This window comes from Trematomus bernacchii, unplaced genomic scaffold (genome assembly GCF_902827165.1).
Source record: "Trematomus bernacchii unplaced genomic scaffold, fTreBer1.1, whole genome shotgun sequence".
Lineage (NCBI taxonomy): Eukaryota > Metazoa > Chordata > Actinopteri > Perciformes > Nototheniidae > Trematomus > Trematomus bernacchii.
Window position 1 is genome coordinate 11415800 of NW_022987313.1, and position 144179 is coordinate 11559978.

At 40.9% G+C, this 144179-nt stretch overlaps 4 protein-coding genes across 7 annotated transcripts; all 4 read right to left on the reverse strand.

Annotated features, from left to right (window-relative positions):
• Positions 1-31498: 31498 nt before the first annotated feature.
• On the reverse strand, positions 31499-85069 carry col12a1a (collagen, type XII, alpha 1a). Of its 4 annotated transcripts, none has more exons than XM_034118671.1 (66): positions 84940-85069; positions 83484-83589; positions 79875-79991; positions 79648-79791; positions 79109-79162; positions 77756-78019; positions 77488-77652; positions 77103-77276; positions 76690-76980; positions 75978-76580; positions 75296-75574; positions 74887-75162; positions 74513-74785; positions 69339-69608; positions 67603-67869; positions 67186-67378; positions 66970-67094; positions 65281-65430; positions 65058-65177; positions 64787-64951; positions 64553-64699; positions 63867-64006; positions 63015-63144; positions 62176-62321; positions 61611-61740; positions 60842-60978; positions 59757-59886; positions 59515-59654; positions 59146-59278; positions 58921-58956; positions 57951-58090; positions 55321-55450; positions 55069-55208; positions 54806-54935; positions 52819-52961; positions 51339-51468; positions 51054-51196; positions 50743-50872; positions 50071-50190; positions 49796-49942; positions 49548-49664; positions 49304-49456; positions 49091-49165; positions 48850-48989; positions 48589-48712; positions 48342-48485; positions 47913-48077; positions 47618-47656; positions 47372-47510; positions 46526-46668; positions 45968-46077; positions 41013-41171; positions 40663-40740; positions 39758-39844; positions 39302-39355; positions 38923-39018; positions 38557-38610; positions 37556-37609; positions 37185-37238; positions 36574-36645; positions 36437-36472; positions 36278-36344; positions 36004-36186; positions 35676-35753; positions 34287-34463; positions 31499-32395 (listed from the first exon to the last, which is right to left on the reverse strand). In XM_034118671.1, exons 2-66 carry the CDS (start codon positions 83551-83553, stop codon positions 32247-32249), a joined length of 9369 nt encoding a protein of 3122 aa, XP_033974562.1. In that variant the 5' UTR covers positions 83554-83589; positions 84940-85069; the 3' UTR covers positions 31499-32246. The 4 variants fall into 4 exon arrangements, with proteins under 4 accessions (XP_033974562.1, XP_033974697.1, XP_033974639.1 ...); XM_034118806.1 differs by having other exon boundaries at positions 31499-33278; XM_034118748.1 differs by lacking the exons at positions 58921-58956; positions 84940-85069 and having other exon boundaries at positions 32247-32395; positions 83484-83553.
• Positions 85070-85886: 817 nt separating this feature from the next.
• LOC117477392 (cytochrome c oxidase subunit 7A2, mitochondrial) lies at positions 85887-89417 on the reverse strand. Its single transcript, XM_034124056.1, has 4 exons — positions 89332-89417; positions 87274-87363; positions 86380-86464; positions 85887-86135 (listed from the first exon to the last, which is right to left on the reverse strand). Exons 1-4 carry the CDS (start codon positions 89347-89349, stop codon positions 86080-86082), a joined length of 249 nt encoding a protein of 82 aa, XP_033979947.1. The 5' UTR covers positions 89350-89417; the 3' UTR covers positions 85887-86079.
• A 235-nt stretch (positions 89418-89652) lies between these two features.
• Positions 89653-94096, reverse strand: LOC117496486 (cell cycle control protein 50A-like). The gene is made up of 7 exons (XM_034148196.1): positions 93624-94096; positions 92825-92944; positions 92084-92191; positions 91908-91995; positions 91612-91755; positions 91106-91315; positions 89653-90812 (listed from the first exon to the last, which is right to left on the reverse strand). Exons 1-7 carry the CDS (start codon positions 93870-93872, stop codon positions 90619-90621), a joined length of 1113 nt encoding a protein of 370 aa, XP_034004087.1. The 5' UTR covers positions 93873-94096; the 3' UTR covers positions 89653-90618.
• Positions 94097-95718: 1622 nt separating this feature from the next.
• Positions 95719-126655, reverse strand: LOC117496566 (filamin-A-interacting protein 1-like). Its single transcript, XM_034148304.1, has 6 exons — positions 126433-126655; positions 115510-115804; positions 114980-115153; positions 114626-114804; positions 97561-100318; positions 95719-96414 (listed from the first exon to the last, which is right to left on the reverse strand). Exons 2-6 carry the CDS (start codon positions 115795-115797, stop codon positions 96208-96210), a joined length of 3606 nt encoding a protein of 1201 aa, XP_034004195.1. The 5' UTR covers positions 115798-115804; positions 126433-126655; the 3' UTR covers positions 95719-96207.
• Between the last annotated feature and the right edge of the window lie 17524 nt (positions 126656-144179).

Consider the following 144179-nt stretch of genomic DNA (forward strand, 5'->3'; position numbering starts at 1 on the left):
AGGGGCGTGGCCACAACAGCTCATTTACATTTAAAGGGCCAGACTCAGAATCAGCACTTTTGTATCAGGGCTGAAATAGAGGGGTATAAGGCATGGCTACAATGGGTGATCTGATTGGTATTTTGAGCAAAACAGTTCAGAGACATGTTTTGTATAGATATGGCCCTATAATATATTGTTCAAATATAGCATAATAGGTGAGCTTTAAGGTTCTCAATACAGAATTCCGAGCAGAGGGATTGCCTTCGCATACCTCTGAATGTGGCGTTAGCTGAGGGGCTAGCAGCTAACATCAGTGAAAACAGTGCGAAGTACAATGACCGAGGGGGAACAGGAGGTTTGGCTTGGTTTCCTCAACAAAGCCTTTGGTCAGGTGCAGTCTTGGCTAACCATTGCATGAGTGCAGTGCAGTTCGGCAGCCATTAGCTGGTCGCACACAAGACTCACATGCACTAAAAGGAATGCATGGACTATAACACACACAGAGAAGCCTGATTTTTTTCTTTCTGTGCTCAGGTAACCACTTTTGGTGCCATATTATTGCTCTAAATATTGAAACGAGAACCTTTTTATTTCAAATGTCTGAAAAAAGTAGAATGACACTCCAGCCATTGTGATTACCTCATGGTTCATTGTTGCACTCCTCAACCCCACCTTCAGTATTCTTCCATCCCTCAACAACAGGGCAGTCATTCAGTTTCCATTCCCACACATTACATTTCTTTGTAGTGAAGAAGCAGATCAATCTTATCAAATACCTTCCCTCTCCAAAAATCTGCAGTTCATTTGCTGTAATGATTTTGTTGCTTACGTGTATTTTGTTTCCGCTCTGTTTATCATGCTCATTTTTCCTCATACATGACTTCATAACTGGCACAAGACACCCAAAGCCAAGCAGCAAATAAACTTAGACTTTAGCATATTCTCCATGAACCGTCACCCTTCAAACAGCATCAGTATGTGTCACACCAATTGTCATCAAGGATATCCGATGCTACGTTCACTTCTCTTGTTGAATAAAAGTAAAGGAAATGTTAGATCAGAGGGGTTTAGTGGTTACCTCTGTTTATCTCAGAATTTCTTGGTTACTGGCATTTCAGGCCCAACATCACAGAGTTGTTTGTCTCTTTTCCTTGCAAACAACAATAAGCTGGGATAGTAGGATATAGAAATAGGTTGTACAGGAGCAAGAGAATATTATTGAAATCAACCAAACTGTGGAATATATTTATTTGTCCCTCAGATATGACACAGTCAATTATTTTCCTACAGTAAGTAGCAAAATTCTGTGGTGGAAAATAACTAAAAGCCAAATTTGCTAATTTTCTCTCACTCTCGACAAGAGAAGGAACAATTTGAGCCCTGTGTTTTTTTTGTAAGAATTAGTGCAGTGATCCTGTAATGTTTTAACTGCAGAATCATTTCTTACTTTGACACCCCCTATCACAAAAGACAGCAATGCAGCCTTTCCACTTTCCACTAGAGACAAGGCAAAAAACTGACATGATGAATCCATTTTTACCAGGATTGCTTTAATAAAACCATACGCCATCATTAGAATCTTGTGAAAGATTGCATTAAGCAGTAAAATTGTATTCAATACACAGTGGGTTTTAAGAATGTTGCCCCCTACTGTTTGAATGTCTTTATTTAACGTTAGCCATTATTCATGTTATTGCAACAAGAAAATGGTTGCAGATGGAGATCATTTACACAATAAAAGATCCTGCAGCTTTCATTTCCTCTTGTTTATGTTCAGCTTTATTAAGAGAAACCTTCGTCATATATCTTCATGTCAGTTTGGCGACGCTTGCGATGCGGCTTATTTTGTTGAGACTGTCAGCTTGATTTTGAGGCTGTAGTGTTATTACACACAGATATTCTGTTCAGTGTCATTGCTTCTAGGGGTCTACTTGTTTTCATGTGCTTGGCATTTGTTTTTGTAAAACATTTTTCTTTTGCTTTTGTGTTTATGCTGCAACAATTCAGGCAGCAACTTGTTGGCCTAGGCTAAGTTGTTTTACAGTGTTTCCTTGGAACAAAAACACAAATAGTAGTTAAATGCAGAGGTGGAAGAAGTACTCAGATCTTGTACTTGAGTAAAGGTAGAAGTACTAGTGGTAGGAATAGTCTATTACAAGTAAAAGTCCTGCATTCAAAATGTTACTGAAGTAAAAGTACTAAAGTATTAGCATCAAAATATACTTAAATTACCAAAAGTAAAAGTAGTCATTATGCAGATTGGTCAATTTCAGAATAATATATATTATATGTTTTGATTATAATTATTGATGCATGAATGCATTATTAAAGCTGGTAAAGGTGCAGTTAGTTTGAATGACTTTGTATACTGCAGGGTGGATTGTGAATTTACTCCAGGTAACTAAAGTCTGATTTAAGAGTTGATTATATTTCACATCATTAATCAGAATCTGTAAAGTAAGTAAAGGGATTAAATACATGCAGTGTTCGAAGTGGGGGGGAGCTAGGGGGAGCTTGGCTCCCCTAAAGAGGGGGGGAGCTCCCCTGAAGGCCGACTTTGAGATAAATAGGGGGAGCCCAAAAGAAAATTGTGCATATTTGTATCACACAGATTAGAAATGTTGAGTTTCTGTAAATAAAAGTTCTTGAAATAAATAATAGTCATTGTTCATTACAGTTTCTGAATATTTGTTTTATATCTGTGAATATTTCTGGGTGTTGGCATCTGTATGCGGCGGCGCTGCATTCTTTACGTTACTTACGTTGCTATGGTTATGTTTTTACATACGAGCACTCACATCTACCAATGGTGTTGTGTTCTCTGTCCTTTAAGATGGACCTGAATTCCCCCAAGGTGATCAAATGTGATAGTTTCAGCTCCTTCTGTACATTATTCCAAGCAGTGGGGGCAGCATATTTAAAAGCTGTTTTACCCAGTTCTGTTCTTACTTTAGGAACCAGCATCTGAATACAATTTTGGGAGCGCAGGCCATATAGACTTTCTCTTTTGCACATAAATGTGCAAATGTAAGAGGGAACAAGCCCAAGCAGAGATTTATAAATAAAACCCAACCAGTGGGAAAGTCTGCGAGCAGACAAAGATGGCCAATTAGCATCAGCATATAAAGTGCAATGGTGTACCCGATATCCACATCCAGAAATAAAACGTAAAGCACAATGGTACACAGTGTCCAAACTCTTTAGGCAGTGGTCAGAGGCATTCATATAAAGCAGATCACCATAATCCAATACAGGTAAAAACATTGCAGAGATCAAATGTTTCCTTGTCTGAAAGGAGAAACAGGATTTGTTTCTATAAAAGAAACCTAATTTAATTTTTAGCTTTTTTTGTAGTGGAGTGAAAGTACACGATTTACCAATAGTACAAAGTAGCATAACATGGAAATAATCAAGTAAAGTACAAGTATCTCAAAATTGTACTTAAGTACAGTACTTGAGTAAATGCACTTAGTTACTTTCCACCTCTGGTTAAATGTCTATAAAAGAGCAAAGTTACCAAGAGAGTTGGGATTAACAGTTGCTGCAATAAATAAATAAATAATCTGCACCAATGATTAAACACAATGTTTGAATCAACACTCAAACACAGTTACCTTTTGCAGGATAACTCTATGTAGACTATGTTTTTTTGTCCACCATGTGTTCATTAAGCAGTGTATGTACAAATGATCCACTCTCTACAATAAAATCAACAACAATATGCCTCATTATACCATTCATTCCCCTTTTGGGTAGCTCTGCGGCTGTATCCGGGAAGGATGAGCTGCATGCAGCCCGGTGGCGTGACCACCCTGTCGGACACATTAGCGTTCTTATAGCCAGGAGGAGCCTGGTAGTAATTCTGCCTGTCAGCTGCGGCCAGTGCATATTTGCTGCTAATGCTGAAGGATTATCAGTGACTTATGGATGAACAGAGGGGGGGGAAAGGAATCACAACTGCCTCTGCAGCTCCATAATTCATCTGTAATTGATACAGTGGTGATGACTAACGCTAATAACTACAGCTGTTGTTAACATGGTGTATGGTGTCTGCAGGATGATGTCATTGATGAAACTCCATATTCTTTCCAAAGAGGAGTTATGGTTTTAATAAGGAGAAGAGTTGCAGATTTCAACAGGTTATAAGATTGGATAAAGTGAGTATGATGAAATTGCTTTAGTGAACTTTCAAATATTTTATTTCATATGCTTGATTAGAAAATAGTGGCAAGCAAAAATGTCAAGAAAATAAGACAAAAGGGACGATGGAAGTGTGGTCAGCTTCCTATCACACCAGGATGCCTCATTGTGGTAACATTTCTAAAGAAACGTCTAATCTTGATTTAATAAAGCAGGATTAAATGCAGTAGTCTGTCGCTCCAGCTTCCAGGCTTCCTCCTCTCAACTCTTAAACACATGTGTTGTGAATTAGCTGGCTGGCAACAGTTGTAATCTGGAGTCTTCCTCCAATGGACGTGGCCCAGGCAGACTTTTACTCATTCCCCGCTGACAGATCTTAGTGGAAAGTCTGTGTCTAGTTGTGCTGTAAAAACCCTCCAAACCTGACCACAGGTGATCAGAGAGAGAAACAGGTCAGTAGTAATGACAACATCCTGACATAAGGACACGCTGTTACTGTAAGTCAGCATGCGAGTGGAAAAATAGTGAATTAACTCTTTATCGGATTCACAAATCACTCTACACAGACTGCCTCATCTGACACAATCTGTTGCCGGTCATCAACTGTAGTGACGGCGAGTTCCTTGTTAGTTTTATTGTAACTCCCTTCTGATCTGTATGTTAAAGCACCTCATTAATAAGAGCTCCTTGTGCAGTAGCATGTGCTTCCAGTTATTCCAATAATCTGCTAGCCACCGAGGTGCGTGATGGGGTGTCTTTGAAAATTCAGTGACAGCTTTATGACTTTGTTGTGAGATGCGCAAATGAGAAGGCGAGTGATGACTAATGTTCAAGCACACTCGGACATAAGGTTGTTTCGAATGTTCTTTTCAGCTTTTAGAAGATTATAGTCCCTCTTGACACCTGCTGATTCAGTGCCTTTAAAATGCAGCATGCCAGACTCCATCGAATTTACTCACTGAGTTACTGTTTGCTAACTAGTGACTTAAAGCAATAAAACATGTTGCCTCTAAAAGAATATGACACTTTCCCTTGGATACATTCACTGCCCTCTTGTCACCTTGTTAGCAGCAGTCTTTAATATGAAGGAGTGGTGTGATATTTTTTTTAAAGAGAACAATCTCTTTATGACACTGGTTCTGCCCACAATGATTAGATCACTCCTATTAAGTCAATTTTATTTTTTTAAATAAAAGTTATTATTACATGTTTTACCTAGTTGATTAAAGGGGCTACCTTTGGTATTTGGTATGTTAAATGTTCAACATGTCATCTGATTAATGTACACATGAATAACATATATTCACATACTGAAAAGTCATGTTCCTTTAGAAAAATCAAGCGCCGTAAATAGTGTTACGGTAACAACTGCAGATTTTTAAAGTGTGTTTTAATTATATGAAATGGTTCTGTATTGTGTACTGTACTCAGTATTTTGTCCGATATTGTTTACATTTATAGATTAAACTGCATTATCTGAATGTTTTCTTTCTGTTAACAATACTAGATTTGTTTAGTGGTGAGTCAAACCTTCCCTTAGGAACATAGTTATTACGTTACATTTGTGAGCGGAAGGTTGTTCATTAACCCCGTTTTAGTACCCTTGTAGGCCATCAACACCCCCCCACTGCTCCGTTCCACTGCAGTATAACCCATGACCTCTCCATGCTGCAAGGCATAAAGTGTGTGTATATGTGTGGATGAGTAGGGCATTGCAGGAAAATAACCTCCTCTCCGTGAGACTAACTAACTCATAAATGCAAGTTTAAATGCCTACTTGCATCCTGTATGCCTTTCCGGCTCAAATTGCATCAGTCTGTCCCATACAGTGTATAAACAGTCAATGGTAAAACATTACATGATGACAGACAGCAGAAAGTGCATTACACAGTGTGCACATCATGTCAGATTGTGAGCTGAAGTTTGTGACCATCCCAGACGTCTCTTCGCTGCTTCCCCTCGATGGCTTTAACACATAATCTCCATCCTGGCAATCACTGGGAGGAGTATGGTAATTTCATTTCTGAATCGTATGGCAAACCGCAACGCAGAAATGATCTGCGCTTGTCTGCATTTCTCCTATTACATGATGGTTGCTTGATGTCTGTACATGAACATGTGGCAACACTTAAAGATCTTTTTCCACTGGTGCGAGAATCGGTCATGGCTTTCTTTCTTTCCACTTCATGGAGCTCAAGGCCCCAGGCTTTACCAAACATGATGGAACTGTAAACCTGTGTATTCTGAATATCAGTTGTTTACAAAGACGCTGTGATTGCAGCATGGCAAGAAGAGTCAAGAAGACTGTCATGTCACAGCAGGGTCCGCTCACATTTTTGTGATGGTTAAAGACGTTATTTATCTTGATTTATTGTCATCATGTTTAGTACTTAAAGCACTTTGTAGTCAGGTTAAAATGGTTGGTTACAGTTTGAAATATTGTCCTGGAGTTTAAAATACTGTACCTTGTGACCGCTCGAACCCTTAAAATAGCAGTGTCTACTTAAAGACCTCTTACAATAGGTCATAAATATATATTTTGAACGCCTAAAGACGTGAAACTATGCAGCGTTTAATACAAAAATGCAAAGATGACTAGAAAAGTCAGATCTTGTTCAGCATTAGAAAACGTTTGATCGCTGAGATTTATCTTATGAAGCCTTTGAAGGCACATGGGAACAATTGCCTAAGCTGAGACCGTTGAGATTTAACCAAAACAACATCGGAATTCATGTCTAATATGACAGCTTTAGACAGTTTGCAGTATATTGATCTTATAACCTGATGGTGTTTTCATGTACAAACTGTATTCACGCACAACACAGCAGCTTTAAAGGCATGCAGTAGGTACTGTAAAGCATGTGCATAATGATTTACTGCTCCAGCTATGAACGTGTGTGGAAGGCATCTCAGCTGTGGACATTATGAGTCACAGAGCCCAGATGGCTCTCAGCTCTGCCTCTACAGGTAGTGGCAGAGCTGTCTGGGAGGCGGCACCATGGAAAGTGTGGTTCTGTGGTTCATTTGAAAGGACAACAGGGCAAGGCCAACAAAGGCACCTTTTAGTTTTACTGCAGCTCTGGTTACAAGAGGACATCTGAATAACTTTATCCTGGAAACCCCTCGGACCTGTGGATGGTCTCTCTTTTAACGTACGACTACTAAACAATGAAATGACGGCAATATAAAAATGTACTTAACAGTAACGTCACCCACAACAACTTTCCTTTTTAAGGAGTTGCCAAGCTATGCCTATAGAATAACTACTACAACGTATGCACTTTAAATTAAGTTACTGTTTGTGGTGTTCCCATTTTAAATACATCAAGGAAAAGGTTTTTATAAAGTGAAAGCGGTCATGGCTGCCATCATAAAGTTAGCACCAGAAAAAAAAGGGAATGAAAGCCTTTGCACACAAGCTTACTACCTTTCTCTCTTTTATGAAACCATTTCCAACAATAAAATCAAGTTCCAGGAAACAAAAGCATTGTTTGGAGTTAACGAATCAGAGGAATATGAGACTCTACAAGGCGGTGCAACCTCATGGAAAGCAAAGTGGAGTTAATGTTAATGCACAATGATGGCCAATGAAATATATCCTTTTTAACACACATGTGTTTTAGTACTCACACGTCACACAGTACATCACAGGATGGTTGTTGTATGGGATTAGTTTTGTTTCATAAAGATAAAGGAACACTTTCTCAGAATCAAGCAAAACTAAGAGTTTAAGAGAAAAAAAAACGGAGTCAAGCAAAACAAATTTAATTAAAAAAATGAAACTATAAGTTGCAAACAAATCATTTGTGTAATCATGTAAACTATAAGTATTTTTTCTTTGTTTTAACATATCTTTTTGTTTGCAGTTCTCTTTGCTTCTTTCTCAATGATCAGACTTTTGCTCTCTCGTGTTTCTTTATCTTCATGAAACAAAACTAATCCCATATCCTTATTGTCAACACACAACTCAATAATGAGTGATTATCAGTCTGAATATACCTTAAACACATACATTTCCCATTGGGGCCATACTTTTAACTTGGCTCTAGGCAATGGCAATGGCTTTTAGTCCACCACTTTGGTCCTGACTCAAATGTAGGCAAAAACATTCATGATCCCGTGAAGATGAACATTAACCCTCTGTCATTTCTATTTTCCTCTGTATCATTTCTATTGCCACAAGAAGGTTTTTAATAATGAAATCTCTCAACTAATGATCAGTAAGTAAGCATTACACATACATCATTTAGCATCATTTTGTAAGCATGCATTTTAAAGTCTTACAAAGGTCAGGTTTTTGATGTCTGTAAGAATAAATCTCCTTTAAAAAAAGAATTAAGATAATCTTTCTAGAGAAGACATCCCGTGCAGGCAGCCTGTGACCAGCTGTGGACATCCCCTTTGATGTTTTACCCTTAACTCACAAATGTAAATGTTCAGTTGCAGAACTCCAAACACTGATCGAAGGTAGTGCAGCAATCAGAATCAATTATGGCTTGTGGTTCTGAAATGATGTGGGAAAACACAACATTGAAGAACTGTAAAAGTATTGAACAGCAACCGTTATCAATTGAAATCTGAGGCTTTCTTTTAATACCCATTATCCATTGAATGAACACCAACACATTTAGTGCTGGTTTCAGCCCAACAGATGCTAAGATTACCTTCAAAGACTGTGTAAAACTTCATTAAGAAATAAAGACCAGACATTCCTTATACCGCTAATCAGGGCAAGAAAGCTGGTAGCGTTTGCCCTTGACTGGAGCACAAATTCAAGTACCCTATTGGTTCTATTTTCAGCATTACAAGCTCCCTCCTAATGCTAAATTAAAGGGTGAGTGAGGATGTACCCTTCTTGGAGTAATTATAAGCATTCCCCGACACTGTAGCTGACTGAAAGCCAAAAGGCTAGTAACCGCACTCTGAATGTACACATGATGTCATGTACGTACGGATGCAATAATGAGCCAGTGATTCATCAACACTTCTTCAGTAGCCTATGAGCAGATGAAACATTTGGTCACTTAGGCCGTTCAGGCCTGTTAAACACAATTACAGTATGCAGTAATCCCCCATAATAGCGATAACAGTAGGAGGGATTAGATGTTACTGCCTGTAACATTTAGAACATTTCAAACACTGAGGATTACTACATTGCCAGCCCCAGAAGTGGCAATTTCTTTTTGTCCTTGTCACAGAATGCAAATGCAAAGAGGTGCTGACATTTCTGTGAAAACTTTAATTGCATATAGTTTTCAAGCTGGTGTCTAAAACAGGAAGTTCACATATCAACTGATGGACTTGTTCTCTTTTGTTTTATCCCAGAGTTCTGTATCTAAAGTATCGAAGAATTTCAAGACTCTTTGTAATTATTCACAGGGTGACAGTCCTGTTTTAGTAATGATGACCTAACACCATGTAACAAGTTGGGAGAGTCAAAAGGTCAAATACGAAACAGGCCCGGACCACCAACAGAGAAAGTGCTGTTCTTTGTTCCGTCCAGTATCCTTTTTAGCCACCGTAACCATCAAACCTTGAATACGAGCTACAACTGCCCTGAGGCTCCCATGTTGCTGAGTGGCACTTTTGTGGCCGTGGTTAATGGGTAGACGATGCGCCGAGGGAAAATGAGGGGAATGGTCATGCCTCCCATTCTCTGCCTCTGAGCCAAAACACCAGGGATTCCTCTGTCATGGATGCAATGGCCCTCATTGTTAACTACTGCTGTCATGGCCCGTTATTGCATTCTGTGACTTTTTCTTTTTCGCATTGTTGAACTGTTGAGGGCTAACAAACAAAGGACAAGATTTTCTCATTCCTAGCAGTTACATTTGCATTTCAATACTTGTGTGGAAGATTTATGATTCAAAAGTAGGATAAGTTGAGGAACAATTTAATTCAGTTCTCATCCTCAAGCTATGTGAACTGAAGACATTTGACTAGAGTACATTATCGATACATCCAGTAGCTTTGATTTTGGAGTTTCTTTTGGAATATAACTCTATTTTGGTCTCCATCAATCCTGTAGACTATATATGGCTCTTAAACTGGTGTTCAACAGCTAATTTTCAGAGCCATGAGAGTCAACCAAAACAGTACAGTTGTAAGCCAATTTACCAAAACAAGGAGCTATAAGACGCTACAAATGTTTTGTCCAGCATTTTGTACATTATATATCACAAAATTATCCAGCATTTGCAAGTTAAACCAATTCTACTCCCGTAACCAATGCCTAACACAAACTAAGATTACCAGTCTTCCTGCTGAGTTGAGAATAGTTTTATAAGAGTCTAATTATATGACCATTTATACAGGTGTTTTATTGAGGAAGCCAAAGCAGCCTTGGATTTAAGAAAATAAATTACAGTATCTCATGGAGCTTTCCCTTTTGCTACTATAAGCATATAGCAGAGCCAAATCTCTTCAGAGAGCAACCTCAATCCTTCTCCTGCGTCATCCCTCAAAAGAGGTTTAAAGTAATTAGGAAAACATTCTGGTTGTTTCTTGCTTCTTGCCATTTAATGGTATTGGCTTGGAAGAATGTGATCTTTCACCCTCTGTTCAATGTTGCTTCAGCTAATTCTGGAAGGAGAACAGCAAGAGAAATGTGGTTTGAAACCAAAAATAATAATGATAATCTCCATTCCTGGCAATGTTTCTGGGAGTGTGGGTATTGTACCTCCATAGTTGATGGTGTAATCCTAGGGGGAGCCTTTTAATTTCCCATCAAAGTAAACCCCAAAAGTCCAGGGCCATTGCATGGAACAGGAATTGGTTTGCATGTTACCCACAGAGAAGTTCAGTCTTTCTCCTTTTGCACCGTTGCCATGTTCCCAGACATTTAAGCACAGCATTAATCATATACTGTTCGGGTTAAAAGAGACAGGAAAGCACTTACCAATACAATTTATGACTGCATGAAGGCTAGACAAAATGGCATTTCTCTTTTTGTCTAAATTGTGACAAAACCTATCATTTGGCTTCTGTTTTTGCTTTGCATCTACCTGCGACATACTTGTCGTGTTTTCTTTGAAGCATTAGCAATCCCCCTAACCTCATTCTGACAAAAGTGTATTATATATTTGTGCACCAAAGTGTTCTGAGTCCTTTGACAAAAGTGTATCTGACAGAAATTGTACAGTTCAAATATATTGTAGTTCAAATTTGCCAAAAAACACACTTCAACCAAGCCTGGGAAAAAAATGAAAAGCCTTCTTGTATTTGTATGATTTCCATATGTGAGTGATAGTTAAAGGCATCGAAAGAACTGAATGAATGAAGACCATTCTCTCCATGGTTTAGTTGGTTCATGCTTTACCAAAACCAAATCCAAGATGATTCAAATCAAACAGCCCAGTTGGACATCATGATGTAAGATCAGGGCCAAAGAAAGATTCACTCTCCTGCTATTTCTGGTTTCCCAAAAAAAGAGACTTTACTGGAATGATTGTGGAAAATGACACAAGAGGAAGGTCTTAACTGGTTCCAATGATTCATGATTTTTTTCTGAAACTTCATGTGATGGATTGTAATTACAAAGTGTCTATAAATGATCAGTTAGGAGATGTTTAAGAGGGTGGAAAGAGGGGACAAATGCTATAAAAACTTGTGCTTTATAAGCATATGCAAAATTGGGCCAAAGAAAATCACCACTTTGTCAGAGTAACAGAAATACACTGCAGGTCACAGACTTCCAAAAAATATCACATTGTAGTGTAGTTTCAATCACTTATCAATCACCACTTCCATACAGTGCTTTGATTACAATATGTTATTACAGTTAGGCTGATATGTGAGATGCAAAAGTGCATACAGCATCATTTTATGGACTTACAGATTTTCCCTATACCTAAATAAAGAGCAACAAGAAAGAACTCCCTGCTCCCTAACGCTGGAAGTTAAACTTTCACAGCAGATGGAAAATGTGAGTGGATGAAGAGCAAACAGTGGAAAAATGTCCGGCTATGGTTTGAACATTTCTAATTGAAGCAGACAGTGCCCGACTCCAAAGACAAGGATCCCTTTTTCTGTACGCGCTTCACAGCAGGCATGGGAGACTTTCAAGCCATAAATAAATAAATAAATCAATAAGGGTGTAAAACCTCAGAACAGCGCCAAGGCAGACTTACACGGCCAACTAGTTTAACAGAAAGCAGACATTACATTAGACAAATAATCTTATTCAATTAAGTCTAACCCTAAAGTCTAACCCTAACCCGAAAACATCTCACTGTTCCTGTGGTCTGCTCAGTTTTAATTTGGCGAAGTGACAAACAAAATGGATTATGGGTAGTGGGTGTGCATTTAAAGATGACCCTTGTTGTGTCTTTTCGCAAGTCTTACCTTCACTACATAGGGCACGTTTGTTTTTCCTAGCTTGTGCTTACATTACATATAACAGAGTGTAAAGCTGGCACCGTCTTTTAAAAAGTGTTCCAGTGCACATGAGCTGCTATGTTTTCCACCATTTACCATAATAGGCTTAAGTATCAATTGAATTACCATTTAAAAAAGAAAAAAAATAATTCAGCCTTTGCAATCTTCCATTGGAAATTATTTGATTTGATTAAGGTGACTTGAAAGTCCTGATTGTTTTGACACATCGATGATAAAACGTTTTTCCTGAGAATTTAAACTTTCCAAAAACACTCACTTTTCCAGTGAAACCCATATGTCACACTTATAAAGCATTTTTGATGATCAATTACAGATGTACGACAGCAATACAGTGGTTGGAGCTGCCGTAGATAAGACATTTTTTAACAAGCCTGTCTTAAAGCAGTTATGTTGTCTTACAATAGTGGGAAAAAGTGTTACTAATGATTAGTGTTGTAGTCAAGACCACCTTAACCGAGACCAAGTCATGACCAAGACCGGAGTGTACCAAGACAAGACATGGGCTGCATCTCAAGTCGGTTATTTTAATTTCCTCGCTCCTCGGTCCTCGGTATCACCGGAAGTTGATTTGTCTGCGCCATCTTGAGTAGCGTCCCATGGCGCTTATTTCTGCAGGAGGACCGAGGATCGAGGATCGAGGAGCGATAATGGAGGAGCGATAATGGAGGAACTACCAGACCATCCTCCGATGAAATCCTCAGATACTCGCCCCGCCCCCTTACTGTGTATCGCTCACTGATTGGACGATGCAGCGCATGCACTGATCTGATGCTTCTTGACATGAGAGCAGTTTCCCAGCGGAGTGAAGAAAACACATGAAACTCACGGGACTCACTCCTCAGTTTATACTGTGTTTTGTTTCAATTAATGCATCATTTAGTTACAAATATGTGATATATCTGAACAACAAAGTGGTCAAAAATTATTTTATTCATTTATTGGAAACATTTTCATGATCGCTTCTTTCGCTTTACATTTTCATTTATTGTCATTTCCATTCAGTCAGTCATTAAGTACTATTAAAATGTTAATTTGCTACATTTCCACACTAACAAACAACGTGTGCAGTCCAATGAATGTTAACCTCTTAAGGACGACGCTCCCCCCATTGGACCCCTCCCACCGTTTTTTTTTCGAGACCATGTCTCAGGGCTTCTTAACATTTATGAAACTATTAATGTGTAGCACCAGATTAACGGGAAGAATCTCAGCTAACTGAAGATATGAACCATTTTTACCAAAACAAAACAAGGGTAATACCAAGCCTCTGAATTAGCACTAAGGGAAAAAATGCTAACGCACTTTAGCACACAACTCAAGATAAAGATACCCTTATTACTTATCGTAGCTGCACATACAATATATACGATTAAAGCTGAGACTCCACAGATTATTTATTTATAGTATCATCACTGAGCGATCCGAACTTGCGACAGGGGAAGCAAACACAGACATCACAACACGTACCTTTACGGAGCTTTTACGGGAGATCGTCTCACCGTAGCTGTCAATTAGGTCAAAAGACGTGTTCAATGGCATTAAAACGAAAAAAAAAAATGCTACAACTGTTGATCCATAGGTTGATAATGTACCTGTAGCTTTGAAAAAATTATTTATAATCCATAATTCCATTTTTATGTAAAATAGGAGCGAAAAGGTTAGCTGCTAATGGTAGCCACCAGAGTGTATGCAGCTTCCGGTTTTGGTCACGCGTCACTCTCACTCCTTGGCCGTTTCTCAATCTCGAGGAAACTGGCTTCCAAGCCAATATTTCAAGGATGCTACGTCATCGAGTGCCGCCAAAGGACTGTTCCAATCTCCAGCATACTTTTACAATTCCACAGAGGCCGCGTCCTTGGTTTGGGGGAAATTTCGAGGCTGCACATGGGTAGACTTCGCGTCCTTAAAATCCCCACTATGCTTTGCGCACGGACCAATTTCCCCAAATCTGTGGCGGAAAATGTAAGGCGGGGCCTCTCATATGACGCACACCTGCACACTTGCTAGCCTGTTTCACTCTTCGTTTTCCGAATGCCAGGAAGGATTCTTGCCTAGCTTGTGAAGGAAGTGACTCGGAAGACATGTGCTACCAAGCAAGCATCCTCGCGATTGAGAAACGGCCCGAATTTGTTAACGTGTTGGTGTGTATAGAACTTTCCCTCGATTCCATTGGCTCTAGCGGTTATAAAGAGATTTCATTCATCAAAATCGACCAAGGGGGGCCAGAGATAGGTCAAATCCACCCAAATGACCCCAGAAGTGGTTTCTTTTGGCTAAATCTCTCTAAAAAGGTCACATTTCACTTGTTTTGCATCAATCTTGATACAGGGTACTTATTATATGTTGTACTTTGGATTCCTAAAGCTTTTAGTCTACTAACCCATCATCCAAGGGTAGTTTTCACTATAAGTAAAAATAATTTTTGGACGGACACTATAATTTACAGTTTTTTACTATGTTCAATCTGAATTTTCTTTAAAATAAAAAACATCTATATTGATTCTGACTTTTCTACATCCAACTCACAGGTTTATCATTACTTTGAGAATAAAGATTATTAATTTAACCCTTTTAGAAGGGAAGATATGGTCATTTGTTCTGGGAATGTCATTTTCGAGCCTGAGACCTGAAAAACAGGCTCAGTGCTTAACAGGTTAATCTAACTGGGTTTTGATAGATAACATATCTCTTTTTCTTCTCTGAATTATTTTATTTCTATTGTGCACTCTAATCAATATTAATCTAAATATTGTTCGATTATACATTTTAAGAATGGCGGTTATCTTTTTTGAGAATGGGTTCTTATTTTATTTAATGTATTTGGGTCTACAACAGATGATACAAATGTTTATGCCAGTAAATGTGTACTAACAGAGGCGGGGGTGTTTGTGAAAACAACGGGGACAGAGCTGGCTGCTGTCAGACGAACAGCTGTGCGGCGGACGTCGCTTCACGTGACGCTCCGGAGGAAAGGACGTCCCATTGCTCTTAAAACTCATTTCCCTGCTTCTCGTGGTTTCCTTGTGTCTCTCCATGCTTCCCTGGTGGGAGGGACTAAACGCAGGGAAACGACGCAAGTGAGGGACGCAAGGATTCCATTTAACCGACCTGAGATGCAGCCCAAGACCGGAGTGTACCAAGACAAGACCAAGACTTTAAGAGTTTGAGACCAGTTGTGACCAAGACCGGAGTGTACCAAGACAAGACCTTAAGAGTTTGAGACCAATTCAAGACCAAGACCAAGACAGAGAGAGACCGAATCAAGACCGGAACCAGACTAGTGTGAATCCAACACAACATAATACACTTACAATAAAATGTGGAAGATACCGAGACCGGTCTCAAGTATTACAACACTACTAATGATATAAATCCATTCTATTCAACTGTCCCTGCCAGTTGTGACAGTTTGATAGTGAGTCAGCATGCACAACACCGGGACCCTGAAACTGAAGCATCTCAATGAAACTCAGCCACTATTCACTTTATAATTTTTAGCTTTTAAAACAAACATGTTAAAACACCTTCTGTTACAAAAGCCCATCATGTCCACTCACCCTACCAGTGAGTCACCGACTCAGGAAGGAGACACGGGGAGAGCTGGAGCTTTGATGTCAAACACTGATGGTTTATTTAGGAGCTTCGGCCGGAGAATTCACAAAACAAGTCAAACAGTCACAGGTTCTGACTTCACGGTAGAGATGCCACGTCAATTCTTAAGAACTCTACCCCAGACCCATGTATTTAGCTAGTTCAGAGAGAATAATCAACATTGTGCATAACAAGATAGAATCATAACACCTCTATCAGCTGACGCCAACAGGCAGGAACAGGGAGACAAAACACTGAGAGCACAGCAGCCAAGGTTACAGGTGTGTGTGCTCAGTCAGGACAGTCTGAACTGATAAACTGGGTCAAAGTTATGGGCCTTGGAAAATATTTCCCCAACAGGACCCACATTTAAATGTGCCGGACAAAGTTTTCCTGTAAATGTTGTGTTAACATTGTGTGCTTCCTGTGTGTATTTGTGAGACCCATCAACCACATTAAGTGTTTTTGCTTCCCCATAAAAGACTTGAAACTTTTTTAAATGTTGTATTATTTGAAACCTACAGTACGTTTACATCCATGTTGGCTAGCATGCGTTTGTTTTCTTCACTGACTTTGCGGGTGCCCTGCTTCGCTTATTTGCTCATTATTGCCAACAACTGTCAATCAATTCAATGGCGGGAAACTTTCAGTCGGAATGTGCTTCTTCTCATCCAGTGTGTGTGCACAATTAGCAAAAGTAACAACATTGTGAAAAACTCATTAGAACATTCTTCTATATCACTAGTAATAGTGGTCCCCTGGGCTTCTTTAAAAATGTTCAATTGTTAACAAATGTCTTTCTTAAATTCTGTCAGTTCCACAAAGGTTTTATACAGAAATACATATACCTGTTTATGTCTCAATTAGGAATACATTTCTTGCCGGAAAGTTTCAAACTAGGATTAAGATACAGATCAGGAGGTGCTGTAGAAATCTTTTGTATAAATTGACACCAATAACATTTAGAAAACTACATTTTGCATTACTTTGTAGTTAAAAGTTATGGTAAAACTATGCATTGATTTTCTCCTCTAGATGCATTCCTTTGTAAAGACAAGATGTTTTACTGATCCTTTGAGGTTTTGGCCACGGCAGTATTGGTCCAAAGGGGTAGCAGTTTCAACAAGACTTTATATGTGACTAAATTCTTTCTTATTGACTGGACTTTCCCATTTGCTTGGAACAGCACTGTTACCCTTCTAGGAAGTGTCTGAGAGGCCAATATCATAAACCTGGCTTCACTGGCCCAAACAGTGTGGCTCCCAGCCAGAGGATCTCACGCTTCAGTGGAAGTTCTCCAGCTGACTCACAGTAGAAGGACACCCTCAGACTTGAGTTGAAAACAAGTCAACGTAGCTTACATCCATGTAAGCATCCAAAGAAAGCAGCTGCAGTGATTAGTAATAATAAACTACTCCTTACAGAGGTTAAGGATGTCTGGATGCATCCAAGGACCGGACTTTGGGGCATTTCCATTTTACAGCACACACTGTGTAAATACTCACACTCCTAAAAGAGTGAGTTATATTCAATGGAGTTATTGTTTATTGGCTGTTTAACTTCAATGTGTGCTATTCATGTCATTATTCAAAGAAAATAGTTCATAATGTGCTGTCAAATTACTGCTGCATTATTGCCAATAATAGAATGATATCCAAACATTTGTTATCAATTACTCTACAAAAGAGTAATATTAGCCATGTTATTATCACAATATATTATAAATACTGTGTGAAAAGCTTTTATGAACTTTCTGTTATGTGTTTGTATGCAGGACGGGTGCCTCCTTTCCTGCTCAGTAGATGTTGTCCAGGCATTTTGCCATCTTTTGTAGAAGATTTCTTCTTTGGTACAGATTGAAGGAGGTCACTTCCTCCTTAGATTTACTGATAGCCAGCAGATTACTGGAGGCAGCACTGTATATTACATCGTGCACCATCAAATCCCTGTTGAAAATAAACTTTAATTCATGGTCTGCTATCTTTCAAACAAGAGGCCCAGAATCCTCCCCTCGAACAGAAAAGTCTGTCAATGTCAGGGGGTTTATGAGGGTATGATCTGTTTTAAGGGAGATGTAGAAAGTGCTCTGGAAAAAGTACATTTTTTATCATGATAACTTTTTTAATCTCCAGACAGGAAAATGAAATCACCTTGTCCTGAGGCAGAGCCTTCGTGCAGGTGTTCTTGTAAAATAATACAGGCGGCAGGATTAGCCTGGAACTAGCTTCGAATCACGCAAGGGCCTCTCTACGACTTTGCTTGTCAGTCTCGAAGAAAAGGGATCATCTAACTGTACAGAGACCTAAGTGAATCCAGAGGGGGGTCGGATACAGTGTACACTTCCACTTCACTCTATCCGATTTAATCCAAGCTGTTGTACACGGCAACCCCTTGTGGGGTGTAGAAACAAAACTGAAGACATCTGCTTAAACCTGGCCTGACCTCCGTCACATCATTGGAATACTACAGCTAGCATTGGGTAATGGAGAACACATGGGCAACGGTGTGTTTTCACACAACTCAGAAGCGGATTCAGTACATGAATGATGAATCAGAGGGGAAATGCTTAGCACAGTGCTGCTTGTGTTCAATGTGACAATGACCAGAGCTGCAGCTGGGAGCTTTTTCTTTAAAAACAAAATGTGACTTGTTTTCTTCAAGCAGAGACATTTCAATGCACAGCCAGTGTCATTTGAACTTTTACGCTTGCATCGTGATAAACTAAAGCCAATCACCTAGCTTGTAGGCCAAACACACATCTTCAATGTAAGGTTGTTAGAACTATAGAGTTGTGGAATATCACATACAAAACATAGAATGTAGGTAATATCAATTAAATGGTTTAATATTCGGGGATAAACCTGCCAATTATGAGGCTTCACCCAGGGCCGTTTCTTCCTATAGGCGGACAATGCAGATGCACAGGGCCCCCGCGGCCACTAGCGGGCCCCCAAGCTGAAAGTTCAGGTTCAGCCTCAATATATTTGGGGAGAATTAAAATTAGCCCTCTTTATTTCTAGACAGCCAAGCCCCCTCCTGTGTTCGGTGAAGCATTATATGCATACAAATCAAATGTAGGATATAAACACAACTAAACTACAATGATAGCAAAGCTGTGGCTTGTGTTTTTGGTGATCAATAAAGTCCAAATCATCGTTGGGCCAATGAGTGACGTCTGAGGAAGACGACAAATTTAAATTATACATTGTTGAGAAAATGCTGCATCTATTTGCATTTATTGACGCAGAGGAGCCTTATTGTTTACCTTTTTAATATAGTTTTTTGTAAGCTTTAATTGCTTGGTTTTCGTGAAATTAGCCTGTTTTCCTCTTAAAGTGTAACAGATTGATGCATCTCCAGAGATCATCTTAAAGGCCTCGGAATCCCCCCATTCTAGTTAAAAAACTGTAAAAACTAGGGCCCCCAAACAGCATCTTGCATAGGGCCCCCAAAAAGCTAGAAACGGTCCTGGCTTCACCCATTTCACACTTTAAATGTTATATTTGATGAAGTGTAAGCCTTTGTTTCAAATTGGATTTAAATGTTAATTAGTGAGCTTTAGAGGTGGTTTGTTCATTTTGAAGAGAGCCATGCTAAGCTGTTTTTCGTCTTTGTGCTAAGCTAAACTAACATTTCCTTTGTGTCCCATGACATTGAGCTCAGCTTACAGGAACAAGAATGGTATCAATTAATTGTCCAACCCTATAAAAGATAGCAAACAAGCATGTACATGTAAAATGGTAATATAGCGATTATATATTAAATGAATTTGACTTACAATAAGACTGGTAGAAAGATTTGACTTGATAGCATTGTAAGCATGCAGCTTTTATTGGTTTTTCATGTCTATGTCTTCTTTGGCTCCGGGAACAATGCAGCAGCATGTGTTAGCTGCAGATTGTATCAGTCTTCCTAGCAGCAGCCAAACAGGACTACAACACCACAAAATAAACTCTGTGGAGGAAGAAGGTCAGACCAATGAAACTGCTCATTCCAAGTTATCTAACCACAGCCTCTCGCTGATAAATGGACATGAAGACATCTTTAAAAAATAATCAGTGGTTACGGGTTGTTTTTTTAATGATTTGTTTTCTATTATTACAAAGGTAATGACACATTATAACCGCAGGTTCATAGGCAGATTTCATATGGTGCACATCTTAAACCACAAAGTCACGAGCACAAGGTAATGAGTCAGGATCAGTATCAGTGGGCAAGTTATGTAACAAACCCCTCGAAGGGAATGACAGTGAAAACAGCCCAGAGGGAAGCTTTAAATCCATAAGCTAAGCAGAGGAAAATGCACGGTTTGCAGACAAGAAAATCACCTTCACTGTTGGGAGTCTCATGTGTCTCTTGCCTGAAACTCAACTCTGCCTGAGTGGAGGAAAGATTGGATCTTTAAGTGACAGAAGTATAAAATACAGAGTCAAAATATGTAAAGAAAGGAATGGTTTAGCCCTGAACTCAAACTAACCCCCAAATACAGTATAGTTTAGCCCAAAGCTCAAGTCTTGATGGACATGCTAAGTGAAAATAGACTGTAATAAATGTTGACTGAATAATGGGAGAGCCTGATGGGTTAAGAAATAGTAGACAAAACGGTTTACATTTTCCTGTCACTTAAGTGAAGATCTGTAAAAGAGACTCAATATTTACCATCATTATTCGATTGGTTCCATTTGAAGCCTTTTAATCACCAGTCCGTTGACATCTATGGCTGAAAATGAGGCCTTAATTACAAACTTAATCAGACATCAATACCTTCCATTGATGAGTGATGATAATTTGACTAATTTATCGTAGAGCAGTGCAAATAGTTTAAACGGAAGGTTTGATTAACTCTGGCAAAATAGTCAAACTGCCAATAAAAATGAAAATGGGCTCTCAGCCTTAATCACTTCAAACCAGTGATTACTAGGCAGCAGTTTTCCAACAATTATGCAAAAATGTCAGAATCTTTTTAACTAGTCTAATTACTCTTTACATTATAAATCCACAAGTGCATTTACTTTTTGAATAAGCTACTTGTGGTTTTGCATCTGGTGTGCGTTTCCTCAGGGCCTGGATGTCTTTGCAAAGAGTACAATTAAGAAAAGAAAAGACCTTTGTTGATCAGATGAAGATCTATTAGACCATTAAACCTGGCCCTAATTGCAGTAGTTAGACAAAATTACAGGGGTATTACACTGTGTTCTGGTATTTCTGTTCAGCTCATATTGAAACAAGAAAAGCAAAGAACATCATAATTCAGACTTGTTTGACTGGGCCAATCACAACAGTATCAGATGACCTATTCAATTGATATCGGTGGAATTGACTGATTTACTGTTCGCTTTAACCCCTCCCCAAAACAAAATTAACCAATCATAGCTCAGCAACCAAAACAGGCAAAAGAGGGTCCTGGAAGCTAGAGTGCAGTAAATGTTATTGTAGTAAGCTAAGCAGCCATATTTGTTAATTTTTGAATTACAATTTGATACATTTTTTCTTATCATAGGCTTTTTAATAGGATGTAATGAAGCAGACTTGCAAAGCTTTAGGCTCAGTCTTTTCTAGCAGACTATCTAACTGATTGAACCTTTTTCACAACATTATTTTTTTTTAAACAGACCTGCTGCACATATAAAAAAAAGTCATCCCTGAAACTTTAGAGTGTTTTCAATCAAGTTTTGGAGGGAATGATTGCATTACTACTAAGATTTTTTAGCAGGTAAAAGTGAGAAGCCTGCTATGAGAGATTGACATGCATAGCAACCGTAAGTAAAGGGCACAGTGCTTAGCTAACGGTAAATCAGCCAACATTTTATTCCACTTTTCTGCTTTAAATGTGAATGATTGTTTTTCACTGTACTCGATATGCAACACATTTAGGTTTAAATTGACTGGAAGTGTGATATCTCTTCAGAATATGCACATCATCTTTGTTTTCCCTTCAATTGAACGTTCTGAAACATTGTAATGCAGGACTCAAAGCAGGATCAACTGCTGCCATTACTCATTATTTAGGGAAGACAAATGCTTCTTTGGGGAACATAGGGGGTGGAAAGAGGAAGACTACATCGCCTCCAGTTGTCATCCGGTTCCCTGTAACAGCAGCAGTGAGCAGCAGACACTGATGGTCTGTGAAATCCATCACTGATAGGAACAGGATTATAAAGTCTCCACTATCATCCACTAGGAATGTCACTCCCACACAGTTGAGGACCATCAGGCTTTACAGCACCTCCATCAAGGAACCCCCCCCAACCCCACTAGTCTGGAGGAAGAAATGACTCATATCCCCCTGTGGTGGAGTTCAAAAGAGGGAACAATAAAGAAACATGAGGATGCATGTTATAATTGAATGTGTTCTATTGATGATAATGAGACGCAGATAAACATCTTCCAAACGCATTTGTATCATTAAAATACAAGCTGCTGTAGCCACATTTCCACATAGTGACAATTTTAAAGACCATGATGGAAACACCATGTCAACGCACCGAGTCATGATGTACTATATGTTCTGTAACCTTAAACTAACATGCTCCAACGAGACGTTCGACAATGACTTCAGTGTGACGCCGTAAAATGCCTCCAAATGACCAGCGAGGGACCCATGGAGCGGCTACAGTGCCCGTACTTTTATTCCACTGGCTGCTCACTACATAACTGCAGCAGTATGGATGGAATTAGACCTGTTTTCTCAGTCTTATAGAAACAGCATGAAGCCTTGATTCAAGTTTTCTGGTGTCATTTTTGTGGAAAGGAACTGCTGCCAGTTCCTTCTGAGAATCAAAACAAACAAGTTCTCCAATGTATCATGGTGTCAAGGCTCCCTTTTCCTGAGTCAGTTGAAATGAGTCAATTACATTTGTCTCAGCTTCTGTTTGAGAAAGAATCCCAAACAATTGAATAGTTAAACAATGAGAACGTTTTGCCAATGAGCACACCAAACGGGAATGAACTATTTGAACAAACAGTTACAGAAATGTATAAACACAAATATCCCCGTGATCAAACTTGGTAGATCAAAAATGAGAATATTGACGGTAAATTGGTCTATCTAACATTTACGTCCTAAATCATATGACTATGAAATAATGTATGAATAATTCATGAGCTGCAAGTTTTTCTAATCTTTAGAGACTCGGCTGAAGTTTCCTCCTGGCAACACAAGCTTCTTTAGGTCTCCCAAAGGAGGAATTCTATAGTTTTGGTGACCTTGTGACCTTACCTTTAACACCAGCCATCCATTCATCTCTTTTATGATGCTTATCTTGGGTCTGGGTCAAGTAGGCATTAGGCTAAGCATAGTAGCTTTTACATCCTCCAACTCTCCCTGGAGAATCTCAAAACCTTCTCTCAAGAGAAATCAACTCTTGGGTGTTTAATGACCCCATGGCCTTTCTTCTGGTAAACCTAAGCCTTTTTGGCTCATTACTAATAAGCTTTATAAACAGAAAAACCTCTCAGGTCAGTAGTAAAAGAGATTTCATGGACAAATACCAGATCTGACAGTGGGTTATCTGTATTTCCAAAGTAAAGTTTGAAAGTCCGTTGTTGACCTTTAGAAGTAGTACTTTTATGAGAAGGACCACATAGCCTACTAGCTTTTTTTCTTTTTAGCCTTTCACCACATTTCAAGGAAAGTCTACTTCATATGCAAAACAGACAGACAATCTGTTGTATGTGTTAAAACCAATTCAACAAAGTAGGTGTAACAGCAAATTCATATATAATCATGACAAGTAAAATAGTGCTGACATTATAATTGGTTCATGATACAATAAGTGTTGTGCTCAGTAAAAGTAAGTAAACCCAGAGTATGTTGCGGTCATATTTAAATGTGGGAATCCTGCTATAATTGAATATGTTTTTTGTAATTACTCTATAACTCTAAAATACAACTTTGTTGTAAACATCGGAACAACGGTCTTCTTTAGGAGCTTTAATTATCTTTAAATCTTAACAATAGTGAATCATTTATACCAATTTCCTGTCTGCTAAAAAAAGGAAAACACAACTGGTGGTGAGACATAAGAAAGAAATGTAATTATTTTTGGTCTTTCCCAGAACAGTAGGCCCTTTTTGCTTTTCTCCTCGACATTCTCAGACACCTCTGGGATCTGAGTCACGGAGAATCGTCCTCCGTTCGGGGTTCACAGGTCATCATGACGGCTGCTCTGCCAGCTGCTGCGGCCTGGAGGGGAAACTGAATTTTCTCAAAGTTGCTGTGCAAGGAAGCAGTGACGCAGCATTACGTTGACCATAGTAAACGATTTTCCTCACTTCCCTCAGGGGAGCCCAGGCACTCCACACGTTCACCCACAGAAACATCTGAATGAACTCAGAGTGTGCAGTCCTAAAATGTTCAACTCTTTTCCAGTTATTCTGATAGCTTTATGTATGCCTGGGTCTCAACCGAGTCAGCTATCATTCATCGATAGTATTCCATGACTGATTTTGATCGGTGGTTTCCAAACTTTAGGGAGGGGACCTCCCAAGCGATCCCAGGATACATCTGAGGGGTCACGAGATGATTAAAAGGATAATAGAAAATGTCTGGTACAGAAAGTCGTTTATTATTTTAAACTTCTCATAGAGGTCCTTGAAAAAAAAGTGACTGAAATACTGGATATTATCAGCTCTCAAGGCCTCTGAAAATGCTTAAAGAAACATTTCCACTTTTATATCTGTCTGTCAAATATGAAGATATACCTAGGGGACAGTTGGCTTCGCATATCAAAGAGAGGTGGAACAGCTAACCTGGCTCTGTCCAATAGTCATTTTTCCTACCAACACCTTTAAGTTTATTTTTTCATAAGCAACCCACTGTCACTACAAGACACAAGTACTGTAAGTGACTGCTTCATGCTGACAGATATACTCGTTCTTCCCCCATGTAACCAAAACAGTTTTTTTTTGCATGTAGATTTTGTACAAATTACGAAATAAGATGTCGAGCTTTGAGGCCCGGTCACAGCAGGATTTTAAATGTGCAGTAGATTCTTTGATCAATGGACTGAATTGACATTTCTGTGATCATAGGATCCGCTCAACGAGGCCATTGTTCTGCACATAGCTGAACTCTGTGCAGAACATAAATTCATATAACTTAATCAAAACAAGATGACACAGATGACATCTTTTATGTCACACTTCATTCTTGACTGATGCTAGATCACTCTGACAAGTATCGACAATGGGATGTTTGATATCTTTAGTGAGTGCTAACTAGAAGCACTGTGCTGACATGAGAAACTTGATTTTTTTTTTTTATGCATCCTTGCTTGGCTTGTAATACTGCAAAACCTCACTGGGCAGAAAGCACTGGAAAATAAGGCTGAAATAAGTGAGCTCTAATAGAAGCAGATGGACCATGTCAGAAGTTGGGATAGCTTACTACAATAAAATATTTCACATCTGCCTGGAAGCATTCAAAAAGCCCCCAAAAGAAAGAATAAACATGTTAACTGGGTAACACTTCGAGGAAAATGGTGTTGGAGAATGTCAAATGAGTCACATCGTTGGCACCTACACTATTGAATGAATTGAGGACGTAAAGCTGAAATTCACATTACAATGTGGCTGCCTCCAACATTCAACCACTATCTTATGTTCACAACGATCCCCTGGATGTGTTTCACCTCCAGTCACAACAACAAGACATCTGAGACCACCCTGATCTCCCAATAAACACACCATCAAAGCTCACCCTGTGAAAAGATCAGACATTTCACAAACATCAGTGGGATAGGCAGAGGAATCAAAACACGTACTGGCCTTCAACCGGTGATCTCCACAGCTGTGCTCTCCATGCGCTGCTTCCTGCAACAAATGGCAGAGCTCTGAATTGTGTGGAGGGCTTTCAGGCTTTCCTGCCTTCAAAATTGGAGAACAGTTAACTTCAAAATATTATCATTAAGATGTTTATTAAATTGAGGCATGTTTAAAATAATAGTCATTCAATAACTTTACATTCTGTAAGGACACTTAGAGGGCTTTGAAGCTGGTCCACAGGTGAATGCCCTACCTTGCAATCTTAAAGGGGCACTATTATGCAACTGTTGATGTTCATATTTGTATTTTGTGCCTCTACTGTGACATGTTTATATTTAATGTTCATAAATGTCTTTATTTTTCTCATACTGCCTGTGCTGCAGCACCTCTTTTCACCCTCTGTCTAAAACCAGAGTCCAGTCTGCTCTGATTGGTTGACCAATCTGTTGTGAGTGGTCAACCACTTAGCTAATCGTGTACAATGCGTTGGAGCGCTAGCCAATAGAAGCCCGAGTGGTACATACATAGTGATGTCACTTTGTTACTGAAGTCAACAAAGGAGTCCAATTGAGGCGTTTCAGGCAGGGGGGAGTGTGTTGGAGAGAAAATTCCCCTGGAGGAACTTTGGGAATTTAACCTTTGCAGACCATTTACATGCAAATATATATAACACACTACAGGAAAGGGAAAACCGAAAAGCCCAAACAGTGCCTCTTTAACTAAGGAGAATAGTCATTTGTGCTCCATGATTCGGATCTGCTCCAAAATGTAAAGTGCTCTTCCGTGGCCCACGCTAGGCCTTTCTTCAACGTTTCATGAAAATCTGGCCAGTCATTTATCCTTAATCCTGCCAACAAACAAACAAACCCAACCGCAACCTTAACTCCTTGGAGGTGGTAGCTATGTCTATAGTATTTCCGATTGTTAGGGACTTAGTTCTGCTTTTAATTTCAACTCATTGATTTCAGCCTCAATGTTTACCCTTAACTTTCCTAGAGCTGTATGAAGTTACTGCTAATGCAAACACAACAGCCTCTGCTGCTGCTGCTGCACATCAAAGCAACAAACACAGGTTGGCTTATTTTGTCAAGCAGCCACAGGAAACACAATGTATCTGTCCCAGAGGTTGTTGCTAACACTGTTAGTTCTTAAAAATGCGTTTACAAAACAAGACAAAATTCATCAGCAGGTTATTTAAAGTGTTACATGAATGCAGCAAGAACAAGGAACAATGAGCTGTTAGATGAAGAGTTACAGACAGGTACACTTACACTGCCCTGTTGTGCAAAAAACAGTTGTGACATGTGCAGCTTAAAATCTGACAGTGGTTTGAATTATTTTGGACAGACATTTTTATTAAAACAACATGCTTGGTTTGGCTGCACAGTAAACAGAAAACAGGAGTTGCTCGTTTGACGTATTTCTAACAAAGCTGTTCCTCATAGAGTTTCCTTTAGTCCTACACTACACATACTCTTATAACAAAAAAGGCTAAAACACATTGAAAGCATTCTACATCCAGACTGATCAATTATGGGCTTCTAATGTCGAACACAGTGTTTTCTTTTGATAGCTTTATGTCTCTGATATTAGTGATTTAAGTTATACGACACTACAGGCAGCTGTAACAGGGACCTTTGGAAGGTAAAAGTGTGATATTTAGAAAAACACATCTGAAGTTGCTTTATTCCCATCTAGAGGACATTTTGTTGACAGGTAGACGCGGCAAATGAGGACAAAGATTTCTTTAAGAGGAATAATTCACAATCAAAGCTCCGTTTTTACAAGGAGAAATGTTGGCTCTCCTTTTCTCGTATTCAAAGGGGAGTGCTGCTCCACTATTTCTCTTGGCTTCTCAGTCAGTGGAAACCTACTGTCTGACTGCTGACTGAATATTTGCCGTCTGAAGAGTCAACCCCCCTTTAAGTTCAAAAGGACTACTCCATTCCTTCCTAAGGTTTTGGTTGGCAGGAATCAAAGCCACTCCGTTCTAATGGGTGGCTGCTTCAGGCGAAGAAATCCATAGACATTTGTGTCTGGTTTCCTTTGTGCAGCGAGCTCCTCTCCAGACCACATGAAAGCCGAGCAGAGATTAGAATCAGTATGGTATGACGGCACTGTTTTCAGTAATGTCGTAACACATTGTAAATTGGTTTTGTTGAGTTTTTAATGGGATTCCACAAATGTATCCATGGTAATAAATTATTCTACGACATCTAACTAAGTGTTGCCGAGTTTTAATGTTGCTTCAGAGGCGTGTCCATTCTGCTCAAAGTAAAATAAAGACTTTTTGTTTTAAATAAAACAAAATAAAAACTGAATTGTGGCTCGTATGAAAGTCTGTTCAAGAAAAAAGCTTTATTTTTTCATCAAAAACCCATACTGGTCAACCTCTCCTGTTATGGTTTGAATCTTCAGCTGAACAATAGTGGCACAAGATATGTAATATGTTGTATTACATGTGATGGAGCCAATGGTTCCTTAAGGGTCTTTGTCTCGCCATGAGTTCGATCAGAAGATTGATACCATTCTCTGTATGCTAAATATGAAGCTACAGCCAGTTAGCTTAGCTTTGCATGATGAAAGGAAACGGGAAAAGGAAACCTCAAAAGCAAAACACAAAGTAGATGTTTCATACTCCAATTTTTGTACGGACTTGACATAATGAGTCTTTTAGTGTTGGCTAAATGATGCATGTTTACATTTGAGCACATCAGAGCCTTGCTTTGCCTTGAGTCCATTTCCTGATGGTGCTCTCCTTCTCCATAGGATCTGCAATGTAATGATTAATGTTCTGTTGAGTGGCTTACGTTATGAGCAGAGCTACAACAGGTTTTCAAGGCAAACAGGAAACCTTTCCATGTGTGTCAATGTTCCACGGCATGTGATCTCCATTATTTAGCTGTTATCCCACCAATTCTCATGCTGGCGCTTTCATAGCAGTGCTAAAATTCCTCGTAAAACTCTACTTTTCAATCAGTTATGATTGCTTTTCAATGCGCGGCTAATATATGTCATCTGCTGCCCATTGCCATGTGCATGGTTCCATTCTGTTATGGCACAGAATTGTTATAAAACGCCATGCAAAAATTGCATGCTGCTTGATTAATGTTTGTTAAATTCTTTAACAAAGTTTCTAGAAAAATGTCTTGCAGGGTTCTTAAAACTTTTACTCAGTAACGCAGCTCCAAAGTAAATCAAATCAGTATGAATTGGCATTGTGAGGTTTGCTTTCTTTGAACCTCAAGCTGTGGTGAAGTCGTTTTTTAAGAAATTACGCAAAACCTTCTACAGGTATTTTAAAGTTATATCATCCAGCCCAGATTTACATTTTTTCCTCAGCAATCCGTTATAGAATAGGTTTTCCAAACATGAATTGCCTTTTAATTGAACATCAAAATAAAGTTTAAAAGTGTAATCACCTATATTTTGGTACCACTTTACAATAAGACTACCCTTATAAAGGGTTTACGAATAGTTTGTAATGAATTCATTAATTAGGTTGTGAACACTTTATAAATCATTAATAAGCTTTTATAAGACATGAGAAAAACAGGGCAACTGGGACCGGTTGGTTGCCAAATAGTGAGCCCACATTTATCTGCACTGCTAAGCCTTATATTGGCACTTAGCTTACTTCGTCTTCTTCATCACCCAGCATCCTTGGTGTCTGTTGTTCACTGAGTTGATTCTCGCGAGTAGCCAATATAAGGCTTAGTCATCTTGCCAAATAGTGAGCCTGTGTTGATGTATGAAAACTATGTTAGAACTGGTTTATAAATGGTTCTTAATGATTAATAAAGTGTTTACAACCTAATTCATAACCTAATTATAAACCCTTTATGAATCCTTTATAAGGGTAGTCTTATTGTAAAGTTTTACACCAACATAAATCAACTATGTGTCATTCAAGAGCTTGTAGTGATGAGTCCATAGGGAATTAACACCTCAGCAGTTCCTTGCATTAAAGCATATTTAAGATGGTTGTTGATTTAAGGTCCGGAACTGTTCTGTCTTGATTCAGGGTTAACGAGTCATTTCCGGAAGATGATTTCATCTGAAATAAGTCTGATAAACCAACTGTATGATAACCACCTATCACCAAACAGCAGGTGGACACAGTTAGCAAACGTTATCTGAATATAGTTGAGCATTTAGCAAAGTAAATGGTAATGTTGCCCTGTTTGCTGGATTTTTGAATACTGTACCCCTGAGTGGCCAGAAAATCAATAAATGCAGATTTAAGTCAGATATAAGCTACACAAAGCCACATATAGTCTGACTCACTGCTTTGGAAGAGACACTTTGTCTAGTGTTTGCGGGGTGGGGGGTGGGCAACCGGAGATAAAACAGGTTAGTTAAAATCTGTAACAACCGCGGACTCTGAAACAGCCCACTTCAATCTTTTGCCACAAAGTGAACACAGATGAACGCTGGATGGATTGTCAACAAACGTAAAGAAATCAGCAGACAGAAACCAGACATGGTTGCGGTGAGGATGGTATCAGGCATCACTGAAAACTTTTTTTAATGTTGGTCGAGCTAGAAAAAAGGTGACTCAAAGGCTACATCGCCGTATTGGACAGAAAGTGACGTAGAATGACATTGAAACCAAAATAGAGCCTGATGTTGGGAAAAAACATGAAAAGCGTATCACTTATAACAGGTGTGAACATTCTTCAACAAGGCCTGCATGTCTATACCAAAGCTATGTTTTTTATTATTATTCTGTTCTCCCATGTACGACAATGCACTTCAAAGGAGGAATTTAAATGGCAGGCTGTCTACTTTTGTCCTCCTGTAAGCCATTTTCTGTGTGAAAAGCTTTAGCAGACTTTGCCTCTACTTGATGACTAACATGTGGCAGCTGTTCACTCATACTGTACTTAACCTGCACAATTTTCCAACTCTCATGAAATATAAACTTCTATAAAATCTATTTGAGATGCTTCGTAAATTGCTTTTGCACTAAAGTAAGTAAGAGTAACCATTGTAATGGTTTCCATAGAGGATTTCTCCCATGTCTTCTTGGTGGTAAACTCGACCTTGACGCATCACTCCTCCAGTCCTTATCTCTGGCATTTGTGCAAAGACTCCTTTGTGAACATGCTTCCCCTTCATCATATATAACAGCAATGGCGTGAGTTGTTCCTTACCTCATCCATCTTTTATTTAACCATTAAATATGCTTAAAGGGTGGAAAGCTGTAAGATTTTCCAGCTGGTATCTGCCAAATCTAATTTCCATCGAAGTCGATCCATTATCATAACAAACTGATAGGACAAAACCCAAATGGGTGCATGTAAAAGGAGCAGCTAATATGTTGGCAATTCTTTTGTTTTTAAACTTTCTCCTTTCTTTTCTTTTTGCCCTGACACTAACTGACATTCTGGACAAAATATCTTAGTCAAAATAAATAAAGGTCCACACTTCCAAAAGGATTTTCCAGGGTCCTGATGTTGGGAATAAACAGTTTTGTCCTCTTGGTTCAAATAAAAATCTATTTGGTCTGGAAACATTAGGTATAAAGAGAAATATGGTGGCATGTGAGGTGCTGAAGTGCAGGAACTGTGAGAAGTTAAACAGCAAGAGACAGAAATGAATGGGAATCTGAAACAAATGGTACATTTTCAGTAGTTTTATTGAAAAATGCCTCTTCTGTTTCAGAAATAAATAAGAAAATAAGGCTGTGTGGAATTCACAAAAATGTGCAGTTAAAACATGAGAAAAGCAATTCTATGTCCATAGTCTTGCAACCAAATCCAAACTGCATAGATAGAAAACAACACCTATATTCTGACTAAGAAATCCTCAGTAAATATACAACACAAACATGCAATTCCACCTTTGGTAACAAAATAAAATAGTTTGGTTTGTACGTCAGATTATCATTTGGTTTAAAGGCTTTAGAAAACATTACAATAAACAAATCTTTGGGGATCCGATTTGATTGTCCTTTTTTTTGACCATCAGAGGATCTGAAACAGCTTTACATGAAATTTGACAAAAAAACAAGAAGGATAATCCGGATGTGTTGAAAAACATACTGACTGTCGTTATTACGACATATTTTCTGCTTGTTTTCACATGATTAGTGCATTACACATTGTAGTCCGATAAACACTTGCAGTTATATTACAAGCAGACACTTACAGTAAGGGGAACACTTAGCAAGCACACAGGTTTGTAAATAACGAACATTTAGGTTGTATTTTTCTTGCTTAATTTTCTCATGTCAAAAAAATATAAGTTCAATATAGCCAAGGGTATCAAACCCATATAAGTACTAGTTTTGTTCAGGAAAATCCCGTCATCCTCACATACCAACATAGTTATTTAATATTACACTTTCTGAGAGCTCCTTATAGCAGCTATGATGCTACTGTTTCTGTTTTGTCTTGTTGTAGTGATCTCTTTCCGCGTTGGTTTCGTGAGTAACCGGGTGATTGTATTGCCTCAAACTCTGCAGCTGGCTCCACAGGTAAAGACTCTACCACAGGTTCGGGCTGGAAGTTGTTGGCTAGAAAAATATTCAGGATGGCCAATATAAAAATGTTTCCTATGACAACTTTTCACATGCACAATTTAAATTATATTACACTTGGGAATTCCAAAACAAAAAAACCTTGTGTTAAACTAATGTTTCCTAAAGCACCATAAAATCTACAAAAGAAAAAGAAAAATGTTTGGTGATGACATTTACAATAAAATCCATCAAGCTATTGGATTATAAGACGTAGTAAAATAACCAGCTCATACTACAATGAACACATCAAAATGACAAGGAGGGCGCCATTTAGCGCTGATTTGTCCGACAAAGAAACATGATGATTAAATAGTACAATTGGAACATGCTTTAGTCTGGACCAGAGCTGTCTACGTCACTTAAGGTGTCATAAATAGAGGTTATGGTTATGCTGGTGGTCAGTAAGCAGAGGGTTATGAGGCACAAGCTCAATACAGATGTTAACTTGATTTTTAGTGAAAATGTCCTGGTTCATACAATCATTTACAAGGCACACAAATTAGTTTTATTTACATATATCACCTCTACATTATTGCTTTCAGTTATGAGATCCTCTTTGTTAGTAGTTGTTTTGGGTGGTATTTGTACATGCTCCTTCCTTCGTAGAAATGCTCAGTCTTTGGTTTTTTTCCCCAACGGTTTGTGGTTCAAGATGCAAGCAGGCCAGCAGGTTGCCATCACTGTAGCTTGTAGCTGCAAGATGTTAGTGCCAGTCCGCTCCGTTCTGTGTTTTTTGGCTTTGGTAATTTGTTAAATGTTCAAAAATTATGTCCATGGTGATTATCCTTACACGCCCCATAGCAAATGGGCAAACATCTCAGAAACCGGACTTCAAAGTGTAAGCGGCAAAGATGACAGAGCGTTTACTATGCCACACCTGCAAATAGTTCAAAGAGGGTGTGAGTATGTTTTCTCTGTGGAAGAAAGTCATTAGCATTTGATCTAATGTAAGTAATCATACACTATTAGCTAGAATGCTTTGCATGCCAGTTTTAAAACTGTCCATCAAATGTATGGATGTATTGTAGTATAGTGGCTTCAAACTGACCATTCACAAAACCTCTCCTCCAATGTCAATGTGTAAGAAATACAATTAACTGTGTGTTCGGTTTCTAAATATAAGCAGCAAACATTGGCTGCTTAGCTAACTAGCTAACTGACTTCAGTGGCAGTGAAGTAACTGAGTGTTACCCCAAAGATGAATGAGCGTTCATTCTACCTGAAAAATGGTCAGTCACCGTTTGCACGTACACTACGTAGTATTTTTGCAGTTTCAAACCCAGTCTGCAATGTTACTATGAAGACTAGTCAATGGCATGTTTAAGAGACCCTTTTACAGGGTTTTATTTCAAATCCAGTCAGATTAAAACATGAAAATGTCAGCCAGAGAAAGTGTTTCCAATCAACTACTGGAGATAACGTTAGCTTTTTAAGCTAGTTAGCTAGCTAGCTACATCTTGATTGAATCTGCTCGCTTCAGTTTTCATTACATTAAAACAAAATTGATGGTCTCTGACTAGAAAAGCCAAGCCTTCTTTAGTCCGCCTCTATCTGAAGTCAAGGATCTATTGTTCCAAAATTATTACAAACTGTTATGGTAAATTTGCCAGTGTTATCTTCTTAAACAACTCTGTTTCATGTGAAAACAAAAAGCCTAGCAACAGTTTGCAGGGTGGGGCTCTGCGAATGGTCAGTTGAACATTTTATGAATATAGGTTATAAGCTCTTTCTGTTCAAACCTTAATAGTCCTACACTTACATTAATATCTCCATACATTATCAAAGAAAGAAGTAGTGCATTGAGTTGCAAATGTAATTAGTCTGCATACACTTAGTCTATTATCTGATGTAGTACCATGCAGGACCTAGACAGTGTTTAGTGTACCTTGGTATCCTTGTCCATGTCCATTGTAGGGTATGCCAACACACTGAGAGGAATCGCAATATCCAGTGGATCCTGGTGGTCCCCTCACCCCTGAAGTACCCTGGCGACCTGGAGGGCCACGAGGCCCTGAAGAGCCAGAAGCACCTGAGGGTCCCGTTCTTGACTCTCCTTGTGGCCCTGTAGGGGTGTGACAGAAGTTGAGTGGGACCAGTTTAAAAAGTCTCTGGAGCTCAGCCCAAAGATCCACTGACATGAACCATAAATCCTCAGTGGAAATGGTAGGGGGTTAACACAGGGCTGCAGCAAAGTAATTTGACATTTTCAATGGCTCAATTAAAAAACTTGACCAAGAAAAAAAGATCTGGGGCTGTGTGGAGTTACCCCCCGGCCCCGTCTGTCTAGACGGTAAAAACTCATAGTGGAATTTTCCCCCTCTCTCTTTTCCTCTTCCTTAAGTGAGCCCATGTGTTGTCAATGAAGCCACCAAAGACAGCTCATTGTATAACAATCAGATTCTTCCACACAAACACTTATACAGCACACACACACACACACACACACACACACACACACACACACACACACACACACACACACACACACACACACACACACACACACACACACACACACACACACACACACACACACACACACACAAAAGTGAGTCATCACTGTTGACTTCCTCAGTTGTCTCTCACTTCATTCATAGAAACAGACACATCAGTGTTTGGCGATGTGGGGTCGACATCAATAGAAGGTTGCTCTTTTCTCACAACAGTTTCCCAAGGGAAAGAAACTCTCTTTTCTTTAAGAGAACACATATTGGATATCAATTGTAACAGTAGAAAAGCTAAGGCCTATTTCAAACTGACAAATCAGCTGTTTCCATTTTTTAACAATTGTTTGTAAAACTGCATCATGACCTTGACAGAGGCTTGTCTAAACTCAAGAAACAAAAATGATCTCCTTAATTATGTACGAAAATACCTTCCATTTTCTGTATAATATTTCAAATGTGCACCATGTTTTGAGTAGCTCTACATGTATATATGAGACATAAATCCAGAGAGGAAAGAATTGGAAATATGTTTGGTTTCCTTCCAACAAATGTATGCAGTGCAGCTGCCTAAACGAAAGTCCCTGAGACAAATATACTAAAGGTACATTCTGGCCACTAGTTGGAATTTGTCATTTTAATTGGACCAACTGTGTCATAGAAAGGCCCACCAAAAAAACTGTCACTGAAACTGTGTTTGAGACATAGTTGAAAGAGAACTGTGGCCATTAGAGAGTCTGCATCTGCTGATGAACACTGTTCAACACAAATGTGGATAAATGTGCCTCATTTGTAATTTTAACCAAAAATCTGATAACCATGTGTTTTACCTGGGGTCCCATTTGGACCTCTTTGTCCTCTGATACCAGTTCCTTGAAGTCCTCTCTCTCCCTTCTCTCCAGCCAAACCTACATAAACCAGAGAAAAGAGGAAAAATCACTTAAACAACAATAAAGCATGTATGAAAACGAGTAGAAATCTCAAAGGCAGGAATGAAACACAGAGAGATTAAGGATTTAATAATATTATACAATAATAACCTCAAAATGTGTAGATTACACAAGGTAATGGCCCACCGCTACAGTCTACAGTCAATTTTCATGCTTGCTTTGTTACACTGCCAAACATTAAAAAAAAAAAAGGAGAGAGATAAAGTACCTCTTTCTCCTGGACTTCCAGGTAAACCTTGGTTTCCAGGGAAACCAGTTCGTCCACTTTGTCCAGGCTCTCCGCGGGCTCCCTGGTTGCCAGTAGGGCCGGGGGGACCGGTTGCCCCTGGGGTGTTGCTACGATGGCCAGAAGGAACCTGGTTGAGCATCGTGTCAATTCTGCTCATCTGACCTGCAAGAGATGAACACAAAACCAGTTACTATTAGATTCAGTCCATCCTTTTAACCATTTCTCCTAAAAGATTCAAAGTTGTTTTGCTTACCGTTCACAAGCTGTTCGCAAACTTGTCTGGCAATAGAGCGCATCATGCTCTGGGATGCAAAGTCTCCCTGAAAAACAAAGGCATTTTTATAAAGATGCCATTCCTTTACTTATTGGTGATGCATGATATGGTCATATATGATCATTTCATTATACATACCTTTTCTCCTCTTTCTCCTTTAGAGCCTGCAGTTCCCTGTTAACAAGAAGAAAAAGTGTTAGAAAATGTAATGACCTTTGTTCTTCACCACTCCTGAATGTATGACCATAATTATTATCCTGTTATTCAGTACATACTGAGTTTCCTGTGTCTCCTGATTTCCCTGGTTTTCCAGTTATTCCCGGTACACCTGGATTCCCAGGGTTTCCCTGGAAAGAAAAGAAAAACACAGAAAATGTGTTTATTCAAACTTACTGCCCAGTAAACATAATTGCAACGTTTAACTCCTGCTCCTTGTTAACGGACTTATAACAAGCTTTAAGTTGAGATCTACGCTTTGACATCTGCAGTGGTGGGGGTGTGTGGCACAGGCTGCCAATAACACTAACACACACAAACACACATGCACACACAGCCATCAGGATCTGCTAATGGTCTTGGAGCACTCAGGATGGTATGGGGCGTGTGAATTCTATACTGGCATTTTGCCCGTTGGCATGATGGCTGGATTAAGTAGAGTCAGACCTCCTTAAACCACAGATGAAGAAAACGGGATGCATGCACCATCCTCGTAATATTTGAGGGGCCTACAGAATATAGTCTGCTTATTTTATGTGCTGTTCCGGCAGAGTGCAACTGTGGAGCCAGAGCAGTAATTGTTGCAGATATATCAGGAAAGAAAGCACGCTCCGAGGATTATTTATTTGGCTATTTTTTACACAACACAGAGACAAACACACACACTCACCATGGGCCCTGTTGGGCCTCTTGGTCCATATTGTCCCTCCTTTCCTGGTGGCCCCTATATAGAAACAACATACAATCACACGTAGGTTACAACACACTGGGGACCCTACTCCTGCAATACATCAGTGTCATGACTTTATATTGCTTTCAGCCTTGACTGTCATTTTAAATTATATTTATAAGGTAGTGGCTCAATTATTTTTGGCAAGTGAGAACATGCACTGGGACTGGGAGAAATACATGCCAGTACTTCTGTATATGCTAAGGTAAGTTGGCGATCACATGCAAAACATGAGTTTAACTAAGTGTTGGATGCATGTGTAGGCTTTGAATACAGTGTGTACACTCAGCAGGCCTGTAAGTAGATCTTACCCGCGCTCCACTTGGTCCAACAGGGCCCAGAGGACCGCGTGGCCCAGTAGAACCCTGGGAAAAGGCAGACACACTTAATCAAACACTAATGAACAGGAACCATACATTTACAAAGCTCCCTAATGCCTTTGTTGAACATAAATTTAAAGACAAAGGTCCCGGAGTTCTTCAGCCAAAGACAATATATCATCTTGTTACAAAAAACTAGAACAATTTCCTTCTTGTCTGTTGACACATGATGTCTAATAGAGATCTGAACAGACTGTGCTGTTATAATAAGCTTTATTGTGTAAAGACAATGCTGCCAATAAGCTCTTAAACCAATAGATAAAGGACATTCTCTAATTTCTAAATTCACTCATTCAGAGGCCAGAATAACCAGAGGCTTAGTTCTGTCCAGTTGAATAGCGGGAGATGCCTGAAAGACTTCAGATGGATGAAGGAATTAAGGCTCAGCCACAAAATGATCATGTAATGCCAGCCCACTGAAAAATACCCTTTTGATAAAAAAAGTTCCCATGGTATGTGAAACTGGTTTAATTTAAATCTGCTTCTGACTTAATAGAGCATTGATATCATTAACTTCAAATAACTCTGACTTCTGAACTTTAAAGGTTATGGTTGGTCTGGTTTTATGTGACTTTAATCTTCCTCCAGAATGACATCGACTGTAACTCAATGATGCTTAGTCACGATCACCTTCAATTACAAGGCTAAGGAAGAACATGTTCCATTGCTCATTCCCCAATTGGTAACATGAGTCTGCGCTCCTTAATAATTTAACTGCATCCCCGGCCTTCTACTGTTTGTCAATCAACGGGCAAATTCCAGAGTCTGGGTCTCCCTGAGGATGGCATGGTGAACCTCCCACTCTGAGTGTGGTTTAAATCTCAGCATGTGGACCGAATCCAGTCGAGGCTCCGGTAGCAAAGCTGCTCTCTATGGATAGTCTCCTGTTTCCTGTTCATAAACCACAAAATAGAGAGGGGGGGAGTACTTACTTGCATGCCAGCCAGGCCCTGGTCTCCAGCATCTCCCTTTGGTCCTTGGCGACCCTGATATTGGAAAAGGAAACTTTAGTCTTTCTATTATCCCTTTTGAATTTGTGATTGATTTCATGTTTTGGCAAGAACATCTGCAGGTAAGAAAACAAAGTAGCTGGATAGAAGAGGAGGGGAGTGCAATGTGTCTTGACTTTAGCTGTAAATCCTACTCGTGGGTCAGGAACAAAGACACACAAACTGCACTACATCAACAAAGATCAGTATCCATTAGGGGTAGTATTTGTCATATACATTCAACTCTATCTACCACAAATTCTCGACTATTTATTCCCTGGATGGACTTCTGTAGAGAGGTTAACTTACAGGTTCTCCTGGCAGAGACAGTCCGTTAGGGCCCTGTGGACCCGGGGGTCCCATTGAGCCAGCGGGGCCCATCTCACCACGTGGACCCATTGGACCCTACAGCGATTCCCAGACAAAAAGCAAAGATGTTTCATAACCGCAATCTTACAAAAGAACAGCGCAAATCAGAACTTTTTATTGCATAATATAGCAAATGAGCTTCAACAGTGGAAATGGACCAAATGCAATGGCCATATGTGCGTTTAGCATTAATAATTAATAATATTAACAAGTTGGTTATGAATGAGGTTACATTTATTAATAAGAGTAAAACCAGTTACAAATTCAAACAAAAAACAAACTTATTATTTGCTTAAAGGAATGAAAAGGCATTACTCACATGTTTGCCGTTTTCTCCTCTATCTCCTCGCGGTCCCTTAGAACCTGGGCCTCCCTGGAAAATACACAGAGTGAGAGTAGCAACAGGAGGAGATTCCAAAAGCCCTAAAACCCCAGGACCTAGCAAATCCTCACAGGGGCTTAGTGATGTTATATTCCAGACGTCTCCTCAATACTTTTTTACTGTGTGTTTTTCCGACAGGCATTTATCTTTTGACACTTCTTCCTGAGCCCACATTTCATTGCATGCCACTGGTCTCATCCTCATCTGGTGTCTCCAAAGGAAAACAAAATACCAGTCGGCTGAAGTTCAAACGGCGTAGCTGTACAGTCATTATTACTAGCAGGGTAACGTATGGCTTTATCATCATCATCATCACATTAAAAGAGACAGAGGTAGAGGAGGTGAAGATAGACGACAGAAGGCAGGAAGGGATGATCGTGGGAAAGTCTTTACCAATGGTCCAGGGGGCCCCTGAGGGCCAATGCTGTCCTGCGTGCATGTGCAAGAGTGGGGAAGGGATGGGCACTTGGCCTCATCTCTCTGAAAAGAAACACAGAAGATGAAGGAATTAGATACATACATTCACACAAATGAGAAGCATTCATATCGTCTATTTTGAACCCACTGATAATTGAGACCATGTCTTGGCATTCAGAATACAAGGGGTAAAAAAAAGGCAAATTCTTTATATAATTTTGTGACAGCATCCTGGCAGATGGAGCGTTTTCATTTCATGGAGTTTAAAAAGAAGAGACAGTCTAGAAAAGGTCATGACAGAAGAGTGGCTCACGCAAAGTCAGCGCTGTGCTTTAAGACCAGACGCTCACTGACAGCTGCAAACTTTTTCCCATTTCAGAAAATGAGTCTTTGACAAAAGTAGTTGCATAACAATCATTGAAGTGATGTATTAATATCTGATGCAAATTACAGATGAATTACACATAATTGGATTAATGTGCATGCATCCGGTGTTAACTCGTACTGAGTCAAAATAAATGTGATTTTCCGTCTGCTTCGTGATCTGCTGTGAAGGAGCACTTGTTTTCAAGTCATTTTGAGATCATACTGGAAACAGTCCAAATCGCACAATTACTCAGGATACAAGGTTCTATTCAGTTCAGCTCTCTTTTGAAACCGCAATCTGAGTATCAGCCTTGCATTGAGCCTAATGACTACCTACCAGCAATCATAAACATCTGAGAAAGTCTGCATGCACACAGTAAATAGACTTTAATAAATGATTACTCTACTATTAATGCTAAGAACCATCAAAAGTCAGGATTATATTTAATTATATAAAAACACTGCCAAATAATCCCTCTATACATGGCTTTTCAGCTAGACTTTGTTGTTCTTACTGTGGCGGGCAGGTCGCAGCATTTGTCTCGGCTGACCCAGCTCAAGCTGCAGATAATATCGAACATCTGGAGCTGGAACTACACAACAGAAGAAGGTGGAAAAAATGGAGGGGTGTTACAAATGGCTCCCATACTTGATGAAAATGAATACTGTTATAAACAACAACAACCAAGAATTGGAAAATATGCAGATGTCCATTCTTTCAGGACTCACTGGGAGCAGTTTTAACTTAATTGTGCATCTACACACAAGAGGATTTAGATATTGATTCGTTGGAAAGCCGTGAGAGGCTTTTCCGTACGTGCTTTTCCACGGATTCACGTTTTTACAAGTTTCTTTTTTCGCTTACTGTTGCAGACTGCTTCTTCCCGCCTCCAGACTTGGCCAACTTGCCAAGCACTTCATAGCCGTCCACTGAGATGTTGTTGGCCTCCTTGATGGGCTTCTCTGCCACCTCCTGGCAATCTATGTTGAGCTTGACTTTCTCCGGAGTGACGCTAATGTGGAGCTGCGGGGGGGAAAGGATGGAGAGAGGGTATAATTAACAAAACACTCTTGTCTTCTTAATATTCCACAGCTGCCAGCTTTGTTGCAACACAATTACTTGGCAGGGACTATAAAGACCACTGAAGGTTTTGAAAAGCTGGGTTTGGCATTCATTTGTATTCGGAAGAGCGCCCTGATTGCCCTTTTAAAAAGAAAGGAAATTCTTTAAGAAAGTGCAACCATAAGGCCGGGAAAAACTCCACTCAAGCTCTTTCAATCATGTTGTCTGAATCTTTTAAAGATTCTGATATGGTATTCCACATAATTGCTAGATCGAGTGAATTGTTTAGTCTTTGCAGAGCCATGTTAATTATAGATTCTGATATTACCCCAAAGTGGTTACTGATTTGGCACAGGACTGCTGTTTGATGCCTCTACAGATCAATGGATACAAAAAAAGGAAATACACAAAAGCAGGCGTATCTATACAGATTAAAAGCCCACGTTGGTGATTGTACAACAACACAAAATGATAGAGTACCAGATTTGGAAGATTTTTGTTGAGTGAAATCTCCTCCACATCTTGAAGCAATATAATTTGCGGTGTGCCATCAAACGTCCTACACTTTCCATACTTTCCACCACACTGTTGCACATTTCCCTCTGCTTAACAGTCAGACAAGCTTTCTTTATGTCAGGAAAACAGCTACCATTTCTTTCAACAAAACCATACCAACCACAGACTAGGACATAGCTCTTGGCAACCAATCACAAAATTACAGTTGACTTCCTTGGCAACAGAACACACTATCCTGTGGACCACAAAGAGAGAGGGGTGTCGTTTATCCCGGGGTCCTGGCATGGAAATGTTATACCATGATGCGCCTGAGGGCTAACCAAAACAGCTTTGGATGATATAGTAGGATGGCCAATAATGAGCATGTAAATGTTACCTCACTGACCAATAAGCAAACATAAAGAAAACACTGTAGTGACTGGAAAATAAGGCCTCGGAAAACTATCTTTTCTTATGACCACTGCTCCCTCAGTTGCTGCTAAGTGATCTCTACTGCAGCAAAGTGTTGACAGATTAACCGTTATCATTCATCAATTGTTAACACAGAAGATTTCACCGCGCTTCGCTGTGTCAACACTCACTCAGATTCCATAAGGTACGATTTCAGGCAGACACTGTCTCCGCTCCAATACACTTAAATATTTCCATGATTGCTTTCAGATTAGATTTTATTGTTCTTGGCTTTGTCCTGACTGTTCCCCCGTTTTCATAAACCTCTCATTTTATATCATGCGTTCACTAATAATTAGGTGAGAATCTTCTCTATCAAAATGTGGCCAAGGTTAGGTTAGCTTCATTGAGAGGAAATTGGAAAACACAGTATGAATCTTCATTAGATTGGTATTTAAATACAAACAGTGCTGTGACTGATACTAAGATCCCCAGTTGGGCTGATACATTTCATTGTATAATTGGAGATGAGAAGCTCCCATGTCTAATCTGGCACCTGCGAATAGACAAGGCTTTCTGCAGAAAGAGAACTTAATATATCAATTTCTGTATTTATAGTGAGTTTTTCAGGGTCAGTTAGTTATCCATCTCACTGAAGGAAGACTTCTTCATGTCTAAAGAAAGTGCTGACAACTGAAGAGCACAATGAGTGCAGTCAGTGGACAATTTGGCGAAAAAATCCTCTCTGTTTTAAAGAGTGTATGCAAATATTGGCAGAACCTTCCCAACCATGTCTCGAGGACTGAGTTCTGGACTGATCAAAAAGCAATAAGGTTTCTAGTGCACTGTTTAGTGACTACAGCAACATACATGCTCAAAGTTCAACCGGTGTAGCTCTTGATACATGACTTGTCATCATGGCTTGTGGAAAATGTCTTCTTCACGTCCACAGGAAAGTTCCCTCTACGGCTCCCACCCTGTAAGTGTGGGAGGGATTCCCCAGTGGGCTAGTGAGTGGCTAGCATCTGCTTAAGTCATCTCTGAGAGCTTTCCCACATGTTCTCATAGTGGTAGACCACGACCTCTCCAGCCTGGGTTACTTTTATTAACTAGGCTGAGAAGAAAGGCCAAATCTGCAAACACTCTCTGACCCAGCACTGGGGGATGAATGCACATAAAGTGCACTTTACATTTAACAAAGCAAACAACAGAAACTGCAGCTCAAGTGACACAATTTATCAATACAATGTGCTGCCAGCAACCATGGTACCAATATAGAGAGGAGGAAAGGAAATCCATGATTTAAAGTACTAACAAACTGTATTAAACCCGATTACTTCTAGAACTATAAAGATTAACTGGAATGGTTGGTAGAAACCCATTTTCATAAAATTGTATAGGAGGGTAAAGCATGGGCCATATAAAAACCCATACATCTTTGGCGTGGACCCAAATCCAAACGTTTTGTAAAACGTTACAAACAAATATCTTTTCAGTTTCTTAAACCTTGTGTTTAGGCTCTATATCTGCTTTCTGGTCCAGAGGCTTAAGAAGTAATCAATGATTCAAAGTCATAATCTGTTGGTTAATCAATCATTCAAATATTCTTTAGAAGCTGTACATCGTTAACCTTAAACCTAAATGTCACCATGTGAGTTTACTGGGTTTTGTTTTGTTTATCTTCACACTTGGACAAGAGCCCAACAACTAGCCATTTGTGACAACCCTCATCAATGGTCACTCTGGTTTCAGCACGAACACACACTTTATTACAGAGGTCACTTTGTAAGAGCCATGGACAAAGTGTTGGGAAGCCACTGACAACATGTAAACACAAACCACCACAGCTGCTGGTAGAGGCACGTACTCAGCAGACCAGTAAATGAGCACCTAGGTAGACCGCTGCAGCTCCTGGAACAACAACGACGACACCACAAAGTAGCCACCCAGTTTACACTCAGACTACAGTCTCCAGCATGGCCACAGACTAAGAGAACACACACACACTCACACACACTTCTGCTGTCTTACTAGACCATCAGTGATGTCATTCACATCCACAGCCCTGACCCAACATTTTCCAGGGTCCCCCTCTTTCATGAGGTTACCCTCTCATTAGTTGTGGAGATGCTAAATGGTCAAATTTAGAAGCCATTTACATGATGCTCTGATCTTGGGGCCAATATATCTCTCTCATCTGTTCTTCAGTTAAAAAAACTACACTTTGTTATATCAGGAAGTGGGCGGACTTTGATCTCGGATAAGACCCTGGTACATTGTAAAGGGTAGTTCATTTTGATTACCTTAGAATTAGGGGAGAGGAAAGAAACCTGTGTGCTAAATCACCATGTTGTCCTTGGGAACAAAGTCAAACGCAATTAGACGTGATTTTGAGTACATTGGAAGCAGTCGTTTTCCCTCCAGCATCTTAATGTAAGTCTTTCAAGGTTGGTATGAAAATATACTGTCCCCCATTGTTCTAGTCTCTACACCCTACTGTGGTGGAACAAAACAAAGGATGTTTTATATTCGCTGCTGCTTTGAGTTTGACATGAAGGCATTTGATGTCTTCTCTCTTTACCTCTTGCTGTGGCCACAAGAGACTCCCTAGTGTACAAATGGCATTTTTCACAGTTGTAAGCTTGGCATGTGGCCTAATGCAATGGTCCAACCACTGAAAGGAAACAGAGTTTGCAAAACAATAACACCATTGTGGGTGGTTATTGTAAGTGAGAGCTTTTGACAGAGTGTTTGAAGGGCAGTTGATGTTAATGAATCCTTTTATTAAGAGCTGCCATAAGGGAATCCAATCTTAATTCCTTTTATGAGAGACAGGGCCGCTGATGGCATGGATTAGTTTCAAAGTCAAGAAAATTCTTCATTGTACAGATGGAAACATCTGGATTCAGACTTTTAATCCATTGCTTACAATGCATGCTATTCTTCTTTCCACATCTACTAAATGTCCTTAATCCATCCCTTTAGGCTTATACCTCTTTTATTAGAGCTTTGCCAATACGTTTAAAGGATCACTCCACCAATTTCAAAGACAAAGTTTAGTCTAGCTTAATGGGTTAGATATTTCAAAAAAGCATGTGTTGCAAACTGCAGCGTGGAGTTCTGAAGACAGGGATGGTTCCCAGTAAAGGGGAAGTCTAACAAGCATGCCATTGATTTATGGAAAATAAAGGATCCAATACTTTTGGAGATTGACCCAAACAGGGGAGTAAAATGTTTGGCCACAATTGCATCAATTTTATCAATGTTTTCTTCCAACTTTCTGTACACTTAATCTCTTGGGAAGGTTTCAAGTTATACCGCAAAGTCAGTTTATTTAGGGGAAAATATACAGACTTTAGTATCTTTTATGGAAATTCTTCAAGCATTTTTTTTATCCAACATTCAAATTGATCCAGTTCCCTGACTGTTACTTCAGTTAGGACCAGACTGGTTTGGAATTCACTTAACAACTACCAGGACAGTCTCCAGCCTTGATGTGGTCGAACCTCCATGGTTGACTGTATCAGTTTGCACGTATTGCTGGGTCACTGGGGTATTACAATTTCCCTCCAACCTCTCTTTAAATGTATTTATAGCCTCCATCACCCATTCATCAAATGAACAGCTTAATGTCAAATCATAAAAAAGGCCCAAAGGCCACTTTGACACCAGAGCAATACGATACGGCTATATGGCGTTGGCTGTTTGTCAAATCTTTACATAAAAATCACCATTTCTGAAAGGATACACACAAAAGATTCCCAGTGTGTCCTATTAAAGTACATTTGAATAATATCACTATGTGGTGAGCAGAGGTACTCCTCTCTGTAAGAATCATGCGTTGTGTTTACCTTGTGGAAGCTCCCGTGGAAAACCTGCTTCACTTGCCCCTCATTGAACGAAGCTTTCTGGATCTCTCCTCGGGTGTCCTTATTGTAGAACGAGATTGTTTGGCTGGAAGCTGGAAAGAAAAGAGCCTTTGATTATTCTCTGACAGTGTGTTACAATGCTGTGGCATGCAAAGTGCAGACAGGACTTAAGAGAACACATGGTTGTACAGAGCAAATAAGGATGAAGGGAAGGCCTGGAGGGATTTGGTGCATGTCCGTAATTATTTGCATGCATTTACCACATGTGTAAGCGCACATTTGTAAAATATACTTCTTTCAAAATGAAGGCTTTCTCTTACACAGTATGGAAGAAGAGCCAAATAAAAGATCTGAATGTGATTGTGTTTTTTGTTTTACTTCAATATGCCTCCACTTGCTATGATATTGACAAATGTGGTAATAGGGGGAAAGTGAGCAGCTTAAGTTGCTAATAAAGAGTGTACAGCTGTGTCTATGTCAGGTCAGATACAGCAGCTTCCCCCTCCCGCTGAGGGGACCACAACAGGATGAGAAGCTTACGATTGATGGAGACCCCGACCTCGGGGTTGTTGTTTTTGTCGGAAATCTGCCAGATATCAAAAGGCTCGGAGCCTGTGTCTGGCAGCAGGCGGAAGAGGAGGATGATGGTGTAGGATGGGGGAAGACCATCCGGATGGATCTCCCTGTTAGATAAAAAACATACCATGTCATGATGAGTCATAGGTCAGAGCTGTGCCCTCATTGCACAAGCAGTCAGAATATCTCGCTAGAAAAGACTATTACATTTCTACTATTATACAGTTCCTGGTTTGTCCGAGGTGCAGAACCTGTTAATGATTGCCAGTTTTCTCCCCGGCCTTGCAGAAATTGCCCACATATTGAAGGTATTTCCTGTCCCCTCTAGTTTGCTGCAGTTTGAAGTGTTTCCATTTGTGCGCACACAAAGTACGCATCATTATAAACATATTAACAAAGTATGTTGAAGAGACTTAGGGACTCCCGCAGCTCTGCAATTTCCTAACACCACTTAAATGAGGCCCAATAAAGGGACACAGCTCTTGACCCAGGGGTGATTTGTTTGCTACCAGGTGGGAGGAGGGCCTGGTCCAGAATTTTTTTTATTCTACAACCACATTTTTGTGTGTTCCTGCTAGCACCTCATACACCACAAGCTGCAACAACAAACAAGAATATGGGCTTTTGCCAAAGGGCACTGGGGAAACCCCTATGACTAAAGGCTTTGGAACATTATTATGAGTAATGACTGAGGGCTGGGCAGGATAATAGTGCACAGGAGGTAAGACCAATAGGCTGGGAATATACACTTGGTGAGGCTTACACTCCCTCTGTTTGACACACACACACTTGTTAGTCTCTAGCTCTTACTTGGTGGGCTGGTTAAGGAAGGAATCCTTGTGTATCCTGTAGGCAATGTAGCTGTTAAAGGAGCCGGGCTCCATGGATACGCCATTCATGCCAGCAAATGTTCGGTCTGTGATGTTGAAAGCCTCCAGCATCCTGAAGCCTGGAAGAGATCAAATGAGGAGACATGTTGAGAGCAAGCAAATGGAAATGGCAATCTTAAAACTAGCATAAAAGCTCTGGAGGGTAAGGTGTATGCTGTATACGTACCAGGTGTTGTGAAGCCATTGATGTAGATCAGAGGGCAGGCTGAAACAGGACAAATAGTTTTAAAGGGTTGGAAAAACAGATTAAGGCTTAAAGAGAGTGATTTGTGTGTGTTCGTACATTTCATGGCAGTGTACCAGTTTGAATGTGCAGCAATAGGTAAGCTTCCTGTTGCCTCTGTAGGCACACTTATCAACCACAATTTAGGTGAAAAAATCTAATTAAAAAGCAATGTTTTCCTCTCCGAATGCGAAAAACTATAATGTTTGTTGTTGAGGTGTGTTGATGGTTGCCTTACTGGAAGTGGCTGTTTCACAGATGAAGGTGATCAGGTTGTCCTGGATCTTGGCAAAAGCGTCATAATCGTCCACCACGAACACATGTCTCTCACTGGGCTTGCTGCCGATAAGTCGCAACTCTGACATGTCCACATCGGCCACGCCAACTACGAACACACTGTAGCCTGCGCAGGGAAAACACACAAACACACACAACAACATCAGAGACCATTGTCAAGCCTCCAATAACCACAGGCAATTTATCACTCCACTGTTTGTTACAAGAGTTTATTAAATCAGCCATAAAACTGTAGCTCTGATGGAGGAAATCAAGTGTGGCTGCTAACAGGGATATGGATAATTCAAAACAGCTCTGCTACACAGAGTATAATCAGTACAGTACACAGACCAAAACACAAAGCTCGGCAGTGATTAATAATATTCCACACCAGAATGCTGCAGTTTTTCAGCGCTCTTCTTAACGTCATCCTGGGAGCGGCCATCTGTGACGACCACCAGCACCTTCGGGACGGTCTTCCTCATGCCACTGTCTGAGGTGAACACCTTCTCATAGACGTGCTTCAGAGCAACGCCTGGGTGAAGGAGGAGGATGAGAAGGAAGAGAGAACATCAAATCTTTGGAATTCATCACATCTAGAATAATTTGTTTGCTAAGCTGCAGCTCAAGTGGTGTACCTGTCTTGGTGTTTCCTCCTCTGTAGCGCACATTCTGAATAGCTGATATCACTACGCCCTTGTCTTGGTAGGTGTTCAGCTTGAACTCGGTCTTGGCTTCGTCGCTGTACTGCACAAATGAAACCTGTTTGAAGGAAACAAAAGAAATGATGAAAGTGAAAATGACACACACACAAAGTAGATATTTCAAAGTGTTGCATATTGTCAGTTTGTCTGTACAAAGAAATAAACGTTGAAGATGGATTCAAGGTTTGTGCTGACCTGCATGCCACGATTGCTGATATCTTCAAAGGCTCCGGTCATGCTCTGGACAAACTGGATGACCTTGTTGAAGCTATCATCTCCAATACTCCATGAACCATCAATGAGGAAGACCACGTCTGCCTTGGCCCCCTTGCAAACTATGGCGCAGATACAACGGTGTTAACAAAAAGTCTTATCTCAGCTCAATGTAAGTACTATTATTTAAGCACGATTATAAGAATGACTGGGCTTTTCTCACCATCGAGTGAAGGGGGGAATGTTGCTGGAGGAGGGGGAGTTGGAGGCTCGGTGGGCACCTCTGTTGGTTTGACCACTGCTCGACAAAACAGAAACAAGTGCGAACAATTTACAATGATATACTACACTGTGGATTGTGAACGCATATTCGTGTAACTCCAAAATAAATTAGAGGTTACAGTAGCTAGCATGAAACTAGCATCGATGATCTTACATGTCCTCTCCTTCACGCTGACTCCAGGTCCCTCCAGGTTGGGGGTTTGGACGAACACTGTGGCATCGTAGAGAGAGTCAGGGGACAAGCCATCGAAGCAGTAGCTACTCTCTGAGCCTCTGACGGTGATCTCCTGAGCCCCACGCTTGGAGGCTAGAGGAGGGAAAAAGAATCCAGATTAGACAAATTCAGGTTGCTCCAACATCAACAATGCATTTATAGTGCGTTGGGTTTAAGCACTTACGATCAATTGGATTGACTTTGAGTCTGTAGGACGTGGCTGCTCTGTGAGGGGTCCATCTGATGCAGTAGGACTCATACCCAACATTGTAGGTGGTCAGGTCGGTCACATTCAGGTACACTAAAGGGAAACGTTTATCTCAGTACATATTCTTTTATTTGCAAGACCATGGATTGATTGGCAGTCAACATTGGAAGAATCCATTACATTGTGTGCTGTTAAAACTGTAAAGTAATAAATGATCAGCTTACATGTGGTTCCTGGTCCAATGAGAGGCTCACTGAGACCTGTTGCGTACTGTGCCAGCACCTTTACGTCATAGGTGGTTCCAGGTTTCAGGTTGTGCAGTTGGTGGGTGGTCACATCTCCAGCAAACACCTCTAAGGACTCGTCAGAGCCTGAAAGGAAAACACTTACATTTAAAAAAGTCTCCCTATGTGTTTGTATTGAAAAGAAAGTCTCTGATTATACTGTATATATATATATGTAACTTTCATATATGTATATTTAAAACAGTTGTCCATACCCTCAGCCTGGTAGACAAGTTTGTATCCGGTAACCTTGGAGGGGGCGGCGTCCCAAGACACCCTGAAGCGGGTATACCACTCATCGGAAATTTGGAGGTTCCTGGGGCCGAGCATACCCACTGTTGGAAACAAGCACAGTCAACAAAGGCTTCTTCTTTTTATGCAATGGGGTGGAATTTCAGCATCTTGTCAGCAGGGTTATTACTTTATTATACTTATTATGACTTTTGAATGATGGTTGAAAGGTGTGATCAAGGGGATGATAAATGTAACAACATCAGAGAAATTACAAAAAAGAGGAGCGGAGAGGCATGACGATATGTAATAGAGCTTCTTTTGTTTGAAAGGCAAAATTAGGCAAGACATTGGCCAACACTGGAGGCATGAGCTCTCTCTGATTGGAGGACAGCCAGTTCATAATTACCTGGCAGAGTCTCTTGGTGCATTTGGCATTCAGGACAAGTCAAGAATTTCACTTACTCCACTTTTTGCAACAGTAATTGATGATCCTAATTAATGGGTAAGTCCATTCAGATTTTCCGCTGTGGACTCCTCACTCATGTGTGTGTGCACTTCATGGTATATTTAATACATGTCTGTCAGTATGCTTAGTTTGCTGTCCTTAAAGGACCTCTGTATCAGTTAAAACCCATAGATTGAAAAGTTCTTACATGTGCGACCATCTCCTTCCAGCTCTCCTCCTGCTGCGTCAGCATACATGGCAGTCACTTTGATATTATAAGGAGTCTCTGGATCCAGGTTCTGCAGGACCACATTGTTTCTGTTTCCTGGTACAACAGTCTATATAGAAACAACAAATCAAGATGGACATGAGGGACACATTTGCATTAATATATCAGACCTATTAGAGTTGTTTTATGACTCAGGACCATCAGACAAAATTGATAGCAGCCAATCTAAAACAACAATTTATCAAATCACAAGCAGCAGTAAAACTATGTAGGATTAGAAACATGCTTACAGATTCCTCGATGGGGTCTCCTGTGGTCTGGGCGTAGGTGATTCTGTATTCTGTGACGGGACCATCAGCGTGTTCCCAGCTCACAGAGAGAGTACTGGTGGTGGGGTCATATACAAGCATGTTCCTTGGGCCACTGCGGGGCACTGAGTGAGGAAACATCAGAAAAAGAGTGTTTGTGCTGTACATTCGAAACATCGACATATGTCTTTTTGCATGCTAAATAATGGGGCTAAATGTAGAAATACATTATGTTGTTTATTGGTCTTTAAACCCCCAGATTCTTACGTGTCTTTCCAGGCTCACTGATAGCAGGTCCTTCGCCGTCGCTATACAGGGCGACCACTCCGACATTGTATTCAGTATTTGGGAGCAGCTGCAGCAGCAGAGCCTCATTTTTGTTCCCTGGTACCAGAACCTGTATGAAGACACCAGGCATGTCAGAAAAATACACTTTTCAAGAGTTTCAGGGCACCAGGTTTAGACTAAAATCCTTAACAAACAAGTACAATTAGACAAAGATAATAGCAAATGTGTTTATTTATATAACAGCTGTCTGTGTTGAACACTCTCCCTGACACCTTTTCCTTGACTAAACAGCCCTTTGCTGTCAGCACCAAGTGAAAGGTAGAGCCTTTGATGTTTGACAGGCGGCATTGCTTTTGAACCCGACAGTGAGGACAGCTGATTGCATAGGAGCCACCTCCTCACTTTCTCCCTGTCTCTTAGTTACTAATTTGGACGGAGTAAGGTCAGCATTCCTCGAGGGCTGGTGATAACCTCTGAGAGTGAGTGAGGCAGAGGGAGGGATAAACACTTGTGTAGATGCTTACGATGGCATTGGAGGAAAGTGTGTGGGGGGGGGGGGGGGGGTTGTGTGAAGGATGGAACACATGTGAGTGTCAGACCAGCAAATGGGTTTAGGAATCTGCTTATTATTGTTTCAATGCAACAACAATGTCCTTTTGTCTACAGGCAGCTCCCATCTGTCCATGTGTATAATTTAAAGAGGTGCTTGAAATTCTCAGAATGAAAACATAACATCACAGGCGAGTTTAGTGAAGCTGAGAATTCTCGCAACAAATCTCCAGCTGGTGTTACATTTGATGGTGGCCACATTGGCTCCAGTCACGGAAAAGGCCTGGGCTTGCCATAAATGTGCGTAAATGTCTCTATCAATAAACTGGAATATGCCTCACTCTTCAAAGACCATAGAGTCCCAGTGAAGGAACCGTTCTTAATGGTGCAGTCTTTCCGGCAGATGCTGGAGAAAGCTAATGGCGGTAACATGTCAAAAGTTCCTTTTTTAGCAACCCAGAGAGATGAGGGCTCACTGGTTCCAGATGCCACATATCGTGTCAAGAACGGTAGTTGGGTTTTAATGAAAGCAGTCTTGATTCAAATATTTAGCAGTGTGTTAAAGGAAGGAATTCCACTGGCAGTGAGTGCTGACAAACACACTCACATTGACCATTTGGTGAACAGACTAATGGACGTTTCATTCCTGATCACATATGGTAGACTGTAAATGCTGGTCAAACATTTTAATGGGTTGCTGCTTGGGCGACATCTGCTCACACCTCCATCCGGGTGTGCTATAATTCTCCTTAAACTCTTAGTGTTTGTGTGTGTAGAGCAATGATTTAGGGGGAATTGTCAATAAGATGGAAACTGATGGGTTGCTATTGCACACCAACTCTAAATGTTCTTTCTTTTCATGCATATGTGCTAAAGTGCATTGCTTCCTCCACAGTGGTTGGAAACTCACCGACTCAGAGAGCCCGGCTCCAGTCAGAGGAGAGTAGACCACCCGGTACTCCTGAACCTGGCCCGTGGCAGCCTCCCAGCGAACGTTCAGAGTGTTGGTAGTTGGGTTGAAAACCTTGATGTTCCTGGCGGGGCTACGCTCCACTGCCGAGCCAAGAATGTTGGGTTGTCAGATGTAGAGAGGGAGATACGGAAGTCAAAGGTCAAGGTGGGGTAAGGAAGAGCCAAAAGAGGATTCAAGTGGGAAGAAAATAGTGATGACAGGGTGAGGTTAAAGGTCAGCAACCCAAGAGGTTTGTTTAGATTAGAAAGGCAGATTGGGAGAGGGGATGAAATAAGAGACACAAACAGATTGTTTAGGTCAGATAATGGACAGAGGTCAGCAAATGAGAGGCTAAAACCATGAATATTCCATAGAACCACCCCCATCATTTTCCTGAACAAATGCATGTGGTATTTTCCTATTTGTCTGTTTGACAATGTGGTCAAATGTGGTTTATAGTGATTATTAACAACTTTTTGTTAGCCTACTAATTAGTAATAATGTCCTTCTACTTTTGTCCCATTTAACGTGGTCTAGACTAGTTTTGTGGACAGGCGGAGCAGTCCAATCACTAAATGAGAACATTTCAATAAAACACTGAACAATGCTGGCCCCAGACCAACGGAGACAAGTTTAAGACGTTATTTAACAATACTGCTATCACCAGGACGCTTCCTGTCAGTGCCCTGAAGGTTAATGAAAAGGATACACAGGACGAATGTGCAGCCCTGTGTGAAAGCTGCCTTCTAAAAAATCCAAAGCAGATGTTTAGATGTTTTGTGCCGCTGCTCATAATGAGCCCATAAATGCATGGGAAAAACACAGTGGGCCGAACACAGTGAGTGAGCTTCCGTACTTTAAAGTTACACTAACCAATGCCTGTTGCATTGAAAAGCTGCTTTGTATTTCAAGGCACAATTAAATCGTCAGGGGCTTGAATATGAGCAGATCCTTCCTTAAATTCAATGAAAAAAAGGGGGAATAAATTGACAAATTCCACAGCTGTAACAAGATTAGCGGTAAAATAATGTTGTCGCAGTATGATGTAATATACTGTACATACTGTACAACAGTGGTTAACATGTCGAGGGAAAATTCACTGAACATGAAGGACTATTGCTCCAGGAGGGGAAATGGGGGTAACAGTAGCAGGCATGGAGCATGACCTTAGCCAAGTGACTTAGAGCCATAACACATATAATGCTCTCCATTCATTTCTAACAACCACCCCCCCTCTTCTGTTTCTTTTTCCCAAAGGACAGCCAATTACTCAATACACCCCCTCCCCCATTCCCAAGCTCCATCATTATCCTGACCACTACCCTTCATTCCAACCTATAAATGGATGATATTACAGGAAAGAGAGAGAAGACACCATTATAATGCTGCCAACCCGGAGGAATTCCTTCCTACACAATCACCCCGCAAAATGCTGACTCATTCCCAGCAGAGTTTGGTGGTCTGAAATTGTGCGAGAAACTGGAAAAGTCTGTGTTCTTCAATGAAGTTCGGAGTTAGCTGACTGAGCGAAACGCTGTCTTTTTATGTTACGTCTCATGTTACATTTTACATGTAAGGTGTGCATTAAGTCACCGCAAAAAATGGAACTGGATCGGTTTGGCTTGGCTTACAGCTTGTGAAAGGATTTTGACGATTTGAAGCAATCAGCTTTAAATGGCTGCCTTATTGAAGGCTCCTGACGTACAATGACATCAAATCAGCTACCAAAGCCAGAAATCTCATTCTGGAGGGATTGAGGGATGAATGGATTCCTGAAATCCCACTGACGTCATGCAGTATGTATCATTCTCATCTTCTCAGTCTCCCTGGGCTATTCTAAACCCTGGGAGCTGTCTTTCAAGGATGTCACAGCTGCTTTTTAAACGTCCCTGCATGAATCAACTTTGTGACATGGGACCAATGATTTAAGGCATGCAGTTCTTACATGTTTTGCCATCCTCAGACATGCGTTGTCCCTCTCCAGCAGAGTAAACGGGAGCCACAGTTACTGTGTAGAGAGTGTCAGACTGAAGTTTCTTCAGCACAGTGTTGTAGGTGCTTCCTGAAACCTGGGCCTGGATAGAAGTAAAACAAGACATACATCAGGTTGTGCTCCAGGCATTAAAGGTATGGCGTAATTGTAATTATAGAGAAGGAACATTTCATTCAACATAGTTTAATGTTTTAGAACCGTTTTTTCCATCTTACCATCTCTTCCTGTCCTCCAGCTGCAGGAACATAGAAGATCCTATACTGACGCACGTTGCCCTCGGCAGCCTCCCACTGGACATTCAGGGTGCTGGTGGTGGGGTCAGTGACCTGAAGGTTCCTAACACCGCCCAAAGGCTCTGGAGTGAGACAAAAGTATGATGAATTTAAACCCAAACAGTGTCTGTAAGCTTTCATGCAAAAAAGCATGAGAGCTGTTTTTGGGTGCAGCCAAAGTGGAAGAAAACTCACTGGTCTTTCCGGGGCCGTTCAGCTCTGGGCTAAGTCCTTTGGCGTAGACTGCTACCACGGTGATGGAGTACTCGGTGTCAGGGGTCAGCTTGGGGAGCAGGACAGTATTCTTCTTCCCTCCAACCTGGGTCTAGAGAGGGAAGAATAAATGTCAGCTTACATCAAATATTCTTATAACTCTCTAATCAATCACTGACACTGTCTTCAAACCTTAGATGACTATATTGATTAACTAGCCTGTAAGGAGACAATGAGTCCCAGGGCACAGTCATTATTTTTAGAAAGTATTGTAGTTGCTTTGTATCTCTCTTTGGTTATGGTTCCCCTCTCCATAGTCAATGTGAGTCAATATGGTCTCTTTATGTCTCTTTGTTGCTTTTATGGATTTGTTTTGTGGGAATGCTGATTAATTTTTAGTTGTTTTGTGTCTCTTTGTGTTCAAAGAGACACAAAACACTTGGGCTCCTGGGTCCCTTACCCATTACTGAATGGGTAATGGACATGTCTAGCTCAAACAATTTACTTCAGTCTTAACTGTAAAAGACAGTAGACTATTCATTCTCTTAAAAGGCATTTGAATTTTCTACATGTTTTAGCTTTCAACAACTTTTGGCAAATCTAGTGTACACTGGGGGAATATGTATTTGATCTGTTTATCAGATGGGATAAAAGAGAACTCTGCATGCGTGCCTTAAATTGACGTCCATAACTTTATGGAAAGAATTCTACCTGACAACTACTGGACTGTCAGCATTTCAGAGGAGGATTGTTTTGACATGATTAACACACAGCACACTGGCCAAGATAAATCTGTGCTCTGATGGCTGAAACAGACGGATGTTATGTCATAACGTTCATGACTGTTGATGATTTATCGCATTACTTCTGTGTTTGCGTGAGGATTTGTGTATGCTATTGTATGAGCTTTGGATTTAATCCTCTGTGGATTTCTTTAATCACTGTACAGCTCTGTCTCTAAACAAACTGGCTAAATGTTTTACCAGCAAAAAAAAAGTAGGATGTTTTATAATGTTGCACTGCAGTAGTTTTATTGTACTCAAGTGCAGAATGTGTGTCAGACAATTTTACAAAAACAGACTTGTTGTCCCAGACAAAAAAACGCAAAGCTCCCGGGGCTATCTTCATTTGCTGAAATCCTCATAGTGAACCAAGACAAATTGGCTCATGCTAGCCAGTTAGCTTCCAGTTTTCCATCAACCTCTCAGTGTGATATCAACCAGGCAATCAGTGCAACTTCAAGGTTCAAGGTTCAAGGTTCAAGGTTCTTTATTGTCAATCTGACATAGCTACAGAGTAATTATGCAGTTGAAAATCTTATGTCACAGGCTTCTCTGTGACTCTCTTCTCTTCTCTCAACTTAAATGTCATCAAGTAGTTAAGAGGAAAACGTTCCACCTCAAAATGGAAACTAACAGTAAACCAATGACTTGACGTGACACCAGCAGAACTTGGCTGAATTCTGCACATTTCTAACAGGGTTAATTATAAGGGAAGCAAATATGTGTAAACGTTTACCTGTCCTCTCCAGTAAGACAAATGTCAGATGTCATCTGGATATTATTAAAATATGTGAAAGAAGAGTCAACCTATAGCAAGATTTGCGAGCAGACTTAAAACACAATCTGCTGTCAAATATGACACCTGTGGCACAGTACTCTCTCATTACACAAACACACAATGACCTGACAGGGCAAGTGCATTCCATTTTCCATGGACACACACACACGCACACACACACACACACACAATTCTCTGAAGTATCTGTTTAGTTTCTCCCCACTGAGCTATTCAATTATCAGCTTTAAAATGTGTCGTGCAAACTTTTTATGACTTCCAAATGTTATCTCCTTTCAGCAACTTTTTACAACCTTTATCTGCCAAGTTTTGAGGAGGACATATTTGTTTTACCATTTGTTAGAATTAACTTGGCTTATCGGTGTGGCTGACAGTCTGTACAGTTGTATGTAAAGGCATGTGCATAAGCATCATTTAGGCTTTTGGGAGTAATGAGAAATGTCTGACCGTTAATTGAAACCAAATATTCAACTCCAATCCAAAAACACTTTCTGCACATTCAAGCAAGTCAGCCAAGAAAATGCATGACCAGTGGGAGACAGTCTGAGGAAATATTTACGCATTACGCTGCCAAGTCCGAAACAACAAATTAAAAGATTTGACTTAGGATAAACTCAAATAATGCAATACCAGTGGCAGAGTTGTAGCTGTTGTATATTTTATCCAGGCAAATAAACTTTGGAGGAAGAAGCCAATTCAGTGATTGAGTTAAAGCTCAAAGAGACATAAACAGCAGTTTTCTCTGGCTTAGTAATGCTGGCCTGAAGTCCAGTTAATAAAGCAGTAGAAGGAGATTAGGGACTAAGTCTCTAATATTTTAATATCCAGGCCTGCAGCCGTTCAGTTCAAATGTTAACTTCTTGGCATTTAACTCTCGCCCATGGAGAAATGCCTAACCTCAATCTGTTGTTTGGTGTTAAGAAATTCATTGCAGTAATAAAAGCACCTGTAAATGAATACTATACGTCCTATATTTGATTTGATAAAACACGAGAGCTACCCAAAGCAGTGTGTTGTTCTGTTTTGCGACTCACAGTCTGGCTCCTGCCTCCAGCCGTTGGGACGTAGGTGATCTTGTAGTTCTGCACGCGGCCTGGAGCTGGGTTCCACCTGGCGTTCAGAGTGGTGGTGGTCTCGTTGAACACAACCAAGTCGGTGGGAGGTCCACTAGGTACTGAGAATGCATGCACATGTCACAATTACAAGCATGTCAACACGTCGAGCTGTTTGATGTAGTTAGAGCACTTTTCCCTTGGAAATGTCTTTTAAAGCCCCAGCCTTGATACATTGGTCAGCCCATGTTTAAATGTTTATTCTGTCTTGAAATTACTTAGTCATTATCAGTTAATGAATTTTTTTGATTATTTATTTACTTAAAGGTCAAATAAAGCAGGTTTATCACTGGTTTGTATCAAGGATTGCAGCTTTTAAAGAAGAAAAGACAATCCTCCTCTGGGTTTGTCTTTTCTGAAGCCAGGATGGATCGTTGTGAACAGCATGGCAAAGTGCATGGATGAATGCATCAATGGATTGATGGATGAATGCATCAATGGATGGATGAATGGATGCAATGGATGGATGGATGGATGGAAGGATGATGGATGATGGATGGATGGATGGATGATGAATGGATGGATGGATGATGGATGGATGGATGGATGACAGAATGCACTTCAAAAACAAGGACTCACATCCCTGTACGACATGCAAAACTGAAATATATTTTCAGCCGATTTGATTTATCTTTGGCCTAAGTGAGAACAGATTCAGGAACAGCCATGTGATGGATGGGATGAACAATGGGACAAAAAACAAGACCAAGACAGACAAACACAATAAAATGGGGCTGTGTCAGGTGCATCACAGCACTGCTGTAGCGGTGGATTGATGATGTGATGATGGTTGTTCAATGAACAAAAGTGCAGATGACTGGATGAATTAACAAAACATGCTTTCGTCACTCGAAAGAAAAAGCATCCTCTTGGTTTACCACAATATACTTACGTCGTCTTTCAGGTGGAGGCTTGGCCCCTATACGCACTAGAGGCAGAAATAGAAAGGTATGATGGGCATACCCTTCGCTCAAGTATCACTCAGCATATTTTCAATGAGTGAAATTGAAAGGTTAATCAAAAGATCCAACAGAGATTTTGTCAAGCAACAGAAGTAAAACAGTGTTAACTATAGTGATTAATCAGTGGTCAACACAGAGTTGCTCAGGTGTCTTACATGTCCTCTCAGTGCCCAGCAGATCCTCGCTCTCGGATTCATCTGGATAGATTGCAGTGACGGACACATCATAGGGCGTGTCTGGATCCAAGCCCTCCAGAACGTGGGTAATCTCATCGTTGTTCAGAATGGTCTGATGAGGAAAACACAATCACAGCGTGAAGGAAGGTGCTTGACTGCAATTGTTAGCCAATACAAACCAAAGAAACAAGATCCATATTAGATTGATTATAATTGGATTGGTGTAAGAATCTGTTTTTTAGATGTTCCAGATTACTCGACAGGGGCTCTTTTTCAAAGCATCGCCAAAGCACTTTCTGCGGGACTCGTCAAGAATTTCCTAAATCTAAACAGCTGTTTTTCTCTTACATATTGGAAGTTGGTTTCTCCCTTCTTGGTCCAGCCAATGCGGTACAGAGCCACGTCAGGGGCTCCGTGATCCCAGCTGGCTCTGAAGCTGGTCTGGGTAACTTCTGACAATCGTAGGTTCTGTGGGGCAGGAACCACGTCTACAGAAAAGAGAGAAAGAAGTTAATCAGGAACTCTATAACAGTGAGTGGCAGGCGAACTGGGACAGTGCCATTATCGATAATAACGATTGTCATTCATACCAGTGATTCCATCTCCCAACATTGTCTGACCAGGTCCCTCATCATAGATCGGAGTAACAGCCAGGCTGTACTCAGTCTGCGAGGTCAGTTCTTCCAATAATCTGGTTGTCAGGCTTCCGTCCACTTCCAGCTGTAGAACAACCAAACCAACTTGTTGAAATCGATAGAACAAAATCATTAATGCAAATAGATATACTGATGTTTGAAAGCCCATAGAACTTCAGATGTTTTTCTCATTAGCTACTTTTTGCCAAGTCTTGCAAAACTTTAATTCCGTTCACAGCACAAATTCTCAGGAACACTGGCAACAGCAAAATGGGAACACTAAAGACATGAAACAAACAAGAAACAAAACAAACAAAAGCAGCTGGAACACTCAGGAAACACCACACTGGGTTTATGGCTCTTAATCCCATTATGTTTTAACTGAACTACAGGGATTCATTATGAACAAACATTTTAGTTTGAGTCTAAACAGGCACCGTATTTGTCTTCCGCACCATAAAACCATGCATAATGCTGCATCTGGAGGGAATATGTCCTGGAGTCAACTTGTGAGTGGCATACTGTCACTTATTGGATCCCATAATCCGTTTGGTCAAACAAGAAATTCTGTTACTCTCTGGGCAATAATCTCTTCCTCCCCACGCTATGCATTTATGACAATCACAACATCCTCCAGTGAGTCATATTTCATGTGAGTTTCCATCAGAGGAGCTTTGAGGATCACCTCCACCTGATTTATGGCTGACTAAGTAGCAAAAAGCAGAACACAGAGTTCTCTGCTGTAGCCCAATAACTCCTTAAGGGGGACATGAAACTATAAAGTAGCGGTCCAATCCGCCCTTTAAACCACGCAAAACCACATTCTGATAGTTTCATAATCTTTTCATTGGACTCCACAACATCCCCTTATGTCCATCCAACCAGCTGCAGCCTCCATTATGTGGTCTCAACCGATATATAAAAGGGATCAGTGAGAAATGGTAATATACATTTATCATCAAAGATAATGGCTCAAACAGACAACAGCTAGTGACATTTTTTTAGGAAAACGTAAGAGCCAAACAAAACTGGAAACTCACTTCTTTAGCATCTCCTTCATCGGGCTTGTAGGTGAGGAGGTATTTGCGAACAGCACCAGGAGCAGCATCCCAAATGAGCCTCATGGAGCTGTGAGTGAATTCACGGACCGTCAGTTTGCCTGCAGGAGGCAGGGGAACTAAACAAAGGGGGAAAAAGGTTCAGGATCAACGGTGGAAGGTAATGAAGTCAATTAACTCAAGTACTGCACTTTAAAGTATGATATTGAGGTACATTTACTCACTTGAGTATTTTGGTTTTACTTAACTCCACTACATTTTGGAAGCCAATATTGTACTTTTTACTCCACTACATTTATCTGGCAGCTTCAGTTACTCAACACATTAAGATTATTAGCTTGTACAAAATATATATAAACTAATAGAAAAAAAGCAAATGAGCTCCACCTTGATCAGCTATCATAGTATCATTAATGCATTCAAGATTTTAATTGAGTCATTGCATTTATATGATTCTAAAATGGGTTATTATACATAACAAGTCATTTTACTTTTGGTACACCAAGTATATTTTGATGACAATACTTTTGTACTTTACTTAAGTAAGATTTTAAACTTTAAGTATTTTTACAATTGATCATGGCTAAGTGTGCTTAAGTAGAAAGTATGAGTATTTTTCCATCACTGATCAGGATTATCGTTAAGCATTCATGAAGACAATTTTGAGCCAACCTACTGTAAGATATCAACAATTAACAACAGCTTAGTGAAATGCTGTAGATGTCACATGTATGATTCAGTGACTACATACGGGTGACTCCCTGCTTGGTCAGCGGTTCGCTAGCCAACTCTCCATGTAGGGCGAAGAGCGAGAGGGAGTAAGCCGTGTTGGGGAGTAACTTCACCAGCTGGACTTCAGTGGTATCTCCTCCGACTCTGATCTGCGAGGGGACCAAACCAACAATGATTTCAGAGGGGAAACGGGTTGACAATGACGCTTCAGTGAAATAGTTTGGGATGACAAGAGTGGGAGAAATATTCTGATTTGGAGCACATCTGCAGTTTCCGGTTCTGACGATTCATGAACCAATGATGATGTTCCCTTAGCAGATTGAGCTCATGGTTCACCCACCCCGTAGTACAATGTTCCTCTGTATTTCCCCGTTTGCCTTGTCTGCTAAATGATGAGGCAAACACTGGTGGCTTTGTAAAATGTTATTTCAGTGTGTGACCTCTGTATTCTGTCAAAGAACTGCTGACAGAAGTGTTTGTGTCTGTTTTGGTGCATATGAATGCATGCAAGCTGATGTGATTGACAGCTGATTGGCCCTATGCCCTTTCTTGAAGTAACAGCTTTATTGGATGATGTCTCTTACCTCCTGTTCGACAGTGGACTCAGTGGCATTGATGGCGCTGTATAGCAGCATGTAGCCAGTGGCACCGGCCGCCTGCTCCCATCTCACCCGCATGGTGGTGGTCTGCTCTTCAAAAATGTCCATTGTCCTCACGGCACTCAGGGGCACTGGATAACCAGGCAAGAATGTTAAAGGCGCCAAAAATGTACAGAAAAAGTGATGTTATAACAGTTGAATGTACTTGTAAATACACTCAGAGATGTATTACAGAAAAAAACGTAAGGATAAGAGAAATATCTTTGCCGATTACAGGGATACATTCTTTTGTTTTGTTTTTTCTTTGATTGCACAAAGACGTTCTCAGTCCTTTTAGTTGGCTATAAACAGACTAGTAAAAGAGACATTAACGACATCTTAAAAGAAACAAAGAAATAGATCAAAACCCCAGTGTAATGCCTTGAATATGCATCTAATTAAGATGTACTAGTGCTTTCTTTTTGTAGCCGCATATTGTTTAATAAACAAGAACAAGATATTACCCTTAAAATGTGTTAATAGGGAACATCCAGTCACTGAGTGCATACAATTTGTGTGATGGAACTAAGCCAGAGAGATTCAGCTCAAAAAGCCTGCTGAAGTTTAAAGTGTTGGTCTTTAAAAAAACGCATTTATTTTTGTTTTCTTAAGTGGGAAAATGGTCACATCTTGCCAAATGATCAAAGACCAGGCAGACCATATTTCCTTTAGGGCATTTACTTTACTTCTGACAAATTTTACCATACATTGATTTGTATAAGTGGATCTCTTTAAATCAAATGATACAGGCCGAGATGAAAGAAAGCCAGAAAGAGAAGACATACGTGTGGTCTCGACTCCTTTGAGGGGCTCACTGATCTCCTCTCCCACCACGGAGAACACGTTGACCAGGTACTCGGTCAGAGGGTTGAGGCTCTGGAGGACCACCGTGGTCTCAGTGCCATCCACAAACACCTAATACAGATGGCATGGTCAGAAGATTGCAGTTGATAGTGTTATCTGTAACAGTCTCTAAATTGTTACAAACCTTGGATATGGATACTTTCTGAATAAATATTCTGCATCATAACTGTAGGTATACATGCCTGAATCTATATTTTGCAGGATCATATGGCACAGGGGCTGCCTATGAATTTTAAAGCATAACAATCAAAAGTTCATTCTCCAGCTGAAGCTCTCCAATCAAAACCAGAAATCCATCTGACAAGTTGTTACTGGACTAAAACTCAGCATGTGCTTCAATTTCAGATCCATAAACAACAGTGAAACCTCATCCACTATGTTCGCTATTTAACAAAACCATGGGAGCCTGACAAAAACAAACATCTCCCACATGTAGTAAGATTCAAAAAATGTATATTTTCCCCCCGAAAGCGGAGCCAAGTCCCTGCTGGCTAATGGAGCTATCACTTGTGAGGTCATTATTTGCTTTCTAATCCTCTAAACTGAAAGCAGTGTGTTTTTGTTTCCTTTCCCTGTGTTGGATGATGATTTAATTGGACAAACAGCGAGAGGCCAACACAAACAGGGGGCTGGAAATAGCAGTTTGAGTGGAGTTTGAGTTTCCCATTAGAAAAAAAAACAGTGGGTCAGAACACATTAAAGCCAATGTCCCCTTGACACCCACACAGGGAGTTATGCTAAACTAACTAACTAAGGTTTTTAGTGTTGTATACCTCTAGTGGGCGTCCATCCACGGTCATGTACTCCACACGGTACTTCTCCACTGCTTCTTCAGGGCCGGTCCAGGTGGCTCTGAAGGACTGGTGAGTCACCTCTGATGTCATCAGGTTGGTGGGAGCATCGGGTGCACCTCCTGTTTCAGGTGTAAGCATAAAAAGGCAGAAATTGCAATCTTGCCTGTGACAGTAAACATGTAACAAGCTAAATAGATAACAGATAAAAACATATTTAGCTACAAGTCCCAACAGCTCTGTCTACCAGCCACAGTACTTATTGAGACTATAAAGCCACATCCTCTCCAAGGAGTTCCCCTGCAGGATCCAATAGCAGCTCTTTAATTTCATTAACGGCAGGCAATTTCCTATTCCGGAGGGGTACAGAGAATATTAGGGGGAAAAGAAAATAATAGATCTGCAATCATTTCCAAGGGCTTGGATGATTCTTTGCTTCTAGTGTTGCTTTCCATGGTGGGCCAGACATGTAGCTGTCTGTGGGTGTTGGATGCTATACACTATATTTATAATTAATCTCAAATGTCTGGGATTGGAGCAGTTGGCTTAGGTTGTATGTGGTTATTATTTTTTAGTAGAAGGCGTCTGTCCTTGCAGTCGGGTTTACTATTCCTTAAGCGTTTCCTTTGTTAGATCAGTCAGCTGTGTTGCTGTAATCTCATACACACCTGGCCCCTTGACACTGTTACACAGGTTGTCAGTGAGGTTGTCAACGATGTCCAACAGGAAGGAGAAGTCAGCCACGTTGTACATGTGAATACTATCTGGATCAGTGGCAATGGACCTCAACTCGTTCTCATCAGCATTCTTCACACCTACAGAGCAATAAGGAAGACAGTAATCATTAGCACTTTGATGCACCTCATGCGATGAGTTTGTGAATAGCACTTAGTTTTACTTACCGATGGCGTAGAGTTCAATGTCCTGATCGCGCAAGCTCTTAGAGTTGAAGATGACATCATCCTGGGATTTGCCGTCAGTGATCAACACACCGATCTTTCTGGATTTAGGTCGCATCCCGACGTTCTCTTTGAAGTTGTTCTGGAGGAGGTAGTTCAAAGCCAGACCTGCAATAACGATATCAATGTTTAGTTTTAACCATGGTAGTCACACAGAAAGAAGTGAGTGGCAATGCTCCCACTAGCAAACAATTAAATAGATAGATCAAAGTACCAGTCAAGGTGTTTCCTCCTTTGTAGGGCAGGTTAGCCACGGCATCCAGGAGAGAGTCCCGGGTAGCATGAGCATTCAAGTGCCATTCAGTCTTTGGGTCTCCACTGTACTGGGCAAGACCTGAAGACACCAGCAAATAGTTAAACCAATGTAAAGATACTTCTTTCTCTTGTATTAGTAATAACCAGTTGACTGTTACTGCGTTTATTCTGGGTAGACCCACCAATTTGGACCCTTTCAGGGCTAATGTCAAAGACTCCCACCATACGGGCGATGAAGTTGCGAATGGTCTTGAAGTTGAGACGTCCAATACTCCAGGAGCCATCCACCAGCAGCACAATATCAGCCTGTGCCTTGGTCTTACACTTCACATCTAAGAGGGCAAAGTGTCAGTGTTGTAATTAGACGGGTTCAAAATTATATATATATAAAGTAGACGTCCATGTCCAACTGTCATATATATACAATAATGTGTGTGGTGAATTGGATTGAAAGAAGTGCTCAAAGAGGTGTGAGAGGTGAAGGGAAAAGAGAGGTTTATGAAATTAAATTCGATTTTTGGCATTGAAACAAACTTAAAACAGTCCAAACATTCTCCAAGGGGACAAACAAACATATTCACAAGCAAGTAATAAAACATATTTTCAGTTTTTTTAATCAGACAACTTTTATTTTCCAGGTATAATTATTATCTTCTTGTCTTGTGGCGTGTCGAGGCAGTTTCAGTCGGTTTTCATATCCATGAGTTAGTCCCAGGGGCAAATCAGGAGAGTACGCCCTTAATGGCCTGTGACATATCAAAGGCCTCCGTGTGAGAGATTACCGTGCCGTCCAGAGCAGAAGATTTTACAAACACCTGTGGGATGAAAAGGAAGGCATCCGATCCTCTGTACCTAAAAAGAGGGCTGCAGGTGTTGCACTAAGTGCCACTGTCTGCAACTGAAAACAGGTTAGAGGTTTGATTTACAGATTGGTTTGTTCACACAGAAAACCCGACCCAGGTCCCATGACAGAAAACCAGCTGTCAAGCTTTCACCGGCAGCAAGGGAGAGAAATGCAAAAACATGTCAACTCAGAAAGTAACTCCAACAAGTAGGTCTGCTAGAGGTAGATCAACAAACCAAGAATTAATTATATCTGACACCACGATGAATATGCAAAAGTAAAGAAACATTGCGGCGCTAATTATGTTGTGCTGTAATTAAAAAGATTAAATTAGGGCAAGTAATGAAAGAGAGATGTTGCTTTTGCCACACCCACAACTTTCTTTGCCCTCAAGCTCCAGAAGAGTTGTTGAGAAATGTGCCTGTTGTCTATACTTGGTAGAGCTGAGAGTGGGCTTCTCTCATCTTTTTCATTTATCTCCTGACCTTTCTACCTCCTTCCAGCTAACTTAAAAATAAGTTCTCCTCCTCACATGTTTTGACAGTCGCGCTCCGACTCAAGAGGTAGTAAAAGCGTTTGATAACCGCAAACAGATTATGAGCGTATGGCTTAAATCTACACTGGCCTATACTTGGACTGGAAATAAAAAAGCGGAAGTCCAAAGTGTCACAGTGAACAAAGCTAGAAAAGGCGCAGACAGATGGAATAGCCATTACATCTGTTATTTTGTGAGACAATTAGCTTTGAGGAAAGGCATTTAGGGAAACTCTTCAGCTTTTATGGGGCATGGGTTTACAGAGTATTTTCCTAAGCAAAACTTTACTATGTGATAGAGTCCCCAGTGTTTGACTGTTGCTGCCCTGAGACATAACATAACGGAGACGCTCCTTAAAAGTGATGACAGGTGTATAAATGGAATGACTAAAAACATGCCATGTTTAGCTTTAGCATAAAACATGTTTTATGTTTTTCCTTTGCTGACATTTTTTAAAATGTTGTATGTTGGTTGTTTGGAAAATGACTTTACCTGTTGCCTCATAAGGAGGAGGCGTAGGTAAATCAACAAGAGTTGTTTTCTCCTGTCCAGCCAATGGCATGCTCTCTCCTCCTTCAAACATACCAAACACATTCACTGTGTATTTGGTACCCGCTCTGTAGACCAAAAGAAAATGGTTTGTGACATGACATACTGGAGGATATTTAACGAGAGACATTGAGACTGAAAATAAGAAATCAGCCACACCTTAGCTCCTCTAGCACCACAGTGTTGTCATAGGGACCAACCAGAAGTTGTCCCAGGTCAATGTCTTCGCCTATAGGGTGGAAAGTGACTTTGTAGCCCCTCACATCACCGGGAGCATGGTCCCAGGTCACACGGAAACTGGTCTTAGCCGGTTCTGAAGTCTGGAGGTTCCTGGGACCTTTATAAGGTGTAACTACGGAGAGAAGAGGAATGTGTAAATTGTCTAAATGACAGAGAACTGAATGAAGGGAAATTATCCAAACAAAATATTTTAAGGACTTTATAATGAAGAACAAATAAGTAATGTAATTGTGCCTTAGTCATTTAGTGTAAAATTGGTTATAATTACTTTAATGGATACAACTTGGCAACAGAAAGAGCAATACTTGTGGTTGAGTGAATGATTAACCAACGTACGTGTTGTTCCTTCTCCCTGCCTTGCTTTGCCCTCTCCGGAACGGTAGACTGGCAAAACAGTGATTTCGTAGGTGGTAAGGGGGGTGAGGCGTTTTAGCACGGTGAAGGTGGTGCCACCGGGCACCTTGGTTGCTAGCTGGCGCCCTCCTGCTTTGGGTTTGTAGGTAACTCGGTAGTTGAGTACGTTTCCAGGTGCCGGTTGCCAATCCACCTTCATACTCTTCTCCGTTTCCTCGGACACAACAATCGTTCTTCCAGCGGCCGAGACTGCGAGGAAGGGAAAAAAGCAACAGAGGTTGAAAAAGGCAAAATGATGAATGGATGGTATGAGGTAAAATGTAGACTTTGGGACTTGTTCAAGAGGGAATCTATGCTTGATGTGTGCCTAACCGCATATTTTCCAGTATACCTTTGGAAATATAAGCAGCATGGCTTTCCTGCTGGTAAGTCAAACTAAACAGTAACACACTTGGCTACCTCACACTCTTTCATCTGGGTATCTGCTCAGTTTCCACATGCGTGCGGACACAAACTTACCCAAATATTCAGATTGTTAGGAGTATAAATTAAACAGGCCCAAATGTACAAGATTGATCGTGTTTAGTTGGAAAGCTTGGGAGCCAGACTTAGATGTCTTGTAAATTTGAGCAAAGCCATAGTTCTAATTTTTCCATTGTGCGCCATGGAGTGTTTCTTATTTTCAAACAAGGAAGGGCAAGTGTGAATTGTCAGTGGCCTTGAAACGAGCAAAGGAAAATATTCAGACTACTCTACTTCAGAGAAAGGACTTTTATTAACGGAAAAAAGCAACGCTTCCAAGTTTGACTCCTGTGATCTGCGAAGCACGAAAAAGGGAGTAGAAGATAGCGGGTGCAAAGCAATTTTAGTTTACAAATCTGCCTTGTGGTTATATTTGGTGTGTGTGCCAAATGTATTGCTTGCCAGAATCAATAAACACTAGTGAAGGTTGGAAATGCTTTTTTCCTTGAGCCCATTCCGTTTAAATAACTAGTTGACGAAATCCCTCCCAACTGGTGAGATTTTCCGCTCAATGTGCTTTTCTCATCCAAGCGTGAGAGTAGTCTAACAAGAGAGAGGCCGGTGTCTATCTATCCTGCATCTCACAAAAAAACTGGGTGCAGGTGTGCTTGACATTGCGTCACTTCTGTACATACATATAACACACACGCATAGTCTTAAAGGCTCTATACTCTTGATGGCTCAGACGAATGACGTTATCTCTTAGCCCAACCGTATAACACCCAAAGATGAAGTTTACAGCCCTGATGGATTTCCTTAACTTTTTTTTTTAACTTACGTCACTGTTTCATATGCCTACGTGATCTCTTAAATTAAATCTCTTACTTAACCGGGTGTAAAACTTTAAAGCTGTAGATGTGTTTATGACATGATATGTGATGACACACTATGTGCTCAATGCCAAGACCGCATTTATTACTTTTAAAAAGGATCTTCTTAACAGTTACACATGGGGGGAAATGCAAAACAGTCACGTTGAGGTTATTGAGATTTTATGGCCTTATTGGATTTAGAGTTAAATCAGGCTTAGCTTCGCACTTTCTAGGTAACAACATGAGACATTCAGAAATTCAAAGAAGGAAAATAAGAAAAAAGGAAAGCATTGGAAAAACAAAAAGAAAGAAAAAACGGAGCAGATGTATAAAACGAAATATGGAGAGAAGCGAAGGATAAGGGAACAAGTCTGTAAAACTTACTATCGGTGGTTTCCTCTCCAACCAATGGCTGACCCTCTCCATGGCCGTAGGCAGCAAACACAGAGACCTGATAGCGTGTCTCTGGGGTGAGACCCTCCAGGATTGTGGCTGTGGTGTCTCCTTGTACCGTCGTTTCCCCAGCCTCTTCAGTGTAGAGAGACTTCCACCTGAGCCGGTACTGACGAACTTTTCCGGGAGCCGCAGCCCAAGACACAGCGAAACTGGTGTCAGTGACATCTCTGGTCACCAAGTCTCTGGGTGAACCAAGCACTGTGGATGAATGGAGAGGAACAATCTTAGAAAGAGCATGTGGAAAAAGAAAAAAGGTAGCAATACAGCTTTAATGTTGTTTACTTAAAGAATTTTCCTAAAGATGTCTTTGTTTTGACTTGCTCCGATGCAAAAATAACTAAGATGGCACTGTTAGGTAGAGAAATGCTTTAGGGAGCTACAGTCCATGTGCACTCCGCTCTGCATCAGCCAAACGGCTCGCTGCACCCGCACTGCGAGGGGGACCCAAGTTCCCATCAGCAAAAACACGTCGGTTTGCTATCCTGGCTCCAAAATGGTGGAATGAGCTCCCCATTGACATCAGGACAGCAGAAATCCTGCACAACTTCCAGCGCAGACTGAAAACTCATCTCTTTCAACTCCACTTCGAGCAATACAATTACTAACAAAGCACTTATATACTAATAAAGGACTGGCTTATCTAAAGCCAGTTGAGTAGCACTTGAAATGTTTTGGCTCTATGAAACCTGATGTACTTATGTGATTCTGTTTTCTTCAAGTTTGTATCTTCTTGTAAGTCGCTTTGGATAAAAGCGTCAGCTAAATGCAATGTAATGTAATGTGGTGTTGATTTCTAATGCAGATTTATGGAGGTTTTAGGAAGTGAGCGAGACGCAAAGAGGACAAAACTAAGAACCCCGGCAATAAACGATGAACAATCACTCATCTGTCTCTGCTTTAACCCCTCAGGATCTGTTTGAACAACCTGATTTTCTCCCTTCATAATCAGACACTGCTGGAAAAATGTCTGCAAAACTAATCATAAATCACATATCCTCAGCGCCTCTCGCGGCAGCACTTTAATTTTCCATCGAAATAGAGGAAACCCGATCAGCACAAGTGTGTTTGCTACAATTGCAGATGTTGAGTTCTCTCTTTTCCGCCTTCACTCAATTTTCTTGAGAAACCGTCATGAAAGGAGAACTGAAAATACAGTGGAGGGAAATGTGTGTAGGTGTTTCTTGATGGACAGCCAGCACATGCTTGGCTGAGAGGGATGCCCGTGTTGAGATGGACTCAAAGCTTAGGTCTGGTGGCCATATAAAGGAGCTGTATCTAGCATAGGAGGATACGCTGCCACACAAAGCCTCCCACACAACCTCTGTGATCCTCATCCTGAATAGAGTCCTTAAGCCCCTACATGCCAGCACCTAATGGCAATATAATCAGAGGCAGAGCAGTGCAGCTGGGTGGTCTCTCTCAAACCTCATTCATCAGAACTCACAAATAATTTACTCACACGTAAAAAGCCAAATGCAAAGAATGAGATGCATTCTAATGTCTAATGCATGATCATTTGGATATGCTTAACAACCATAGGACAGAAAAGGCAGGCTATCTGTCACCCTATAAGTCGTTCTGGGAACTGATCTAAATAGAAATAACCTCACCAGCTCTGACTGCCAAACAGAGTGGTCTGCACCTCGAGAGCAGAGGCCAGATATGAAGAGTAATGGCCACAACCACAAACTAATGAAGAGCCCCAGATTTTGGAGGTCCATGAAAACAATGTGGGCCACTTAGAGATGCCCGATTCATTCCATCAAAAGAGTTATCCTTGCCAAAGGCATGAACTTTTCCAGCTGTATGTGAACCAAGGACGAAAGGATGTCAAGATAATGAGTTCTGCAGACGGTGGCTCACTTTTCATCAGCACTTGCAGACAAGCTAAATGGAAGGGGCCACTCCTGAAAGCCCACATACATGAAACACATGGTCCTCAAACCTAGAAGAAAATGTTGGTTTGCATGTAATATTGCCTTGTTTGTGGTTATAGAGTGGTGCGGTGACCCGGAAGTAAGCTTCTTCCGGTACCCTCGACAAAAAAGCAATGCAATTTCTCCATAGGATTTTGGAAAATAGCTCGAAATAAGGTCTGTGGTTCACACACATTTAAGAGACGGATTACGTTTTGTTCAGTCGGATAATCTCCACATGTCTACCCTACCTTTATAATTTTCTAATCATAGATTTATGATTCGAAAATTATAAAAGTACTAGCAAACTAGCTACATGGTTGCTCAATATAAGAATTACAAATGCTTCTATAATTGGGCTTATAGAAGCAATTTACTAGCAATACAATATTCAATAATCCAATATGACTTTATTCTAATAACAACATCCTGGACCTTTCTCAACCATCCAAACTGCATCCAAAGTTTACTTAATTACATCCTTGTTCAAGACCAGATCACACATTCAGAGTAAAGTCTCACCCACATCTCTTAAAAACCACAAATGACACAACTAAACCTCATCTAAGAGATTTCCTGCAGGGCTTGTACGGACATATCCTTCACATCTGCAGCCAAAGATGTCTAAAATATAAATTAGTGTGATTTAAAATGCCAGCAGGCAAACAAAATAGACATTACCAGGTCATGCTCTGAAAATGATCCTAATGATTTTTAATGGCTATTGGATCCGTTACTTTAGTTTGCCACTGTTTATCTTGATTCACAACCTTGGCATTAAGTATTAAGTCTTGGTATTGGGTAGTGAGACACAGAGTTAAAAAGACTTAGCTTGTTATGACTCACACAGTCAAAGTATTTTTCTCCAAAATCCCTGCACGAAATACATTGTTCCTTCAAAGTGCCATCTCAGCAATGGCATCCCACATCAAGCTTGCCTTACTTTATTGCTCTTGGTTCACTAAGACATACAATTGAGTCACCAAACTATAGCCTCCAGTGTCTACGTGCCAAGGTTACCTGTCTTTGGCCTATTAACTCAAAAGACCTTTAGAGTGGTCTGGGAAAACAGTCTGGCCGCACCACTGAAAAAGCCTGGCACTACCTAAATGTTTCCAAAGGCACCAGTTTTAGAGGAAATCAAACCAAGATGTTACGATTTCACCTACTGTTGGCTGCATTCATTAAAGGTATAAAATAATCCCCTCTGGCACATGTGAAAACATTTGCTGTGTCATGAAAGTGGTTAATTATTGAGGTATTGGTGTTTCAGGTAATGAGAATACACATATTACCTCTAAGGAATGAGATTGTATTATTCTGGTTCACACTTTGAAGAACCCTTTTTTTCTACTCATCCCCACCCTCTGTCTCTGCCTCTGCCTGTCAATTGCCCCACCCTGGCGGAAGAAGATCAGACAAGTCTGCAGACAGACAGCTAACACAACTTTCAAAGTCCTCTTGTCTTCCACATGCTGTTTAAAACTCACTCTTCTTAAATAAATAATTTTGCCACGTTGTGTTTAATATACACATTTGGGGTGTTCATTCAAGCATTTGCTATGACACCTTCTCTTTCCTCCTTGTAAGTCATTTCAGGATGTTTAGTTCCTTCCTATTCAAAACTTCTGTATTGACCTCCATCCACTATAACCCACAAGGGAAGACTTTGTGCAAGCCACTCTCTTCCAGTTCTCGCCTACATGGACCTTACAGAAAGGGTCACTCAAGTGATTGGCACTCCAAACAATGAGATCAGTGTTGAGGTCTCCTGACGTCATGACAGCTTAATAGAGCTGGCTAAACAAAGTGCTTTGTCATGGAACCTTTTCCTGTGGGGGTGTATGGTTGATGACGGCACAGATTGGACATGTGGAAACTAAACTCTATGATCACGACCAAGCCTTTTGGTCAATGTGGGAACAGAGCAAAACACAGCAAAACCAAACAAAAATGTCAAGTTCTTGCCCTCATCGAAATGCACACAAACATTCATTTTATGCAGTTGTAAATTCATGGTTGAAAAACTTCTATGCACCAAAGTCCTCTTACTCAAGCCAGTGCACAGATTCATGTGGTTTGCAATAAATGTCCCTGTTAAGTAGGGAGACGCTGGCACTTAGGACCTCACTTATGCCAGGAGTATAAAGAGGCCACTCTTGCTGTTATGATAAATATAACAACTTTGATGTGTCTTTGGCCTTTAACTGCTTTAAAAGAGGTTGAGCTACACCAACATTTACATTTGATCCCAAAAAAAGTGATTTAGCATTGCTTCTTTCTGATCCCCATTCTAATACCATTCTAAACAGCATAGTGGGGTTAACTCCACTCTATAAATAAATACATGGCCATGTAAGCTCTTACTGGTTTAGCAGCCATTAGTGGAACTAACTGAAAACCAGCGATATTCTCCTCTTTGTGATACAGTACCTTGATTGTTGTTTTATCCCAAAGAGCCAAGCCCCCCCCCCTTTCTCTCAATAGAGATCCTTTTGACTTCCTTTCCTGTGACACTATCAACCATCTCCTTTCCCACTCTGTGTGAAATCAACAGATGACCTGCCCCCTGTTGAGTCTTCTACACTGCATATAAACATCTATAAAACGAAACAGATGCTCAGATACTTAAAAAAAAAGAAAAGAACGTAAAACGACTGATATTTATGATTAAATATTCCACATTTATCTTAAAAAACCATGTAAATCCAAACACACTAGGTCTCAGACAGGCTAGATGTAAGATGTAAGGGTATTACCCAGCAGGCATATGGCTGTCAAAGTCTGTTCCAAGCCATTGCATAAATTCTCTAGGTTTACAAGCACTCCCCACCCATTTCCAACTCACGGCGGGAAAGCAACCCTAACCTAAAGTCTATATGCCAAAAGAATTACATCAAGTGCCACATTCCTGTATTTTCCCCTGTAACCACGGCCCATATACCCAACCAACCTTGCAAAGTTAAAGCACAACTTCCTTAATTCTGATGTGCGAAATGATGTGAGAAATACCAGATGGTGGATACTTGAAGGGACTTGAAGGGTGACAACTGAACTAATTTTGAATAAAGCAGTACCTACTTCCTGAGCCCACAGCCACTTTACATTTCGGTCACACATTGGCTATAGTTACAGTTCTACCATGCTTCAAAAGTTTTACATTCAAATTGAGTAGCTCTCCCTTACCTTCTAAGGTTGTTCCTGTGCCAAGAAGAGGTTCACCCAAACCAGAAGAGTAGCGAGCGCTCACAAACAGCTCATATTCAGTGGCTGGTTGGAGGTTCTTCAGCAAAGCCTGGGTAGTATCTCCCTTGACAGATATCTCCTTCCTGTCACCGCCCTCGGCAGGTTTGAAGGCAATGCGGTACTGAACAACATTTCCTGGAGCAGCCTGCCATGCCAGTTTCATTGTGGATATGGTCTCGTTAAAGACACGCAGGTCCCGTGGAGAGCCACGGACTGAAAGCAAACAAAAATGTGTGAGACACTAATACATATCCCTTGTGCAAAAACCCAAGTTTCACATAGCTGTTTACGGATAAAAAAAAATCATGACTCACCTTCCTTGGTGGTTCCATCTACTTGCATCTCGTCGCCTACTCCTGATGAATACTCAGCAGACACAGACACACGATAGGTGGTAATGGGGAAAAGCTCTTCGAGAACTATGGTAGTCTCCGTTCCAATGGTTTGGGCCTCCAGTATTTCCCCAGTGCCACTCACAGGGACATATGTGAGGCGGTATCTGATAACGGGACCTGGAGCAGCTTGCCATGACACCCGAAAACTGTTGGTTGTCTCTTCTGTAACTTGAAGGTTCCGTACAGTCCCTTGCTCTGAAAAGCATAACATCATTCAGATTATAAATATTCTGTCTGCACATTTTCAGCGATATTAGTGCTGTTCCATTGTTGTCTGTCATTTCAACTATGACAACATTGGGTTAAGGTCCACGAAAACCGTTCTTACCTTCTAGAGTGGTCTCTTCACCAGTCAAAGGGAAACTGTCTCCTTTCTCATACTGAGAAAAGACGTTGACCTCGTAGGCAGTGAGGGGGAATAGGTGGGGCAGAACAGCTGTGGTGGTATCGCCAGGCACTGCCATGGAAATGTAGTCACCAGTCATGTCTTCAGCCTTGCGGAAACGTACCAGGTAGGACATAACAACGACGGAAGGAGCTACCCAGGTGGTACGGAAGCTCCTGGAGGTAATCTCTGAAAACGCCAAATCTCTGGGTGGATGCAAACCTGAAAGTAAAAGGTTAAGTGTTAAAGAAGTCTGTAATTAAAAGTGCATAGTCCTAAATCATGTAAACGTTTCAGAAACTTACTACCATGATCTAATTGCATAACAATATTTTAAATCTGTCAAATCTACTGGAAGCAATGCAAAGCAAAGCGTTGTAATCTTGTTCAGCACCTTTACTTAATTGGAATTGGCTTCTCTCCATTAAATCGACTCCTGGAGACCAGGCTGACTCACAATCAGATGTTACATTGTCTAATAAGGACATTATGGACCAATGTGAAGGTGCAACTATACATAGCAAATGGTAGTTATCCAAAACTGATGCCAAGAAATTATGGACATGGCATCCGGCACACTCATGGCCATAGTTATTGGGTTTCGGTATTCTATCCTCTTACTTACTTCTCTTTTTGATGTTAAGCAGCTCCTGTTCAATCCTTAGACAGATGGACTGAGTCAGCTCCTTGGAGATCCTCTGGAAGGCATCAAAGTCCTCCACCTCATAGACATGAGCGTCTGATGGTTGATTAGCAATGGCCTCCAACTCTGACCTCACGGCATCCTTCACACCAACGGCAAAGATCTCCACATCAGTATTCCTCAGGCCAGTGGCTGCATCCTTAAACGAGTCAGATGACTTTCCATCTGTGATCAGGACCATGACACGGGGGACATTCTCTCTTGCTCCACGGGCATTGATAAAGATCTTTTCCGAAACATATTTCATGGCTCTGCCAGTGTTGGTGGAGCCTCCACGGTAGGGGAAAGTGCGAACAGCTTTGACAACAGCATTTATGTCATGGTGGGTGTTGAGGGCAAACTCAGTGTGTGGATCACGACTGTACTGGACCAAGCTGATCTGGACCTTGTTGGGTCCAATGTCAAAGGAAGTGACCAGAACCTCCAAGAAAGCACGCACTTTGGCAAAATTTTGTAATCCAATACTGTAAGAGCCATCAACCAGTATGACCACATCAGCCTGTACATCCACTCCCAAAGAGCACTCTGCCAAAATATAAAAAACAATTGATTCATTAATTGTATGGCTTTTGCCATGAAACAAGGGAACTATTTAAGGAAAAGTAAAAATGGTGTACTCAGCCATTAATCTTACCTGTTGACACTTTGACAGGCTGGGTCTTTTCCATTGCCAGGATGGCTTCACTGGGAGACAGACCTTTGAGGGCAAACAGGCTGATCTCATACTCAGTCTCAGGGGAAAGGTCACGAACATTGATTGATGTCTGTGTGGGCCCAATGTAAAGCTCTTGGCGTTTCATTCCAGCTAGCATGGGGCTTAGGGTGAGCTTGTAGCCTGTGATTTCCCCCAGGGAGGCATCCCATGTCAGTCTCATTGACTTTGATGCAATTTCTGTCACCTGCAGGTTAGAGGCTGGCTCTACCACTGTGGAGAATGCAAGAAATGTATCAATATATGAGCGTTTCAAGATGTATTCAAAGAAACAGTGCTTCATTTGATTGCATGTCAAAACCAAATTCAACAACAACAAATGTGTTTTAACTTACTTTCTTCCCCGCTGACAAGAGCGCCAAGTTGCTCATCGACACCAGAGCACACCTCTGTGATAATCTTTTTCTGTACCTCTTGGATCATGTCAAAGTTGGCAACATTGTACACATGCTTGTTGTGAGGTGTGGAGCCAATTTCCTTTAGCTCATCCTCATCTGCTCCTTTGATACCTAAGGAGGAAAATGTGAACTACGTCAACAGATGTGGAATATGTTGATGCTTTTAGACTATTGAGTATGTTAGACAGATCAACAGTACTTGACTTTTACCAAGTCAAATATGCTTATGAACAATCAATGGAAAACCAAATGGTTTCCAAGAACAGGCAGACTTTTACATGGGAGAGCACTATTCAACAAAACACTGAATAACAAACCATACCTAGGACAAAGATTTCCACTCCAATGTTCCTAAGCCTTTTAGCATATTCCTCCACTGGGTCCTGGGATTTTCCATCAGTGATGATCATGGCTACCTTAGGAAAACCTTTCCTGGATCCAGCTGCCTCCGTAAAGATGTGTTGCAGAAGGTAATCTATGGCATCACCTTAAAATAGAAATGTACATACATTAAAGTTGGAAATAAAAGAAAAAACCTGTAAATGTATACCTCTACAATACTGTATCTCGTTCTGAAATGAACACCTTACCTGTCATAGTATTTCCGCCTTTGTATGGCAGGGAGTTGATAGCTTGGAGAAGATCTCCTCTTCTGTTGTAACGTGTGAGGGGGAACTCTGTTCGGGTGTCTGTACTGTACTGAACTACGGCAACCCGTGTCTTGTCAGTGCCAATGTCGAAGGCCCCTGCCATGGCACTGATGAAACTACGAATGTGCTTGAAGTTCTCTCTGCCCACACTCCATGAGCCATCCACCAGAAAAACCAAATCTGCCAATGCACTGACCGAACACTCTAAGGAAAGATTGGAGAAATAAAAGTCAGTCAAGAATAGGACAGTAAGAAAATAATGTAGAAGGTTTTTGTGAAGCCAGGCAGTTTTGATAGTGAGCTTTTTTTTATACCAATTTTACAATATTTTCACTGGCCTATTTCTATTCCGGTCTAAAACAAATCAAATCCTTGACAGGTAGTTGGACGGCTCAGAAATGTGCATTCTGACATCAAAGGAAATATTAGCCAGTGCCAAACAGTGGGCTGGTATAGTCATTCCGGCAGACTGAGGAAAAAAATCAGACTAAACATTTAACACAAGTTCCAACAGCATTATTCACTTTAATACTTTTAAATCCTAAAGGGCTTTCAATCCTAGATTAAATTCTCTGGAGCATTTAAGATGAATCTATTGATATAATTGGCAGGGCTCATGTAGATGGCCTTTAATCCTCATTTCCCCAAAGTCTCATTGACTCCAAATTATGTTCCTCACCACTCATGAGATTCCTTCTTACAAGGGCATACTTCTCCTTAAAAGTTTCCCTGACTCAATGTTGAAAATGATGTCACCAAATTAGGGTTTATTCAAAGTTTTTGAGTGCTTGTAAAATAATTTCTGAGAGCTTCACTATTGTAAGGATATAGGATGGGAAGTTGGCAAAGATCAACAGTTATGGGTGGAGAGTGAGCATGTCCTTTTGTAAATGTACACAGATAGATCTCACAATATGAGTAGAAAAGTTTGACAAGGGGACATCATAATTAGAACTGCCACATCTTTAAAACTTGCCTCTATGTGGCACAGTGAATACGTCATTGCTTGACAACCCCCTCCTGCTCCTCTCCACCCAATGACTCATAAGAGAACACATGTCTCCTAGCTTCAAGCCTTTCTTTCCCTTTTTCTTAATGTACAGACTGGTGTCAATTATAATAACCAGTATATGCCCTCCCAGTCCCTCTCTGCTTATCCAGTTATAACCCCTCCAGGGGGTGAAATGTACGCTTGACCAAATTATTCCATGGGAAATAAATATTTTGATGACAAAAAACTTGAAGGACAGACCCGGTTTAGATTTTGGTTGACATTACAGTAAACATACTCACTGATTGCATCTATCTGTGGCTTCCTGACTCGTCCACTGGTGTTACTGGACTGGACTGAAACACAGGAAACACTTGGTGAGTTAGCAACGCACATATGCCAGCCTCACTATGCGCTTTTTCACTGGCAATAGAGTCAACACATCATAAAATCTGGTCAAGAGGGTCAAACCCACATTTACACAAACGCATATCTTCATGCTGCATTAACTATAAACAGTGAGCAATTCAGAGATAGAAAGCAGATGTGATTTTTCCCTACTTTCCTTCATCTCATGCGGCTAGATGAAACTGCTACATGGAATCATTTATTGTGTAATTAAAGGTACATTTTTATTTCTATTGGTATGGTGAAGAAGGAGATGTTCTGTATGTTGAGACGTAGAAAATTATGTAGATGCTTAAAGTTGATTGTATGACTGTAACAATGCAGTCATGCTAGTGCTTGTGTCTTCTGTAAAAGTAATTTTACACTTGAAATGAAGTGAGTTGTGAATTTTCTCAACAATCTGAATGAACCCCCATTAAAAAAGATGACTTACTTGTAAGTTGTCCAAAGATGGGAATACTTTCCTCTGACCCATAATAGGAGTTTATGGACACCGTGTAGTCCAAGTCAGCTGTCAGGTCAGTGATTTTGGTCATTGTGGCATATGCATCAAACGTAAAGTCTCTGGATGGTTCATCTAGGAGAGGGAATTCAAAACCAAATCAAATGATGTTGGGCTCATATCAATAACCTACTCTAAGTGCTCACTCCCATACTGACCTGCATCAGATACAATTTGTAGCCGGAAGCCCTCTATTCTTGATGAGGGTCTTGTCCATGACATTTCCACTGAGTTCTCATTGAGAATTTTATATTTCAAGTTTGAGGGGGGTTCCACTGCAAAAAAGAGTTGAAACACAATTGGTAAATCACAACAAATATAAACATATGTATGAATTTAATATTTATGATCAAATTAATGATAGGCATTTTTATCAAGCATTCACATTGATCCCAACGACAAACACTTCATGACTGAAGTGGAATTGTTCGTTGTTGGGGACAGACACATGGCACTGATGTCCATTTGTAAGGATGACAAGTAAAGAACATGTGACAACATTGAAAAAAGTGTGAGAAGCCATTTTGGAGTAAAATGGCATTTGTTTGAGTTGCCCAACCACGATGGCCAGCAACTCAAGCACTGGCATACGCAACATGTGCACGACTCCACGCAAACTCTACCAAAGTGCAAACATTGAGTGAACCAAACAACACATGCTGAGTGCAGTCATAACAACGCATGCCCCGACCTTATACTAAACTCCTTATATGTATGAGTTGATCGCAGCATAACAAAAATACAACAGATACTGATTATACAATGGAATCAAGGTTGCCATATAGTTGTTGAAGTAACTCTTGACAAAGTTAAACACCATATGTTATATATACATTGTATATAAACATATTTCAAAGATGAAAAGGGCTTTGATTTGGTTAGAACTCTTTACACGATGAGTGGCACACATCCATTGCAAACCTTTTAAAAAGAATACACAATTCGTCGCCGGAGACCCTTGTGTACTTTTTCATTGGCAGAATAATGCATTCGTCAAGGGAGAATAAATTAATGTAGACAATCTTTAAACTGTTTAGATGTACTATAATAGAGAAAGTGTGTACATCAAAATAAATAAAGGAAAAACATATACAGTGTGACAAGGCCTCGCGTCTTTACATCGAGCTGACTTGAACACAGCGTCATGCATCATGTACATGAGAAAGTTGTTTGGTTTAACAACTTTAATTGACTGGACTTAGTTTCCATGTACAATTGGGACCACACAGACAGAGATGACAAACATATTTTTAAATGATATTCCTTTTTTACAGCCTTTAGGTTGGTACGAAATCGAGGGAAAGGGCTAATGTTAGTTAGCTAATGTTAGTTGGCAAATGTTATCGAAATGTTGCTAACATTTAGCATGTGTTATTTACATGCATAAAAGTTACATTTGTTTCCCATTTTATTAACCAAGTTATCCATTGCCACTTAAAAAGGGTCATAAGGTTAGTTTTAAACTACCTCTGGCTTAATTTATTTGTTAATTAAATAGTTAGCTAAGTTCATGCTTCATGCTACTCGCCTCGAAAAGTGATGTAATTAGAAACAGTAGCAAATAAGTGTTCAATAAAAAAAATTAATAGTGTAAGACTAAACAAATTATTTTGTGATACATTCAATATTTTCTTGAGGTTAGCATGATGAAATTTGAACTGACTTGTAGTGCCAGGCCGAGCCTTAATTTACCCATAGTGGTAACATACCATGATGGGGCTGATCTTAGGTAAGTGAGCATGCATGGGACTGTAGGGTGGGTTCATGCTAGCTGTAAAGTAGAATAAGAATGCCATGGGAGGCAAGAATATCATTGTAAAATACATTTTGAGGAGGAAGCCATAGCTTGGGACACACTGAATGCACAGGCAGATGACAAACAGGAGCCCACCAGATAATTTAAAAACTGCGATTTGAGGATCACCAACCTGACTTATCAACTCAAGGAGCCCCGATGGGCCGCGTTCCACCTGATTTCTCCGTGAGTACGCATCTCCAACACGAAATGGTATGGGGTACGGAAGTGTATGTGGGTGTGGGTGTAGGAGTGGAGGTGGGTAGCAATTGCCAATCAATTACGGATTAAAACATGTTAATGAAATTGTTCTAGGCGAGGGTTGACTTCCATGTCAACCTGGCTCTCCTACATTTGTTTGTTTCAGGCAATTTCAATTTGTTACAATGTCTCCGACCATGTCCTCCTGCTTATAAAATATACTGAGGAACAAAGGTGGTTTTGTCAAACTTGGTTGCTCTTGTTATATGGATGTCAGTCCCATCAGTTCCTAATAAAAGACACCTCAGGCTCCCAGGGGCCAGAGTCTGGCTACTGTTCCATTAGTAACCTCAGTCTCCAGCCAGACAACCATCCTGGCCTGAGCTGCTGCCAGGAGGAGAGACCAAAAAGAGGAGGAAAGTACACCGACTCTCCCAAAGAGGCAGGACAGATGCCAAAGTAATTCCACAACATGTGCTGACATTAAACATTGCTGCATATTAACTTTCCATATGTATTGCAACTCAGCGTTTTTGCAAATGCCCGCAAAAGAGCCCTAGAAAGGCTCTTTGTCTTTGCGCTGTCTGAGGATTAATTTGCTATTCTCGTATTTCATCTTTCCATTCGGTTGGTGGAGATATGTGAGAGGAGACGTTAGACTCCTCTCACGCTGCCAGAGAGCTTTCAGAAGGAAAATAATCTGAGGGTTTCCATACCATATTTCCATATTTGCCATTATACTGGATTGAAATGTTTGCATATGAAATTACTTTGAGTCATTTTCTGTCAAAATTCCTGACAGATTGTTAACAGTCTATGACATGTTGGCCCTTGTGATATGTACAGTAAAGTGCATTTAATAGGTGCTAAAACAATAGTAATATGAGCACAAAATCCAACAGGGATAGTCACAAGATTATACATACAGTTTTGAACCCTTTGGATATAACCATTTATTAGACTTTCTACCAAACTTAATTGCCTAACATAGCACTACTTTTACGCTTTTTGCTGTTTTTTATGTATTTTAAATTATTGCACTCTGTTTCCGCTATAGTACAACTATGATGTTGCTTAAGTAATTTAATACGTTAAAGCACTGTATTTACTTGCTGCCACAGGACGAGATTTACAACATCCTACTACAACCTCAGCATAAATATATGATGAAGTATTTAAATGCCTAATTAACAAGAACTTGGCAATGTTCCAAATTTTGCTTTGGAGAAAGTGCACACGCTTGCTGTCATTAAATTGAAACGACAGCAGCTTTCCTAAGACATTTATGGGTAAACACTTTTATTCTACTCTGTGCCCTGCTGTTAAATGCATTTAATAAGAAATTGGAAATGAAATAAACTTGCAAGTGTGGTGTTTTTTTATATTTACATTTGTGAACATGGCTCCAGAATTATTGATTTAATCCAAAAGAACAAAACCATACAAGTAAATGAGATCTGGATTTGGATTTGACATTAAAGCCTGTCCACACAGATAAATCGGACAAAGTACGCTGCAAATGAGGGATAAAAGCATTACAAATTAAGTCAGTAGTCCAAAATGCACATAGTCATATAACATACACATGAACCAAGAATAACTTTATTTAGTTTATCAATACAAAGAGTTCAGTGTCAATGAGATGACTCTTTAAAGTGACTAATCCCTGTAACATAGAGAACCATTGGAGGTGTACAGGAGAAAGAAGAGAAGGAAGAGATAAAGAGACAGAGTGTATGTGAGTGCCGTGAGGCCAAGTGCTTTCTTTTACCTTGGGCATCTATGGTGGAGAGCAGGGCTGCAAAGAATGCAGCCGCGGCCAGTGACAGCCCTATTTTCATGTTTGGTCCTGAACGGTCAGCAGAGCATCAATCAGTCTGATGATAAAGAGAAAATATGTTTTTAGGATGCAGGTTTATTACAAGCTCACTGTCAGTGTGGGCATAGGCAGCAACACATGCAGGTGATACATTATGACTAATATACCGCTGTATTGAGATTTAACATGAGCTGAAGAACACCCAGTTTGCGCTTCATTAAAAGTACATAGTGCATTTAAAATAATATTTTTCTGGAATAAATAATCATAGCTCCTATTATTCAATCATTACTCTCCTTAATGACAGACTGCAAGATCCATCTAGACTTTGTTACACAACAACTGCCACACCTGACTGCTTAGTTGATTCCCACACCCTGAGGTGTGTACTTATTGTAGGTATTTGGTAATGAGGGATTTAGAAAAACTGTTTTACACATGTTCATCCGTCTGATTTTCTTAAGTATAATCTGGGACTCTTTTGCCTTCTAGCTCTCCTGATTGTTTTAGTGGGTCGCTATGTAGCTCACACATAGTATAGTCTTTCCTTTGGTTCTACCTCACTTTACAGGGATGATGTCTGGTTGAAACTCTTCATATAATTCATGCAACTTAATGATATTTTATATGTGTCTAAATGTGTAAAATATTGCAGTGCATTTTGATTGAAAGTCATTTTGAACAAAATAAGTTTTATATACATTTCAAAAATCCAACCTTAATCCTCTCCTTCAATTACACTAGATCTATTTCTTTATGGTTAAATCCAGTTACAGAAATCAATAATGCTTTACACAGACTCAGCTAAGAGCATTTAAATACAATACCGAAATGAATACAACGTATGCAATGGGGTTACTCTTTTTACTTCAATAAAAATAAGCCACAAAAATAAACCACATCCACACAGTATCCCTTTTTTGCTGAAAGTGTCTTTAAATGTATCCTACCACAGGCTGTGCGCACCGCCTGGTGCACGAGCAGGAATACTGCAGCCAAAGGGACCAACATTACTCTGTTGGCCCCTCGCACACAATTGGGGTTTAATCTAATTTAAACTGCAAATAAAGCCAAAAAGCTTGCCTATTAATGCATTATCACAAAACAAATGTGCCTAGACATTACATAGACTTTGCTTGTCTTTGACTGTTGAAGTTGCAATTGCATTCAGCTCAGTTCAATAACGTGATTAAAAAGATCTTCGAAAGTAATTTATCTTAAAAAAACGACGTTAAGTTAGATTGAGCACAGTGATTAAGTTGGTGTGAAATGCATCCTCCCACAGTAAAAAAAACTGCGACAAAAATCAACATATTCTGTCAAATGTATTGAAACATAAAGTAGTGATTTGTATTGTTAAAGCTCCGATAATACACTTTTGAAAATAAATAAAAGTAAGTCAACTTACCAATTCAAACCCCCCAAAAAATGGACAGAGCAAATGTGAGAGCAGCCTGCTTGAAGCCTCCCCCTCTGGAAAGTAAAGTAAGAATTTCAGGAGCTGCGGCTGGACCCCTCTCCTCTCTCTGGCTACTGGAGGCTCCAACAGCAGATGTCCAAGAAGGAAAACCCTTTCAAAGTGGGAAGAATCTTTCCACCATCGGCTACTTAATATGGGGGGCAGTTCCAACTCTCAGTTTACCATCATATGGGTGTCTTACGAAACTCTGCCCGTCAGTTGATGCATGTCCCCCGCAGAGACCGATCCAATGTTTGGAAATGACATTTTTTCCTGCATTCTTTTGGTCTGTTGATTTAATGAGTTTCCAATTCCAATGTGAATTTCACAGCAGGGCAACATTTGGCCAGACGGCACTAAGAGGAAGAGAAGTGTTTTATATGCGCAACAGGCAACCTTATCCAATTTATTTACTCAGATGTGGACTGAAATGAAAGCTTTAGGTTTTAAGAAACCTCTTGGCTATTCGTGTCATATGTGGATTTTCTCACAATGCGTTCAAGATGCTTGAATACACCACAATACATTTAATAAGGTTAGCCCATATATTCCATAAGTTTATAAATAATGTGGGAACCAAAGGAACATTAATTTTGCTGGAGAAATCGAAGTATTTCAGAAACAGCTGAAAGTAATTGCCACCGTGAGCCTTCTGACTGGTTTGTATTGCCCTCTAGTGCTCAAATCAGAGACCTGCAGTAGATACATTTTTTTGGATATGTAGGAAATCCAATCTAGTCTTCATAAATATACACAGGTTACTAACGGACAACAATATCCTACTTTAAATCTGTTGGTGAAGAATACATATCTATTTTCTAATGCATTAGACTCAATGGAAGCGTGTTGCAAAGTTTACATCTACAGCAGGGATCCATTTTTTAAAAGTGACACAATTTCACAAGATATATATTTTTATTATTATCAACAGCTCATGATTTGTACAGTCAATACATACATCAAACATGACACATATTGATAGTATTGATAGAACAAATAATGTCCAAGAATACAAATCTGAGCAGCACAGACTTGATGAGTGAGCAGCGAGTGCATGATTGTTCCGTCAGATAGTCCGATCCTGTTTCACTATGCCTTCTTGGGCATCGCAGCAGTAAACAGCTCGTACACCACATATCCACTCCCTGTGGAGAGAGCAGACACGTATTACAGATGTGCCGGAGATACAGTACAACACAAGCATTTATCTTGACTTCAAACAACCCTTCATGAGGCATCGTGCAATTATAGTTATTTGACTTTCCAAGTCAGTTTCAGTAATAACATTGGGGTCAGGCCACTGGCATGAGATGTTTCCCTTGAATAAAGACAGACTGAGACATGCAGAGTGAGCCTGACTCATCAAATCTCAGACAAATGCTGACTTACCAAATACAGTGAGAGCCATTGTGAATCTGTAGATGAGAGCGTCCTTCACCCCGCCCTTCAGATGGATAGGTAAACCGTTGTCCTCCTGCATAGAAAGTCAAGGCGTACAGTTATTTCAGAAGAGACATGTCAACTTCAAGGGTATGTTGAGGACTTTGTTGATCTTTCTATGGTATTCAAATTGTTGTAGGGCTCATCTCTGGTTAACCATAGCAATTAAGTGGTGACGTACAGTAAACTGTGCAATGAAGCAGTGCTTGCTCTAGGATTTAGAAGCAAGGATAGGCCATTTGTCAACTACGGCCACTGTAATTCCTAGCGCTATGCATGGATCAGCAAAAGCCTGCCACATTGGAACGTTGGTTTTGCAATGGCTTTTTAATTAGCGGCTCGCAAGCATAATTAGTATAACTCCAGCCTCAGCTACAGGCGAAGGTCATCCAAACACTGCAGTGTGGAAACCCTCTTATCTGTCAGGCTACAAACAGGATAACATTTGATTCTGTCTCCAGAACCTGGGAATAAAATAGAAACTTTAACATTATCATTATAAAAACAAAGAACATATAATTACCTTCAAAGTATGACAAAAGGTGCCTAAATTAAGATTTCATTTCACAGTTATAAAGAATGTTTCATACCAACAATGCTTCACTAGACATCAGACATTGACTTTTTTGTTAAGTGAGAACATACATTTCACTTCACATTTATGATATTACCTTTGCTCAGATGTATCATTAAAAGTGTCAGAAAGAAAACTCTTAGTAAGACTAGACTACTCCTGTGGTTTACAGGAGTCAGACAGCATCTGAAACACTGTTACAAAGCTCAAATGGGAAATTAATGTGATTATAATGTTTAGGAATGTCATATAGTTTTCAAAAACATTACCTGAAACAGTTTTTGTTTTTCCTTCACACCGTTATCAGCCTGTCTGCGGGCACTGCTTGTGATGGTCCGCCTGGAGAGCAGCCGAAGTCCCTGTTGGGGAAATCTCTCAACTGAGTATTTTTCAAGTTTAAAGGTCCCATGACATGCTTTTCGGGTTATTACCCGTCCCCTTGTGTGTTATGTAGCTTTTTCTGCATGTAAACGGTCTGCAAAGTCACAAACCCTCAAAGTACACCCTGTAGCGAGTAAAACTCTAACACAGAAAATACCTGTCTATGCTGCCCCAGAACGCCTCGTTGGAGATTTTTCTTTTTCCATTTTTTTCTTCAGTGACGTGACCATACCCAAATGGACCAATTGGTCCAAATGGACCAATCCGTGGAGCTCCTCACACACCAGGATCCCTTGGCGTTACTATCAAACGCAGTGGGGGGACCTTTAGCGTCGAGCATAGAGCTCCCTGAACGTTGGTAATAGACGAGTTGGGATTGCGGAGAAACACTCACTCAGCCTTGTCTTTTCTCAGCCGCGCTACTCTGCGGAGTCTCGTCGGCACATACACTGACTCAGCCTTATCTTTTCTCAGGCCGTAGTGTTTGGCGAACTGTGTGGCGAACAGCCAGGCTGTGAGTTTATGTGTGTGCTCAGGCTGAGTTTTGCGGTGTCTTGCTGTCTCGCAGACCCCACGCAGCAACCAGGAAATGACACCAGTAATCCAGCTCACACTCGAGCCTCAAAGGGCGGAGCAGCGAGCCCCGCAACGTCCCGCCAACACGGCACCCAGACCCCATGCAGCATTCTCATGTTTGTCATTACTGGTGTCATTTTCTGGTTGCTAACAAACGCCATTGTAACACATAATCACTGATGTTCCGCTGTAACGGTGGTGGACTCATCAGAACAGAGTGGGCGAGCTGACCAATCAGAGCACAGTGGGCTCATAGGGAGGGGGGGCAGGAGCTCCAACAAGCCGTTTAGGACAGAGTATAGAATACACATACTATACAGAGATGCTGTATGAGAAACCAATGTGATTTTGGAACATTGAACAATGTAAATCTATTCTAGTAGACCTCAACAATGGAATTATGATCAGTAGAAATGGCCATGTCATGGGACCTTTAAACAATTATAATCTAATCATGACTAACAGTATATGATGACACAAAAAGCAAATTGTGCTCAAAATAGTTCCCTTTTTAAATGGTCTCAACGGTGACATCTTATGGCCGACTCTCTGCATTGCACTTGTATGAAGGGTTACATACAAGACTGAGTCAAATCAGAGGTCACTGCTGCCACTGTTGATCATATAGCTCAAAATGGTGGTGCTACATACAGTCAAAGATTATAGGTACACAATATCATGATTAATGGTTTGGCAATATGTTTAAAGTATCCTTTTACGGGAATGCACGTGGATGGATTAATGGTACACATTATAAAAAAGCGGGTGTTAAACAGCCCTACCTAAATGTAATCATGACTTACCTGAAACTTTACCTCGATTTTTCTTTAAAACTCTGTCTGTCACACCACCACACTGTATACAGTAAACGTTATACATTATGGAGGGATTGCAAGTTTCACATGATGTGGCAGGTTGACAAGCACGTCCCTGATTCATGTTTATAGTGGGTACGTTTTTGTTGAGTTGAAGCGAAGCAATCGATACAGCTATAGGTCGGTATTCGCATCGTGTGTAACATCACTAACCTGACTTTATTGTATTCCTGTTGCCTAAGCTGCTAGGTAGCAGGTGTCCTGACAAAAGGGAAAATATCAAACCATTTTGCATTTGCTCTATGACATATGACAATAATATTATATGTAACATCGTTTTTTACTTAAATATCTCGAGGGTTTAATGACGTTAAACTCTCAGCTGCTAGCGGGGCTACTTAGCAAAGTTTGAAAGTTAAACTAGCTCAGGACCGTTACTCGTCAATAAGAATTTACCTAGCTAAAGTTACGTATTCATTATACATGGTAAAAACAAAATTAATAACAGAACAGCAACTTGATAAGGTTAATAAAAAAGTTGAAACGTTGTCTTACCAATAGTTGTCTGAACATTTTGGAAAACTTCTGTTATCGTAAACTAAGGTAAAGGCACTTACAGTAGGCACAGCACAAGGACGCACACTGACTGACAGTCTTCCCACAATCCATTGTTACTTCCGGTCTTGTGACACTGTTACAATTAGTGGGTCAAGTGTTTTATTTAGTTATTATATAATAATACGACTTATAATTATATAATGTATTACAATAAATAAAAAAGGACAAATACACCCTCAGAAAAGTAGTGGTAGTGATATGATTAAGTTATGGCTGTGATAGTGATATGCAAATAAAGAAAATCACAATTTACACAAAAACATTCACCAAGTTGTTTAATTGGACCCTAAAAACCTTGTATAAAACCCATAAATTTCAAATCTAAAGAATTTACTCAATTAACTTAAATCCAGAATGACATTTTGTAACAGAAAATAACAAACAAGTTGGTGACTTACAAATGTGACACTTTTAAAGTGCATATCATTTGGTCAACATTACAGAACGCAAGATAATCCAGCACTCAGGCCCAACTGTCAAAATGAAATAGTTGTTGTGCTCTCATCAGCCTGCGACGCTACCCAGAGAATTAGAATAATGAATACTGGATATAATAGTATACGATTATAATTCCACTTTTCCTTATTAATAAGCATCAGATTGTAATTTGAAAAATATGCCTTGTGAGTGGCTGAGTTTCAGTTACAGTGGAGGTAAATAATCACACTTTTGGTACTACGTAAGTATACTATGACTCGGCAAGCATAATATACTTCAAGTTAAATATCAGTGCTGCTATCGATTATTAACGGCACACGAGCAATGACTTTCCCCATTCTATGTTCAAGGTAATCTCAAAATCTGTAATGTATAATGGTACATTCATCAGCAGGACATACTACTACAGTACATAATATAGACAAAAACTTGCATTAAAAATACACACATCCTTCAGTAATTAAGCCATTCACAAAGCACTGCTAAAATAAAACAGACACTTTGATAATGTATAGATAAATAGAAGACAGGAAATGACATTCTCTGCAGCTGACATAAAGCTATATGCACACAGACACAGACTGTAGCATCTTTGATTTGCCTTAGTTGCCCAACACAAAAACACAGCTTTTGATGAGACACTAAAGACAATGCTGTCTTTACACAAACACACAACAAATGACTGAGACCAGTGTATTCACGCTAAAGTCAACAAGCAGTCCAGAACGGACCCTTTGGGTTCCCCTCATGCATGCATAGACGGGAAGAACGTGATAAAAGAGCAGTTTAGTTTGGAATATCTGCACTGTTGTTGCGGTTGTCATATTTATGGTGGATGATGAGCAGAACGACACCCAGGAAGAAGCAGATGGAGCCCACAGTGATGTAGGCAATGCCAAGGAAGGGGTTCTTCCCTCCCATCCAGGAGATGGTGCTCAGGATCATCCGCTTGCGACCATCAAAGCTGAGCACGGGGTAATCTGATGGTCACTTGGTTAAAAGAAAACATGCTGGAGATTCTGGATGCAAATTAATTTTTTTAACAGAGCTAACACAGCATGATTAACTAAGACAACATTTTGTAAAAAAACGTATATAATAGTATCACCATATCAATTTAAGCATATGATTTTAAATAATCTGAAATGTTGTTTTTATTAATAATTTTACCCGTGAAGTTTAACAAAAGGAAAGAAAAAGCATGCTAGTCAACCCTAGAGACTAGGGCTAGCTCTAATGTTGATGTGCAGTACAGTAATAATTCAAAGGATACTGTAAGTGACGTTCAAGAAGTATTTGCCACTGGGTAGAGTGGGGGTCGTGCTCGGCTTCTTCTGGATGATGCGATAGAGCTTGCGAAAGGTGGGCAGTGCCGCTGTACGCATCCACACGATGAAGTCCTCGTTAATGAAGCCGTTGTTCTCAGGATCTTCGGGGTCCAACTCGAACACTGGCTTCCTCCAGTTCACCGGCTTAGATGTGCCTGAGAAACAACAAGACAAAACAAAGGTGGTCAATGCACCTTAAGTGATTATGAGTGTGAAGAAATTATTGGCGCCAAGAACTGCAAACACAAGGACCAGTTTATGTCCTTGGCAGGGTCAAACTCTGAAGAAGTAAATTCTGGTTCTAAGACACAGCTCTGGTTGAAGTCCAAGCACAAGGAAGGGGCATGCCTTATCATACACTAAAATGATCAGAACATAATCTTAATGGGCCCTATGAATAATTCCCTATCAATGAGCCTAGAAGGTCATGTGCACTGTTTGCTGAAATCACCTTGAAAAGCTACAGTTAGGTTGTTGTTTCCACCAGGGTTCCTGAATTTCACATGTTTGTCCGTCCACCACGCAATTCCCTTCTTGACCAGAGGAATTTCATTAAAGGTGCCGTTGGAGTCGATGTGATACAGCTGCAGAGTGTCTGAAACAAACAAACATTACATCAATATTGTTCTATAATTAAGTGCTGAAGAGATAAACGTATGCAACTGATTTGTCATGTACTAAGCTTTTAGAAGAAGTTTAGACTTTAGTTACACACATGAGTAGCAATAATCCTGTGAAGGTACTTACCATTGAAAAGGCTGTTAGCTATGGCCCCACATGGAGCAATGGGCGATCCCTCACCTTTACGGTAAGGTTCACATTCCTTGCTGGGGCTCTGTAAAAAGAAAAATGGTTACTGATGCAAAAGGCATTTATTTTAATTTTGGCATGTTAAAATGTTTCAACATTTACAAAGATTATACCGTTAAAGCAGACCGGTCACCATTCAGCTGGCTGTCATCTCGGGACTTAACATAACGTCGGTGGTTCTGATAAAAGTTGGATAAGCCGTAGTACATGAAGACATTGCTCTGCAGGAGAGGAGAGATTGTGTTATAGACATTTAGAGTGCATCAGTTAAGGCCTGTAGACGGTACCTTAGTCAGGTTGCACTAAAGTGCTTTTATGGATCTTTAGCTCTATCTCTACAGATCCATTCACCACACACAGAACTTAATTTGTTAAACAATTGTTAACGAAAGATTCATGTGTAACAAACATAGGTTGTGTTCTCAGATAACAGATGTAATGTTTTCCTCAGTTTGATTTTAGTTTCACCCAAAAACAATAACTTTAATTTAAATAAACCTTAACAACAAATTTAAATATAAAGGAAGCTGTTAAGATCACAGGCACACAAATAAACCTAAAGAAACACTTGAAATAAAATTGGATGAAACTGGTGAGAGCTTTTATAAAAAAATCAATAGAAGCCTACTGGAAGTTACAGGACTGTATATTTTCAGACTACAATAATCAATGATAATAAAAGCTCCAAACAATCCTTGAGCCTGTCTTTCTTTGGACCTAAAATAGATCTTAATGGAGTTTTAATGTCATGAGTGCAGGTTCTCTCTTCTACAGCACTTCAAGCAACACTATCAGTTGTGAAGCTGAAGTCATATATTATTCATTAGGGCCGCATACTGCAGGATGGTGCTCACCTCAAATGGCTGCTCCAATGTGAACGGCACGGTGCAGACGCACTGTGCTGTGCTGTTCCAGCTGAAGTTCTTAGCACAGTTGTAGCATGGATTGTCAATGTTTGCACCAGTGTAGTCAATCTGAAAAGGAGGAGCAGATAAGTTAATAAAGCAGGTTTGAATATAATAAGTTTACCTAGAAACTAGATAAGCATAGGACCCTATCCATTATGCTTAGTAAAGAGTTGATTCAGTACAAGTAGATAAACTCATTTGAATACAAATGCCTTGAATTAACTTCCATATTATACAAAGGACAGCTTACAGGTCATTTTGGTTGGCTTCAAAATGTTGCGTTATACTTAAGTTTCTAACATTTTGATATAAATATGCTGACAAAATATTACTTATTATCATAATGCAAAACCACTCAGCAGAAGCACTTAAGAGCAGCCTGAGAATAACAATAATGTTCACATTACAAATGTTTTAAACAGTTTTCTGAAATATTACCTCCTTCCATTACAGTGTCTGTGTATTACACTGAAATCGTTTTAGCTAACTAGCAACAAAGTGTATAATACGCTAATGACAAAGGCTCAGTGTTCAGACATGGTAATTTAAAGGTGTCGTTTGTTATTTGTGTTCCTCTTCGTCGTTATACAACAGGTAAATAGGTTTAGCACTATATTTATCATATGGCCTGTTGTCGCCTCTTTTAGGGAATAGTGGGCTGGTTAAAATGGACTGTATAGAAAAACCTAGACGAACCTGGTCAGCGGTGGCTATAAAGTTAGCTGACAGGCAGACATGACCCTACCTCGAACTCTTTGATGTTGTTGGAAGTGACATACAGGCCGATGCCAATGGGGATGAAGATGAGTCCGATAACGAAGAAAGCGGGCAGCACGGTGCCAGCTGTCAGGATGGGCTGCCAGGCGGGTAGTCTCTGCTGTTTGAACGCTGTGTTGTCCGGCTTTTTACTTTTCACAACCCCTGCCCCTGCGTGATTCGCAGCACCGGGGTGGTTAGCGTCCTCTTCCTTAGCGTTGTAGCTTGACGCCATCATGGCTGCAATCCGCTTCGAGCTAAATACTCTACTGTAGTTGAGAGCCGGCAGCTCCTTATTAATCCCACACGGTGAAAACTACACAACACGCTAAGGCAAAGGGTAAAACTGTCTAAGGAGAGAAATGTACCCTCTATCTATTCCAAATGTCTACTCATTGTAGTGTTGATTTTTCTGTCTTGTTAATCTCACCTAAGAGGAAGAAGCCGGAAGTTTCCGAGCCAATGGGATGATGAAGCGTAGATGTTACATCACAGTGACGCCCCTTTCTCAGTGTCTGTTCTGCAAAATCAGCTGATGATAACTGTCAAGATATATGAGATTCCTGGTAAAAATGTGTAGGGGAGAAGGGGGTAAATTGAGCCAGTGGGTAAGTTTGAACCACCCCCTGTAACCAGGCAACGCCTTATAGTTGTAATCACGTGACCAGAAATTATGCAAGCTTCTCCCATTTATCATTGCCTGTGAAAGAGAGATGCTCATTGTGGTCTGGTAAGTAAACATTTTTACAAAAAAACGCTTTTTGCTTGTCAAAGTACATTTTCTAGATGTCAGCTATATCGGCTGTCATGTAAAAAAAAATGTATCCAGGTTTAAACAAATATATTGATGTTGATGTGTTGGCAGTGTATTAAACCATGTGAGTCATTAAGCTAAAGATGACTCTGAATTTTAATGCTAGACTATTTTTTCTAAAATGGTGGCTATGGGGTAAAGTGAACCATGGGCCTTGGGTTAAGTTGAGCCAGTTTTTCAATGGAGAAATTAATGAAAGTAGGCCAAGTTGATAATAAGAGCTCATTGTAGGCTACATTTAAAGTTGAATTTACCCTGTGTTTGATTTGATTGGTAAGATGTATGAAATTGTATCACCATTTGTATGATTACTTTTCCTTTTATTAACATGTTAAAAAAAATCAATCAATTCAATCGAAATTTATATTAAAAATATTTGAAAAACTAAACTTGTATTTGGTTTGTTATTTATTGTTTAAAGTTACCTTTAAGATTTTTTGTAGGTATGCCCAGGTTTGAACAGGTATGCCCAAGTTTGAACAGTGGTTCAATTTACCCCCTGACCTGGATCAACTTACCCCTTACCCGGGGCAAGTTGAGCCACAAGACTTTTTTTTTGTAGAAGTAATATTTTCACTGTCCTTTATCAAATATTAATTCTTATCATTGCCATTGATAGGAGACATCCTGAATTATAGGTGTGTGCTTTCATTTTTACTATGTGTCATTTCTCCTTGCTTAGAGGACAGCATAACAAAAAAATGGCTCAACTTACCCCACTCTCCCCTATTTGTATTTATTTATTCATATTCGGTAAAAACCTTTTATGTTTAAGTATTTACGAAATACATTCAGAAAGGGTCCATTATGTCCCAAATAGATATTTTGTTCAAATTAAAATAATATTTTGTAACTTTAAAGAGTTACAACCACGATCAACATAAATGCATGCCGATTGTTATGGAAAGCACATTTTAAATGAATTATTAAATTGTTTTATTTGTATTATAATGATAAAAATGGTTATGTTAATGTTTGTTACAGATAACTATCTATGTGTTGTTGTTGTTATTGTGACCTTTTATTTTCCTCTCATATACAAGTATAATAGATGAACTCCATCCATGAAAACAAAGTAAAAACAATGGGGCTCATTAAAAAATGACTTGCTACATGACTACATTGTCCTGTGTGCACCTGGGTTAAGGCCTTTTGAAAAGCACTGACTATATTGTGTAGTAATTGCGTGATTATAAGAATGCATATGAAACATTACACATGTATCTGGCTTGTTGAGCTAAATTGAATACAATTAATTCTCCTTCTTTGCTGCATGTTTTTATTTGCCTACATTAATATGAATGCCACACTACACTTTTCAAAACAAATGTATTTAAAATAGTTCACAGTACAAATCCTTTACAGAAAAAAATGAAATAATTTACATGAAAACAAGTATATTGATTTAATGTGTGTCCTTATAAAACATTGTCCACAAACTCCTTATATGTGAGACAACCACTCAAAGCAAGAAGCAGTTAGTAGCAGCACTGTCTGATATAGTATGTTAACCAAACTTTTATACACACTGCAGAAACAGACAACATTTTTCAATTGCAGATATGGATATGAGATAGATAAGTACAAAACACTTTACAAAATATAGAAATGGCTTATTTAATTACCGAATAGCCTCTGTGCCCTGTAATGTCTAGTTGAGATTTATAGGGATATCAGAGCTTTATTTCAGTGGGTAATGTTTCAATCCCTCTAAAGCACCATACTGTAGTAAGATATGTTTGGGTATGTTGGTCGTTAATCAGGCTTTTCCTCCATTTTGTAAAGTATTGCTATTCACAGTGGACTTTTTTACTTCTATCCTCATAGACTGACTGTCAGCCCGAGACTCCATCTTCACTCCACCCGAGATCCCCAGGGATCCCAGCACAGCCTTCCCCGTCTTCAGGCTCTTGGACATTGGGATGCGGGTCAGCCCTGTGCGAGATGGCTGGGCATCATGCCCAGTCTGTTGACAATAGAGAGACAGTAGAGTATCTCAGCGAGGAGAATAAAGACTTGAAGGGAACATTTGAGAAAGACATTTGAAGAGAGTCTAAACCCATTATAGGAAAAATGAATTCTGAATAACTAAACAGTGTAACCGATCATATTGTATATGCTAAAGGAACTGTGTGAAACACAAATGTAAATATTTATTCATTCTTTTACTTCAATCCCAGTGGGGGAGCACTTGTCTATGCTAGGTTTCAGTGTGTTGGTACTGGTAAACGGCTGCTTTTTGTCAGCCAGAGGGCACTGAGCCCGGTTGTTTGTGAATGTAAACACTGTGTAATGACTATAAATTACACAATGACTGTAGCAGAGTGGCAAGATGCCACATCATTAGTTCTGCTTCTCTGAGGCCTGCCCATAGGGCCATTTTTGTCACGCCATCTGATCCACAAAGAGCATATTATAAGGTCCACTGAAACACCAACAGTGGGTTTTTTTAACTCTTATTTAGGAAGCTGTTAGTAAACAGATGTACCTTAGGCAACATCACGTGTAATATAGATCATAAAACCAAGACCTAATGTCTGTGGCATTACAGTTACATCGTTACCTCTCCTAAATACTTCTTTCTTACTTTTTTAAATTGAATATAAACTTACAGCAAGCTGCCAGTTAGCTTGGATCAGCATGAAGACTTAACAGATAGGAACAGCTAGTCTGGCTCTGTCCAAAAGGTATCACAACCCTACCACAACCTCTTAAGCTAGATACACAATCACATCTTTCTTTTAATTTGTACAAAAACAGGGGGTGAATGACAATTTGATATATTACAGGGGTTGTAGTCAAGGCAGCCCAGTACAGACCAGACCATAAAACAGCGTTACACTTTCTTTGGGTAAGGATCTAAAAAAAGGCATATCAACATGTTCAGATGTGCATTAGAGTCACTTCAATTGAAGTAAACATATTTTTCAACTGTTCCACTTTTTACCAAACCTACTTTTTCAGACTTCTTTGTTACCAAATACTTCCAATTAACTTTTAGTAGTCCAGAGTAAATTGCTGCTGAGCAGGTATCCAAACTTATTAAAACAAGTGTTTAGGATAACATTTCAATCCATTATTTGGACGAAGGTAACCTCAAAGCAAAACTTACCGTGCTTTGTGTGGGTCTAGGTGTGGTGGATGTGACAGGGGAAATTGTGATTGTGCTCGTCACTTTGCTCTGGGTAGTTCTTGTAGTGCTGGTGGTGATTTGGCGGGGGGAGCGCAAAACTGTCCCAGTTGATAGGGTAATTTCCTTGCTCTCCGGCCTGACTACCATCTTTGACGTCATGTTGTTTCCTAGATGAATGTGGATCTTGTTGTCTTCAGTAGTGGTTATGATGCTAGTATTGGTGGGGCCCTTCCTTATAGGCATTGGAACCATCTGTTTCTCGGGGGTAACCTTGAACACCGCTCGGCCCATTGTCATCTCCTGCGGTTCCGGGGAGGCAGACACTTCAGACACGATGGCAGTGCTCACTGTCATAATAGAGACAGGGGACAAGGGCCTTCCTGAAGCCGATGGGACTCGGCTGCTTTCTGGAGACTTGGCTCTGGATATGGTTGTGATGCTGACTGGAGACTTGGCTCTTTCTGGGCCTGTTACGGACTTTCTCTTGTTTGTTGGAGCAGAGTATGTTGGAATGATTGTAATTCTGGATTTAGGTTGAGATGGGTTGGGGCTGAGTGGAGCTGAGCTAGAGAAAGCATCTTCAGTGGGGCTGCTGATCTCAAGAGTGGCCATGTTGTTTTGGTGGTCTGGTGTTACGCGGATGTGTAAAGGCTGCCCTTGCTTCAATTCAGAAGTCAAATGTTCTCCGTTAATGTGAATATGCTTTCCCAAGTTGGTCTCCTGAGGAGTGTGGTCTTTTTTCCTCATCCAGGGAATCCAAGATTTCTTTACACTCATGTCATTGCCAGTTGAAGGGCTACGCTCAAGACCGCTCTTTTCTGTTGGCTTCTTAAGGCACTTCTGTCTAAAGTTGTTCATAATGTGATTCTCTTCTTGAACAGACTTTCTGATGAACACAGCTGGGGTATCCTCCTCTGTTGGTCCAGATGACAAAGCCTCCGTCTGTACTCCAGTGGATGTCACAGCAACGTCCACCATTCTCCTTCCATTTAAACTGGGCCTTAGTGCTCGACTATGACGCTTTGCTATCTCCAATTCTTTGGTCAGATGGAAAACTTCGGTGCCCATGTTCTTGGCCCTCTCCTCCTCTTCTAAGAACCTTTGCTGCAGGACAGAGTAATCCACTTGGAGCTGAGAAAGTTGGTCTTCCTTGTTCATTAGTTCATGGATCTTCTCCTTGAGGGCTACAACGTCTGCCTGAAGTTCCCTGGTTTTTGCCTCCTCTCTCTTGCATCGTTGTCGGATGTCTACTTCTTGGCTTTCTCCTTTCTCGATTGCTTTGTTTTGTGCTATCTGACCCCTCATTTCCTCCACCTGTTGGGAAAGAATGTTGGCCTTGTCTTGTTCAGTCATGAATCTTTTTTCCAGCATGTCGTACTGATCCTCTGTCTTGATCAGATCTCCCTCAACTACTTCTAGTTGTTTGAGACGATTTTTGAGGCGTTCAATTTCAAATGTCAGCTCTTTAACTTTGTTGTCTTCCATTTTGACGGTGTCAAACATTATTCCCAGTTCACATTTTACTGAGTTCTTCACAGATAGCTTTTCTGCTTGCTCGAAGCTATCCAACCTCTTTTTCATTTGACTGACTTTGGAACTGAGATCCTGAGTTACATCAATTTCATAGGCTAGTCTAGTGCTAACGTCTCCTTTTTCTTTAGTAAGAGTCTCTACTTTGGTTTCCATCTCTGTTTTCAATTTCAAGAGCTTTTTGCTTTCCTCTATCAATTTCTCAGTCACCTCCATTACCTTGCCCTGCTCAACTTTGACCATGTTACTCAAATCTTCCTTTTTCTTCTCATCTGACTTTGATCTTTCCATCAGATTTTTTTGTTTTTCCATCAAAGCAACAGTCAATGATTTCAGCTTACTCAAGTCATCCTTAAGGCTCAGCTCAGACTTTTCTAACTTCAGCTCAGAAGACTCTACCTCTTTCATGCGTATCCTGAGAGCTACAACTTCATCTGAGAGCTCTATGGTGAGTCCTTTCTCTGTCTCTAGAGCAGTGTGTAACTCTGAACATTCAGCCTTGCTTATGCTGAAGGCACCCTCAAGTTTCTCTAACTCCATCATCCTTTTCTGGAGCTTCTCTACTTCTAGCCTGAGGTCTTTGCTCTTACTATTTTCCTCTTGTAGCCTCTTTCTGAGCTCTTTACACAGATTTTCAGTCTTGGTAATCTCCTCATCTTTTCCTTCCATCTCCCGCACTCGTTTCCGCAAGTTCTCCAGCTCAGTAATCAAGTTAGAGTTGCCACACTCCCCTTTGCCAATCTTCTCCCTTAGCTCCTGCAGCTCCTCCTCAGATTTCCCCAATACCTTGTTTCTCTCCTCTAGCTCCTCCACCTTATGGGTAAGCCCTAAAAGTTTGGCATTGAGTTGACGGTTGTGGATCTCCTGAGTGGCCAGCTTGGCACTTGTCTCCTCATGCTGTTGGGTGAGCTTGGCGGATTTCTCTTTAAGCTCAGCCTCCAGGCTTAGCACCCTGTGGCCATCTTCCTTAGCACGCTCCTTGGCTTCACTAAATTCCTGCTCCCACTGTTGGAGCTGCTGGCTGAGTTCCTGAGCTCGTTGGCTCTGTTGGTCCATTTGCTCCAGGTGCTGCTGGCGCTCATTGACCAACATCAGGGCAAAGGACTTGAGCTTGACTAGTTCCTCTCGCACCTTGGCCAGGCGTTTAGAGTGCTCCTTGTCCTTTCTTATATGGTAGGACTTCTCGGTCTCAAGCAACCTCTTTAGTCTAAAACGTGAAGGGAAAAACAGAGCAAGGCATTAGTGTGGGGGTTTTATTTTAAATCCAGTAACTAGATCTGTGTTTGTCATTGAGTAAGCAAAATAAGTTGCATTGCAGGATGCAATAGTTTATCCCAGATGATGTGATTTTAAGGGTGTCTATTACCATCTGGCCGGGGACAACAGCTGGAAATTAGCCATGTCGGCTAAAGCTGCTCCATTTACTGTTTTTGTGACAGTTCATCGATGGGGACTGTCCACGACACTATAAATAAATAAACTAAACTAAACTAAGATAGAGTTTGAATGATGTGTGATAATTTCAATTATTTACAGGCATTTCATTCATACTGGTTTGATTTTCAAAGTGCTAACATGCAGAAGATCACAGATGCACTATTTTACTAATATTATTTGCTGCTGACACTGAGTGCACTAACCAACTAACTAACACTCGCATTTCAATTTATCCGAGAAAAAAACTAAGTTGATATACTGATCATTATACACATTGTATGGTGCAATTAAAAAAAGATAATAAAATGCATTTTAATAAACAAGCTAAAAGATAAAAAGGGAAAATTGGCAAAGATTAACCTCACAACTCTGAAACACTCCTGCTATTCCCTGCTGTATGGATAAAACACAAGCTGCTATGGAAAGTTTAACTAATATCCTCTCACCAAGTGGTCTTCTTTTCTCTCAGCTTCTTTCTATGCTGCTCATGCCTATTCTCGTTTCTGGCTCCAACCAAATGCATGCAAAACAGATCGAATGCAAAGCTGGCTCTTCTCCTTTTACACTGGGACATATACACGCTTCATCCTGAACAGTTTTGCATTGCAAAAGTAACCAAATTATTAAGGTGCCAGCACAAGTAAGACGATTGTGCATCTACAACTTAAACAACCTACAAATGCTCAAAATGCACTTTTTAGGTCAAGTCATAACATCTCAGAAACTTTACAACAAACTCCATTTAAAACTTACCCACTTTGGATGCTCTACAGTCAACACATTAACATGTCTGCCATTATACAAACTCCAATGAGAACACATAAGAAGTAGCAGGAGCTTCCTTTTTCACAGATCCTCCACCGTCACATTTCAGGCATGTTATGAAGACAAAAAAAGATGAATAGTGGAGCAGTGCAGACCTCTAGTGAGTAATGTCATCTCATCCATATAAGGCAGTAGTGTGTGTATGAGAGTGTGTGTGCTGCTCTGCTGCTGGACACTGTGAAGGGGGCAGGACCGTTGCCAAGGGGGTGTGTTTTGCAAACATGTCCCTAAATCTCAATGCATTTATTAAACATGGCATGTTCAAATCTAAAACAAATGTAGGCAGTTCTTTTACAAATAATCAGAAAATATTACAACCTTTCTCAGAAAAAATTCAGTGCAAGTTTGCTGGAAATTAAATTATATTTTCCTTTTCAAATGTGCAGAGGATATTACCTCTGCAGACCGGATGCTATAACCTTCCTGGCGCAGGAGACAGAAGAGAACGTCTGCTATAGTTTCACTCGAGGGGAAACTGCACTTGAACTTGGTTCCTTGCATAGTCTACATGTAATGAGAAAAGCAGATATGGCTGAGTTGGATGTCTCCCATGAGGTGAAGAAGATCTGGGAGGATACACAACTTTGCCAATTGCTTTATGAAGTGCTATGCCCTGACATGGAACTGTATAGATGAAGTTCATTTGAATTAATCTTATTTCCTAATTGCCAAGTCGGATTAGTTGTTCTGATTACTATAGTACAATATATATACTCTCTCACCTTGAGAGTGATATATGACTTTTGATGAATCGGCACTCTAAAATCACTTCCATATAAAGGTTAAAGTCATGATGTCTGTGGTATTTAGCTCAGTTGCTCTGTTTCCAAGGGAGAACGCACTATGGAAAATGTGACCTGTATCTAAAGAAAAATAGTGCATTGTGGGTAAAAGAAAGTTGTTTGAATGAGCGTTTTCAACTTCTTAATGTGCGTGCGAGATATAAAAACACATGTCTTGAACAAATACACAGGTGCAATCCATAAGCCAACGTCCATGAGAAACCTTTCATCCCATATTTACCGGGGAATTTGCTCAGAGGCACTGCAGCCCCTCTGTGTAAGGAGGCTAGGGACTGAAGCAGATATGAACTGCCAAAAATCTGCCAAAGTACTGTTGTACACTAATGACCTCTGATGACAGAGAAAACGCAGCATTAAGCAAGAGCACCTGTAGTGTACAGTACATAAGACTGATGTGCTGTTAAAAGAGCGAAATCAGAAACAAAGTGGCCATCGACTATTTAAAGACAACCATAGGTCTACAAATGTGTGTACACGATCTTCTGACAAATGGTGGAATAATGCAACTTTTTTTCTCTGAAGGCTAAAGACCTAAAAGTAACACGAAGACAATCATTTGAGTTTTCAATTACAGGTCTACATTAACATTTTGTCTGCGTGACTTAACATGGGAGTTGTTCCTTTCGTTAATCATTGCACATAACATCATGCCACTTAAAGTGGACCTATCATGCTATATTTAAATGATATATTGTAGGGCCATACCTTACTGTATGTTGCAATTGGTGGTTTTGTTGGAGGTGGGGTGCATTATGTCTTGTGTTTTTGTTGTTCATTACTGGTGTTTTTTGTTTTGTCAGGGTTGGGATTGGTGTGCCGGTGGTCCTGGGGACACCGACTTTAAGGGGGGGGGGGTGTGACGACCCCTGCCTTGTTGTCTCCTGTGGTGTGCGTGGCCCTTTAATGTTTCCCCTCTGCCTGTGACGCCCTGATTGGGGACACCTGACGCCCTGATTAAGGACACCTGACGGCTGGCAGAGGATAAAGAGGCCGGAGGCAGAGTCTCGATCGCTCGCTCTCCCGCAGAGGACCTGACCACGGAGCAGCCACGTTGCTTAGCCTTTTTTGGCTTTTTCCTTTGTGTTAGTTTTTCTTTGTTTATGACAAACTTTTGTTAATAAATATATTTTTCATACATGTTCTTGTCCTTTCCCACGCTTTTTGTTATGGCCAAGAGCCAGGCCATGACAGTGTGTATGTGTGTTTGTGTGTTTGAGTGTTTGAGGTATACATGTGTTGCCTGGAAGCTCTGATCATGTAGGGAAATTAAGTGATGAAATCAGGTCTACACACCTGTAGCTTTGAAATGCTGTGTGTGTGTGTGTGTTAATCAGCTGGATAGCACAAATACTTTGACTTATTGCCCCATTTCACCACCGGGTCAAATTGACCTGGGAAGACCACAGATGCTACACTTTTAAATAAAATACCCATAATTCAATTAAAGTAGTGCTCGTAATTTTGGGAACAGGGAACCATCCATGTAATTTGTGTGGCAATGAGATGTAATGACCCCTTTTTATCACATCAAAACTTCTGAGATTGGGTCAAGTTGACCCGACGACAGAAAGCTAAATAAACGACAACTTGACTCACAATATCAATTTTAAATGATTTTATTGACTTAAAGATGAACGTATTGCTTCCTGTAAGAAACAAATATCTGTTCCACTGAGTACCAACGTTTTTAAATATGAATAAGATGCATGAAAAAATATGATTCAAATCAGGCTATAAATTATATATGAACATAACCTTTAGAATAAAGATGTAAAATATACAGAGATGAGCAGATTATAATTATTTATTGATTTGAATTGATTGAATCAGCTACAATATTTTTGTATTGAATGAATGTGCATACTGTTAATGCTTAATACAGTATTCTTAACAATATCATTATCATTAATATTCTTCCTCTTTAAATGTTCCTAATTTCCATGAATTTGTCAAGAGACTTTTGTCTCTGATTGCTTTTATTGTTCATTATAAGGTGCGCACAGTGAACAGGAAACTTTAGAAATGTGTGACCATTCGTCATAACCATAAAGAAACAAAATACATAGAGATTAGCAGATTATTATTCATGAATTTATTTATTTAATCAGCTTTAAGATGTTTATATTTAATAAACGTACATAGCATTACTGTTCTAAATGATGTATCATGTAATTTCTTCCTCAAATGTTCCTAATTTCCATGATTTTGTCCTCGAGACATTTGTCTCTGATTGCTTTTATTGTTCATTTAAAGAAATGTAAGAGTTCTTTTTAATGTAATCAATGTGGGGAAATTGGAGCAACCCCGCCTCTATTTTGAACGGAAAATACCCCTGGACATTTGTTCCTTCAAAATGGCTGTCCACTCTTAGAGTTTTTTTTACTTGATTTCATGAATCAGTTGGGAAAACCGAAGCACTCGGAGGAAACCCGTGTGGATTTAGAAGGACAAAGACCCGTGGCAATCTACCCCTAATATTCCCCTAAATATTGCACGCTACAGGTTTTTCATTTTCAGTTAAATGCTAAAATGCGGGAAAACCTGGAGGAACCCTGCGGCACAGTTCACTTACTGAACTCTCCTCCAGATGTTGGAGATGGCTTTTCCAACAGACCTAAAGAATCTGCAGATGGTTCTATGTTCCTGAGGTGGGTTGAGCAGGCGATCATTGACGGACCAGACTATATCAGCTCCAAGTTCTGGGTCCTTTAAAATCAAACGGGCTAGGACCATATCTTGAGAGCCCGCAATCTTGCACAAGTGCTGGTAAACAATCTTGTCAAGGTCAGCGAAGGTTGTTGGGGTGGTGTAAAAGTCCACGTGCTGCACCTCAGCCCAAACTCTATCAAAGAGGCTCTTAATGATGTCCCCGTCATCCGCAATAGTGCGCCCCACTTTAGATTTATTGAAGGCCAGTGTGACCAGCTTCGCCACAAAAATCCGAACGCAGACTCTATTCAAATCCCGCTGCCTGTTTGCGTCCTCCTCCAAAGGACTGGCACAAAGCGCGGCTCGCTCCAAAGCCTCTGACTGAAACAGAGCCTCAGGCCCCATTATGGCCTGTTGGACCCTTTGACTCTGGGTGGCGACCTGAGTGTTCACAAACCAGCTCATCAGCGACACGAAACGCCACGCCTGTTTGCAGATCTCTGCGTACATGTTGGCATGCACCTGAGGAACGAGCAACGTCCTGACAGACGAGTGCCTGACGGGCTCTGGGAAATCACTGTGCGACATACCACTAGCAATGTGTCTGTACAACATGTCGGTGAATGTCTGAATAAATACTAAATGCTTGACACTGGAGAAGTCCTTGAACCTTTTAGAGACACTAATTTCTTTCCCCCCCATTTCACCTGCCTCAGTCATGAGAAGAGCACTTACGCCGCTCATCAGTGACTTCATGGACTTCGTAGTTTCAGCTTTGGGGTCTGGGTGGAATTTCTTTTTAAGCTTTACCACCATGCGATGAATCCAAGCTTTGGCAAAACGCTTTGCCAAGCAGTTCTTCACCCTCAGCTTTACGCCCTGCTTGCATTTGGTCTTCTGTTTTTGTTGGCTGGTGGACTTGCCAGCATTCGTCCTCTCCTGATTCTCCTCCTGCTGGGTCAGAAGGGCTGTGATGCCCTCCGCGGTGTTTGCGATCTCCATAGAGCACTCCTCTTGCAGCAGAGCATAAACCTGGTCAGGCAAATCGTCCAGGACAGGATCGGTGATTTTTCTCAGCTCATTGTCAATGAGTTCTTCGATGGATTTTTGTTTGCGGATGTCAATCACTGAGTCCCCTGACGAACTCTGCTCCTGGACTCCTAGTAGTAAGGAAACCACTGAGACCGGTGACTCAGCTCTGGGCTCCTCGTTATCCACCAATGGTTTCTCCAGTGGGACGGGACTTAATTTTCTCTGACGTGTTCTACGTTGGCATCTCCCAATTCTAATTTTTCCTGCAAAGGCCTTCAGCATTGTGCAGGTGTGCCCCACCATAACGTTGAGCCTGCGGGGGCGAACGACGCGCTCAGCAGTGTGCATCGGGGTAGAGAGGGCAGAGTTCACGCTCTCTGCCACCTCTTTGCTAATGACAGCTGCACAAAGCTCCACGCTGTCGTCGTCCATCTGGCTCGCAACGTCCAGAGCTTGGGCGATACTCTGGGAGAGCGCGTCCCCCAGGCTGGACCTGATGCTCTCCTCAGAGACAGACGTCTTCATGCCCGTAAAAGCAGCCAAAATGGCCTTAGTTAGGGACGTTACAACCTCGAGAACAAGGTCTGCCACCACGATTAAGGTGGCGCCATCAGGTTTGCCTGATCTTAATAGAAGCCACTGATCTCCTGTCACCCCTTTAACAAAGGGCTCAACAATAGGAAACAGAGTCACTCTGAGCTCTGGCATTGCCTCTGTCTGTTGGCTGTTCATGGCCATTACAACTGTATTAACCCACTAACCAGCACTTTAAACAATACTGTTATTGATTATTTTTAAATATCTAGCAACTGAACAAATTATGGGGATTATTTTTAAATGTTTAGCAATTTAAAAAACAATCTGAATTATTTTTAGATATCCTGATATTCAAAGAATAATGTGGATTGTTTTTAGATATCCTGTTATTCAAAGAATAGTGTGGATTATTTTCAATTACTGTACTAAATTTGAAGGAACTGGTCTGAAGGTGACTGTCTGACAGTAGAAGCTGCTCCTACCTGCAGGAAGATATGTCTACGTCATTCTAAACTTCAAGGACCAAAGCAATCTAGAACGTGACGCCATAGATCGAAGCACCGAGCGATCGCTAAGCCCCGCCCACCCACACAACGACCGCAGCTTTGCAACAGTTGCTAGGCAACCGCTGCCACTTGGTAATATCTGTTTCTTTTCAAACCTTTATAAACTAATTTTAAGGCGTTTTTTCAAACCTTTATTAACATGTTTTAAGGCTTTTTTCCTACGTTTTTTTGCAGTAAGAAAACTCCAATATGATTTTGATAGAGTAAATAAAGTTTGTATAAAGTATTTTTATTATGTTTGCAATTTTAAACATGAAATAGTGACTTATTTTGTACAAATGTTTGACCAAGAATGGTTAAGAATATTTACAAATCATATCAGTCAAATATATCTCTCTTAGATATATCTCTCATGTTGTGGACCAAAGCGCTCCACTAGAAGTAGCAAGAATTCTGCTCACCACTTCCACACTTTGAAATCCAACTGGAGCGGCCAGAGTTTACTTTGCAGCTGGAATCTAGCAGAATCAGTGGATCACAAAATAATCTGAAACTTGTCAGGATTCAAGTAATGTGTTTGTGTTGTGAACGTTGTGAAGCAGCCATAGACTGTCCGACCAAGCAACGAGCGTCCTTTGAGGAGCTGCTGACACTCACAGCCATGGTTTGGGAGTTTGAGGGGACACGAAGAGAGGACTAAACAATAATACCATCTGCAAGAAGTTAGCGTGTATGTAGCAGTAGCACATATCAGTTATATTAGAAATGTAGCGAGTGTTTTCATTGAAAGAAGAGCAATACATGGTAGCCTACTGTAAACACTGATTTGTATCTGTGAAAATATCAATTAATGCTAAGAATTTACAACATATTTTATGATATTTAGATCACAAAACACAAGGTTTACATGATTATAGTTAGGTTTCTTTCTATACTGGTGTGTCCAGAGAATATAGTGTTTGCCTCTGGCCACTAGATGTCCCCAGAGGGTTACAGGTGATTACAAGACTTTAATGTGGTTTCCATTTGAATTGAAAAGTTAACTAAGCAGTTGAAGTAATACTTCATGAAACATATACCACCCTTGTTGTTTGATAAGTTATGAAGTCAGCATGGTCTAAGCATTACCATACATTACACATGTAATAATATTTTAACTAATAATGTGGAACATGTGCACTTTGGCCTCAGACAGATTTAGATTGAATTAAGTTGGGCTGGTGTACTTGCACAAGTGTCGACCCTGGATGCTCTGCAGCTGTTGAGAATTTCACAGCTGGGCAAGAGGCTCTGTGCAGGCTTGTGATCTGTGGCTCCATGCTGGAATGTCTCCCAGATGCCCCCAGACCGTAACCATCAAATTTGGTTTGAACGAGAAATTGCGATTTTCATGAAGCTGCTGATGTAAAATCAATGTGTGTGTGAATGTTTCCCCTCTGCCTGTGACGCCCTGATTGGGGACACCTGACGCCCTGATTAAGGACACCTGACGGCTGGCAGAGGATAAAGAGGCCGGAGGCAGAGTCTCGATCGCTCGCTCTCCCGCAGAGGACCTGACCACGGAGCAGCCACGTTGCTTAGCCTTTTTTGGCTTTTTCCTTTGTGTTAGTTTTTCTTTGTTTATGACAAACTTTGGTTAATAAATATATTTTTCATACATGTTCTTGTCCTTTCCCACGCTTTTTGTTATGGCCAAGAGCATGACAGATGGGGGCTCGTCCACTTCTTATCTGTGATACAGCAACGGATAGGTAAGATTTGTGTTGGGAGTTGGTGCGCGTGTATAAAGTTTGTTGGGAGCGCGTTTGCAGTGCGGCCGGTTTCTTTGCTTCGGCTCGTTGTGGGAAGGACATTTCAGATCGTTGTTTGGGGACATATTTGATTACTTTGTGAGGCTTTGATTTGTTTGGTATTATATTTTGGGAGAGTGGTTGCTAGTTGTTCTTAGCCGTGGTCAGCTGTTTGTTTTTGTTTTTTTCTCCTTTCTCTCTCGTGGGGGTTTGTTGGTGCGTTGCAGGTGGAGCAGTGCGGAGCGGTGCGGAGTTTTCCCTGGCAGGTTAAGCGGCGGTTCCCTTGGGATTGTTGAGCGGGGTGTGTAGTGTTGCGGAGAAAGTGGTTGAAGCTTCGGCTTGGGAGCATGGCCGTGGTCACAGTAGTGTTGCTAGCTTGCTAGTCGCTTTGCTGGGCCAGCGGTCTCCGGTGCATAAATACCCACCACAAGTAGGCCACTGCATGAAGACTAGGGAGGAGATTAGTCAGTGGGATGGTGAGTTAGTGGGGAAACTCCAATCAGAACATTAGTGTTGTTCCACTTTGGACGCATAATAAGTGTGGTGGTATATGTCCAGGTTGTTTTTGTGTTTTTTTTTTTTCTTTCTCATCTCTCGGTTTAAAGGTCCGGTGTTGTGTTCCGGTGAGGGGTCGTTGGAAGTTAATATGGCTGACGTAGGGGCATTTATTGAAGCTCCGTCTCAGGAGTTGCTTGGTACTTTTTCAAGAGAGCAGCTGCTCTTAATTGCTGAGCATTTCTCTGTGTCTATTGTCGGGGATAGAAGGGTGAAAGACAACATAAAGGACTCTATAGTGTCGACGTTAAGGGAGACGGGAGTTTTTGCTGCAAAGGAAGAGGGGGTTTTGTTAAAACCTCGTTTTCAGGCAAGTGCACTTTCTTTTGAGCAGCAGAGGGAAATGTTGTTGTTGCAGCAGGAACACGAAAAAATAAAGTGGGAACATGACAGAGTAAAATATGAACGTGACCAGGAACATGACAAAAAGAAGTATGAGTTGGGAATTGAAAAGGAAATCACAGTGGAGCGGATGCGACAAGAATCTGAGAAAGCCAAGATAGAGTTGGAGGGACATCGTCTGGCTATTCTCAGAGATGGCGCGTTGTCCGGTGAGGGGCTGGGTGAACAGGTGACCAGGTCTCCTCATCGCTTTGATATTGGTAACCTGCGCTTGCTGCCTCACTTTAATGAAAGTGATCCTGACACGTTTTTTTTGTTTGAACGTGTAGCTAGCGCTAGAGATTGGCCTGATGCGGACTGCGCTCTGATGCTTCAGTGTGTTCTCACAGGACGAGCGCAGTCTGCATATTCCTCGTTATGTCTGGAAGATAGCTCTAGCTATAGTAAAATAAAATCAGCGGTGCTTAGAGCATATGAACTGGTGCCAGAGGCCTATCGACAGCGTTTTAGGTCCTTTGAGCAAAAACAAGATCAAACATATGTGGAGATGGCGAGGGATTTGTCTGTTCATTGTAAGCGTTGGTTAACTGCTCTTGACGTCACTACTTTTGACGATTTGTGTGAGCTCATGACTTTGGAACAGTTCAAAAATATTCTTCCTGACAAGATCGCTACTTACATAACAGAACACAGGGTCACGTCTGCGGCTGAAGCTGCTGTGGCAGCTGATGAGTTTGTGTTGCTTCATAAAAGCAGGTTCGGAGGGCGCTCTGGGGCCCTAACTGTTTTTGAAGGAAGTAGAAAGGCTGTTGTTGGTTCATTTGGGATGGAGCCAAGGAAATTGGGTTTGGTCAAATCTGAGGTGGATAATAATGATATTTGCCACTATTGTCGTGAAAAAGGCCATTGGAAGGCAGATTGTCCTGCGCTTAGATCAAAATCTGAGGGAGGAAGATATTTTGTTGGGCCTGTTGCGTTAGCTGCTCCTGTGAAAAGCTGCTGTGTTGCCGATGTGCTTACATCCCACTTATGTGGATCTGAGGTTTTGGCATCTTATGCTCCATTTATACGAGACGGCTTGGTGTCATTGGTAGGTAGTAATGTCAGGGTTCCAATCAAAATCTTGCGAGACACAGGGGCTTTTGATTCCTATATTGTTGACTCTGTTTTGCCTTTGTCTTATGAAAGTGACACTGGTGACACAGTTCTGAGTTGGGGAATGGGATTAAAAGTTCTTCCTATTCCTGTTCATAGGATGTATATTGACTGTGGTCTTGTTAAGGGTGAGGTGGCTGTGGGTGTACGTCCAGCTTTGCCATTCGAGGGGATACACTTCATCCTGGGCAACGGTTTGGCAGGTAGCAGAGTCTGGACTGATGTTCCCCCTGCGTTTTTAGTCACTGGCGGTCCGATTGAGTCAGGGTCTGAGGAGAGCTCTACAGTGTTGGCAGACGTCACGTCCTCTTGTGTGACCACTCGTGCTATGGACAAAAATATGTTTGGAAACCAGAAGACCAAGCATTGTCCCACTAGTCAAAGTGGTCGTGGCGGCGGTGGCATTGATGGTGGTCGTGGTGGCGGCAGCGTTGATGGTGGGCGTGGCGGCGGCAGCAGGGGTCGAGGAAGAGGCAAGGAAATGTCCTGCTATCGGTGTGGAGAACAAGGACACATGGCTCGTGACTGTGGGCATGCCAACGACCGGAAGTGCTATTCCTGCGGTGGGCTTGGTCACATCCAGAGACGGTGCAGTCGGGTGAAATGTTACAGGTGTGGCGACATTGGCCACGTTGCGGTGCAGTGCAGTAAAGCCAGTGAAACTAACTGCTACAACTGAGGAAACATGGGCCGTGACGGTAATGTATTGTCTGTCATACTGTTCGATAAATCGTTCTCGCTCTGCCCATCCTTTTAAAGTGTGCTTCTCAGGTAGTTTACCTGAGTTGCTAAAGATGTGGCTGGGTGTTGGAGGAGCGTTGGCAGTGTGAGGGTTGTATGTTGCAATTGGTGGTTTTGTTGGAGGTGGGGTGCATTATGTCTTGTGTTTTTGTTGTTCATTACTGGTGTTTTGTTTTGTTGGGATTGGTGTGCCGGTGGTCCTGGGGACACCGACTTTAATATAAATGTAAATTAACATTTATAACTAGTTTAGGTTGTTTGAGAGGTACAGCTACCATTCTTTAATTAGAGGTTTGATAAGTGCAGATCACATAGTAAAACACGTACACAGATACATTATTTTGTATTTTTATTAAATTCGACAATGTCAATTTCACTTTCCACTATGTCCACCGTTGTTTTTTCACAGTGGCTTGTCTGTGTTTTGTGTATTGCCGTCAGCTATCTATAAATACTAAATCAGTTTTGTGTCCTTCTACGGCAACAGATAGGAGAATCTGAGCTCTGCAGGATCTGTCAGATCAAGACCATAGAAAAGCAGAGCTCATCCCCTTTGAGGTGACAGAGGCCGACTTGTGCACGAGCCAAGGAACCTGGTGGAAACTCCCTGGCACAAGGAGGAGGTTGTTGCATGCAAACTAAGGATCAAATGAAAGTTAAGTGGAAGTTCACTTCTGATTTGTACCATGTGCTGCACCTGTGCTGTGCTGCTTTCTATCAGCTATGCCAGCAGCTTTGCTCTATATAATGTCTGTCAGTTGATTGGTCCATCACAATCCACACTGAAGGCAGAGGGATGTCTTTTTTTGTAAGACATACCTGCTAAGCATCATCACATTAGCATTGCCATTGGGATGTTAGCAGAGCTTATAGTATGGCTGTTGACTACTCTTCTTTGTAAGTTGCACACATGATATAAACTCCTTTAGCAATTTGGTTGAAATACACAGGCTCTTGATAACCTATTTTCAGCAGGTGTGCACATTGATTCACAACCAAGAACTTGAAAACTCTTCATATATGTTTTGAATCATGACTTCACCTCTTCCCCAGCCTTTTAAAAAACATCCAAAGGAGTAGCTATACGCTATGTCTGCTGCTCATAGCCATCTCTTCAGTGTGATGGCAGCTCAGCTGTCAGGACTGTGATTTAGACTTCATGGTCTGTTTCCTGTGTCCTGCAGTAAAAGCTCAAGGATAAAAAGGTAGTAAGTACCTCCGACGTTTGAAGTTTTGACAGTTTAAGAAATACAGCATACTGTCTCTGCTCTACAGATGACTGACTATATATACATTATACCACAGATGCTATCTTTTGTGCTGTCCTTTGCACATGATATCAGTCCTGTTGGCAAACTAAACTAATGCTATATGCACAGAAAACAAATAACTTACATATGTACCATTTACAATTAAAGCAACCTTATGTAACAATTTTGCTTTACAAAAATGGTAAAATAATTTTGATGCCACTGACTTGCAAAAGGGAATAGCCTATATTAAGTTTCTGTCAGACCCACTCATCGCCCTGAACAACACTGAGGTGATTTTGGTGAAACTGGATCATATTTTACGAGGTAAGCGTTTTCTAATTTTCTTCTGATGTCCTTCAACTGCTCTACATTGACTCTTGGTGATTTAAAGAGTTTCCTGAAGGACCAAAAGCTTTAGTCTACACATGCTAAATTAAGGCTAACTGCTGCTAATGACAGTTGCTGTAGTTAGCTGGAATCTTAGTTAGATATGCTGCTCGGACTGCAGCACGTCTTTTCACTAGCAAAAGCGCTATGAACAACTAGGAGAAGGACGTTTTTCAAGCCTCTTAGGGGTCGTGCCAGAACTGGTGCAGGCTAGTAGGCTAATATGATATATCTTGCTATGTTGTGTGTTTTTGCATTAGCCTTTTTGGCTTTGTTAGCAAATCTTCCAACCAGTTCGTTTTTGATCATTTATAAGTGATCTTGATAATCGCTGTTAACGCTAGCTAGATTTAGTACAGGGGTGTATTTATAGGTCTCCTATGCTAAATCTTTAAAATACTGAATCCAACATTCAGTTGCTCCAATGCATCTCCATCTCTCAAAGTAATTGTGTGAGAATGGACAGAGATGTATTATGGGAATTAGAAGAAAAGAAAACGGCCAATCAAATCCTTTCATCTGTAACTATTTTAATTACTAGGGCCTCCTCTCTCATACACATTCATTGCACATCTACACACAACCACTCTTGTTTGATCTATGTGGGGCCCCCCCACACACACGTGATTTAACCATCCCCTCTCAGATGTTGAAGTGTGTGTACGTCCCTCTTTCTCTCTCCCCCCCCCCCAAACTTCTCATCTCTTGTCTCCTCTTGACCAATGAGCCAGATCGTAACCTCGGCAATGACTTCATTTCACAGATGATGTCATGGGAGATTCGCCCCTGTCAAAGCCCTTTATTCCTTCACTTGTTTTTCCTCCTGTTCCTCCACCCAGAGGCCCTGTCTCCTCCCCTCTCTACCCATGACCTCCCTCTTTCCCACAGCAAAGAGCCTGACCTCTTCCCCTCCTCCCCCTTCTCTTCCACACACTCCGTACCTCTCCCTGTCAGACAAAGGTATGCAAGGTTATCGCTTTAGTAACCATCTACCCCCCTCTTCCCTCTCTGGTTATTCACTTGGCAGATGAGGCGATCTTTCACACATTCTCCGATCTCAATGCATTCCCTTGCTGCAGTTCCTCCCTGGATTCTCTCACCTCTTGCACTTTATATGTTCCACACTGGTTTTATAAGCCATGTCGGCTTTATAACTCATGTCCTCTCTCTCTCTCTCTCTCTCTCTCTCTCTCTCTCTCTCTCTCTCTCTCTCTTCTCCGCTCTCTCTCTCTCTTCTCTCTCTCTCTCTCTCTCTCTCTCTCTCTCTCTCTCTCTCTCTCTCTCTCTCTCTCTCTCTCTCTCTCTCTCTTTCCACCTGCAATGGATTTCTTTCACCAATCATTTATTTCTTCTATTTTGCCAATAGAAATCTCCATACACAATCATTGATATAGTATAACAATTAGTAATATTGACGTCTTTGTTATTTATGAGTATGTTTGGTTTAATTTGGAGATGCAATTTCATGCCCCTAGCTCCGTCATTACTCTCCACCTCCTCACCTTTCTCTTTCCTGCTCCAGAAGATTTGTGAAGTCGTCGCTCTTGTCCATGTAGTCTACATGTTTGCGTTTCTCTGTGTCCAGCTCATGGACAGTGCGGCGGTGGGACTTCTCAGCTAGAAGCAACTGACCCAGCATCCTCCGGTACGTCTCTTTGTGCTTCTCCTGCAGACGGTCCAGCTGAGGCGGAGCAAATAAACACAATTACACACACAGGGCAAGGACCAACCATGCATAAAAAGTGAATTTTATTTTGTGTTGCAACATCACAATAACCTCCTGCAAGGTGTTCAGGAATGTCAAACTGAAATGATTTTCAACATAAAACCACTATAACTGGCAGTAGCTAACCTACCTCAACCATAGGCTTTTGGTAGACGCTGTCATCGTGCGGCTCAGTGCCAGTGATGGAGTTGTCCCTCTGCAGGGCATGGAGGGCCGAACCAGGGGCCGCAGATCCATAACGTGATGCAAGGTCCTCTGGGACAGTCTGTTTGGACTTTAGCATGCTGATAACATCTTCTCTCGCCTGAAATTACAAAGGATTCAACAAGTTGTGACCTGAGGAGTGTTTTTACACCATTTGGACACCTGTAGAGACATCAATTTTGAGTGCAATTTAATTAAATGTTAAAATGGTTTGCAATTCCATCATTTGTTTAATGGATCCAGATTTCCCGCAAAAGGTCTCTTGGTAAACATTCCTCAATTTTCTCTGGCATGTTACACTGCCATGTTCTACCACAAGATAGAGCTATTGTGCATAAAATGTCAGTCAAACTCATTCCAATAAAGCTTGTTTCTTTTCATTTAAACTGACCCTGTGTTCATCCACAGTGCCTCTCATAGACATGTTTTCTATCTCACAAAGAAAAGCCGACCCACCTGAACCTCTCCTTCCATGATCCCCATCAGTTTGATCAGACCCTCTTTGGACAGGTCCATGATGGTTTTTTTCTTTTCTCCCGCTTCAGGGGAATCAAACAGTAGCTTGTCTTTGTCAGAGATCATCTCGACCTCTAAATGATCATCACTGTCATTCTGCTGAACTTTGGCCTTCAGGCTCTTCACTGGCAGACCCACTTCCTGTTCTTGACTGAAGTCATGGTCCCCCTGTTGAACCCCAAGCACCCCATTGGCTGGGCTTTCCACACCGCTGCTTTTGGACCTCATTTTCTACCTGTACCAAGAGAAAAATACATGTTGTGTTTAGAGCAAATAGTGTCTTGTTTGGGTGTTTTGTGACACTATTTATGGTGGTATGTTTCTTTGAATTCTGTACTTTTAATGTTTTGTTATCCCACTTACAGCAAATTTAGCTTCGATTGACAAACACAAACCCACTGTACACATAATACTGTACTCTCGATACAACTGGAGGACATTCCTAATCCTAAATAAATACCCACAAATTACCCTGCTGTGTGTGTGTGTGTCTTGTGCTGAGTGTTGTTTGGGGACTCCTGGGTGCCTTTTTCTGCTGACATAGCAGTCTGAGTTGAACATTTTATCCAGACCCTGATAGTAAATCCTTTGATGACAGGCAACATTTTATTTGACCGTATGAATCATTTATAACGACACAAGCCATGTTGAGGGTGCCTACAGCATGCTTGATTGCTTAAACATACAGTGAGCTCGGAAAATAACATTGAGAAGTTAGTATATGTTTTGTTGGCTCCTACAGTGCGCTTCAGTGTTTCCCAACATTTTTGTGTATGATGTATCTCACAGCTTTGTCAAGTTCTTTTTACTTTCAAGTAGGTTTTGGTTTTGTTTGTTGGTTGGTCTATTTGTTATCCGGATTACGGAACACTTTAAACTAAACGTGAGGTATTGGAAGTTGTCGGAGGTCTGAGTGTTACAAATGTTTTCATTTGAAATGTGTTTATAAGTGGATATTATTTAAAAGCATTACATTTATACTGTAAAAGAAGACTTTTTAAATACAATTGATAGGTGGCTTTGGTCAAGCTTGCATTCGTACTACAATCACTTGCTGTCTTTAAAGCTTTATCTATTACAGCCTTTTCTATCTGTTGCGCTAATTTGAGCCAGCAATTTAAACTATGTATTACTTTTGGCTAGCTATTTTAACCATTTATGTAGGACTGAAAGCTAACTACTTAAAGGGATTATAAACCTGTCTTAGTTTTAGGTAACTATTTCAACTATTTATTTAACCGTTTTAGCTTTTCATCTTTGGCTTCAAGCTTACCATTTCTAACTGTCTAAAAAATATTTTTAGCTTACTATTTAAATGTCGTTTTTTATTACCTTTAGGAAATAATTGTAATCTGTTTAGCTACCTTATTTGAACAGTCTGTCCAGTAGGCTTCCTTTAGCAAACTGTTTTAGCAGTTTGCTCAGTATACTTTTAACTAAATATTTTAAAGTTTGTCAAGCACTTTTAGCTAAAATGGATTAACAAATGTATGGATACATGTTATAAAAATGTTTTTCAAAGATGCTCTGTAGGTCATCTGGATAAAAGTCTATAATGTAAGCCTTATACATTTGTTTAAGGTTATTTGTGTGTGTGCATGCATGGGTGTGTTTCAGCTCTTTGAAAACAGCCTTTGTGCATTTTGATTTCAAATGCACAAAGCAAACTTTACATCAACAGCTTTTTAATTACTACCAGATTACACCCCCGGCCCCAAAAATCCCCACCATACAACCCTGGTGATGTCATAGCACCCTAACCTCTGAATCATGCATTGAGAAATCCTGAGCAAGTTTGCAGCAATCACATGAATTCGATCTTAATCAACAGATTGGATACATGGTTTAGAATAGTCCTAAGACAGTGAATGCACAGCTTAGTACAACACATGTACACACATAACTGCACAGATAAAACACTGATGAGCATTTCAATTAGTCTAGCTTAGATAATACAAGGTGACAAAATTGAATGTGTACTTTTAGAAGAGGAATTAGACTTTATATATGCAATTTCATGAGGTCTGAAAGTGATTCTATCAAAGGTTTTGGTTCACATCAAGTAAAACATTTAACTTGTTGGAGACGTTAAGCCTGCAGTGACTTCTAATGATGCTTGAAACCAATCTCTTGTTTCCAGGAAAAGAAACCCAAGCACATCAAAAGTAAGAGTGCATCTCAGTTCACACCACGTCAAGATCTCTCCTTATCTCAGTTCTTGGAGTTCACAGGCTCCAATGAGAGCTGGTTCTTAACCGGAGATTCATTTCAGTGCCTTCTTTCCTGTCCATAACTATTCGTTTCAACTATGGGATCACGATCATGGAGCCAAATGTCTCACAGCGTTCATCCCACCATAGAAACAGTGTTAAGAGAGTTATGACCAGAGGAAAGCTCAGTGCTGGAGGGCATTAGCAATGGCTCCACTGGTCCCTCGGGGTGATGAAACATAAAAACATATGCTATACTGTAAATTACTCGGGTAGAAGTACTGGTGACAAAATGGTTGACACTGACATGAAGGTTTATTTTTAATCTCTGGACTGATGCCAGGAAAATCTGGCTCGAAGCTACTGTTCCCGCTTGCCTTGATTTGTGGTGCCACTCGACTACAGGGGGTCTGTGTGTTTGCTGAAGGAGTTATAATGTACTAACGAAACGTTAGTCGTCTGTGGGCATGTATGTCTGTGGACTGACTTTTAGACTGTCTCAGTGTTGCAACCAAGAGTCCTTTGCCCCCCCCCCCCCCCCCCCCCCATTGAAAGCCCTCTTTGTAGGTGTGTCGTTAATTTAATCCCAAGAGGGTCTCTAGTTCACTCCTCCAAAGCAACACATTTTGTATGCACATTGTTATTTTAACCATCGTTAATTTGCAATTTTGTAGTTTGTTCAAAAGGAAATCCATTTTGCAAGACAAAATCTCCAAAGTGCAAATGCATATGAAACATCTCTTGGACAGCTTTAGGAGATAGTAATGATCCCAACAATGTCATAGGCCTTATTGATGACAAGACTTTGTTTGGCAAGAATTTGTTGTCAAAGTCTGTTTGTCATTAAAGCCTATTGATGACAAGCCTGTGTCATCAATACAATGTATTCATCGTTTGATCCACCTTGACCGGTCACTGCCGTCTTGAATGTAGAGAATTCTCCAGAGAAACAAATGGGAATTCCAAAGGCACGTGACCTGCATTCCAGTCTGACATTCCTAGTTGTCTTTATGAAAAATAGAGAAGAGCTGGCCCACAATAAGCTTTTACTCTGAGTTCAGCACCAACCACCACAATGCTCACGGACATTCATGGCATCTAAATCATCAGCACAATGTTACTGATGGCCCGAAATCCATTTCCAAAATGCTTTCTAATATGAAATGGTCGCCTCATACCCATCGAGGCCCCAGTCAAGGCCTGAACCTAAATTTAAAGCGGGATCCCAAATCTATCCCATGGTTTGGGCAAGTCCAGCTGTCACATATATGAGTATTTATAGGCCCAAATAGAACACATGCCTCCATTCCAAAGCTATAGCTATATAATGTTGTCAGTGGTCAGCAAGTTTATGAATACTTCTGACTCTTGTCTTTTGTCCGCTATTCTATTTACTCCAAGCATGTCATAAGCATGATTACAAGTGCAATTTAATTTCCAACACCTTTGTAAGTGACCTATTTGCTGATTAGTCAATCAATAGAAGACCAGCATCAGCAACAGTTTTGAGAATCAATTAAACGTCAGAAAATGTTGTTTATTTAAGCGAAAATAGCCAATATTCACTGGTTTCTGGTTTTTAACGGGTTGCCAACAAAACTTGACATTTGAAGTTGTAGTTTTGTGTTTTCATAGCTAATGGGCATTTAATGTATCACTAAGTTGTAAACACAAGTTATTAATTGGTTCATAAAAACTAGATTAACAAATAAAAAACTGTCAGTTGTCCTCAATAAACAAGGAAATGGGTATTGGGTGTATGTTCCAGTAACATTGCTGTTAAATACTAGCAAGGACATTGACACGATTAGCAGAAATGCAAAGTTATACCATGATAGGGTATATTAGCCCTAGCCCTACAGCAGTAAAACATATATTATGTAATTACGTTTATCTGTGTCATAAACATAGGAAGAAAAATTGGGGAAGGAGAGAAGTGACATTTGGTGAAAAAGCCAGAGATTTGGGATGAGGATTCATCTTCTTCAGTTGCATATATTGCAAAAACATGCTAAATAAAAAAGGAGTTCAGTGAGTTTGATACATTCACACCGCAAACCAAATGTGACTAAATAAGGAGTGGGAACTGTTCTTCGCATGCGAGCGTTTGGCAACTTGTTCTGTCAGAGGACACTGATCAAATGCAGGACGCTCAAGTAGCTCTTCCGCCCTTACAAGAAAAGCACACCAGCTCGCCAAGATATAGGGAATTTCAATCAAAACTGTAGCTGTGGATGAGATGCAAAGCTACTAGTCAATCCATCTGATATTGAAAGTTTTGTAAGCGCCTAGTTCCCTGCAAGGGTACAAAGCTGCAGCCTGTTCTTGGATTTTGATTGACAGCGCGTTCCAGCCTAGGCGGCCAGTGACGTCTGGGGTCAGATATTACATAACAGCCATGTTATAGGAAAATTAAGACGCTTTAGGCAGAGAAGAATGCAAAACTTTCTCTATTCAGATAGCAACAGCCATTCAGACATAAAAACATTGCATTAAGATTCTTCTTTTCAGAAGCATTTCGCCTGTGGTACGAAAAAATTGAACTGTCAAACAGCCTTTATGGACAAAACTCAATTTACAGCTTGTCTTGTACTGATGGCTTCTATTAATACCTCGTAGGGACAGTAACTCTGAAGTTGGCACGTAATACTGGAGCAAAATGTCAGCATAGGTTGTGGGTTTCATCTTGTAGTATTTTCCTGATGTCACATTAACCTGATCCGCTCACTGGAGTCTACTGTAAGTTCAACAGTTAAGGTTTCACTGATGAACACACTGAGAGGAATGCAGGTATTCAAGATCTGATTACTCACATTAAGTGCTTAATATAATCAGCAAAGGTAGTTTACGGAATAAGTCACTTGGAAAATATACCATATTTTAAAGTGGTACAGGTGTCAGTTTGTTAAACATCCAATGTGACTAACTTTTATGAACTCATGTGAAAGCAAATCTTTACAAGTTGAAACATGCTCTAATTTCATGTCATACATTATGAACATTGATGCTGGTGGGAGACTTTGATGCACAACCCTAACCCTAACCAGTGTTGAGCAAGTTACTTCCCAAATGTAATACAGTACATAATTACTTACTATCTTTTTTAAGTAATAACTTACATTACAATATTACTGTCTCTGAAATGTAATGAGTTACACTACTTTTATATTACTTTTTAGTTACATTACCTAAATAACCGCAAAAGAATGGTTAGGTATTTTAAATGCTAAAATGTAGTTTAGTGTAGCTCATTATACATCCATGTGACACGTTGTTAATACAGAGGTACAGACCACTGTCAAGGACTATAATTACATTACATTACATGTAATTTGTTGGACGCTTTTATCCAAAGCGACTTACATACATTCAGTAGGCCTACTGTGGGCAATCCCCCACAGAGGAGCAATTTGAGGTGAAGTGTCTTGCCCAGGGACACAACGACATGCTGACTGCAGTGGAGGTTGCTAAGGAGGATCAAGAAAGAGAAAGGAAAAGAGGTTAAAAGACGGAGCGCTGGACGTCAGATAAATCACCAGAAGAAGGCAGAGAGGAAGTAAACAATAACAGGAACACGGAATGGGCTCTATAGTTTGTTTAGTATATGGCCGTGTAATAAGCGGGATAATGTGCAGCGAGGCGGTCATTATGGGGAAAATAACACCCGACAGGCTGATCAGGGAATTTTTCTCTGGTGTCGGAATGTCTCGCGATCTTGGTAAATTCTTAAAAAACAAAACACCATTTAATTTCGGGTTAAAATTAGTTTTAACTGCGTTACTGAGAATTGTAACGGGTAGTATATTACCCAAATTTCATTAGTAATGCGTTACATTACTTCGTTACAGCAAAAAGTAATACATTACTGTAACTCCGTTACTTATGTAACGCGTTACACCCAACACTGACCCTAACCCACTGTTATCAGAACATACTTATCCAAGAATATGGATGGCTGCAGCTGCTGGAATACTTGGCTCATCTCCATCTGTCTGAATAAATGTAATATACATGATGGGGAAAAAATAACACGTGAATTATTTCCAAGAGTTAATGTCCAGAGCAACAGCTACCAAATTATCAAGCACCAGATTATTCTAGACTGATGGCATGAGTGGGTATCAGCTTCAAGGAGTGTAGATCAGGGAAGAGTTCAAGTTCTGGCTGTTCTATGAATAGAAACAGCAAGACAACATATGGATGAAGCAGTCTCAGATATGATGCAATGTTATGGGGTCGCCTATGTGTCTAAGGTCTCTTCGTGATGCTTAGATCAGAATACCATAGATTTACTTTTCTGTCTTGGCTAGTGGTCCCAGATCAAATCAGTTTTTCTGCAGTTTTTAAGGTCCTTTATCAAATAAATAAATATTGGGCTTGTTGGCATGCCAATGACATTCATTGCAACTTCTATAGAATACTGGCTAGTAAAGTATTAGGGTTACTGAGCAGGTTCTAGAAATATTTCTCAAAGTTATGCTGATGACGCACCTTTATTAAAGGCGTTAGCATTAGCTCAAAGCGCTATTGTGCCAAAGTAGAGCTGTGCTAGCATGCTAGAATCTTGGATTTGTAAATGTATTGCATTTATATAGCGCTTTTCCAGTCTTTGTAACCATTCAAGGGCCTTCTCATGCACAGTCAGTATACCAGGCTACCATACAAGATGCCACCTGCTCATCAGTGATTAACGTTCACACCTTTATATATACAGTCTATGGTTCACACACATTTACCCCTTTGACCATGTCATAGATTGAGGGCATAGAGTGCCACAGTGACGCGTCCTAAAACCCGGAAGTAAACTCCTTCCGGTTCCTTCGACAAAAACCAATGCAATTTCTCCATAGGATTTTGGAAAATAGCTCGAAATAAGGTCTGTGGTTGACACAAATTGAAGAGATAGATCACGTTTTGTTCAGCCGGATAATATCCACATGTCTACCCTACTTTTATAATTTTCGAATCATAAATCTAATCAATAGATTTAAGATATTCTTTCTCAGAAGGTGCTGAGGACGAAAACAACATAGGAGGAGGGCTATGGTTGGAAGTAAACTCATCATCTGGTGTCATACAACTCCAATGCAATGATAAAGTCTGCAAGTGTTTTCTGAGAGGAAAAAGTTTGCTAACACATCAACGTTAAGCAGTCTGTAGGGTAGTGTGTTTGTTATCCTGCGGTGGATTCTACAGGCCACGAGATTTAGCCCTATTTAGCCTGTTCTAGCTAGCTGTGTCAGCTAGTAAACACATCGCACTTGGAATAATTATTTAAAATGAGGCTAACCACACCATTCCAAGTCTTCACCACCACCACCCATCTAAGACTTGTAGCTGAACTTTTGTATAGTTTCTGTTGCCATTGTGACTTTGCTCTTTGGACTATTGTTTAAAATGTTCATAGAGAAGAATCAGTTATGATAAAAACAATAAAATGCTTTATTGCAGGTGAGACAAGTAGAGAAAAAAGGACATGGTGTTACAGTACACTGTCTCACTATCAGAGGTGTGAAATAGCAGTATGATAATTGGTCTTCAGCTTTCAGGGACAATCAACCAGCCAGAAAATTCTTTCTCAGTGTTTTAAGTAATATACACTCTTTACCCAGACAAGCTTTTTGGGTGGCCGTCTCCTCACACACCAGTTTGTTGAAGAGTCATGATGATGTCACTTCCCTGAAATCATGCATGGAAGATGAAAGACATGGGACTAGGGGACAGAGGGTGGGAATATATTTTCATTCTACTACAAACCTACAGTAAGTACTGAAAGAAATATAAGTGTTATCCTAAATTAACCTTTCATTTTTAACTCCAGATATTCCTTCTGTATGTGAACTTTATGAGTGACTTAACTCGTTCTAATATTACTACATGTCAAGAGCTAATTAACAACCATACTGCAAGTATGGCAGGCGTTACCGCAGCATCCGGACAAAAACCACCAGATTCAGAGACAGTTTCATCCCACAGGCAATAAGACTGTTAAACACCTGAACTGTTGAAACAACATCCATAACATTCATCTGCTACTTAGTAATTATTTATCTATGTATCTAATATATCATTCCAATAGCTTGCATATAGACTCTTATTTCACTATTTCACTTTTTTTATACTATTTTTCTTTTTGTATTTACTTTTTAATATTTACTTGCACTATATTTTCCTGTTTATCTGTATTATTGTGTTGCACTGTTGGAGAAACCTTTGACCTAAGATTTTCATCGACATAACTACTCTGTAGCTATGTTCGTATGACAAATAAGGAACCTTGAACCTTGAACCTTGAGTATACTTTGCCACTATATCATGTGATCTTGAGAAGATCTTAGGTTGCTATGGTGTTTAAAGACTTATTTTTAAACCATGGGAACATGAGTTATAAGTACCACTGTTCTGTGAAATATCCAAATGTGTCTAAACTGCATTTTTGGAATTCAAGACCAGAGGCCCTTATATGATTGGAGCTGTGCATGTGTCAGTGACAGCTGTTGTTGAGGCCCACCAGACATCATGGGGAAGATACCCACTACTGGCAGCAAGGTGCCCAACCTCCCACTATATTTTGTTTATGTCCATGCACAAAGACATATCCTCCAATGATTTTGCCTACATGAACACGCAAACAGATCCATCAAGCAAACATGCACAGTTAGGAAGGAATGGGGTCACTGACTTGATAATGTGCAGGAAACCGTAAAGGTGTCAGAGCATAAAGAAAGCACTGCTTTTGAAGTCTGTAACGGCATATAAATCATCCTCTTCAATACATATTGTTCTTGCAACTCTTTCTTATTTGTGTATAATATATGTTTACAACTTAGTTTTTGTAATTCTAAATAATTTGGCTATTTAACTACTTGTTCTTCTTGTAAAAAGCCAATTTCAGCATTGGTCAGCAATTATTTGAGAACATGCTGCAAATGCCAACTGTGTTTCTGTATTAAACACAGTTTGGTTTCAATTTAGGTCAAGTTGTTAAACGTGTACCATTTTAGAAAAGGTACCAATAACACAACAATATTATATTCATTATGTATTTTGTCTATTTCCAGTGTGCCACTCACTTCAAGAAAATGCTAAATGTTGCAACAAATAAAAAGGCCATCACTTTCACAATCTCCCACACAAGTTAACACCAATTTACAGTTAAACTCAGTACGTCCTTAACCTGTCAATCAAGATCTTATGTCACTCCAGTGACATAGAGCTAAATAGTTATATTGTGAGGTAAGCTTGTGACACATTTAGTGCATCTCCAATCAATGCTGCTTTGGCAAACACCCACACTTGGCCAGCTTGGTTTCAGTTCAAACAGGGACCACCATTATTGATTAACAGTAAGACTGATTCATTTACAAGCTGGGACCGATAACTGTGCAGTCAACATTCACAAATCTGTCTTTTGCGAGGGGCTTTTTGGCTGATTCAGCTACACAGACCTGTGCCAAGCTGGAGAGGATGAGCTTAGATGAACCTGGAAAGAGCTCAAAAATGTTAATGAGTAATATCTGGCCACTGGTTCTCTTTGTCTGGTGTCAGTGGTGATATCACTCTGAGTGCACAGAGGCCACATCAGCTGGAGAGGGTGGGAGGCAGGGAGGAGAGAGGAAGGGTGAGGTTTCCCAGAGCCCCTGGACACTGACAGACAGGATCTTTTGTCAGCAGCGTTAGCCACACCTGTGTTAGATTCCCTTGCTGAGAGCGAGATACATTTAATATTTGGTATATTGAGGCAGGGTGATGTGTGCCTTGACAAATGGTCAAGAGGCTAGCAGGAGCCATGTGTCTGCCCCGAAAGGCCGATGACTTCATGAAATGGAATTCATTTTGGCGTCATTAGGATCCATAAATATTCAGAATGTAAGATGTCATCCTGTTGCAGCTCACGCAGGCCTGAGATGCTTTGGAGCGGGGGGAGGGGGGGGGGGAGGGTGTTTATATTTGGTGTGTACAGTCGGCGCAATAGGTGTTTGGAATTGGCGCTTCCTCAGAGAAGTAAAAGCTGTATATTTCTTTGCCGGTTATTCCAAAACATAAAATTACAAATAAAATGGCTTACTGTCTATCTCCCCCATTTTCAATATCGTCCCCGCGTGTCTGGTTAAGTTATGGGCTTCTCTTCCCACGTGCAAAGCACAAAGGTCCTCAAACTAAATGGTCTTATTCATAGAGAAATATGCAATGCAATTTATTGAGAAATGTTTGATTCATGACCCTCTCTCTTCTGTATGCGTTGTCACAATGCCAAATCTGTGTTACCATTCGCAGCACCAAGAGTAGTCCCTTGTCTTCTCATAGTGGGGTAATTAATACAACATGTCAAGATCCATATTATTTGAAAGTATAAAAAATGAGCTGAATTAAGTATGTGCTTCAGGGAAGAGTCGTTTCATTCATACAGTGGAGAACAGTTCTAACCACAGTTCAGGGGAAGCCAAATGGATTTCTATCAATCAATGCTCTTTATTGGCTCCATAAAATGATGTCAGCCAAGCAGAAGCACCTGTATCTGAGACATTTCCTGTATTTCAGTCAGAAAGCAGAACTGATTTCTTTGCCAGAAGCATATGTCTGTCATAGTGTTTTGCCCACACAAGAGCAGGGAGAACAAGTACAGCTTCATTAGGAGACTCAGGAGACTTACCTGTTGTTGTGTTGTCCCCAGGTTTAAGCAGTTGATAATCACACCAAGGGTAATCCTTGAGAAAAGGCAATGAAGCAGTAAAGTATCCAGTAATATCCTCTGGCTCGTGTGGTCCACTTGTGGTGTCCGCTTGTGCTGGCTACTGAGTTGTGCCAAGACCCATCACAAGCTCTGCTCTCTCCTTCTCTCTCTCTCTGCGTTCAGCTCCTCAGGTCAGAGAGGGAATGGTAGAGAGCAATAACTTTAACTTGCCTCTCTCTTACCCTCCCTCCCTCTTTCCCTCCCACTATCCAGAACTGCTCTGCATAGCAGTCTAAAACACACCTCTCAGTTTCCCTCCCTGCTATCCTTTGGAGAAGTCAGTTGAAGAGTGTGTGAGAATAAAAGCCAGAAAGGGGGTGGGGGGCAGGCACTATTCTGCTCCCTCTGGGTTGTTGAAAGGGGTCGTTGCCCAGTGAAGAGAAAGGCAGAGGTGCAGTGATGTCCTTTGTCACAGGGCCAGATCGTGTCACTCATCCTCCATTGTCTCTCTCTACTCTTTTCGACTTGAGTCACCAAGCCTAAAAGTAGTTCTATATTTAACTTGTGCACTATTACCAACACGGGCGCTGTTAGCAGCTGAGGCTAGCTGAATGCTAGACGTTTTGGCTGGCCAGCTACAGAGTTAACTCTCCCTGCTGACCCTCTGTGACAGCTGAACGATGCCATTTTCTCATGCTGGGAAAGTCCGGTGACAACAACCACCCTTACCCCAACAGTGGTCCAAGGAACCACCAATTGCTGACTTATGAGGGCTGAGTGTGGCCAAACTCTCCAGGGCTTTGGCAGCTAGACTGTCTCTTTGGCCCTGCTTGCAGAAAACAAGGCCAGTGAGCTAAATCTGAGGTACAGTAATTGTGCTCTGCATCAATGGGAATAGTTCCCTTTGCTGCCAAGGTACTGTTGGGTAAGACCTGCAAAAAAAGCAGTAGAGAGTAAACAAACCTAACTTTGGTTATTTTTTAAAATGCGGTATAGTGTTTACCCACATGCAGTTTCCTGAATTCTACATAATGTTGAGAGTATCTTAATGGAAGCAGTGAAGTCCAAAAACTTGCTCACCATGATATATATACGTATCAACAATGTCCAACCCCATGTCCTTCACCACACGACTTAAGTGCTTTCTTAATTACATGTACATTTCGAGGTAAACATATTTTATCCCAGGTTAGGGTTGAAGTTGTAAATTGATAAAAGCAAAACAAAATACCAACACAATTACTTGAATATGTGTAGGCAACAAAATCACTTGGTTAGGTTTATTTAAGTGAATGTTGACCCCCTCATTCACCCCATCCCCCCACTAATGCAGACTTTCACAATCTTTTATTTTGTGATCCCATGTCTCTAAGCTTAGGGAAAAATGGTTTTCTATTCTTTGTCAACAAAGACAAAAGACCCAATGAAATAGTTTGCTTGTCTGCCAAGGTGAGCTTCCCTGGTCAATTATTTGCAGCAATATTATTGGTTATTGGTGTTTTCTGATCATTTTTATATTTAACCAATTTGACAAGGCAAAGTTATCAAAGAAAAATTGTAACGGACAAATCTCTTTGTTTCCAGGCTGATCCTGTTATCTGTTACTGGTTCATGTTTATCTTGTTTGTAGCTCCTCCTAATCACTGACTGTATATTAGTTACCTCAACATATTTCGGTAGTTTGGACATTTTTGAGGAACCTTATTTAATCCTGACAATAGTTTAAGTACGAGGAGTCAATGGATTGGCCAACAGCATGCATTTTTCTTTCTCTTAAAGAGAAAGTCTTGTCACCAGAGGGGAACGGGAACATAAAGACACTCTTATCTCTAGGTGGAAACCAAAGCAAACAAAAGACACGGCAGCTAACCAACAGATAAATCACTAGGGAATTATGTCACATGGACACATTCACTCCCTCTTTGTCTGTTCCTCTGTGTTGCAATGCAGATCTGACCCAAGAGTGGTTTTGTTCACACGTAGCCGTTAGTTGATGACCATCTGGGGCTGACGTAATGCTTTGTTCAATAAAATGAAAACATACTTCAGCAGACACAAATGCATAGAGAAATGACAGAAGCACTATTGTCTGGTTGTTGTCCCTTACATTCCTTTACTCTGCTAAGTGCCACTGGATACCTGGAGATGCAAGGTCACCTAAGAGTTCACCTGTTCTGGAGCAGCATCAAAGACATTTTTCAACTTTTTGCTTCCCTGTATGTGACAATCAGAATCATCAGAGCAAAGAAAAACTCAAATAAAAAAACAAGAAAAGAAGATTTGTTTGACAGACGCCTTCTTCCCCGCATATGAAGTCATCCCTCTCCATGTGGTCTCAAAGAAGAGGATCTATCCAAACTGAGGTCATGAGAAGTGTATTTTGATTGAATGCCATACTTCCCACACCCATAATGAAGTCATGTGTTGGGATCCAGTGGGGAAGAGGTTTGTTATGATTTCAATCTGTACATGTATGCCCACAGGACGGTGGTCTTTTCTGGGCCCATTGGGGCTGCGGTTGTTACTTATGAATCATGGCAAAAAATGCGGGCTGGTTGCAACTGCCATTCCCACACTTATGATGGGATCAGAATAAATAGCACTCTGATTTAATTAATTCATTATGGGTGATAAAATGTTGCTGTGAGAATTAAGGCTTATTGTCCAGCTGCAAGGAAACTTCAGCATACATCTTTGTTGAAGGTTCTATCAAAGAAAACATAGGAATAGAAGACAATATCATGTTAGACTTATTACTCTATAATATAAGGGCTAATTAATATATAATATAAACCAGTCCTGTCAATAGAGGATGTAATCCCAATCACCTTTGCCCTCTGTTTGTCTGCAAGAACACACATGCACACACCTAATTTTTCAAACAGGTCCCTTAAGGCTACCTTGTCATCACATGCTCCCCTGCAGCAAATAAATGACTGAGGTCCCATCCAACAATGTTGTCCGTTGTCATAACACTCCTGCATTATCAGCAACTCTCTGGTCACATCTACTTAATCTGCTCAGACATCACCTCAGCTCTCCCGGGCCGCTTTCAGTTTTGGGCGCGCTGACAGATGCTAATGAGCTGTCCATGCAGAGTGAGATTAAACTAGGCCGAGACAACGGGGAACATGTTGTTCCTGGCCTGATGCAATGAAGCAACTAAAGAAAAAAAAGGTCTGGGAAGTGTAAACTGGGGATACAAGACATAAGTAGATCTTCATAGCAGTAGACTGTATGATTATGGCTACCAGTATATAGTGTTTTGTTTTGAAGAAACACACTGACATTGTGCAAAATATGCTTATTTACTTACATGAGTTAGATAAGAAGTTTCTTACCACTCTTATGTCTGTATAGGAATTAAGATAGAACAGACATCAAGCTAGCTTAGCATGGTAAAGAGACTGGAAACAGGTTTAAAAGCTAGCATGGCTGTTGCAAGGCAACCAGGACTAAGTATGGCCGTGCCCAAAACAATATTTGCACCGGGGCCAATCACAACCTTGTTACGCCACTGGGTGTAGCACATGTCTGTAGGCCTGTCGCGATAATCGATAAATTGACTTATCGTACGATAAATTAAAACGGACTCGATAACTTTTCTGAGCTCGATAAATTGCCGTTTACATAAGGCATTTTAGCCAGGAGCGCTGTGGCTGCAGGCGCGCTGTGGATGCCGGCCACGCGCGCTGTGAGGGGCGGGGCTGACACACAGCCAGGTCAGGACACTCCACGTGCACGTGCAGCAGCGTAGCAGCCAAATGAACAATATAGCGACAAGCGGGAGACAACGTGTGACTTACTCGCGGGGAATTTAAAGTGAAATGGAATTGGTTAGAAAACCTAACTACACATCTCGATTCTCCGGTGTGGCAGTATTTTGGATTCAAGCCAAATCAATGAGGCGAACCTACGGACTTGAATGAGCCGGGCGGTGTGTCGCATTTGTTTAAAAAAGGTAGCGACAAAAGCAGGCAATACCACGCATTTTAAACTACATCTAAAACACAACCACCCCATTCCGTTTTCCCAGCTGGTAGCAAACACGGGAGCTGGAGATGGAGAGCCCTCACCTTCCCGACAGTTTACAATCAAAGATGCATTTGCCCTACAATGCAAACATGTTGTTGTTCCTTGCTCGAAAACTTTGAAAAACTGATTTGGATATGGCCTGTTGAGGCATCTGGGTCTTTGACAGTGGACTGTACACTTGCCTGTTGTTTTAAGGAGGGTTTTTTTTGCTTGTGAGATAATGTGTGCTCATATTTATTTATTTATTTATATATATATATATATATATATATATATATATATATATATATATATATATATATATAGCCTATATATAGATATATATCTATATCTATCTATCTATCTATCTATCTATCTATCTATCTATCTATCTATCTATGATAGGCCTACATGTCTGTATGTTTAAGTTTAATCAGTGTGGCCAGGGGCGGATCTACCGGGGTGGCATGGGTGGCAACTGCTACCCTAAAAAATAGCCTTGCCACCCCAGTTGGCAGATTTGTTTTGAAATAAAAGTTGTGGCTCATCGGACATTTATGAGAGAAAATCCCTAATGTCCGAGTGCAAGTGAATGCAGCACAAGACGTGAGCCTTGTAACCCCTCCCCCGGCCCTGGCGCGAGCGTGGAAATGTGATTGGCGGCGATTTCATTTGAACGGGATGGCGCAAAACGAGAAGCATTCCATATATATAAATACGGTCTATGATTCGGACCCAAGTAGAAGGAAGGAATGAGGTATTTGCGGTCTACAATGACAGAGAAGAGACTGTCAAGTTTGGCTGTACTCAGCATTGAAAAAACGCACTAAAGCTTTAGATCTTAATACGTTTTGGCGTTTTGCTGAACAAAATGGTAATCGCCGCATTCAGCTGTAATAGGCATGCCAACTTGATGCTCTGCTCACGGATGACTCGATGAGCATAGAAAACTGTTAAGATGATGACCTTACGTGTGTAAATATTTTTTTTTCTTTGAGGGGGTCTGCCCCCAAAAAACAGTTTTAAAGGTCCCATGTCATGGCCATTTCTACTGATCATAATTCCATTGTTGAGGTCTACTAAAATAGATTTAAACAACACATTCTCACTCCCAACTCGGCCTATGTTGACGTTATGTCAGGGTCCCTGTCGTCACTTTCCAACGCAAGAGGGGGCCCTTTAGCGTCGAGTTTCAACTATCAGGGAGTCCCATTGACTTGCATAGAGCTCCCTGAACGTTAGTAATAGACGAGTTGGGATCGCGGCGAAATGCTCGCCGCAGATCCATTCTCACAGCGTTTATCAACCTTTTTCTTACTCAATATCAAGCCACACTTATTGTTTTTACTTCTTTATTTTTATTGAATAATTTCGGGCTTTTGTTGCTGTCAGTTAGGGGGAGAGTACGGGGCTTAGAATACTGAAATCTGTATTGTTTCATCGTTTTTTCCTTCTAACTTTGTATTCTTTTCTAAACTACACACTGTTATTTACTCAACAATAAGACACAATTATCCTTGTGTTTATTTATTTGTTTGATTAATAAACACAAGTTGGAGTCCGTCAGGACCGAGTGTCGGAGCAGCTCATAGTAGTTGCTTTAGAGAATTTTACACCCGGAAGTAAGTATTCTCTCCGCTTCGCTTGACAAACCCCGTGATTAGTCCTCAAGCTCTGTGATTGGATGTTTGAGTGTGCGCCGAGGGTTACGCAGAGCGTCGAACATCACTTTGAAATGGGATGGAACCACGGCAGACTGTCCAAAACTGGATTTTAACTTAACCTAAAGTATTCTTTAATGTTTAAATAAAGCCTAATTAGTTTGTCTGTTTTGCACATCCTCCTGTTAATATCTTTGGACGTCCTGCACTAAACTGTTTTATTGTAGAGATCACTTACAGTATCTTATTGATATTTTATATTCTATATTTATATCATTGACCTTCTACTTTCCCCCTATGAAAGTATGTAGCCTACTCTTAATATTTTTATGTTTTCATCAAATATAACGTATCAACAAAAAAATGCAATAACATGCTTTAACCGCTAGGCGGTTAAAGCACTCAGGTTTACAGTGTTAACACAATAAAATATACTGCTGTTTCCAGTTTAGTTTATGATGGATGTATTTTGTTATCCACACATATATTGTTTTTAATTTGTAACACCAAACCGACAGAAAAGATGGTCTTAACATGACCCAGTGGTCTAGTTAATAAAAAATATATTATCAAACATAATATTAAAATGAACTCTTATTTTGAAAATACAGCTTCCTGTGTTCGAATGAGCTGCTCCGACCCTCGGTCCTGACGGACTCCAAAAGTCCGACATTATACAATCAAACAAATAAATAAACACAAGGATAATTGTGTCTTATTGTTGAGTAAATAACAGTGTGTAGTTTAGAAAATAATACACAATTAGAAGGAAAAAACGATGAAACATTACAGATTTCAGTATTCTGAGCCCCTACTTTCCCTATAACCGACGGCAACAAAAGTCCTACATTATTCAATTAAAATAAAGAAGTAAAAACAATAAGTTTGGCTTGATATTGAGTAAGAAAAAGGTTGATAAACGCTGTGAGAATGGATCTGCAGAGAGCATTTCGCCGTGATCCCAACTCGTCTATTACCAACGTTCAGGGAGCTCTATGCAAGTCAATATGGGACTCCCTGATAGTTGAAACTTGACGCTAAAGGGCCCCCCCTTGCGTTGGAAAGTGACGACAGGGACCCTGACATAACGTCAACATAGGCCGAGTTGGGAGTGAGAATGTGTTGATTTATACTGTGCAATTTTCCAAACTCACATTGGTTTCTCATACATACAGCATCTCTGTAAAGTATGTGTATTCACCGGTATTCACTCTCTGTCCTAAACGGCTTGTTGGAGCTCCTGCCCCCCCCCCCTCCCTGTGAGCCCAGAGCTCTGATTGGTCGGGACGTTGAGAGGCTCGTTGCTGCGATCTGCTGCGAGGAGCGGAAGCCTGTCGCAGAAACGAGCCTCTCGGCGATGCAGCGAGAACAAGCGAAATTCATCCTGAGTGTAGCTGACGCTCAAAGTGCCCTTATTTATTGTTCTGTATTTTTTGAAGAGTGTTTAATAATGTATGCTTGAACTTTGTTATTTTGTAAAAATAACAAGAGTTGTCTTTCCGGAAGTCATGTGACCTCTTGCCCCGGATGTTTATATTGTGTTTGTGAGAGAGTAAAAGGGCGCTAAAAGTGTCAACGATGTGATAACGTAATTCTACTGCTGGTCTACTAGGCGAACACGTTTTCACGGTGTTTCATGACTGTACAAAGAAGAGAATAAACGTGATTGTGGACATCAGTTCGATACGTAAAGTTCTTTCAAGACCAGAGTAGTTACAGTGAAAACGTAACCTAATCCATCGGAACGAGGTATTCGACCCTGCTGCAAGCTACAGGCTAAAGTGTGCTACGCTGTTCCACACCCTGCTGCAAGCAACAGGCTAGAGGTGAGACGCTGTTCTCAATCCTGCTACAAGCTACAGGCTAAAGTGTGCAAAGCTATTCGATCCTGCTGCAAGCTACAGGCTGAAGAGGCTAAAGACGTGAGAAGCTGTTCCCCATCCTGCTGCAAGCAACAGGCGTATCGTGTCCTGTGCGAAGCTGCGCCTCATCGGACGGTGTGCTGCGTATCCCGTGCGGACGACAGGCTTCATCAGACGGTGTGCTGCGTATCCCGTGCGGACGATAGGCTCCATCAGACGGTGTGCTGCGTATCCCGTGCGGACGATAGGCTTCATCGGACTGTCTGCTGTTGTCCTGCTGGAACACGGGCTTCAGTGTGCAGCTGAGCATCTTCTCCTGGAGCAAATTCAGGTTTCTGCATGGCTCTTCAGGTTGAACTGTACTTTTAAATGTAAACCTCAAATAATTGATGGACAGTCCCACAAATAAGGTAAAGGTAATAAAGACTTATTAGAATAAAGTAAAGAAAATATATTTAAAGTTCCTGAAAAGTAACTGTTATTGTTAAGGGTTATTACTGTTAAGAATTTTATTGGCTAAGTGTTAAAGGTATTCCAAAAGTTGCCATTCATATGCCTGTAACTTAGTCTGTCAGTCTGATTTAATGTCGCTAAATGAAGAAGAGCAAAGCCCAGACCTTGAAGCAAGGAAATCCTTGCGAGAGAGACGGCTAACACCAAAAATGCAAGAACTTAAAGAGCAAGAATTAACTCAAAAGGAGAAGAAGTTCAAAACGGTATATGAAAAATGGAAAAATGAGGTAAGAGACATTCGTACAATACTTAAAAGAGAATGCTCTGAGAGTGACATGTGTAACATGATGGATGAAGTTCAGGGGCTTGAATCCAAATTAAAGGACTTGTATGACAACATGCGACTTAATACAGCACCTAATCTGGAAATTCGCAGGAAAATGGATGCATGCTCAGCTGTAACAGCAGATCTACTACAGCTAATGAGAGTAAGGTTAACTGAAGATGCAGGCGACTTTGACGCTAAGGCAGAAAAATCAAGGTTACGCATGCTGCTTAATAATGAGTATGCTCGGTCCATATATGGATCTACAGCATCTAGAGCCACTGCACCCAGCTACCGTTCAGATCATCTCTCAGAGTCACCTAGTATTTCAGCCAGGAGAGCAGAGTCAGTTGCACAGTTAGCGGCAAAAATAGCTGAAATTGATATGGAAGCTGCTATTGAAGCTCAACGTCAACAATTGAAAAAACTTGAAAATCAAAGAGACCTTGATGTCATTCAGGCAAAGATAAATGTGTATACCGAAGAAGAGAGAAAGGAAAGGAGTGAGAGGTGTAGTCCTGTACACAGCCAATTGAATGATGCTAACCCATCTTCTCCTCACTCTGGAAGTCAAGAAATGACAAAAAATGAGGCACATTTAGTACAGGCGTTGCAAGAAGCAATGGCTCTCACCCGACTTCCAGTCCCAGAACCCACTGTATTCTTTGGTGATCCATTGAAGTTCACTGAGTGGAGCGCGAGCTTTAAAGCTCTAATTGAGAGGCGATGCTCTAACCCTGCAGATAGGCTGTTCTACCTGCAAAAGTACGTAGCAGGGGGGGCGAAATCTGCCCTTGAAGGTAGCTTCTACAGAAAAGACGAGGAGGCCTATGAACAAGCATGGGATAGGCTGAATGCCAGATATGGTCATTCCTTTGTTGTGCAGCGAGCCTTCAGAGAGAAACTCAACGGATGGCCAAAGATTGGGGGAAAGGAATATATCAAGTTGAGAGAATTTAGTGATTTCCTCCAAACATGCAGCAACGCTATGCCTCACGTTAAGGGCCTACAAGTTCTTAACGACTGTGAAGAAAATCAGAAGATGCTAACCAAACTTCCTGATTGGTTCACATCAAGGTGGAACCGTTCTGTCACAGAACAGCTGGATTCAGGCAATGATTATCCAAGTTTCGCAGAGTTTGCCAGGTTCATATCAAAGGAGGCCCGTATAGCATGCAACCCAGTGTCATCACTATATGCTCTGAAACCCTCAGCAGAAATGCCTATAAGAGAAGCAAAAGGGCCAAAAGCAAACACATTTCTCACGGATGTGGGGGATTCAGACACACCTTGCATTGTAGCTAAAACCAACGTAGAAGAAACCAAGTCAGAAGATGCAGAGAAAGTGAAGAAAGGGAGCATGCTAACACAAAACACAACTGAGTGTTTTTGCTGTGGAGAAAATCATTCCATATTCAAATACCAAAAGCTACTGGAATTGACTGTGGAGGAAAAGAGAAAATGCATACAAGAAAATAGGCTGTGTTTTGCATGCCTGAGAAGGGGACATGTCTCCAGAGACTGCAAGAACAGAGCCATGTGTGGCATATGCAAAAGGAGTCATCCGACTCCTTTGCATGAAGAGCGTTCCTCAGCGGACAAACCCTACACACACAGCAGGTTTGAAGGAAATACATCCTCTCTATCATGTTGTGTGAATGGAGGTGAAGGTGGGAGCACATCAATGATCGTGCCAGTGTGGATTTCATCATCTAACACTCCTAATTCTGAAACTCTGGTGTATGCTCTATTGGACACCCAAAGCAGTCACACCTTTGTAGAACAGGAGGTTTGTGAGAAGCTGCAAACAAAGATGGAGCCGGTAAAACTAAAATTATCAACTATGATGGGAAAAGACTCAATTGTAAAGAGTCAGAGAGTTTGTGGACTCAAAGTCAGAGGGTTCACCTCAAATACATCCATTGATCTGCCTCCAGCTTATACAAGTGATTTCATTCCACTTGAACGTGCGCACATTCCAACCTGCAAGACAGCCATCAAATGGAAACACCTTGCAGATATAGCTCAAGAGATGCCCCCACTTATAGATTGCGGTGTTGGAATACTGATTGGCTATGACTGCTCCAGAGCACTGGCCCCAAGGAAAATCATCACTGGTGGCGATTACGAGCCCTATGCCATTAAGACTGACCTTGGATGGAGCATCGTAGGAAGTGCATCACAGCGTGTGAACTCTCAAGATGTGACTGGACTTTGTCATCGGGTATCGGTCAGGGAGGTGCCACCTGTAACACCATCAGCGGTTATCAAGGTGCTGGAGTCCGATTTCGCGGACACCAGGCCAGGGGACAAAAGTATATCACAAGATGATATTCGCTTTCTGCAGATCTCAAAGGAAGGAATCCAGCAAAACGAGCTGGGTCATCTAGAAATGCCTCTTCCATTCAAAGCACGACCTCTACTCCCAGACAACAAAAGGCTGGCTTTGATTCGGCTAAAGCACCTTAAAAGGAAACTGGAAAGAGATCCCAAATTCAAGGCCGACTATGTGAAGTTTATGGATGGCGTCTTCAAAGATGGCGACGCCGAGAAAGCAGAAACACAACCAGAACCAGGCAAGGTCTGGTATATCCCACACCAAGGGGTTTACCATCCTCGGAAACCAGATAAAATAAGAGTGGTTTTCGATTGTTCTGCAAAGTACGAAGGCACCTCCTTAAACGATCACCTGCTAACAGGACTGGATCTCACAAATGGCCTAACTGCAGTGCTCTGCCGGTTTCGTAAGCATGCCGTCGCAGTCATGTGCGATGTGGAAAAAATGTTCCACAGGTTCCATGTCCACAAAGAAGACAGGGACTACTTTCGGTTTCTCTGGTGGGAAAATGGGGATACAGACTCGGAACCCACAGCATACCGAATGAAGGTCCATCTTTTCGGAGCATCATCTTCCCCTGGCTGCGCCAATTATGGTCTGAAGCATCTTGCCAGTCAGAATCAAATACAGTACCCCTCTGCAGCTAGCTTCATCAGAAAGAACTTCTATGTAGACGACGGCATCATAAGCTTGGAGTCTGTCGATGAGGCAGTTAAGTTGGTGAAGGAAGCCCAAGTTGTGTGTGCCAAAGGGAATCTACACCTTCACAAATTCCTTTCCAACAACCGGGAAGTTCTAGACTCCATCTGTGCTTCAGAACGCGCTGCAGAGGTACAAAATGTGGACCTCAACCACGATGAACTTCCAGCACAGAGAGTGCTAGGAATAAGATGGAACGTTGAAAGTGACAACTTCTCCTTCAAGGTGTCACTCGATGAGAAACCAGCAACTCGCCGTGGGATACTCTCAGTTGTGGCCTCTCTGTATGACCCATTGGGGTTTCTAGCTCCATTCATCCTAGAAGGAAAGAGGGTTCTGCAAGAGATGTGTCAGAAGGGAACCGGATGGGATGAACCACTGCCAAGCGGATTGAAGCTAAGGTGGGAGAGTTGGATGGATGATCTGGAAAATCTTGAGAAGATTCAAATCCCAAGATGCTTCACACCTAAACACTTTGGTGAGCTACTGAGTGTCGAGCTTCATCACTTTTCTGATGCGAGCAGTCAGGGGTACGGACAGTGCTCATATGTCAGGTTGGTGGGTAAAGAGAACATACACTGCGCCTTTGTCATGGGCAAAGCGAGAGTCGCACCAACAAAAATAGTTACTATCCCAAGACTGGAGCTTACGGCTGCAGTGACCTCCGCTGCGGTGAGTAGCATGCTAAAGGAGGAGCTGGATTTAAAAGTGGACAAAGAATACTTCTGGACAGATTCGCAGGTAGTCCTGGGTTATATAAATAACGAAGCTCGAAGATTTCATGTCTTTGTCGCAAACCGTGTTCAGAGGATTCGGGAAGCTACCAGCAGTGGTTCTATGTTGAAACAGGAGAAAACCCAGCTGACCACGCTTCGAGAGGCCTCAAGGTGGCAGACCTCATCAGCTCAAATTGGATCACAGGTCCCAAGTTTCTATGGGAAAGAGAGATCGTTGCACATCAGGGTACTACAGAGTTGCTGGTGGGAGACCCTGAGGTTAAGGCTACTCAAGTTCTGAAATCAGATGTTGCAGTGCAATGTGACTTTCAAGAGCAACTGTCAAGGTTCTCAAGATGGACCACAGCAGTCAATGTCATTGCTCGCATTCAACGATTGGCTAAGAGGATCAAGGCCACTGAACCTTTAAATGTGGAGGAAAGAAAGCAAGCTGCACTGACACTCATCAAGCTTGCACAACAAGATGCCTTTCAAGAAGAGTTGAACACGCTCAGCCAGAAATCAGGAAGGTTTCAATACAGATTGGGGTGCAGCAGTTGGGGAAAAAGTGTGAACGCCTCAACAAGCCATCCGTTGTTGAAAGACCGATTCAGAAGTTAGTTGTTCTAGTGGAGAGCAGTTAGGAAGCAAACAATTGCTAGAAACATATATATTTCCTCTTTAGGCTAAGGGAATATTAAAGTTGATGTAGCCTCAGTTATGTAAATTCTATTGTGAACTTGTACTGTTAATTCATTTGTTCAGTTGTTCAATATATATATATTAGGGCTGTCAAGTTAACGCGTTAATAACGCGTTAACGCAAAAAAAAAATTAACGCCACTAATTATTTTAACGCGATTAACGCATGTGTATTTTTTGTCCTCGGCCGCCGTAGTTTCAGAGCGCATCGAGTTTAAAATACCATCTACAAGCTGATGCTGACAGCCCCGCTCCTGCTGCCCGCTTGTGGCAGACCACACTTCCACGCTCACCGGCAGGCCCGGACTGGCCATCGGGAGGACCGGGAGGGTGTGTGTATGTGTGGCGCGAGCGAAGCACACCTTACGTGTTGTTGTTAGCATCTGGTGCTAGCTAGCTGAGCTAACGGATATAAGGAGCTGTTTCAATGAAAACAGAGGAGCGACATTTCGCCGACAACTGCGCCGAGCACTTGACTTTATGCAGGTAGCCAGACAGCACACTCAGCACGGATAGTGCCGCAACACAGCTCATACACACAGGCATATATGCCTTGAGCTGCACATAGCTCCAACGATCCTCCACATTCACACACACACACACACACACACACACACACACACACACACACACACACACACACACACACACACACAGTATTGTATGAGAGAGGTTCTAGGTTGAATTGAGGCGAATATTTGTAATGTTCAGAGGTTGTTGTGTTTAATATTCATGAGAATATTTGTCATTGTTCAAATGATAATAAACAAACATATAAAGCATAGTTGTCCACTCATATGTTGATAAGAGTATTAAAAACTTGAAAAATATCCCTCTAAGGTACATTTAGAACAGATAAAAAATGTGCGATTAATTTGCGATTAATCGCGATTAACTATGGACAATCATGCGATTAATCGCGATTAAATATTTTAATCGACTGACAGCCCTAATATATATATATATATATATATATATATATATATGTGTGTTAAGGGAAAGGCAAACAAGAGAAAAGAGTTGAAAATTACCATTGATTTATTTGATGAACATCATATTGTATATTGACATCTGCATATGTGTTTGAAGGTAATTTGGTGGGAGTGTAGCTGACGCTCAAAGTGCCCTTATTTATTGTTCTGTATTTTTTGAAGAGTGTTTAATAATGTATGCTTGAACTTTGTTATTTTGTAAAAATAACAAGAGTTGTCTTTCCGGAAGTCATGTGACCTCTTGCCCCGGATGTTTATATTGTGTTTGTGAGAGAGTAAAAGGGCGCTAAAAGTGTCAACGATGTGATAACGTAATTCTACTGCTGGTCTACTAGGCGAACACGTTTTCACGGTGTTTCATGACTGTACAAAGAAGAGAATAAACGTGATTGTGGACATCAGTTCGATACGTAAAATTCTTTCAAGACCAGAGTAGTTACACTGAGCACACACAAACACTCACAGCCCAAGTAAAAACAATAAGTGTGGCTTGATATTGAGTAAGAAAAAGGTTTATAAGGCTGTGAGAATGGGTCTGCGGAGAGCATTTCTCCGCAATCCCACCTTAGTAGCCCGAAAAACGTTTACCCATTTAAACAGTCGTGGTAGATACCTTGTTTGTTTTAAACATCATAAATACACAAACAACAATGAATACTTACAGGTTGTGTACCTGAATCTCCCGCTGGTCCAAACAAAGTAGGAACAGCATCGTTCTTCAGTGCCCTACGCTGTACATATCCGGCATGAATCGCTGAAAGGTTTGGGAAGCTTTGTTTTCGTGAAAGGCTGGCAGAGGGTGTGGCCTCTGGGTATCCCCACGTCAGAGTACCCAGGAAGAAAATGAGAAATCTCCAAAGAGGCGTTTTGGGGAGGTCTTTTCTGTGTTAGAGTTTTACTCCCTACAGCAGGGGTGGGGAACCTCCGGCCCCCGGGCCGTATACGGCCCGCAAGACCATTTGATACGGCCCTCGAGGTAAAGCGAGTGCCTGTTTTTCCTGGCCAAGGTCAGGGTCCTTGAACACAACACAAGCCTAACGTGTCATCACGTGGTATATGTCTCGTCTTACCCCATTCACACCAACGGTGTTTCAGGGCCGGTTCGGAGCTGGAGCTTGAAAAGCACCGGGTTTTCCTGTTCACACCGCAGCGGAGCAGCCTCTAAGCTCCGGAATCCGGTTCGTTTCGAGCACCAAAAAGTTGTCCGTCTAGAAGCAAGAACCGCATACGTCACGCTTACGTCGGAGGGGGGCGAGATTAACCTGAGCTAACAGTTAAGGCGAGTACGGCAAATAAAAGTTGTAACAAGCAGTAGTGCTGAGCAAAGTGACTAGAACGCAACCACACACTTGTAAAAAAAAACACGCTTTATAAAGTCAGGCAACACTAACCAGGCTTCGTGTGATTCTGTTTATTTGTACCTTACTTTGACCATCCGTTCGCTGTTATTGATCATTGTGGAGAGCAGGCAGACGTTTTGTTCGTTATTATAGCAGCTATCGGATGGAATCAATACAAGCTGCACAGGTTGTCATGTCCAACTATCACAAGTAGAATCATAATGAAAAATACACCGGTAAAAAGTGCCTGTAGAAAACGGCTTAGCAAGTAGTCAGTTTAGCTTCGGTTGCTATGCTAACATCACCCATGTTATACCAGAGAAACGTTCATAACAGCGTTGTGATGCCAAACAGCGTCAATTCAGACTGACACCAAACAGCGTCAATTCAGACTGACACACATTCACTTAAGGGGAACTGGGGATATGTATCAGCTGCTTGTGTGACAGTCAGACAGTGAATACTTTAGAGCCGTGTGAGCTAACCCGGAGCTAACGGGAGAATAAACTCCCGTGGAAGAGCAGCCAGCACTGCAGCAGTCGGTAAATGCCGCTGAAACACATTAATAAACAATGAACCACGGCACTCTGGAGAAAAGTATAAGGTTGGAGAAGTCGTTATTTAATTTAATCTGGCTTCGTATGATTAAAAGCAACACGATCATCGACCCGACGCAGTCCCCCCCCGTTGTTGTTGTAGTTAGCGCCGTTGGGGAGAAAATCAGCGACGTAAACTGTGACGTCATGACGCAGCAGCGGCAGCACCAGTCGGGCTCTGAGCGGTGTGAACAGAGCGGGAGCTGAACCGAAGAACCGGTTCTGAACCAGAAAAGCTCTAGCACGGAGCTAGAACGGGAAAAGCCTTGGTGTGAAAGGGGTGCAGTTCTGCCGGAGAGCACCGGAACGCCGCTCCAAAAAGCTGTACACATGCCGCAGTTTCTGCGTGGCTGTGTCTTTAGTTGAAAACCCAGTGGCGATCTGTTCATCTGTCATATGAACATACAGTCAATAACTTTGTTGTTATTAGCATCTGGTTAGCTAGCTATGCTAACGAATATAAGAAGCTTTTTCTATAACCAGTGAGGTAAAGGCACATCTTTATATGATCATTATAGTTATACAAAAATAAGAGAATAAAGGTAAAACAGGTATAAAATACTATATGACAGTAAAAAAAAGTTGTTATTAATAAACAAGAATACAGTTTGAAAGGGGAGGGATTTGTAAAATAGCCATAAAGAAAAAGAAATCTGCTTACAGTTCTGTTTCATATGGGTGTTGAGAGATGTATCCATAGATCTCTTAATGTTGCTCTCAAAGTGCATCAGATTGATGCTTTTAACTTCAACATGTTAAAAAAAAAATCCCGGGGGTGCATGCCCCCCGGACTCCCCTAGAGTAGGTTAGGTCCCCCCCCACTTAAATAATGTTCACATGGATAGGAAACTAAATACATTTGCACACATCTTGTGTCCATATCTTTCTGTTTTGGTGGTCATGCCACAACCGTGCACGAGTCATGGTGAGATATCTGGATTAAGGTTTTTTTTATTTTTTATTTAACCTTTATTTAACCAGATAAAAGCATTGAGATAAAATCTCATTTTCAATGCTGACCTAGCCAAGAAGGCAGCAACGTTACACATAACACATAACACAAACATGTAAAATACAGAGAACATAACTAAGAAAACAAAAGACGAAAAAGCAGTCACTACATTGTGCACATTTGGGAAAGTAAGAAAGGTACACTACTTATTACTGCAAGAGCAGCTGGTGGTGAGGACTTCAGACAACTTCAATTTAAAGCATGCTATAGAGACAAATGCCCTCAGTTTTAGGCTTGATTGAAGGTCATTCCAAGACCAAGGACCATAATAAAAAAGACTCCTTTTTCCAGCCTCAGTCCGCAGAGCAGGTACCTGCGGGGGGTGCTGCGGGAGTGTCTGCGTGCGCATCTCTCCCAGATGAGCTAAACAGTTTTTTTGCACGCTTTGAGAGCAGCCAGGCTGTGGAGGTACAGAGGGACCAGGAGCTACACTGCCCTTTTGTTTTAAATAGGGCAGATGTGTGTAAATCCTTTAAAAGGGTTAACCCACACAAGGCTCCTGGACCTGATGGCATCCCTGGCCGTGTTCTCAGGGTGTGTGCAGTTCAGCTGGCAGAGGTGTTCACAGACATCTTCAACAGGTCCCTGCTGCAGTCTGTAGTCCCCACATGTCTTAAACACTCCACCATCATTCCTGTCCCCAAAAAGACAATCATCACCTGCCCCAACGACTACCGCCCAGTAGCACTCACCTCCATCATAATGAAGTGCTTTGAGCGGTTAGTCAAATTATTCATCACCTCCTCCCTCCCTGAATCTCTGGACCCCCTGCAGTTTGCCTACAGAGCAAACAGGTCCACAGACGACGCCATAGCCCTCACCCTCCACACTGCCCTCTCACACCTGGACCCGAAGAACAGGAACACATATGTGAGAATGCTGTTCATTGACTACAGTTCAGCATTCAACACCATTGTGCCCTCCAAGCTGGCCATCAAGCTCAGAGACCTCGGGCTCAACAGCGCCCTCTGCGACTGGATCCTGAACTTCCTGACGGGCAGACCCCAGGCAGTGCGG

Bases quoted from the DNA above. Each gene is read 5' to 3' on its own strand.
- col12a1a (XM_034118671.1), bottom strand. From the start codon at position 83,553: ATGAAAATAGGGCTGTCACTGGCCGCGGCTGCATTCTTTGCAGCCCTG. The intron at 77,277-77,487 runs GTATGGTTTGTT...TTTCCTCCTTAG, and splicing joins AGTGGAAATCTTTGTCCTAG to GTATCAAAGGAGCAGATGAG. The intron at 51,469-52,818 runs GTGAGTTTCCAA...GTCTTCATACAG, and splicing joins GAGCCGGGCTCTCTGAGTCG to GTTCTGGTACCAGGGAACAA.
- LOC117477392 (XM_034124056.1), bottom strand. The intron at 86,465-87,273 runs GTAATGTTTTTG...CTTTCTATGCAG, and splicing joins AAAAACAAAAACTGTTTCAG to GAGGACAACGGTTTACCTAT. The intron at 86,136-86,379 runs GTAAGTCAGCAT...CTCTCTCCACAG, and splicing joins AATGGCTCTCACTGTATTTG to GGAGTGGATATGTGGTGTAC.
- LOC117496486 (XM_034148196.1), bottom strand. From the start codon at position 93,872: ATGATGGCGTCAAGCTACAACGCTAAGGAAGAGGACGCTAACCACCCC. The intron at 92,192-92,824 runs GTGAGCACCATC...CCTCTCCTGCAG, and splicing joins CATTGGAGCAGCCATTTGAG to AGCAATGTCTTCATGTACTA. The intron at 91,756-91,907 runs GTAAGTACCTTC...TGTTTGTTTCAG, and splicing joins AGCTAACAGCCTTTTCAATG to ACACTCTGCAGCTGTATCAC.
- LOC117496566 (XM_034148304.1), bottom strand. From the start codon at position 115,797: ATGAGGTCCAAAAGCAGCGGTGTGGAAAGCCCAGCCAATGGGGTGCTT. The intron at 114,805-114,979 runs GTAGGTTAGCTA...GCTCCGCCTCAG, and splicing joins ACCAAAAGCCTATGGTTGAG to CTGGACCGTCTGCAGGAGAA. The intron at 96,415-97,560 runs GTAAGTTTTGCT...TATTGTCAACAG, and splicing joins CTAGACCCACACAAAGCACG to ACTGGGCATGATGCCCAGCC.